At 43.0% G+C, this 144179-nt stretch overlaps 1 long non-coding RNA gene across 2 annotated transcripts; it reads right to left on the bottom strand.

The window, feature by feature from the left end:
* Positions 1-29936: 29936 nt before the first annotated feature.
* Positions 29937-143429, bottom strand: LOC149465915 (uncharacterized). 2 transcript variants are annotated; one of them, XR_016312192.1, is made up of 3 exons: positions 143148-143429; positions 46371-46572; positions 29937-30028 (listed from the first exon to the last, which is right to left on the bottom strand). It is a non-coding gene; the product is annotated as an uncharacterized LOC149465915 (long non-coding RNA). The 2 variants fall into 2 exon arrangements; XR_016312193.1 differs by lacking the exon at positions 143148-143429 and adding an exon at positions 52071-52199.
* Between the last annotated feature and the right edge of the window lie 750 nt (positions 143430-144179).

The following is a 144179-nucleotide window of genomic DNA, read 5'->3' as shown; positions in this document are numbered from 1 at the left end:
ACTGTCTTGATGGCTGTACCAACTGTTAAATTTAATAAAAAAGAATTTTACAAAAAAAAAAGCAGACTTGGATGAAATTTAAAGGATTTTTTTAGAACAAAATTAGTTCACTTCATGGCAAGAAAGAATGCTGTAGGAATGTTCTGATGAGAGTTTTTGTATGAATGTTCATATGAAATTCTAACAGTGTATGGCCTGTTGTACTCCGTCAGGGAGTGGCCCAGGCATGGGTCTTGTAGGTGTGCACCCTCTGTTTGTTTTTCTCTATTCAGTACTTTGGACTTCCCCGGTCCTTTGAGGGCAGCAAGGCGTGCATATCCCAAGAACTTCCATATGTGGTCTTAATGACATTGAGTCCATCCCCAAGCGCAGGAGTAACTGGGTTTTCCAGTTCTACACATGGGTCTTGTAGGTGTAGGGGGAGGAAGACAAGGACCAGTCTTTGGCACTAGTCTATATTAACCGCTTCCACGCTGTTCTATAGCAGAAATATATATGTGATTTTTCAGTTCCAGGTAGGGGGCCCTACCCTCCCTGCCATTCGCGGCCTCGGCTGTCAGTCACCGGGTCCTGGCCGGTGATTCCTTGCCAGAACCTGGCGATCGCCGAGTATCAGCGACGGGGGAGAGACCTGTGTATAAACAACACAGATCTCTCCCCTGTCTGCTCCTGCACACTGCTTTGTATGGCTCTGCATAGCAGAGCCTTACAAAGCAGTGTGCTTACAGTGTAAAGCACACACACAGTTAACCATTTGATTGCCCCACGTGTTAACCTCTTCCTGCCCAGTGTCATCAGTACAGTGTCAGTGCTTTTGATTAGCACTGATCAATGTAGTGATGTCACTGGGGTTATCAGTGACACCAAGTCAGTTCCAGCCAGTGTCAGAATGCCCGCCGCAGTCCTGTGGTCCCGCTATAAGTCACTGATCGCCGCCATTACTAGTAAAAAAAGAAAAATTGCAGTATCTATACCGCTATTTGTAAACGCTATAACTTTCACATAAACCAATTAATTTACACGTATTGTGTTTTTATTTAGCAAAGACATGTAGCAGAATAAATTTTGGCCGAAATTTATGAAGAAATTAGATTTTTAAAATTTTTTTTACTGGACATGTTTAATAGCAAAAAGTCAAAAATATAGGGGTTTTTTTTTTCAAAATTGTCAGTCTTTTTTTGTTTATAGCGCAAAAAATAAAAACCACAGAGGCAATCAAATACCACCAAAAGAAAGCTCTATTTGTGGCAAAAAATTTGGGTGCAGCATTGCATGACCGCACAATTGTCAGTTAAAGTAACGCAGCGCTGTATCGCAAAAGATGGCCTGGTCAGGAAGGGGGGTAAACCCTCAGGAGGGCAAGTTGGTTAAAACACTAGATCACTATAGGTAGATTTAAACTACAGCATTACAATTATTATCATTATTATACAGGATTTATATAGCGTCAACAGTTTGCTCAGCGCTTTACAATATAACGGGAGACAATACAGCAACAATACAGTTCAATACAAGAGGGATAAGAGGGCCCTGCTCCTTGGAGCTTACAATCTATTATTTTTACTATTGTCATTATACAAGATTTATATAGCGCCAACAGTTTTGCACTTTACAATATATAGGTAGACAGTACAGTTACAATACAATATAATAAAATACAAAAGGGATATTCTCTGTAATGGTATCAATGTAGTCAATGTTGCCACCTATGCTTACCGATTGTATGACTTTAGTTATTTCTGTAGCTATAAGCAAAGTCCTTTCCACAAATAATCTTCTACAGAAGCTGATTATATACTCAGACCAGGCTTCTTGTAGTTTTTGGAAATGTAAATGGAAACTGTTATAGCATATTAGCAAAACATTTGTTGGCACTTGACTTCTGTGTTGTGTGAGCGGACACATCCCTATGCTATGTACAGGAAGAATTGTTCCCAACTGGGGCAGGATGCCAGCAGCAGCAGCAGCACATATTACAACCACGCTCTAAATATAGCCTGTATTTTGAGAAGGTGCAACTAGTAATTCTACACTTACACAATAGTTTTCCATGAGCTGTAATCGAACACAGACTCTTTATTTGTACATTTACGGCAAGGGTCTGATAATCGCAGCCAGTTAGAGTTACCTGCATGTCAGTGTTTTTATCAGTACATTTTGGGAGTAAAATACTAAAAGGTCTGGGTGTTTGTGGGCTATCATATAAAAAAAAAAATGGAGAAACAGAGACAGGGTGTGATCTGACAGATTATGCTGCCAGCTATTAGTGCTGCTATTTTATTCATTTTGCTCTGCGCAGGTTCAGAATAATCTGCTTTCTATGTAAACCACTGCAGCCAGATTTCACAAAGTGCCTCACTTGTGGGGTGAGCATGTCTGCCTGTGCAGTACCTTTGTGCAGTTACTCTGCTGGATGTATGATTAGATTGCAATTTCTAATCCAGGCTTGAAATATATTGTGGCTGACAGACATGTATGACTGTCACTTAGAGGCTTCATTCACATGGGATCTGATGCCCATAAACGGTAAACAGCTGCTTGTAGAAAGGAGCCAAAAGGGTTAATAATATTGAGCTGTGGAGTATTTCCACCTGTAATAAAATAACATATACATGGAAACAGTGCCAAAAATAAACCAAATTATAAAAAGTTGCTATACCTTACCCCTTAAAATAAAGGTTACAATATAAATTTTAAAAAAAGGTAGTGCTATTTAAAAAAATATTATACAACTTATATTGTAACATAAATAAATATTAAAGGCAAAACAAACTGTCTCTGAATTTTCTTTCAAATAATGTGAAAAACGTCCATCACCAACAAAAGTGTACCAATCCACCACCAGTAGAAATGAATAAACTCACCAGAGCATATTGCTAGTTATTTTATAAACCAGCAATTGCGCTTTTGCTCTGGGAACAATACTCTGCAGACAGGCACAACGGTAACCGGACTCTCCAGTATATTCACTTTCAGCTAATGGAGCAATATTTCCACCTGTTTGAGTTATTTCTTGTTTCTTGAGGTGATAGATACAGGAGGAGGACGGTACTTGTGGTATTTACGGAATTCAGGGTTAGTGGCCATACTTTGAGACACGTGATTTCTGAACAATCCTCGAGTTTCCCCCAAGCAGTTGCATGGGAATATGGACTTGGACTATCTCTTGTTTTACCAACTGGGACCTCACTTGTATATAAAAGGTATGTACACTACAGCACTGAACCAAAGGATAGTTAAAGATTGCTCTGCATTACTGATGGTGCACCATGATGTGAAATTGTTCTGCTTCAAGTTACTGAAAACTATATGTATGTATATGATGCCAGAATTACAAGTAAACCATTTTGTGGTTAAACTATATCAACTGGTATGTGTCATTGGGAAGAGGGGAGTAAACAGAATGAGATTATGCCTGGAGGAATATAGGTTGAGTACTCTGGGTTAACCCTTCGAGCACTGAAGGAGTGAAGTTACGAGAAGAAGGAGCAGCCAGCTTGGGAGTGGGAGAGATGGTGACTGGGAGACAGAGGTCCCGTAGATGGGGTGGTCTGGAATTCAGGATGCACCCTGCCTGGTGGCTGGGCCCCTATATTAAGGTCCCACTGCGGAACTGAACCAGTCCTAGAGACCCAGCCTGGAACCACAAAGTGTGAGGCCTTGTGATGTGTGATGAGGCTCTATTCCTAGCCTATGGGCTGAAGTATTATGTGGTGCAAGAGCTGGTTGGAAGAGACAATGTTTTCAAAGATGTTATTCGCAAAATGTCTCTGTGGTCAGTGATAGGTCAGGTGTCACCAGCAGGGAAAGTGAAGAAGATGTTATCCTTCCGTTTGTGGGGCCCTGAGTCATGAAGGGGAGCCAACCCACATGCTAACACCCTGCAGGGAGGTAGTCCATTCAAGTCTATTAGGACACAGCAGCTGCATGGACACTGCCACTTACCCTAATATGACAGGTGCACAGATACAGCTGAGCGGCCCGAATACACACTGTCTGCTTCTATTAGGAAGACTCTCATTTTGTCATCCTCGATGGTCCCATTAAAGGGAACCAGCTTCTCTTTCATCCATTTCTCAGTGGTTCAGACAGGTCATTGTTCAAGCTTATAGTCATAAAGTATAACTAAAGGCAAAACATTTTTTTTAGTTTTTGAGATGGATTAGAACACCTGTCAGTTTTTATTGCTTTCTGTGTTCCTGTTTCTGTGTTAAGGGGATTCACTCTCTCGATTTGTCCTATTTACCATTACCATTGAAAGAGAAAGTAAAAGAAAACCCCAAAATTTGGGTTGTCCCCAGAAAGGTAATGGAGGGGAAATCTTCCAATGGCGACACTAGTTCTGGTGACCTGGGAGTCCCCAAGCAATTCTCTTCATTTGCAGGGATTTCCACTCACTTCCTGTATGGCTATGGGACAAGAAGTGAAGGGAAATCTCCTCAATGGGACACAGATGGTGAAAAAAAATCCCTTGCTCCATCCAAATTGAAAAAAATGTTTTGCCTATAGGTCTACTTTAAGGGTCGTGCTCTGTTAAGGCTTACACTGTGAGTGCCTCTTGGGCTTTTTGGCATGAGGAAACAGTTTCCCAGATTTGCAAGACTACCACCTGGTCTTCTGTTTACAGCAGGGGTCCTCAAACTACAGCCCGTGGGCCACATGTGGCCCGCCGAGGACATTTATCCGGCTCGCCGGGCAGGGGGTATCTGCCACGAGGCAAAAGATTAGGGTTTGGCAGGTCGGGAGAGCTCGGCAGGGCTCGGGCGGGAAGCAGGAGGGCAGGATGAGCAATTCTAGAACAGGGGAAGGTGGGCTCGGCTTATGAACCCGCACCACTCACCTGGCCTCTCTGCAGCCAGCTGGCCATCTATTCTGATCAGTGCATGCAACCGTCACGGCCGGAGGGCGGAGGCTAGAGCTGACCATGAAGAGGGGGAGCAAGAGAGGAGACTCCATCACTGCATGTCGGGTATCATGGCCACGGACCCTAGATAAGTGCAATAGATGATCGATCTCCTCCCTTTCTCTTTTCCCCCTCTCTCCTCTCTCCCTCCCCCCTCCTCTCTCTCCCCCCTTCCTCTCTCTCTCCCTCCCTCCTCTCTCTCTCCCCCCTTCCTCTCTCTCTCTCTCCCTCCTCTCTCTCCCCCCCTTCCTCTCTCTCTCTCCCCCTTCCTCTCTCTCTCTCCCCCTCTCCTCTCTCTCTCTCCCCCTCTCCTCTCTCTCTCCCCCCCTCTCCCTCTCCCCCCTCTCCTCTCTCTCTCCCCCTCTCCTCTCTCTCTCCCCCTCTCCTCTCTCTCCCCCCCTCTCCTCTCTCTCTCCCCCCTCTCCTCTCTCTCTCCCCCCCTCTATCTCTCTTTACATTGTACACAGATCTGACCCAACAAGGTGCCCTGCATTTACTGTATATTTTGCTCCATAAGACACACTTGGGGGGAAATGTCTGTGCGTCTTATGGAGCGGCTGGCCCAGTATTCCCGCCGCCGTTGTATGTCATCTCCTGTACTGTGTCCGCATTTGTTCATAGTTTTTTTTTTAAACTATAGTCCGGCCCTCCAACAGTCTGAGGGACAGTGAACTGGCCCTTGCTTAAAACGTTTGAGGACCCCTGGTTTACAGGTTCTCTAGGTTTTACCAGGTGAAAGGTCAGGTCTAACCTAATGCCAGCTTTGGCCATAAGAACCTTCAGGCAGCTATTTGGGCTGCAGACAGCCCCAGTTTCATTGTCTTTGTTTGTTTGTTATGTGGACCTGTCAGTGTTTTTTTATTACCGTTGAATGCTTTTAGATATCCCAATTGTCTCTGACTCCAGATTCCCTTAATGAAAATAAGCTTTTTGTAACTTACCAAAAAATCTATTTCTTGGAGTTTATTAAGGTCCCATACCTCTGTGTTTTGTGATATTACTCCTACTGGAAATGTGGGGTTTGCAATGTAAAAGCTCAAGTCAGGTCAGGTAACCAAATTTTTTGTTCACTGGCAGCTTTAACCAGGATTATAAATATAAGGCAAAAAAAATGCTGAACTGTCTAACTGTGTATAAGGAGCGAATCCCATCTCATCAGCTATACTACATTTTTTGTGTGGATTCATATATACATACTGTATATATACTTTCTATATGCATATATGGGTTGGACAAAATGATGACAACACTAGGTAAAAGAACAAAATCATTACCTAATATGGTGTTGGCCCTCCTTGGCATCCAAGATGGCCTGAATTATCCTTGAAAAATATAAGTCTTGGATGTTGGATATTGGCTCTATGATATTGAGGTCTGTGGTGCCCAGGAAAGGTGCGAAACTTCATCTTCATGCTCATCAAACCACGATTTGACTACACCAGATGTATGAATGGGAGCATTAGTGTCTTAGTAAATGGTGCTTTCACCTGGAAACAATATCTGCACCATGGGGTTCACATTGTACATAGTCACTGGCAGTGACTATACCTTTCAAGGTGATGATGGGGCCTGTAGAATACCTAGATATGGCTGCCCAAACTATGATTGCACCATGCTTTACTGTTGGCACAAGACAGTCCTAGTCTTAAGCTTAGCATGGTGTTCACCACTCGTAAACACTTTAGGCGGTTAGGATTCATCAGACCATAATACAGTCTTCCATTGATCGATAGTCCACAATTTATGGGTGTTGCAAACTCTCTTCTCTTCTGAGCATTAATATCAGTCACTTGTGGTTTAGCAATTGCAGCTCACCCATGAATATTTTGTTTATGGCGTTTCCGGCACATAGTTTTGAGGACATGGGCTGTGGAAGACTGAGATTGAGCTCTGGAGTCACTTTTGCAGCAGTTGTTTTCTTATTCCGGGTCACAATCCTACGCAATGTCCTTTTTGTCTCTTGGTCAGTTGACTATGTCGATCATGCTTATGCTTCTCAGGTGACATTTTCCAGGAAACTGTATATGCCATCATAACCTTTGATACTGTATCACGTGACACCGCAAATATACTGGCAAATCCAGCCACAAAGGCAACAGCTAAGCGGGCATCAACAATTTGCCTTCTTTTAATCTCAGTAAGCTCTGACATGATCCTGTATTACTAGCAGCACATGCAGTGAATGACGAAAGTAAGGCTTCCCACCTGTTAGTTAGGTGTCTGATCACACAGCGGAAGCAAAATAATGTTGCATCATTTCCACTTTCAACGCGAAAAATGTTGTCACTTTCACACCTGCAAATCATGTATTGTTTCCATATTTTTCTCCAACCCTTAAGGAACACTTTGAAAACACATCAGATCTCAATGGGGAAAAATCTCATGCTGGATATCTATACTGATATGGACTGGGTAATGTGTTAGAAACATAAGGATGCCCCATCGTTTGATGGAAATTTGAAATGAAAATTATCAACCTACAGAGGACTGAATTTAAAGACACCCCAAAAATCAAAGTGAAAAAATTATGCAGCAGGCTAGTCCATTTTACTGAAATTTCATTGCAGCAACTCAAAATGGTACTCAGTAGTTTGTATGGCCCCCATGTGTTTGTATGCATGCCTGACAATGTCAAGGCATGCTCCTAGTGATTCGACGGACCAGTGCATCACTGAGCTCCTGGACACTCTGCGGTGCAACCTGACGGCATCGGATGGACCAAAACATGATATCCCAGAGGTGTTCTATTGGATTTAGGCCATCCTTCAGAATCTGCCTGCATACTCTCGCCACATGAGGCCGGGCATTGTCGTGCATCAGGAGGAACCCAGGACCCACTGCAGTGTTTGACAATGGGTCCAAGAATTTCATCCCGATACCTAATGGCAGTCAGAGTACCATTGTCTAGCCTGTAAAGGTCTGTGCATCCCTCCATGGATATGCCTCCCCAGACCATCATTGACCCACCACCAAAACAGACATGCTGTACGTTGTTACAGACAGCATAATGTTCTCCATGGCTTCTCCAGACCCTTTCACGTTTGTCACATGTGCTCAGGGTGAACCTGCTCTCATCTGTGAAAAGCACAGGGCACCAGTGGTGGACTTGCCAATTCTGGTGTTCAAAGGCAAATGCAAATCGAGCTCTATAGTGCTGAGCAGTGAGGACAGGGCCCACTAGAGGATGTTAGGCCCTTAGGCCACAATCACAAAGTCTGTTTCTGATTGTTTGCTCAGAGACATTCACACCAGTGGCCTGCTTGAGGTCATTTTGTAGGGCTCTGGCAGTGCTCATCCTGTTCCTCCTTGCACAAAGGAGCAGATACCGGTCCTGCTGATGGGTTAAGGACCTTCTACTGCCTCTACTGCCCTATTCAGCTCTCCTAGAGTAACTGCCTGTCTCCTGGAATCTCCTCCATGCTCTTGAGACTGTGCTGAGAGACATAGCAAACCATCTGGCAATGGCATGTATTGATGTGCCATCCTGGAGGAGTTGGAGTGCTTGTGCAACCTCTGTAGGGTCCAGGTATCGCCTCGTGCTACCAGTAGTGACACTGACCCTAACCAAATGCAAAACTAGTGAAAAACAGAAAAGATGAGCAGGGAAAAAAATGTCAGTGGCCTCCACCTGTAAAACCATTCCTGTTTTGGGGTTCGTATCATTGTTGCTGATCTAGTGCACCTGTTGTTAATTTCATTAACACCAAAGCAGCTGAAACTGATCAACACCCCCCCCCCCCCCCTGTCTCCTGCTACTTAACTGATCAGAACAATATCCTAAGAGTTTAATTGACTTGATGCAATACTCTGATTAAAAAGTTTTCCCTTAATTTTTTCGAGCAGCGTATATATATATATATATATATATATATATATATATATTATGCCAGTCAGTGTATATCCGTTGATTGCTTCCTATTTGTATGTACATAAGATGTACAGATATAGTATTGATATATTTAGGACACATAGCCAATGTGTTAGCTGAGAAATATATCTGTCCTAGCAACAAAGAGCGAATTGTTGACTGCATAACATTGCAGCCTTTGTTATCATGGTAATTATGTGAACTATACTAAGCACAAAGGCCACAAAAGGGAGAGAGTCACACCAAGCAGAGAAAATGAAAGAAAGAGGATGAAGAAGATGGAATGAGGAAGAATGAAACAGCTGAGAAAATATCAAGGAGAAAGCGAAGCAAATATTGAAGCAAAAAACAAGAGCTAAATGTTACTGGAAAAGCGACACAAGGCCATAACTAGGGTGGCATAGGAAGGAGGCAGGTTTCTCTTAATAACAGACTGAGTTAATTTGTAAGCAGGAAAGAACTTTATTGGTTGTTTTAAAAAAACCCTACAAAAGTGTCCTGGGCGCATAATATTTAATTACAGCTCAGAGTGGTATGTGCTCTCCTATATTGTGTTCTGTTTCAGTACATTTTTTTTGTAGTTTTAGTGAATTCTGATTATTTGTTATAGAAAGAAAGAAGAATTAGCACTTAAAATGATATTAAACTGAAAAGCAAAGTTTTATTATTTTACAATTTACCAATTCTTAGATATGATAGCTGCATTTGTTTTCTTTTTTTTTAAGATTTCTTTCTTTTAATTTCTCCTGGGGATTTAGAAAGTAAGGTGTCTGTTTATGACACAGAGAATAGCTGAGATTCAGAGGATCGCAGCTACTCTCTGGTCATTCACAGTTTATGACACTCAGGAGATCAGCGAGGAGCGATGTCAGCCCTTCACTGGAGATCTGTGTTCTCCCTCCAGATTCTCCAGCCCACAGCTGGAGAATCGGAGGAACCGCAAACTAAGCAGCGATAATTTACCTCTGTTTAGTAAACTGATCTCTTTCTGTAATCTCGCGAGATTATAGTAAAAGCAGCCGTTTTCCAGCGTTTGTAGACCGTTCTCCCTTCGTTTGGAGAACTGATCTACACTGCTTCATAAAAGGCATTCACAGGAGAACTGTGTTCTCTGAGAATGCCAGAGAACTGAGCAGCGATCATTTACGGCTGGTTCATAAACGGACACCTAAGTCTGTTGTTTTTCAGCATAGCAAGCTGTCCTGTGATGTAGCAGTTAGAGGGTTGCGACAATCCATTTACCACTCACAGAGATGCTTACAATGGTCTGCTTTTATCTATTTCTTTAAACCCTTTATCCCAAAAGGGAAACAAATGTTGCTGTAACTGTTAAAAAAATATTAGCTGAAGTTTGTCTTCAATTTGTTAGTGTATCCAAATCCGCTTGTACATCTAACATTCCCCTCTCCCCAGACTCCCCAATGATGCTGTCCAAAGGTGCCTCTATTGCTCCTTCATCCAGAGTGTAGACACTCTAAAGTTGGGTGTTCACATAATAAAATTCTTCCAGTTCGGTAAGAACCAGCTACATTTCTGTGTCTGTGTCTGCCCCTCTCTATTCAACAGGGGCTGATCATTAGACTGGCTTCTGTCGAATAGTCCTGCTGGAGAACAAACATTCAATCAGCCACTGCAGCCAATGTCTGCAGCTCTGATCAGTGTATTCTGACGGGGGGAGTCTCCACTGTCAAAAGACAATAGTTCAGCGGAGATCTCTGCATGCACACAAGCAATCGCTGCACTATTCTATTTTGACAGTAGGAACCAGGGGCGGACTGACCACTTGGAAACTCGGGCACTGCTCGAGGGCCCGGGGTCAGTAGGGTGCCCCATGAGATGCCCCTGGTATCTTTTTCATAGGCTTTTTGAGTTTGGGCAAGGACACAGGGGCCCCATGATCCCCTATTGCCCAGGGGCCCCATGAATTGTCAGTCCGCCCCTGGTAGGGGCTGTGAGTTTTTTTTCTGTTCAACCCACTGGTTAAAAAAAAAACTCCCAGTATATACCCAGCTTACTAAAAGAAGCATTCCTTGCTGGATCACCAGGTGAGAACAGAGGGGAAAAAAGCCTGAAAAATAAAACTAATGCAGCCATCACATCTAGGGATTGGTAAACTGCAACATATTACATTTTTGGTTTTGGGATTTACGGCTTTAAGGCAAACCTCCAGGCAAACAGCACACAAGTGAAATACATTAATGGAAGCCTTTTTCCCTGCCAGAGAAATTGTATGTCTGTCCATCCTGAGATATACATAGTGCTTCTTAGTGGACAGTGAAGCCACAGTAGCATTTAATCTTCTACTCATATTGAAATCTGTGGCAGAGAAAATGAATTGCTAATGTAATTCTACAATATAAAATTTCAGCATTGTGGTGGGTTATCAGTCAATCACACTACTCAAAGGGGTTGATTTACTAAAAGCAAATAGGCTGCTCACTTGGCAAGGGACAGTGCACTGTGCAAGGACATTTTCTTCAGTGCTTAGTGGATATTGTGCAGTTTCACTTTACAAAAAAGACCCAATGACGTGTGAGGGAAATAAAAAAACAGGATTTTTGCTTGCATGTGACTGGATGATGGCAGTCAGCACAGCTTCACCTCATTCCCTTGTAAAGTAAAGAGCCTACTTGCCTTTAGTAAATCAACCCCAAAATCTCTTAGCAGTTGTAGAAGCTCACAAGAAAGGTGAAACAAGCAATCCTATCAGGATCTATCTCATGAGATTTTAGTAGTGTGACTGAGATATTAAAAAATCACACATCTAGCACTAGCCCTAGACCAATAATTAAAATCAGTATTGAAATCTGAATTTTGCATATTATAGGAGTTCGGTGAACAGCCCAGCTAAATTAGTTGTTTAGCTGAGCTGAACCTCTGGCTGCATGCAGCACAAAGTCAAACTTTTAACAGATTCCCACTCAGGCTGGTTGTTAGGGAACCAGTGTTCGCTGGCTTCCTAGCAACCAATGTCAAATCTCTGCCCGACCCTTTCAGCTGTCATCCAGGGGTTCCAGCTGACAGCTTAAACAAACAAAATCAATGGCACTGAGTCCCTCCCTAAAATTTATACCAGACCTCTGAGGTCTGACATGGATTTTAAAGGGGACCCCCCCACACACACAAACGCTTGTCTTCTCTAAGTATATACCTCTTAGATTGTAAGCTCCAAGGAGCAGGGTCCTCCTAACCCTCTTGTATTGAACTGTATTGTTGTTGTATTGTCTCCCTTTATGTTGTAAAGCGCTGAGCAAACTGTTGGCGCTATATAAATCCTATATAATAATAATAATATACCAGTTCAAGCACCGAAATTTAAAATTCTGTCCAAATCCCTTCCAGGATCACATATATACTATTGTTTCTGAAAGTGCACCTTTTTTAGCTGCTGAAGCCATGTGTTATCTTGGGAAATTAATAGGAGGATATGTATTCAACCCCTTGACGCCGACGTAACACAGATATGCAGCCTCACAGAACTGGGCTTTTTTTCGTGGGGCCGTATATTTGCGTACCTGTCTTTGTGCTGGGAGCACGCCGCACAAATAAAAGAAAAAATAAAGAAAAAATACCTAGATCAAGGTTTGATCTAGTTCAGTGCCAGGGTTAGTGTTTGGGTCAAGGTCAGGGTCAAAGATCAAGGTCAAAAGGTCAGGAGCAAAGGTCAGGTGTCAGTTAGTGTCAGTGTCAGTGTGTTTTAGGTGAAAAAAGACAAAAACAAAATGTGCATTATTGTTTCTGGGCTTTACTACAGGTACAAACAACAAATAACATACATATATATGGTATCGCTGCGATCGTCAAGAGCTTAGGTTGTTCTTTGGTGGCAGGTTATGGTAGTAGCAAGAGACACACAGCTAAATAAAAAAAGTTGTTTTTTTTTTTACTATTTTGGGCAAGTTTTCCTTTGATAATAAAAAAAAAATCAGGAGATATCCATTACCATTTACCACCAAATGAAAGCTCAATTTGTGCTGAATAAAACGCGGTATAATCCACCTGGATGTACAAAGTAGTTGTGATGATATGTACGGTTTTACTGAAACATGTCAACGTTGCACAATTGTGCTTAGCCATTTAGATTTGTTTTACCCTTAGGCGTGAAGGGGTTAAAGGGTCAGTTCACTTTTACCAAAAACACTGTCTATGCAGCTAAGGGGCATCTATAGATAAAAACAAACATTGCAGCGTTGACTAAAGCTGGATAATGCTCTTACTATAGGTGTAAGCCATTTACAGTTCCTCCCTAAGCCTGGTCCAAAAACTCCCAGAAATGGCATTATCCCATTCTGCCTTGTTGCTAAGACTCGCCCAGCCTTCACTGCTCACCCCAATCATCACAAGAGTGAGCTTTCAAACCCTGGCATATGCGTGGTCCACTATAGCAAGGGCAGTAAGAAACCATGAAGGGCCCCCCTGGCTGGGGCCCTTCCTTCTGAGCTCAGTGGCAGAATGCCAGGGCCCAGTTGCAAGTGTGACCCTGGTGTCAGTATTTTTTTTTTTAACCATTGTTTTTTACAATATATATATATTTTTTTAATTATTGTTATTTGTTACAATTTCTTAAGGAGCCCCGTTGGGGGCTTTGGTAAATGCTCTTCATCCTGACAGAGGGGGACGAGGGGCGGCCAGGAGAGAGCACGAGAGGGGGTGGGGAAGAGCTCAGGGAGGCTGGAGAGCACACAGGGGGCAGTAGAAAAATGCTGGATAGGAGGAGCTGTGCTGGACGGCTGCATATAGAGAAACCGATCTCTCCATGTTCCTCCTGCAGCTGCTAAATGATTGCTTACCCTCCTCTCCCTCCTGCTGGCATTCAGTGGCTGCAGGAGGAACATGGAGAGATTGGTTCCTCTACATGCAGCCACCCACACGGCTCCTCCTATCCAGGCGTACAGGGGGGCCACACAGGCATGGGATGGGGTTGCAATCTCTGCCTTTAGTTATAAGTCTACTAAGCCTAGTCACCCACTGGCTTCTTATGTCTCTTGGAGCTCTACTGCAAAGATCTTCTTAACAAAGTTCCTGCTTGGACTTCTGGGTGTTGTTGGATGTACTTATTATGAACAGACTGGGTTCCCAAACCCAAATCTCATCCTTATTCTTAATAAGCAGTAAATTGAAAAAGCTTAAAATTAAGTCATCCTGACTTGTCTAGCTGCATGTACTGTGAAGTAATTTATTCTCAAAGATCACAACAAAGGCTCTGAAGTCAGGCTTCAGTGAGTTTCTAACAGCCTAGAAACACCTGCTGTTTTATGTTCCCATTGCAATTTTGGCAGGCTGGCAATTTTCTGTTGCAATAGACTGATAGAGCCCCCCCTTGGTTCAGCAAGAGTTCCATGGGACAGAGCAAAAGGTGTTCTGCCTGCTGATCCCCTCCCCGCTCTCTTAAGTGTGACTGAAGAGAGCTGCCCAGCAAGTGTCCCATTGGTTGATTCTGGCAAGCTGTGGAGCGCTGCAGCACATAAATAGCGCCATGTTCCTGCTTCAGCAGCTGCCTGAGAAGAACTGAATATACCTACTCACCCTCCCCCCTTTCTTAATTATGTTTTTCTTGTCACTGTGTTTTTTAGTGGGGTTATTCATCCACTCTAGTTCTGGATGGACAATGCGATTTTATTATCAGAAAATTATTTATGGTTGGTATGTGCCCTTAAGGCTGGGCGTAATATTTTGTGAGGTTATTTAGTGTTTTTTTTTAACTTTGGGTTACCCCTTAAATAAATGCCATGGCCATTATAACTTATTCAACTTATATGAGTATTTGTCTCTTTATGTTTAATGTTATATTACTTTTTTGTGCTGTTCCATGTAATAGGAAAAGAAAGGAAAAAAGAAATAACATTTCAGTACCACTGTTGTGAACTAAAAGGATTTGCTCCACAGTGCCAATGGCTACAGAGGTATGTGAGAGCTTTTTTCTAAGGGGCATGCACTGCTTGTTCAGAGAAAATAAGTACTTTAGTGTACATAATCTGGGCAAAGGTTTTATTTATTTTACTTTTTTCAGGTACTTATATAGCACCGTCAATTTACGCAGCACTTTACATATATATATTGTACATTCACATCAGTCCCTAACCCTCAAGGGGTGTACAATCTAAGGTCCCTAACTTACATTCATACATACACATACTAGGGCCAATTTAGACATGATCCAATTAACTTACGAGCATATCTTTGGAGTGTGGAAGGAACCTACGCAGGCACAGGGAGAACATGCAAACTCCAAGCAGATGGTGCCGTGGTTGGGATTCGAACCAATGACCCTAGCTCTGCCCGATCATAAAACAATAACTCAGTCAGTCATGACCTGTTAGGTCATTAGGGCTAGAGTTCATACAATTCATAAAGTTCAGCAGGAACTGGGCACATTAATATTAAGTATATATTTGGATAGATTTTAATGTGAGTCAAACAAGGCCATACATGACTATATTAGCACCTAGGAGAGAGAAGAAGCAGTCTCTTCCCTCCTGGGTGACAAGGGTACACTGTGTTTGGTATCCCTGGGCTTGAAATATAATTCTGAATATTAATCTGCTAGTTGCTAGAATATCACCTGTACATACTGTAAGTTATTAATATTAGTATGAAACTGCAGTTGGGAATTGGTCATAACCTTGGTTACCGCCTAGCACCCATCCCCAAACTGGATGATTGGTCAGTTGTTCTCAGGCGACAACCTTTTACTATCATAGAAAAAGACTGACAGGCCTGGAGAAGAGAGCTCTCGTTTAACATCAATCAGGAAACATCTAATGGACTTGAGAGCCAAGGCAATCTTTTTGTTTGGCCAATTTGACTCTGCTAAAACCAAGGACATTCAAGTATTCCGCCTTCTTAACACCTTTATTTTATTTCTTTGTTGTTTTATTGTTCTCTTTATATCTTTGTAACATCTTTTTCTGGAAATATTTTAATTGCACCACTTTGACCTTTTTAGTAATAAATCCTATTTTTAAAAGTGTTGAAACTGTCTCTAAAGCTTTTAATACAAACTAAAGAATCCCTGTCTCTTGAAGAGTGCTACTGTATGTAATAATCTTCTGCATATATCTGTCTGTGGTGATGTGTATTACAGACACTTATACTAATATCATAGCTTTACTGCTAAGATTTGTGAGTTTCCTCCTTCTCTGTAAAAAGGCGGTGGTGGCAGTGTGAAGGGTTAATTGCATAATTAACCTGACTCAGTAATAATCGCTCTCAGGCTGCTGGCACATAGATTGTAGTCCTGCAAGCTGGAAAATCTTTGTGCAGGGCGCAGCTGAGAGTGGCATTGTTACGCAAGTGACAGCACGGTGCAAGATCAGCTGGTCCTTCGGTCATGAGTTGGTGAGAAGGACAGGGGTCAGACGCCACATTCCTTCACAGTAACCATTTAGGTTCACACTAAAATTGAACCCTAGGCAAATATAAAAAAACACAACTGAGTGCAGCTATATATTTATTAATAATTTAATTAATTAATTAATTAATTAATTAAATGTGTTTTAAATGCAGCCAGTGTAAATAAATGGGACTTAGTATCAGCCCTTTGCAGTCACTAGACATTGGGTTCAAGCAATCTAGCTACCTATTGTTTTCAGGGGTATCTTCCATGGCATATTTTATGAAAAGCATGGGGATTGTCCTGTGTACACAGGGACTGCCCTATGTAGGATTTGAAAGTGTAATATGAAGTTTGTTTTTAAAATCAGTCACATCAGCACATTGATCAGACACTTAGGTTGCCATAAATAGCTCTCTCGCAGCATAGACGTACTGTGTACATAAATAACTAACACGTAACAATCTAAATGACCTTAGGACATTCACAGATCTATAAATAGACAGACTAAATTGTGTATCACAGTTTTCTGCTATTTTGCAGCAGTATAACACTGAATTGCTTCTTTTACAAGCTGTTAAACAACATACAGCAGTGACAAGGGCCAGTAGAACAGTGTTAGGGACGCTATAAAATAATTGTGCATACTCTGTAAATTGCATGGTAGCAGCATGAGCAGTAAAGTAACCCGCATGGAATAAAATTTCCCTATCGTTTTACTGGGCTGGCTGGCATTGGCCGCTAGAAGCGGAATCCTTTGAGAGTTTAAGATTATCATTAAATTAAAAGGCAATCAAACAATTAGCTGCAGCACAAATAACTTAACAAGATCTTACATGATCCTGGAAACTGGCTCCACTCTGGAACTTACAACTAAGGGCTCATTCACATGGACATACAGTATGCTACTTTCTGCATGGAACACAGATTCCTGCTGGCAGAGCCAGCATAAGATCCCACAAAAAATATGCACCTAAAGCGCTCACATTTAGACGCACACAGCGTTTAGACATATACAGTTTTTCTAACAATTTCACACATGTATGTGTGTTGTATGTGTGTTGGGTAGGTGCAGCATGGTGTGGCGGCAGTAAACGCACAGTGGCACTGAGTGCAGTACACAAAGTATTGAAATATTTGCAAGCAGTACAACAACCCCATGGGAAGCTTGTCCCACTGGGGACTTACAGTCAATGCAGCTGAGAGTTAGCGATAGCAGGCCTGAACTGAAGACAGCGCTTGCCAAGGAAGGTGAAAAGTGGCCTGGTCGATGCAACGGAAGAGGGAGCTTGCAGAAGTGCCAATATAGGCCATGAGCTTTCCTACTCTTCTGGAACCTTTCCCTACTGCTAATGTTGCCCCTGACAGATGGGTATGCTCTCCCTACACTAGCCACTTCAAAAATGCATGCCAACACCTGGGGGCAGGGACTTAAAAAGACTCTGCATGACCCAAGATGGTCACCAGGATCACCTGGATGTAGTGTAGCCAACCAGAATGCTGTTTCTGGGAACGGATAGAACCATAGAGAAACAAAGTTTCCCTTGACGTTCCCTAAGTACAGAAAATAGACTTCACCTACCTATATTCCTCCCCTGTTTGACAGATGCTGTCCTCAGCAATGAACACAACACAGAGGAGTGTAAAAGACTAATAATTAAACTATCAATGCAAGAAAACTTTAAGCAATATAATCAGAATACTTTGCAGGTAACTGTCCACGATTAGACCTAATTGGATGGCAGACCCCACTATCTTCTGTGGGGTCACAGCAAGTGTTTTTGTCTTCTACTGGGGCCTCCATGGCTCCAAAGGATTGAGGGTCAGCAGAGCCAGCTGCATCCCCTCTCTGTTGGCTAGAGGCTGGGATAACAGCTGAATCGCCGGTATCAGCAGAACTTGCATTCTCCTGAGCTGAAGTTTCTGAATTGTCCATAGACTCCCGGCGGGGGCTAGCCTTTTCAGGGCCCTTGGGTGACTGAGGCTTTAACTTGAGGAGTAGCTTGTACCACTTTTAAGGGACCTCCTGCACAGGTGGAACATTCATGAAGTTGGTTTCTTCCTGATCTCTGACAGTCTTGGTAGAGCAATCTCCAATTAGCACACATGGTCTTAGCAGATTGAGGTGAAGTTGACGCTTGACAGAAGCCTTCAGAGACCACATCATACACTAGTGTCGGAGGGCAAGGCTGCTTCTCTACCCTATACGAGGTGCACTCCCACTTGGGGTCCATCTTGCTGCCCCTTTCGTACTTGGGATTCTTAACCAACACTCCATTTACAGCAACAAATCATTAAAGTCCTCAGCCAAGTCTTTGTGTTTCTCGAGCACACCTGTTTGGCCTTCTGTAGCTGTTTCTAGTCTTCTGGCATCCATGTGCTGGGGTTGTGCTCCTGGGAGCATTCTGGGAAATCCAACAAGAGGTCCATTTGTAGCACCAAAACATCAAGATAAAGGGGGTGTAACCTGTGGCCTGGTGCACTGTGTTGTTGTAGGCTCACACCATGGCTCCCACACGTTGGTGCCAACAATCCTGGTGACCCTGTTCTAGAGTCTGGAGCATGCCCAACAGAGTACGGTTTAAGCATTCACAGACCCCGTTTCTCTGGTGGTGGTATGGCGGAGTGTGGGATTTCCATATATCACTAAGTCTGCATATTTCAGACACAATTTGGGACTCAAAGTCCAGCCCTTGGTCAGAAAGAATACAGCGTGGGTAGCCATATGGTTGTACTACATTCCAGAATAACGTTGCTGTTGTCAAAGTAGTTTGATCCCCTGTGGTTATAACTACAACATATTTGGAAAATAGTCCACAAAGACCAGGGCATAGCAGAACCCTGTTGGGAGCTGGAGATCTTCAGAAAATCCATGGTGACTAATTCAAAGGGCTCCAAGGTTGTAATGGTCATAGGGGTGGTCTTTTCAACAGGGCCTTGTGGATGGAGGATGTGGCATATTCTCAGCATACAAAGAAAAAACTGATCACCTGCCCAGGTCTATAACTGGCTTTTTAAACAGTGAACATGGGGGGCTGTCACTATGTGAAAAATTTCCAAAAAGGTAGAACTATCCAGTTCAACTTGCCGGCCTACCCCAATCTAATAGCGGCTATTATTGGCAAGGAACAAGGATATGTACATCTTATCAACAAAGGGGGATAAGAAAAGCCAGTTCAAACTGTCAGCCAGTTAGCCAACTATCAAAAACCAAATTAACCTGTCTGGAAACATGCGTTTAAAAACAGGGGTTTAGTTAGCACACATTTGCAAATACATACGTAAGCCACAGAGCCGCGTCACGGCACCCTGAGTATCTGTGGTCCTAACTCTACAAGTCTAAAGAGTCCTCACAGTGGAGGCACATGCATTTAAATGGATAGAAACAAGGGCAGATAAACATGAGGGGAGCCCCACCCTTCATTAAAAAGGTTATGGGAGCGCACCTGACACCCAGCATATTGCACAACGGCAGCTAGGGAGTCCAGTGCACCCACTGAACCTACAAGCATACAAAGAAAAAACTGATCACCTGCCCAGGTCTATAACTGGCTTTTTAAACAGTGAACATGGGGGGCTGTCACTATGTGAAAAATTTTCAAAAAGGTAGAACTATTCAGTTCAACTTGCCGGCCTACCCCAATCTAATAGCGGCTATTATTGGCAAGGAACAAGGATATGTACATCTTATCAACAAAGGGGATAAGAAAAGCCAGTTCAAACTGTCAGCCAGTTAGCCAACTATCAAAAACCAAATTAACCTGTCTGGAAACATGCGTTTAAAAACAGGGGTTTAGTTAGCACCCATTTGCAAATACATACGTAAGCCACAGAGCCGCGTCACGGCACCCTGAGTATCTGTGGTCCTAACTCTACAAGTCTAAAGAGTCCTCACAGTGGAGGCACATGCATTTAAATGGATAGAAACAAGGGCAGATAAACCCTTATATTCTCAGCATACTCTTTGCACACACTCAGATAGCCGAGGCCAGAAGAAATACCTCCTGACCAGAGTTTCAGTCTTATCGGCCCCAAATTGACCACTTGTGATGTGCATCACCCGGCATAGGTGTTGTATATGATCTTCAAAGGCCCTGGGGAAGATAATAATGTAATCGAGGTAAATTAACACAGTTTCAAAGTTGAAGTCTCTCCATTCGTGGCTGGAACATGCCCGAAGCATTGCCTAAATGGCATGTGGTTAAATTCAAACAGATCTAAGGGTGCGATGAAGGCAGTTTTCTCACAGTCTTGCTCCTGGTACTTGCCAGTAACCACTCACCAGGTCAAGCATCAAGAATTTTAACTTGGCCCATGGGCATGAGTGATTCCTCCACCCTGGGCAGTGGGTAGGCATCTCAGGTAGGTATAGAAGTGTAACTTGCAATAGTGTATGCAAAACTGTAGACTCCCATCTTTTTTTCAAACTAAGAAATCCCGGGGCACACATTGGGTTACGACTGTCCTGGATGACCCCACTCTGTAACATGTTGCAGATCAGGTCTTTAATCTCTTGGCAGAGAGCTGGAGAGATGTGGTGGTATCACTTCCAGACAGGCAGAGTGTCCCCCTTATGGATGGGATGGTATATGGCTTTGGAGCCATAATCTTCTGGGCCGGTGGCAAATACTAGCAGATGCTTCTTCAGCAGCTGGTGGAGGAGCTGCTGTTGGGTCAAGGGATAGTCCCAGAAAAGAATGTCCAGTTGTTCCAGTAACAGTCCACACTGCTCAAAAAAAGTAAAGGAACACTTTGAAAACAATCAGATCTCAATGGGGAAAAATATTATGCTGGATATCTATACTGATATGGACTGAATAATGTGTTAGGATTGTAAGGATGACCCAGAGGACTGAATTCAAAGACACCTCAAAAATCAAAAGGAAAAAATGATGCAGCAGGGTAGTCCATTGTGCCGAAATTTGATTGCAGCAACTCAAAATGGTACTCAGTAGTTTGTATGACCCCCACATGCTTGTATGCATGCCTGACAACATCAGGGCATGCTTCTCATGAGACGATGGATGGTGTCCTGGGGTATTTCCTCCCAGATCTGGACCATGGCATCACTGAGATCCGGGACAGTCTGAGGTGCAGTCTAGCGGTGTCGGATGAACCGAAACATGATATACCAGAGGTGTTCTATTAAATTTAGGTCAGGCAATCATGGGGGCCATTCAATGGTATCAATTCCTTCATCCTCCAGGAACTGCTTGCATACTCTCGCCACATGAGGCCGGGCATTGTCGTGCACCAGGAGGAACTCATGACCCACTGAACCAGCGTAGGGTCTGACAATGGGTCCAAGGATTTCATCCTGATACCTAATGGCCATCGAGGTGCCACTGTTTAGCCTGTAGAGGTCTGTGTGTCCCTCCATGGATATGCCTCCCCAAACCATCATTGACCCACCACCAAAACGGTCCTTTTGAACGATGTTACAGGCAGCATAACGGTCTCCACGGCTTCTCCAGACCCTTTCACGTCTGTCACATGTGCTCAGGGTGAACCTGCTCTAATCTGTGAAAAGCACAGGGTGCCAGTGGCGGACCTGCCAATTCTGGTGTTCAATGGCAAATGCCATTCGAGCTCTATGGTGCCATGCAGTATGCACAGGGCACACTAGAGGACATAGGGCCCTCAGGCCACCCTCATGAAGTCTGTTTTTGATTTCAATCTGGTGGGACCTTGCATTGCTGGGATGGGCCCTCAGCTCCTACTTTAAGGATGGCCTGCAGTTGCTTTTGGCTTCGGGCCTGCCACAGTTCCTTACTAGGAAAACAACAGGTGCGCAAAACAGCCACACCTCCATCATTTCCGGTCTTCGTATGGGTTCCTCCTTAGCAGATTCTCACCTTTGGAGGGGAACACCAGTTCTTGTTTAAAGGTCGACATCTCCTGCTTCATGGAGGCCATGCTCTTAGTGAGCTCCATGAGGGTGGTCTGCATTACTGAAAAGGAAGATGGGTCCAGGGCTTCCCCTCTTAGTGGTTCCTGTATATTGGTCCCCACTACAGTGTCATTGAAGGAGAGAGTGGGTAGTGCTTTTACTCTCTTGTAGGGCTCTACTCATGGGGCCGGCCTTCATTCCCACCACAAACTGGGTTCCCAGCAACTTATCTGCGGTGGTGATGTCAGCACAATGGAGCACATACTTCTTTTCTAGGAGCTTTCACAGGGTGTCATCCTCCAGTGAGTTGATGGCCAGCTCCGCAAACAGTTAGGTGGGAACCTTGTATAGGTGGGGGTGGCACTCTCTAGTGTTTCCTCCCACTCTGACAGGGAAATTGTTGACCCAATGAAATCAGACACCAATGCTAAGGCTGCCCCTATGCCGCACCTGCTGCAAATAGGGGCATATCCTGCCAACTGCCGCCAAGTGTTGGGTAGATGCTGCGTGGTGTGGTGGCAGTAAACACACACAGGTCTTGTAGCACCAGCCACACTAAAAGTGTACATGGTAGATCTGAATCAGTTGGATTTACAAAAGTAAGATAAAGAAATGGTAATAGGTACAATTTGGGTAGTTTATAGGATAAGTTCACCTTTGCAACATGTTCCATGTTTCACCCGTATTTAGGTCCAACTCCTGCCTCTTCTTGCCCCTTAATTCCCCCTCCCTGTGACAGTGGTCGGGAGTTCCTCTCCTCATACCCGTTGTAACTTTTTAAACCAGGCAGAGCTGTGCAGGGCACCAACCACACAACAGCATCATTTATTCACAGATTCCTGTGAATGAATAAACTACAAGTACTGTCTGCCACCACTGCAGATGGACTTATAGTTTTAATGGGCTGCGAGGGTACTGATGAGAGCTCTCATAATCCACTGACATGTATTTCAAAAGAATGCCCTTACAGAGGTACGGGTTGAAAGCCGGAAAATATGTCTGCAGGAGCCCACAATGGATCCCTGATCTACTGATCACGGATGCAATGCTTTCCAGGCGCCTGCAGGAAAAAATGATAAATGCATATTTTTATTTTTGCAATATATTTTAATTTTTTTTGCAAAGGTGAACTCCGCCTTTAAAAGTAATATCACTCTTTAATAAGCATACAACATTTTAAAAAAATGGTTTTGATCTCCTCACTGTAAGACTTTTGAGGTACAGATTGACATTGTTGTCTTAGCATGTATAGTTATACTTACCACAAATTATCAGCAAAAAAATCATATGGATAAATGTGAAATAACTTCTCAATACACACATCTTTTTTTATTATCAGGCTTACGGCAGAGTGAGGGCTGGGTTCAGGAAACCCCCTTATGCATTACAAATAACTAAGTAAACGGTGTTCTCTAAACATCATATAACCAACAACTGGGACTGGGGCCATACAGCAATATCTAAATGAAAAAATAGAGTGATGAGCTGGTGACTGTAAAATATGTGTGCACTTTAAGGTTTAGTTCTAATTTTTCAATCCAGCGGGTGTATCTAAAGGGTTATTTAACCGCTTTCCGGCCACCCTATAGCAGAAATACTGCTACAGGGCAGCAGGGGTGTGCAAAATCACGTATATATACTTGATTTTGCATTTTTGGGTAGGGGGCGTGCACCCTATCTGCGCCGCCATTTGTGGCCTCGGCTGTCAATGACCGGGTCCCAGCCAGTGATTACTCACTGGCACCTGGTGATCGCCGAGTATTACCGAGGGGGGAGAGAACTGTATGTAAACAATACAGTTCTCTCCCATGTCAGCTCTAGCACACTGCTTTGTATGGCTTTGCATAGCAGAGCCATATAAAGCAGTGTGCTTGCAGTGGAAAACACAGACACAGTCTTATAGTAAAACACACCCAGCACACAGTTAACCCTTTGATTGCCCCACACGTTAACCCCTTCCTGCCCAGTGCCATTAGTACAGTGTCAGTGCTTTTTATTAGCACTGATCACTGTATTGGCATCACAGGGGATGTCAGTGACACCAAGTCAGTTCCCCCCAGTGTCAGGATGCCCGCCGGTTCCGATTCACGTGAGCACTGATTGGTCAGTCAGTCATCACATGAATATTAGTAAACAAGATGTCACTTCCTGATATCATTGCTTACTACTTGTGCAATCTGTGAATGATCACAGAGGTCACATGGTACACGGCTATTCACCATTGTACCATGTGACAAGCTGTGACCAGTCACAGCTCTCACAGTATTTCTGAATGGCTGCAAGAATGCATCCAGAGAAAAGGAGAAATGATTGTTTTTACAGCCTTTATGGGTGTAAAAGCAATCAGTGTAAAAATAGAAAAAAAAAATCTTCATCACCCCCCATAAGTAGTACAGTGTCACTATGGTGACACTGTACTGCTAGGGTGACAGTATGTTAAAACAAAAACAATATAAAAAATAAAATAAAAACATTAAACAAAATTTTTGAAAAATTATAATTTTTGGTTATAAACTAATTCGTTTTTTTTTTCACTAAAAAGATAGATGAATACATTTTGGCCAACATTTATGAAGAGAGATTATTTATTTGCAAAATTTTTGAAACACTCTTGTTTCAAAATTTTTGGACTTTTTCATTTATATAACAATAAAAAAATAAAAATCCCAGTGGTGAATAAATACCACCAAAATAAAGTTGTATCTGTCTCAAAAAAATGCTAAAAAATTCATATGGGTACAGTGTTGCATGACCGTGCAATTGTCATTCAAAGTGTGATAGCACAGAAAGCTGAAAATTGGCCTGGACAGGAAGGGGGCAAAAGTGTCCGGTCTTGAAGTGATTAATCACAGCACTCTGCTAAGCAGAACACCACAATGAATTTACCTGACAGCCTCTCTGGTAAGCAGAGAAACACAGCTATGCTTAACCTAACTATACACATCCTAACACCTGACTAGGAGGCTGCTACACCTATAAGGCCACGTTCACACTAGTTTTATCAGTAGGCGTCAGACAGGCGTTTGGGAAGCGTTTTTAACGCTTCTCAAATGCCTCTGAAAATTCTACACATGGCAGCACACAGTGCTGTTCACACGGAAGCGTTAGCATTGACGCCTCAGGTCCAGTCAGGAGGAGTTGAAGCCTCCCATTCAAGTCTATGGTGCCGCTCCGCAAATGCCTGGCCAGCATTTGCGGTGTGGTTGCGACGCGGTTGCGAGGTGTTTGCGGAGTGTTAATACCATTTAAACTTCATTATATTAGTTTGTGGTGTGGTTTTAACGCTTGGCAAATGCCTATCAACCGCCTCAAACAGCGCATAGGGCGTTTTGGGAGCATTTGAGGAGCGTTAAAAATGCTTCACAAATGCCTGTCTAATGCCTGTCAAACGCTATAGTAGCGTTTGGCAAGAGTTAGAAATAAAGTCAAGTGTGAACGAGCCCTAACAGAGCTGTTTTATGCTTTTGCACACATGTTAAGATGCACATTTTAGGCCTGAAGATTAGTTAAACCCCCAAACAGTATATATATTCTGAAAGCAGAGACCCTGAAGAATAAAATGGTAGTAGTTTTTTTTTTAGGTCTTTACTTTGTGCTATAGACACATCTAATGCATGTGTTTATGTTCTTATATGTGTGTATGCGGGATACAGACTTTAAACTTTTTTGTGTTATTTTATTTTTTTAGAATTTTTTTTTTTACAATTCATTTTATTCCTTTTACGTAGGGGACTAATAGCACCCTGTGTGAAAGCATACCATATGACAGTTTGTTTTTATTGAGACATCGACTCCTGATGTGTTCCCTGCCTTTCACTGAAGGTAATGGAGCACAGATTGTGCTCCAATAGCTTCTTCCCCAGCCATAGCAACCAGAGAAAGTGACAGCTGAGTCTGGAAATTATGTAATTGTCACACCCTCTAGTGTGCTACTAGAATAGTGTAGCGTATTTCAGGTAAAATCATTGTGTATGACTCATGATAACTGTGTGAGTCTGTGACTGAGGTCAGGTTATTGCAGGTCAGCTGGATGACTTAACAGGTTGTGGTTTCTATCGCCTCATCCTGACTCTGGAGGACCATAGAACCTTCCAGAAGTCAGTAAGCAGGAAGGGGTGGAGACTTAATCTGCATGTTTATGGGATACTGGCCAATATCAGGCTCGTAGGCCCTCACAGAGTGGTGGACTGGCCCATAAATCTGGGAGAGTCAGGCTGACAGGGGAGTCAAGTGGAAGATGGAGTGCTGAGGAGACTGTCGGTGCCTGGGAGGGGTCCTCCAGGTCTGGAGGGGGGGGGGTCTGGGCTTGGGCTGGCTCAAGAGGATATATTCAGCAGTGCAACATGAATGGGATCTAGACTTGGGGCAGTGGGAGCAAAGAGGACAGAGTGAGTATATCACCACACCCTGGGATCCACAAGGGGAAAGACTGCCACATGTAGCAAGCTTTCAAAGGATAGCGCTGGGTTCAATCCTTTATCCTTATCCCGGGAGACCTTCAGAGCAGCCAGGAGGGCTGGTAGTGTCTGCAGGCTGTGGAGCTGGGAGCAGTTCTACGGGGAGAGGAGACATCTCTGCATGTAGTTACAAGAAGCTAAGCTGATTTTTGAGGGGCTGCTAGTTCTTCGCCCGTAAAGGGTTGTTGCTACTAATCTGCAAAGACTGATGGTTTTCAAGGAAAAGAACAGTCCGGGATAGGAAGGAAGTAATCCCTATTTCCCTATCCAAGTTATTTTCCCCTAATAAAGTAACAAAACCAAGCTCACTGGCTGTTCACTGACTGTGGATGAAAGTGTGGAAAATGCTGGTTGCCTGGCTGTGCAGAGCTTAGGGGGTCCCATAACACAGCGGCCCTCATGAGTGTAGCGCTACATAATACATGTTGCTTCTGTGTTCATTCACTGGAGGGAAGAACATCAAACTGGCATTCACTAGACTCTCTGTTCCACCCACCGACACCTGCCATGCTGGAAGTGATTAAATGGCTTTACACCTTCCTAAATCACTTCCACATTAAAACACAGCCTGCTCTAAAAATGTAGACACACACCTAGATGCTATAGTGTGTCTAAAATCATTGTCTGCTAGCCACTGTTTCTAAATGGTGCTGGTATACAAGTGATTTAAATATATCGAAAGTCATTTTTTTTAGGATTATTGTAGAGCAGAAAGGGTTCAAACCTTACCTTTATTCTTTAAAATGTTTAATTGGAGGGGATTTCCCTTCAATTCCTTTCCCATAGAGACTGTGGGAAATGAGGAAATCTCTCCAAAAATGAAGGAAATACAACTGTCACTGCAATATGAGGTTCTATTGCAAAATTTCCCCTCAATTAAATTTGGGATTTTCTTTACATTCAGTTCTGGTGACAAAGGTCACTAAGACAAACTGAGAGAGTAAATACATGAAGAGACATAGAAAGAAATAAAAACCTCAAGCAAAAAGTCCAATGAGTGCATCAGACCAATAATATTATATTATTGTTAGCTATGGTGGAATAGCCAGTACATTTCAGGGTTACTCCTTGCAATAAAAGTGCTCAGTTTGGGTAAGTTGTTTGAAGAGATAGACAAGATGACAATAGTATGAAACAGTAATTTAATGGCTAATTCCAGCAGCACCCTTCCTTAGCTTATTTAAAACAAAATTATTGTTTGACTTTACATACATTTTAGGGATAGTGGGATATAGTGAGATTGTCAATGCCAAACAAATGTTAAAAACAGATTTATTATTTGAAGAAAAAATTGCCTTTGCCCTAAAGGGCCTTAAAGGTGTAAACATAATAACATTGAGAAACTGTATGTAGATATATTTTACATTCTGTTTACTGTTGGAATTTGCATGATCATTGCACCTTGATCTGTTCCGCTTGTATTTTGTGAAATGTCTTACAAGAACTCATGTTGTTGTCATTGATATTTTATGCGCTTAGTTACACTTCTAGGCTGGCTTCCTTGTTAACTTGTTTGAATTTGAAAGCTTCGGTTTCAAAGTGCAGCTTGGCTGTCGAGTTCCAAAGTCTGTGGCAACATCACTAGGCAACAGCCACACACACCGGGAGATCTGCCAGTGATGGGACATTGAGAAATATTGCACACCGTCCAGGACGGCCGCTACTGCAAGCCAAAGGGGTTAAACACCAACTCATTTTATACTAAACATTTAAAAAAGACGGTAACTCTAAATTACATTTAGTTTGTTAAAACTGCACTTTGGGGAACATTCAAAGTTACCCTTGCAGTAGGGCTCCTCCCACACTGTGTGGATTAAATGGGCAACCTTTAAAAAATCAGTTTTACCTATCTTATCCCTTGCTCTTACAGGCTTCCTCCTCTCCATTCCCCAAAGTGTTTCTTCACCACTCCATTGGTCGTAGGCAGTCTAAGGTTGTCATATACAATGCAAGACCAGCAGTCTTGTATTGCAGTAAGGACGTCAACTGCCTGTCCACAATTTGGAGCATTGGCATGAAGAGGAGAGTGCCATAAGCGAAGGATGAGGTAAGTAAAGCTGCTTTTTAATGTTCCCCTAGACAAATATGAGCATTTAACCCTTGCGGGTTCAGGGGTGACCCAGTCGTGTTTTTAGGGTTTGTGCTGCCCTAGGCAACACAAAAATCATCTGCCCCCACGGACACTGACTAAACCCCCCCCCCTTCCCCCTCCAACAGACAAAGCCTGACATTGACCAACAACAGCACTTCCCCCCACCAGGGAGATCCTTCCACTACCCCGCCCACTGATGATAGAGAGACAATCAGTTTCACAGCTCCGGACATCCAGGCTCTATATACACCATCAAGCAGCCCGCAGCCTCTCTTAGATCCAATGGTGCACATGTCCCTTCTTTCATCCCTTCTTCTTGGGGAGGTGCTGCCCCCCTGAAAAATGCCACCCTAGGAAAGTGCCTTGTTGGCCTTGTGGTGAATATGCCCTTGGGGTAACCTACTGCAAGGGTAACTTTGGATTTTGTAGAGTTTAGCTTTAAAGTGATTCTGAAGGCAAAAGGTTTTTTTTTACCTTAACGCATTCTTTGCAAAACTTTTAATAGTAGCTCTCCCATGACCCCCCTAAACACTGACCTGAATCTATTTTCGATCCAGCTCTGTCCCATCTATAGCAGTTCTTCCTGGTCTTATTGGCTTTGCTGGTAGCAGCGGGAGCCATTGGCTCCTGCTGCTGTCAATCAAATCCTGTGAGGAGGGAGCGGGGTGCGGGGCTGATCCACATCTATGGACGCACACAGCCCAGTTTGGAATCAGCCCACATGATATTTTTTTTCCTAAAATGGAAAACATGTTATAGTTACTTGCTCTGTGCAATGGTTTTGAGCAGAGCGTCCCGAACCTCCTCTCCTTGAGTCCTCCGCCCCTCCTCCTCTTCTTCAAGTGGCCCCATAGCAAGCCACTTACTATGGGGGCACATGAAGAAGAGGAAGAGTGGAGGAGAACCCAAAAAATAAAAGGATAAAAAAAATCTTCCATTTAGAACTAGTTCAAAGCACTGTGTATTACAAGGATTTACTTTTTTTTTAATTTCTTGTTTTCATCGTTCTTTCATCCTATGCTTCATCTTGGTGTTGCTGATCTCCCCCAGCCTCTTAGTAGCTTTCTATCTACATACATGCACTCCAAGAATAGCTGCATGACATTTCTCAGGGAGGATATCCTCATGGTGACAACAGTGGATTAGCCTGTGTTATGCGTGTTAAAAAAAGTTTCTACTGTGTCCTGTAGTGACATCGAAGCCAGCGGATGGTACTGTAGAGCATGGAGGGGAGGCATCCAAAACTCCTAGAAGTGTTGGATGCTAAAGATTCCTTGGGTGCTATAGCTCTTCTAGAGGGCAAAAATTGTCACTGCAGGCAGCAGGTCAGGTATGTATTCTTTTTTTAAAGGGAGTAGTTAATGTAAAGATTTTATTCCAATGACAGAATCACTTTAATTGCTGATGTTGTATTTATTGTTCCATTCAGGTATAGGTTGAGCAAGGATTTTTTAAATGGTGGGAGTGGTGTTTTCTGGAGTGGACCTAGACACGGAAAAAGAAAAATCGTTATACTTAGGAATTAAAGTACAATATCATGAACATAACACAATTAAAATTTAAATGAACTCATACATTGTCCTTCACCATCCACTGTAAGCAATTCTTGTCTGAGGGCAACAAACATTCCTGCCTCCACATGGCAGCTCTTCTGATTACAATCGGTTGCTCATACACCAAGTGCTGTATGGTGGGACACAGTGAGCATGTCATGTGTTCCCCATCTTTGGAAGTACCAGGTTTTTTTGAGCAACCTGGTGGCCCCTCCTATAAAGTAAACTTCTTACTATGTCCAATATGGGAAAAATAAGAAAAAAAAGTCCTAAACGTTTTACTTATCGTTGTGAGTACCACTGCAAGTGAACTAGGCAACACAAACATTTTGGGGATTTGTCATATTTGCACATTATGAAGCAAAATTAAACTCATTTTTTTTAAACCACTGACAGGCACACTCATGTGCAGGAGTGACTTCATCACAGGTCTGGCCATTCAAGTGGCCAAATGTAGAGGACCTGGAATGAAGACCGGGAGAAGATGTAAGTACTGCAATTGTTTGACAGGTAAGTCTGCAATAATGTGTTAATATGCAGTGCATACTAGCACATTATGGCATAAACCTCCGAGGGGCACATTTAAAAAAAAAAGACTATAGGGGAGTTTAATTCCAATTTAACTTGGAAGTGCCACCACTCCTTTCAGTGATGTGATGTCTGCTCTTCCCTCTATCACTTAATTCTTCTCCTGGTCTTCCTCTGGGTTTGGTCTTCAGTGGAGCTGTGATGGTGTCTGGGATTGGCAGGGCTGAGCTGAGGTGACTCCTGCTCATGTGCAGCTCGGTGTACACTTACAGAAATATGGTGCCAGGCAGAAGAGAAGTATTTCTGGGAGACATGCAAAAAGGTTGATTTACTAAAGACAAACAGACTGCGTACATTGCAATTGCAGTTGCTCCAAGGCTTAATAAATAGTGAAAGTGCTGCTGACTTCCATAATCCAATCATGTGTTTTATTTTTTATTTTCCTTGTATGTGATTGTATTCATTACAATGCAAAGCTTTTTTTTTTTTAATTCTTTTTATTTATTTAAAAAAATGTAGGTACAAAAACAGTGTCTATTGGGCATACCTAGGCTCAGCATGACAAGGTGTTACAACCAGGGGCGGACTGACAACTCATGGGGCCCCCGGGGAATAGGGGATCATGGGGCCCCTGTGTCCTTGCCCAAACTCAAAAAAGCCTATGAAAAAGGAACCAGGGGCATCTCATGGGGCCCCCTACTGACCCCGGGCCCTCGGGCAGTGCCCGAGTTTCCAAATGGTCATTCCGCCCCTGGTTACAACATTCAACATACTTTACTGTAACATGAACTAAATGGTATACTCAACTCCATGTAGGAAGGGCTAGTTGAGAATAAAATCTATCTCGGGAGTGAAGAAAGAGGGGGTATGCATATCAATACTAAGATAATGAAAAATGGATCTCCGGGAGAACCATAAAGAAAATAATAGATCCCATCCCTTCTCTAAGTTATTCAAGCTGGTTTTCGGGGTTAGCAGTGGTGGACAAGCACTCCACTCATATGTCCCACACCTTGTGAAATTTGTTTGGGCAGCCCCTTGATAAATATGTGGCCTTACACAATGGCAAATTCAAATTGACCAAGTGTTTTCAAAAATTTATAGTAGGCGCAACTGGAGACTTTCATTTAAATACAATCGCTTTCCTGGCATAAAACAATAGTCCAAGAAAGGTACTAGAAGTTCTGTGCCAGATTGTCCATTAGCCCGAGGAGACATACCTCAACTGTCTGCGGCACCAGGATAGTGGTCACCGTAAAGATAAGAGAGACCACGTCAGTCCAGAAGGCCTGGATACAAGGTGAAGCTTTATCTCATTTACTAAGCTCTGGAGCAACTGCACTTCCAAACTGCACAGCCTATCTGCCTTTAGTAAATGAACCCCAAAGTCTCTTCTGCTATAAAAAGAACTGTCAGAATTTTTTTTATAATTGTATATATATATATATATATATATATATATACAGTACACTGAGAGTGAGAGTTTTTTTCTTTTTTGATTTTTCTTTAGATCAAGGTTCATTTTCACTAGCTCCAACAGTGAGTATGTTTTCCTTTGATCTGTCAGAATTCCAAAATTTCAAACTCGGCCCATTCTAAAGATAATGATCATGATAGTATTGTACAGTATGTTTCAGAAATGATCAATGTAATGTTATTTCAGCACTGAGGGATGTTTGTTTTTTGGCCGGTGTCAGTGTACAGCACCTCATGTACAGAAGGAGCTCACATCACATGGGACACACGACTCCTGCCATGTGAGCTGTCACTGGCTGTGAGGAAGGTGCTCTGCATAGTTCTAGCCAAGTGTACGCTGTCACATGTAGCTGTGGGTGAGGCTTATTGCATGGAGAAACACAACTGAGTCATGTAATGTCAAGCCGGTGACTGTGCTGGATTCTGATTTAAAGGATCATTCATTCTGCCCACGTAGAAAATATACTGCCTCTTTCTTCCTCTTTAACATTGACTTTCCTTGCTAAAAAAATTGTCCTGTCAATGTGGAAATTTAGTCATTGCTATATAAATGGGATGCTCAGAAATCAGCCCTGTATTGCTCTCCTATCACATGCCTGGTGTCACTGAGTTCTCCAGGGAGCAGATGCTTGACTCTGCTCCATAATGCTGTATTCCTCTCCTGTGGCTGGCAGTGAAGTATATTCATCACAGGAATGCCTGATCTATATCTGTGATAGGCTCTGCAGCAGAGGGTAGCAGACACCGCATGTGATTTATGGAGCAGCAGAAGCAGCTTTAATAAATAACCCGTGGGGAATAAAATTCTGTGTACAAGGTGCATCGCTTGCAATATTTGATAAATGAACCTGTACAATGTGTTAATGAGATACAAGGAGTGAGCGCACTACGATCATAACGCTTTATGTGTCTCTGTGCCAAAAGAAACCAAGGGAGCCACCTTCGTAGGTCTGTAAAACACAGCTACAAGTTTTCTTTCTTCATTGGCGTCAGCACAATAGCAAGGAAATCTGGAAGTGACGGATCTGCTATGAGGCTCTTTAGCCTGCTATTTAAAAGGCGCTGATCTAATCGCAAAGAAAAGGGATCAAATTGCAGCTGTTTAATATAGTTGCTATAGAAGTGGTCGGGTATACTATGGGGACATGGTTCAGCCATCTGCTAGAGGAAAAGTGCAATTTTGGGCCTCTGAAAACATACAGTCAAGCTACTCTGATCACAAACAGCTCTGAAATGTTTACTTACCTTTTAACTACAAGTTAATACAAAGGTATAGAGAGATCAATAAAGTGTAATACTTTCTTTATATGTCCTGCTTTCAAGTAAATCATACCTGGTGATCATATAAGTAAGGTTTATGTACAGGCACCTCCCTTCCTAGGGTGACAACAGTTAAATAATTTAGCTGTGGTGTTGTCACCCTTCCTGTGCACTTTCTGGTTAGACTAAGAGCCCTTTCTCATGAGCTTTCAGATAAGGAGTGGAATTTACTAATTATGACACAGCCAGATTCTGCAGCAGCTGTGCATGGCAACTAACCAGCTAGTAGCTTTCATTTGCAAAGATTAGCTGAACAAGCTGAACATAGAATTCGATTGGCTTCTGTGCACAGCTACTCCATATTCTGTCTGCTCCAGTTTTAGTAAATAGACCCAGAGGTCTGCCTGTTAGTTTTTCAGGTGGGCCAGACCGGAAGCTACATGTGGGTCTATATTCTGGCTGATGTAAATTGACTTGTGTTTTTGCGCGCAAAATCACATGATGCCAAAGCACCATGCAGTTTCGCACGGCGCAATTTTGAAAAAAGGTCAGGAACTTCTTTTTTGCATTTCTTGCAAGTAGGGCAGCCCACTGAAATTGGGTAAAGGTGGGAATACACGATTAGAAAATCAACCGAACGGTCATCCGACGATCGATCGTTGGTTGAAATCGTGGCCCACATTAACCAATCTCTAAAAATCGTTAGTCGGGCAATACGTAATGTTGATGTCTTCCGTACAAGTGGAAGTGACGCAGTGTGCGTATGACCTTGTAGCCACACCCTTTCTGCCAGAACGAGTGATATAAACAACAATTACTAGCAATGAGTATAACATAGTTTATTACATTATCTATATACATAAATAGTGAAATAAAATATAATATGCAGAATTCCGGTTTCATTATCTCATTAGGCCAAACTACTTTTAATATTTGCATTTTTTATTCTCTCCCATGGAACTCCCATGCCAAAATGTAAAAAAAAAATGGCATGGCGGTCCCTCCCAAAATCTCTACCAGACCCTTATCCAAGTATGTAGCCCGGCAGGACAGGAAAGGGGGGGACGACAAAAGAACGAGTGCCCCCCCTTCTGAACAATATCGGTCCACATGCCCTCAACATGAGGGGGGCTTTGGAGCATGGGGGGCTCCCTCCTTGTTGATGGGGTCTCTTCCCCACAACCATGGACGGTGGTTGTGGAAATCTGTGGGTGATGGCTTATCAGAATCTGGAAGCCCCCTTTAACAAGGGAGCCTCTAGATCCCCCCCCCCCGTGTGAATGAGTGTGGGGTACATAGTATCGCTACTCATTCACAAAAAAAAAGGGTGGTCTATAAAATGACAGTAGACAGTCCTTTATTTTAAACATAAAAAAGTCCCCCAAAGTATATCCAATGTCAATCACGATGCCCGCCACCACCGACCCCAAAAAAATAATTTAAAAAATAATGCTCCGCTCTTGGCACTGGCTCCCGCCAGGATGACATTTCTTAAATATGGTGATGAAGTCACAAGGGGCGAGATCAGCCCACCCCTTGTGATGTTATCATACGCTGTGATTGGCCATCACAATGCACTGTCAGGGCGCAGTGCATTGTGGGGTGAACAGCTCGCAGAATACCCTTACTGTTCGTGTGTTTACCGAACAAACGAAATTATGTTCGACTCGAACATCAAGCCCAACACTAAACGTTTCTGTTGTTTTAAATAGTTGTACACAGGGCCAGTGCTAGATTATTTTGTGTCCTAGGCAAGACCAGCTACTTGCGCCTCCCAAAACAAAGCAAAATAAAAATGTTTTAAAACAGTATAAAATATTAAATCAATAAAACATGAAACTGTTAAATTTCTTTTAGTTAGCAAAAATAGGTGCCATAAGATGGCACCAGCACCAATATTAACCACTTGCCCTCCTGAGGATTTACCCCCCTTCCTGACCAGGCCATTTTTTGCGTTACAGCGTTGCGTTACTTTAACTGACAATTGCATGGTTTTGCAACACTGCACCCAAATTAAATTTACATCCTTTTTTTTCCCACGAATTGAGCTTTTTTTTTTTGGTGGTATTTAATTGCCCATGCGTTTTAATTTTTTGTGCTATACAAAAAAAAAGTGACAATTTTGAGAAAAAAAAATATTTATGACTTTTTGCTATTAAACATGTCCAATAAAATTTTTTTTAAATTAAATTTCGGCCAAAATGTATTCTGCTCCGTGTCTTTGCTGAAAAAAAATCGCAATACATGAAAATTAATTGCTTTATGTGACAGTTATAGCATTTAAAAATGGCGGTATAGATAATGGAATTTTTTTTAACTAGTAATGGCGGTGATCAGCGACTTATATCGGGACTGCGGCGGACATTCTGACACTGGGGGGAACCGACTTGGTGTCACTGACATCCCCAGTGACACCCATACAGTGATCAGTTCTAAAAAAAAACACTGACAATGTACTAATGGCACTGGGCAGGAAGGGGTTAACATGAGGGCCAATCAAAGGGTGCATGGAGTGTGTTACTAGGGGGCCGTGTCAGTGTGCTTCACTGTAAGCACACTGTTTTGGATGGCTGTGCTGTGCACAGCCAAAGCAGTGTGCCCGAGCTGACAGGGAGGAGAACTGTTAGTAAACAAAACAGTCCTCCTCCCCATTGGAGATCCTTGATAATCACCGGGTGCCGGCGAGTAATCACCTGCCAGGACCCAGTGATTGACAGCCACGCCCGCGAATGGTGGTGTGGGTAGGGCGCGCGCCCCCTACCTAGGAATGCATAATCATGTGTATATATACCAGATTTTGCGCACCTGTGCTGCCCTGTAGCAGTATTTCTGCTATAGGGCAGTAGGGGAAGCGGTAAAGACAAAATCAGTGTCACAGACAGACTGTATCTGTGGCTGGCAGTGCTAGGGTGACAGTTGCAGTGAGTGGAGAATGATGGATCCACAGTCTGATAGATCCGAGGCTGGAATTCCCCAGGCAATTGGGGGGGAGATAAAATGCTGTGACAGTAGGCAGCCCTGCCCGCACACAGTCAGAGAACACCTGAACTGAGCGATCCCACACAGTGACAGATCTGACACAACACACCACCAACAACAACACTTACACAGATCAGCAAGCTGTGGGATGTGATGATGTCATCACTCACTGACACATTGCAAATGTGATGGATGTCCGGCCAGTTGGGTCAAGATCACACAGACATGAGACATCAGAGTCAGACATTATCTTCCTCTGCAGGTGCAGCTCCGCCTCCTCTGATGAATGGGAAATGAAGGGCTGGAACTCCACAGTGATCAGCATCCGCCAGCCGGCTTGCAGTAAGGGACTAAGTCTGAGAGGAACAATGGAAGGATGGAAGGAGCGGCAGCTCAGCTGCTACACTAGCCCCAGACAACTGACATCTTCCTCTGTCCTTTCTTCCTCCCCTCTGCTACCCCTCCCCTCAGCTGAAGGATCATTCATGACGTGACGGCATCCCACACAGAGAGAATACCTGGGTGGCAGTGCGCTCTAGGCAGGCACCTAGTTTGCCTAGTGGAAGCACCTGCCCTGGTTGTACATTGCATAGTGTTGTAAATTACTGTTTCTAATTCGATTTTTTTAATTTGTGATTTCTGTTAAAATCTACATACAAATCCTGTGCAACAGCCCCAGATAATGGCTATGGCTCTTTCTGCTTATATAAAAATGATTGTAATTGACAATGACAGTTTTTACCTCTTAAAGTTGTGACTGAAGGCTTTTTTTTCCATCTCTTCTGCAGCCGCGTCTACTCTTCTGCCTCCTTCCCAAAGCCAGCTTTTGCGTCACCTGTGATGTCTCTGGCTACAATGTGAAGTGATGATTTTTTTCTTAATGTAAGCACGCCCCCAGAACTACATCTCTCTAGAGCCCTTTCCCTACACATAATGGGGGAAATTTACTAAGTCTAGGTTCACACCTATGCATTTTCTGCTGCGTTTTGCAGAAATGCACAGCAGTCCATTTAACATGATTTCCTATGGGTTAGGTTCACATCTCTGCATTTTCACCCGGTGCGTTTATTGGAAAGGGTCGGGGACTTTTTTAAACACAAAACGTTGCATTTTGGTTCTATAGACTTCAATTGAGACGCTGCAGAAAAGCATGTAGTGCATTTTTGATGCGTTTTTGACACACTTTTGATGCATTTTTTATACATTTTGCATTTTATTCTGCCCAGCAACAAGTTGAAAAAAAAATGCATCACAAACACAGCAAAAATGCGTGCGCAGAAACGCAATGCAAAAAGCACTGAAGAAATGTATCAAACGCAAACTGCATAGGTGTGAACCTAGCCTAAAGCTGGTTCACTGTGCATGGTAGCCAATCAGCTTCTAACCTCAGATTGTTTAATTAGGCTTTGGCAATAAAATCTGGAAACCGATTGGTTTCTATGCAGAAGAGCACTTGATTTTGCACTCTTCGGCTTTAGTAAGTATACCCCACTATGCAGCAACAGCAACTTTTCACTGGGAAGTAATTCAAAGTACGCATGTGTCCTGGGTCAGAGGGGAGTAGGGAAGAGTTCTACAGAAAAGGTGCTATGTTGTCAGCCCAAGCAAGAAGTTAGGAGCATACTGGAATTGTGGCAGAGCAAAAGGTATTTTACTGCACCTGCAGCATTTTTTGAGAGAATATTTTTATATCTCCCCGTGTTTTTTCTTGGTGAAAAAACACTGCCCATGTGGCCGCATCATTCATTTACAGAGGTCTGTGAATAAATGAACTAAGAGTACCGACAGTTTTTGCGGCTGTCGGCTTGAAGTTCTCAGTGACCTACCAGGCAGCTGTTGAGCGCTCTAAGTAGTTCATTGATTTTTCCTGTCATTGTGTAATTGCCTTCCTGTACCATGTTCGAGCAGACAGCTTAACCACTTCAACTCCAGACACCTTCACCCCCTTCCTTTCCACTTTGAATGACAATTGCATGGTCATGCAACACTGTACCCATATGAATTTTTTAGCATTTTTTGAGGCAGATAAAACTTAATTTTTGTGGTATTATTTCACCACTTTTATTTTTTTACTACATATATGAAAAAGTCCAAAAGTATTTTTAAAAAGTGTTTTTCTTATAAAATTTTGGTAATAAATAAACTTTCTTCATAAATCTTGGCCAAAATGTATTCATATATCTTTTTAGTAAAACAAAAAAGTAGCCCAAATTAGTTTATAACCAAAAATTATAATTTTTCAAAACATTGTTTTACTTTTTTTTGTTTTTTTATATTATTATTTATGTTTTTTTTTTTTTTACAAACTGTTACCCTAGCAGTACTGTGTCACCATAGTGACACTGTAGTACTTTTTTCTCTTTTTTTACACTGATTGCTTTTACACCCATAAAGGCTGTAAAAGTAATCAGCTTCTCTTTTTCTCTGGATGCATTCTTGCAGCCATTGAGAAATACTGTGCAAGCTGTGATTGGTCACAGCTTGTCACATGGTACAAGGCTGTTGTGAATAGCCTTGTACCATGTGACCTCGGTGATCATTCACAGATTTCACAAATAGTAAGCAATGATGTCAGGAAGTGACATCTTGTTTACTACTGTTCATGTGATCACTGATTGGCCAATCAGTGATCACATGAATTGAGACCTCACACAGAGGTCCCTACAGCGATCTATGTTCCCAGGGAGCACGCACAGGCAATGGATGCGGCAGTGCTCCTATCCGGCTGTTTATCGACATGGGCCAGACGGAAAGAAGTTAAGCTGACAGTTTGCAGGAGCCCTGCATTGCATCTGCGAACTGCTGATTGTGAGTGCAATGTTTTCCAGGCTCCTACAAAAAAAAATAGTAAATGTAAATTTTTTTCACCTGCAAAAATAAATTGTGCATTTATTTATTTTTATTAAAGGTGAACTTATCCTTTAAATTAGGGGCATTGAGAAGTTTTTAAATTCATGAAGTTCAAGAATCAATGACATGTGAAGCTAATTACATTTTCACTATGGTGTCACTAGCTCATCCTTCTACCGTAGCCTGGAGTACCCTAAGAACCTGATAAATTTTACTTGTAACAGAATTATTGTTTTGACTTAAAAATCAGCCATAGTCAAAACACCCTGTGTTCGGGGTTTTCTAGGCCGCGATGCAATATTATTGTTGTCAGAACTGGGCTCTTTATCTCTAAGCTCTTATATTTTAAGTAGTTTTGAAGGCTAAAGAGTTTTAGAATGCATGAAGGTGAAAAAACCTATTGATTGCAGCTCCCCCTCTGCCCCAAACCCCCTATACTCACCCTGAGCTCGATCTCAATCCATCGATGTGCACAAGAGCAGTGGCTCTCTCCACTCTCTCACTTCCCATTGGTTTAGAGGCAGCAGTGGGAGCCATTGGCTCCAGTAAGTGTTCTGGGAAATCTTTTGTTTGCGATGCGTGTTGCCCTTCCATGTGAACCGTGCTGTAAGGGCTAGTTAAAGGTTGGGGTGGTTGCCATTTTTTGTACAGTTGGATGAATTAGGTGCGGGGATGCTCTGGACGCCTGTGCTGCCATTGTGCTCTTGCTGGGTGTCAGGTGCATCCATGTGCCTTTAAGAAGGGGTGGGCTCCTCTCAACACACCTGCTTTCAACCTATCCATTGTCGTATGTACTATGGAGGCTCTGAAAATTATAGTGTTAGGACCGCAGTATATACAGAGGCCCCTTGACGTGGGCAATGCAACTTATATTTACAAATGTGTGCAAACAAAATCCTCTGGTTTTAACAGAAACTGTTAGACAGGGCAATTTGGTTGATTTGCAGGCTGACTGGTAAGTGTACTGGGAAATCTTTTGTTTGTTTGCACTCTGTGTCTTATGCCCACACAGAGGGGGCTCACAAGCAAGCCCACACAAGTTCCCTCATAGCAAACAGCTTGCTACGGTAGGCACTTGGTAGGGGAGGGGCCAGGAGCACTGGAGGAGGACTGCGGGCAAAAGCATTGCACAGAGCTGGTAAGTGTGATATGTTCACAATTATTATTATTATTATTATACAGGATTTATATAGCGCCAACAGTTTTCTCAGAGCTTTACAATATAACGAAAGACAATACAGCAACAATACAGTGCAATACAAGAGGGTTAGGAGGGCCCTGCTCCTTGGAGCTTACAATCTAAGAGGGAGGGGCTAGTGGTACAAAAGGTAATAACTGTGGGGGATGGACTGGTAGGAGGAATAGAAGATTCCATTATTAGCTGAGGGCAGGATAGGCTTCCCTGAAGAGATAGGTTTTCAGAGATTGCCTAAAAGTGAGCAGAGTAGGTGATAGTCTGATAAATTGGGGTAGAGAGTTCCAGAGGATGGGGGAAGCTCTGGAGAAGTCCTGGAGATGAGCATGGGAGGAGGAGACAAGGGAGCTAGAGAGCAGGAGGTCGTGGGAGGAGTGGAGAGGACAGTTTGGGTGATATGTGGAGACAAGATTGGTGATATAATTTGGGGCAGAGTTATAAATGGCTTTATATGTTATTGTTAATGTTTTGAATTTTATCCGTTGGGCAATGGGAAGCCAGTGGAGGGATTGGCAGAGAGGGATGGCAGATACAGAACGGTTAGTAAGGTGGATGAGTCTGGCAGCAGCATTCATGATAGACTGAAGAGGGGATAGCCTGCGATGAGGTAGGCCAATAAGGAGGGAGTTACAATAGTCAAGGTGAGAGATAACAAGGGAGTGAATAAGTTGCTTAGTGGTTTCCGAGGTTAAGAACGGCCGTATCTTGGAGATGTTGCGAAGGTGAAGTCTACAAGATTTGGACAGTGATTGGATTTGGAACTGAAAGGCCAGATGGGAGTCTAGGATTACACCTAGTACCCTGGCAAGAGGGGAGGGACTGATGATTGTGTTATTGATCTTGATGGAGAAGTCAGGAGAGGGGGCACGGGCTGGGGGGAATAGTATGAGCTCCGTTTTAAAAAGATTTTAAAAATCCCCTAAATAATGAATGTTTGGAATCACTTTAAGGCTTCATTGGAGGGCCTACCTAAAACTGGCCGTTCATCCTAAGATTGCATGGATGGAGTATTCTTCCCTGACAGTATTCTGACTGCTGACACCTGTGGCTGTCAGAATACCTGAACAGTGCATGTAGCAGTGGCTGCCTATTTTCCACCTGGCTCTTTCGATTTGCTCATGCACATAGGATGCCAAAAATGCCACTTTTGAGGGCATTTGCCAATTTTTTTTGTGCCTGTCTATGTTAACCTATGTGTCCTTGCCAGGGGCGGACTGACAACTCATGGGGCCCCCAGGCAATAGGGGATCATGGGGCCCCTGTGTCCTTGCCCAAACTCATAAAAGCCTATGAAAAAGGTACCAGGGGCATCTCATGGGGCCTCCTATTGACCCCGGGCCCTCGGGCCAAATGGTCAGTCCGCCCCTGGTCCTTGCACATACAAGCATTTTCAGGCATTTAGAGGCAAAAAAACACCCAGAGCTAGTATGTTCAGGAGAAGACCATTTTTCCCCCCAAAAAACCACCCAAAGCTCCTAATGTGTGTCCCTAAACGCACTTAAGCATTAGGTGCATTTAGTGCTTGAGTGTTCATTCATTCCAATAGCCAGAATAAATTAATATTCTGGCCAATGCAATGAATGAATGCCAAAATGCTTGACATGTTTGCTAACTGTGGCTTTAGGTGCATTTTTTACACTGCTTTTTCCTGCCCGGTGCTTACATAGAAGGAAAGAAAATATCCTATGTACATGAGGCCTAAGATCGATGAATGTCAGGTAGGGGAGTACTGAATTTTAAACTTTATCTAATCAGCAATTGATCACCAATAGGGACCAACAAAGAATGCAAAGAGATGAAAGAAATCCTCCTACATAAGTTTAACTGCAGTCTTCTCTTCTCTACATCTGTTCCAAGTGCTGAATTTTTAAAGCGTGTCTGAGAGTTCCGAAAAAAGGGGGTGGAGAGCTGAAATTACATTATGCAGAGCTCAGTGAGGAGAGCTCTGAGAGCTGATTGGAGGGAAAGGGCACACAGGAACAGGGCTGAGGCTGTCAATCTGCTGGAGCGATCGATCAATTTGGGTACAGCCAGCCTGTCGGATTTTCCATGTGATTATTGCTAGCGGCTAATATAGCCGCTAGCACTAATCATTGTGTTTTCCTGGGGGGGACTGCTTAACCTCCCTTCCCCAGGAGCGAAGGAGAGAACACAATGGCTCAGTGTTGATGGGAGAATCAAGCAATTTTCTTTCCTGCAACTTGTGGTTGCCAGAAAGAAAATCGCTCCATCTATGGCCGGCTTTAGTGCTTTTAAATGAGACCAGTACACATATAGAGGGGTATGCTTTGTTCATATTTCATGTCTGAGGTTTGCACCCACTTTAATTCAATGTTCTTAGCATTGAATAAGCACCAGTTGGGGTAGGCAATAGCTGGGAAGCATGGGAGCATGCAATGAAATTCAGATTTGATTTGGCACTGAAAGCTCCGCACAAAAATGTCCTAAAAATAGGTTATTGTTTATGACAACGCAGCAGATTTTCCTCTCATTCTTAAACCTGAAAAACAAGAAAGCTGAAAGGAAACTCAAGGTCTTTAGAGCCCTTTTTATCAGAAACTTTTCCAACATTTCATCCAATGACCACTGGCATTGATAAGGGAATCTCCTCTGGCAGCAATTGTATTCTGATACCTAACCCTCATAGCTGTCAGAATACTGGAACAACGACTGCATCTGATTGGATGCAGCCTCTGTAGGGCTGACAATTTTCTAATGACCACTGTTCCTTGGAAAAAACTGATGGGAGATACAAACTGAGTTGTCATTGAAGCAAAAATGCAGAGGAATTCTTCCAATGGGGAAGCTTTTATCAGTGACAACTGTCTAAATCTGGCCATAGACGCTACAATTTCTCTCGCTCAGCTTGCAGGCTGAATTGGAGAAATCTGTTGATTCCCCCATCCACACTAATAAGCATGGATGGAGGAATCGCCCCTGTCGGCTATTGTATTCTGACACTTGACACCCATGGCTGTCAGAATACCTGAACAGTGCCGGCATCTGACTGGATGCAGCCAATGTTTGGCTGACAATTTTCTACCCAGCTCCCTTGATTTTCATATTGAAGGATATCAGACGGGCAGGTGTGGACAAAGCCACCCGTGACTCAGTTTTCACTCTGTGTATGGCCAGTTTTAAAATGGTTTTCTTATTACTTTAAAGAGAAATCCTCACTTCTGTTGTGTCTCCAAGACAACAAAATAAAACTTGACAGTATTTAACCATTTATTTCTCAATTCAAAACAAAAAATTGGCTTTTAATATACTATAAATAGTTTCATGCTTATGTGTATTATAGTATGTGGCAATGATTTTCCATTAATAAACCTACTGGTCTATTTACCAAGGATGTGACCTTTAATGATAGCTATGCATAGCTTGGAATGTTAATAAGAAGAGTGCTGATGGAAAGAAACATGCTGCTGATTTTACTTAATCTACTATAAAACATCCTTTGTGTATTATTTTTTTATTGTTACAGTATTAGTAATTCTAAAGGGCATTTTTTTTTCTTTTAAAATAATAATTATGCCATACTTACATGCTCTATGTAATGATTTTTCACAAAAAAGCCCCCATCATCCTCTTCTCAGGTCCCCCACTGGTGTTCCTGGCTCCTCCACCCTGCTGAGTGCCCCCATGGCAAGCCGCTTGTTATGGGGGCACTTGTGCATGATTGCTCCTGAGCCCTGCTCTGTGTGTCCAATGGGAGCCAACAGCTCCTGCTGCAGCCTCTCTGTCCAATGAGGAGAGAGAGCCGAGAGTGCCACTGCTCTCATGCACATTGCTGGATTCAGAATGGAATCAGGTAAGTAATTAGGAGAACTGGGGGGGAAGCTGCAGGAAAAGAGTTTTTTACCTTAATGCATTAAGGTAAAACACCTTCTGCCTTTAAACTAGGCTTCCTGGCAGCCTTCCTCTTCCAGCCTCACATCTTTCTGCTCCACACTTCTCCTCTCTTACCACCTCATTGTGCTACTGAGAAGGCTCTTCTGCATTTAAGGAAGTCCCAGCCCCTTGCCATGACTCTTGTTGGGGATTGGCTGTAGTCTCTCAAGAGTGTAGCCAGCCTCTCCTCAGATCTGCCCACTGCCTCCAAGGCCCTCCTCCAAAAGCCTCAGAGCAGGGGGAAATTCCAGAGGGGCTGCCCTGCAGAGTCTCTCAGCCCTGACCAGAATTTGACCCCTCTGGCTATCTCATCTGATCTGCTAGTCAGCTCCTAACTAATCATATGGTCTAGTTCCCGCTAGCTAACCTAGGAGGGTGCTACATAAAAAAATACAAGTCATTCTCTGATTGGACAAGGTAGAGAGGAGGAGTGGTCAAGATCTCAACCTTATCCAGTCAGAAAACATCTGGATCAATGTAAGTATGCAATAAAGATCATACCTGGAGTTCAGCTTTAAAATTTCAACTAAAATCCCAAAGACACATGTTGTCAGGGTTCATGGCCTAGAAATGTGTTCAGCTTCAAGAACATCGTAGGATTAAATATGTGAATCTAACTGGGAAAATTGGCAAATATTATATGTCACATAGCCACCAGTCGACGCATCCTTTCTTTGTCGATCTGACATCTGTTGCAAATCAGAGAAGAGAAACACTCCTTAAAGTAAACCTGGAAATGGAAAACAATTTATAAGCAGCGGTTATCTTTAGTGAAAACCATATGTCAAAATGATCAGTAGACTCAAAGATATTGTCAGCTGACGTTTTATGCAAACATATATTTTTTTTTCTATTCAGGCCGATACAAAAGTCAAATTACTGGAGTCCTGTAATCATTAATACACCCTTCAAGCAGTTTAAATACTTTCTTTGTACTCATTATTAGGCTCTTCCAGTCCCTGCAAAGTTCCTGTACAACAGGAAAAGTATGTAGTCAATTAGGTGTATTGCAGTGCAAGTAGTATGCTGATAGGAAGAGGCAGAGTAAAGCCATAAATGATTAGATTTTATTTCCTGCAACTCGTGGTTGAAGAAAATTACTTGATTCCCCCATCAACACAGTCAGTGTTGATGGGGGAATCCCTCCCACAGCGCTATTGTGTTCTGCCTGCAACATGCACTCATTACTGCGAGCGGTTACAGCCACCGCCAGTAATCATGTGTAAAACATCCGACAGGCTGGTTGTACTGATGTGGGTATTACCAGCCTGCCCATAGATGGATTTAATCTTGGCCGATCTCTGATAAACCAGTCTAGATTTGATCCATCTTTGGATGGCTGAAAACAGAGAGAGAAATGTTTGTTAGCCCAGATCAGGAGTGCAGCCTAGGGTGACAATGTTGCTTCTCTATAGATACAATGCAGGGAATGCTTGTTGTCACCTTAGGACAGGAAGTGTATTACTAGCATGATCACCAGATGAAAATAAAGAAACAAATCCTAAACTCGGGTTCACATACATGCGGTGTGGTATATCACATGTGATTCGCACAGCAACAGTACCGCATTCCTGTGCGAATCAAATGCGATTTGTGTGTGATTGGATGTCTAATCGCCCCGCACCAAAAAGGTGCAGGACCCTTTTTGGGTCCGCACTAGAATAGGATCACATGGATATTCACACCTATGCGATCCGATTCTGCACAGCGTTTTGCGAACCACTTTCTGGATGTTGTTAACTTAGCATACACACCAGCAGAGGTTCGCATGAACGGGGTGCGATTCTGATGCGGTCCAGAATTCGCACTGAAAACGCTGCGATTTCCGCACCACATCAGTGTGAACCAGGGCTCAAAAAGAAAACAGATGCTATCACATCTAACAGCTGTTAAGTTGCAATACATTACATTTTTGGTTTTGAGTTGAAATATGGTTTGAAATTGTAATTATTTTTTATGAATGAGCTTGTATTTAATTTCCAAACTGTGTAGCTGTTATTTATCAGCTGCTCCATATCCCCTCATGTGACCTAAACTGTCAAACAAACTGCTGCGATATAAAGAACATTCTACATAATGCCTTGTAGACACTTACTAGAACGTTTAATAGATTCATTAGCTCTCGTGGCTAGGTCTCGTTAAACACAGCAACCAAGCCTCTTGTGCTCACGACATTCATTAGAAAATCCAGTCACACATTGTTACCGCGAGTTCTTGTCTCTGATATGGTTCAGGTACATTCTCGCTGACTTTGATGCGCTTGATCCTGGCGGCTAAGAACGCATAGTTATATGAGCCTGGGGAAGAAACATAACATCCTCTGAGAGGTGCTCATACAAGATAGAAAATAATGACAAACAATTGTGTGACTTACAGATTTACATCCAAGAACCTTCTTGTAAAAAATCAGTAATGAGATTGACTTCACTAAACTACTTTCACACTGAAAGAATCGGAACAATCTGATGGCGATAAATCAGAGCATTTTACATTGGCTCATTGTAAATAGGCTTTTTGTAATATTTTTGTTTCCCCTAGTGTCCCTGTGATGGCCATTATTGCCATGATAATAAATAATATATTATCACCAAGCTTAGGTTCAGCATAAGGGTTGAAGTGTATGTAGTACTACCCCCTTAGCAGTTACATGAGTTTTTGGGTCCCCCTATAGTCCCACACATCCAGGCAACACGCATTTCCACATAGACTTGCATTCAGGAGTCAAGTTTTATTAGGGGATGTGGAACGTGGATGGGGTAAGGGTGTGCGGGATGCCCAATGGAACTGAGAAACCGAGGACAACTTCCTGAACTATGTACAAGTGGTTACAGCAAACAGTCACTTCTGGAGAGCTAGCTAGTGTCTCCTCTAGCACCATGCCAGGCCCATGATGCTCCTGTCTGGCTGCCTAGAGCAATCCCTGGACAAGGGATCCAAAGTCTGTCACATGAAAAAGGGTGAAACAATCCCAGGTGGTGGCTAATCCAGTTTCCCACCAGAGTGCATCCTTCCCTTATCTGGCCCAGGGGGTGCAGGTTTACTCAATCAGTCCTGTGTTGCTGGTGGGTCGGTGGCTGCTATCAGGCCTTCTAGTTGGGCCGCTCCTTCCCTACCACACAGGTGGTCCTCTCTCAGGAGGCCTGTGATGTTCCAAGCTTTCAGCCTTCCCAGGTCCTTCTGCCTGGAGGTGAGCCCCTCTCCATCTGGGCTCCCTGCCAGGCTCCCGCCCTTCAGCCTCATATCCTCCTCACCTCTCCTCCAACAACTCCTCTGCAGCTGAGCAGTTTCTCTCACTTTTAAGAGCAGTCCTGACCCCATGTCAAGCCTCCTGTTGGGGATTGGTCAGGATAACTCAAGAGTGGAGGCCAGCCACTCCTTACCTCCTCCCACTGATTCTAGAACTTTCTCCAAAGTTTTAGGGCAGGGGGAACTCTCAGAGCTCTCAGCTATGACCCAAATTTAACCTCTCTCTGACTGTTGCACCTGGGCTGCTACTCAGCCCCTGTCCAACAATTTGAGTCTAGCTCGCTCTAGCTACCTAGGAGGGCGCTACATATATGTAAACCTTAAACGTAAATACCAATAAATTGCTGTGTATAAAAATAATCAACTAGTGAATAAGCAGATTGTAAACAGTATTCATTAACCCTTGTGTGATAAATGTGAAATAAATTTGTGACACTTAATAAAAGTCCATATAGTCCAATTAAATATTTCTCCCTGAATATAGGTGTCTGTTATTCTTTTACATCCAGTGATTATGTGTGTCTACCACCACCAAACACAGCCTTTTACCAAAAATATAGACCTTAAATTATAGGTGATCTGCTTAAGTATGAAGCTGTGTAGGACACGGTCAAAATCATCCACCTTGGAGATGCTCTTTCTTTCTCCTTAATCTTTTAGATATAAAAAGAAAGGGATCTCCAATAGTAAAGTACCTCCATAAAATATTTATTAAAACCAAAATCTACTCACAAAATTTCAATAAAAACTTACATGTAACAAACGACGCTGGTGTCAACTCCAGCTGCAGGGTTGACGTCAGCATAGACTTCACTTCCCCAAATGTAAACCTTAAATGTACTTCTCTTGTTAGTTTCTTTTTATGTGTTAAATATACCATTGAAAGTTAATAAACCCAAAGTGCCACTCCAAGCTCCATCAAGATCACCCAGTGATTCCAACCCTGCCAGGTGCTAGCTTAGCAAGTGGAACCCCAAACTCTACCATTAGGCCTGTGTGCAGGTGAAATGCATTAGTGGGCATGGCTTGGAAAGAGGGCACACTGAAACCTATCTGAAACACTTAGAACCAGGCAGCTTTCCACTTTTTCTATTTAATACTGTTGAAATTGTTTTGTTATATCTGTTTAATAGATGCAAGGATCACTTGTTGATCCTGTTATAATTCCAAAACCATACAGTGACCTGTTCTCTATGCCTGTGCTATCTCAAGATGTCTAATCAGCCCTCCCAGTTCTTATCTTGGACAACAAAACACTTGGGGAAATTTGTGAATGGTGTCATAGACATCCTTTAGTATTCCATCGAGACTCTACACCAGATATGTCGGTGCTTGTGGCTGAATTATGTACCTGTCACAGACAGATACACTGATCTGTCAGTGGCCAGCACTTAGGTTGGAGTGTCCATACTGGATATTCCTACCTCAATGCACTACCTCCCACTTCAGATACTACTCCCGTCACACAGACAGGCACATGTCCATAGAGTTGAGTTCTGTAGTGTAGTGGGCAGAGTCTGATAGGGAACATCACCCCCATCACGTCTTCCTTGTTGTTGATAGTGCATGGCAGTGGGCGAATTTATCTCCTCTAACTATTTCTACTGCCATCCACTGTCAATTCGAAAGTAAAGCTGGCCATAGATGATTTTTTTTTGTGTTCAGTCAGTGGGCTGAATGGAAATAAAAGCAGACTCCTCCATCCACACAAGAGACGTCGATGTAGAAAGTGACTTTTAGCTGGGAAAGCCACATGTGGCTTGGAATTCAGCTTGCCCCTGCTGAAGCAGGCAAATTTTAATCCATCTATGGTCAGTTTAAGGCAGACATAATGGGGAATAAGTCACTCAGTTCCCCATCAGGCTCCATCCACCCAGTAACTCATTTCCCAAATATGTGCATTGCCATATTTGGACAATGACATTACTAGTATCCTCAGCCCTTTTTTTGCAATTAGTTTTTTCCTCGAGAAATTTCCCAGCTGACAGCTCAGGAGGGCTAGGGTGAAAACACTGTGTGGGGAGTTGGCAAATTTATGTGAGCTTCCCAACATGGACATGCTTGACTCTGAATACTGGTGCACCTTTGTATGCCAGCTCAGAGCTGGTTGTAATTACTGTCCGTTTCCCAATCTGTGAACTAGAAGTAATTCTTTAAAGTGATTGTAAAGGTAGATTTTTTAAAAAAATAACAAACATGTCATACTTGCACGCTCTGTGTAGTGGTTTTGCATGGAGCAGCCCCAATCCTCCTTTTCGCAGATCCCCTGCCAGTGCTCCTGGCCCCTACTTCTTGGCTAGTGTCCCCACAGCAAGCAGCTTGCTATGGGGGCACCCAAGCAGACTCACTCCTGAGCCACTGTTCTGTGTGTCCATTCATGGCCTCACCCTCCTCATTGGCTGGCTGGCTGTGATTGACAGTAGCAGGAGTCACAGGCTGCCACCAATGTCTCAGCCAATGAGAGATAGAGATCCGGGACAGCCAAGGCTCTCGTGCACATCACTGGATTGCGATGGGGCTTAGGTAAGTATTGGGGGCTGTGGGAGGAGATGTACACTGAAGAGTTTTTTTACCTAAATACATAGAATGCATAAAGGTAAAAAACCTTGAGCCTTTATAACCACTTTAGGATTCTGCTGGCTGGTTGGATGCAGCCAGTGTTTGGGTGAACATTTTTCAACAGACTCCTTCAAGAAAAGTTAATCAAATAATCAATTTGATGAAAAGAGCGTGGCCAGCAGGGCCACCCATTTAGAAAACTCACACAGTGTATGGCCAGTTATACCGTAGGCTGTGGCACGCCATGTGCAGTAGGGGAACCAGCTGAGACACACAAGAAAGTCACTCAAAACCAAAATGGCGGCATGGAGGAGCAGAAGCCCTGGGGAGAATCAGCTGCATAGGAGACAGTGCTGGACTCCATGGGAATTGTAATCTTTCTTTTAATTTTACAATTCCCGGCTGGAGTTCCTTGACTTGGAAAGGAGGGGGGTTGATGTTAAAAAATAGTGCTAGCAGACAAGTAAAGCCATTTTTTGGGGCAGAAAAAATTGGTATAAAATTTGTAAAGACTAAAAACAAGGAAAACATTTTATTTCTGCTTTAGGACAACCCACAAAGAGACATAATCAGCTCAAAAACAGTGAAATTTGTGCAGCATCGGATTTAGAATGAATGTTATGATAATCTGTCATGTTTCAAATATATAACAATTACAGGGATTATTGAGAAATTACAATTTGTTGTGAATTTTCTGGCTTGAAGCAAAGGCAAAACATTATAAAGCTCACAAGCTGAAAGTAAACACAGCATAAACAGAAAGTGGAAATATTGGCCACTTTTTTGCTTTTTACAAGATGAAACTGTACACTGCGATAGCTGTATTCCTGGCAGGATGGACTTCCTGCCGCCATTGGGGAGAGGGTATCTAAGGTCACTGAGTTCTGTACAGGGTGTCTCACTGTCATCGCTGTGAGAACAACATGCAAGTTCGACACACGTAAATAAGGCACATCGTTTTCTGTTCTGCAGCACAAAAGAATTTTCAGCTGATCAGATCGTTGCTGGCAGAGTGTACACGCCATTCTCACTCAGCGCGCAGCGTGCTGCATAGCTCGGGGGAAATGGACGCACTGTTACATCGTGAAAACAGCTCTCATTCTTCTGCAGAAAAAGTGCCAGGCAAGAAATACATAAGTTTTTTTTTCCAAAAATACTATTATCCCGGCTTTCAACCACTGACCTGGAGCAAGTATGCAGAAAGTAACGTCAGAGCTTCGTATTGATACACATTTACTGTAATTGTATGTAATATCAATTTCTCACTCTTACATTCTGTATTCTATTGTTCTCCATGTGTAGCTCTTAATCGCTTATTTTTAGGGATCAATCACAGGTGATCCTATTAGCTCAATTGTGCTTACAAAATAAATCAAAAGCCTTTTCGCGCTCACCCAAAAATTTTAACAATTTAAAATGCTAAATCCACAATAGAATATTAAATGAACAATGAATGAATCTGCAGCATCTACAGTGTTCAATCTTCACAAAATAAATCTAGTGTAAAACAATGCCACGCTAAATCAGAAATAAATACCAAATGTGCATATCAATCCTCAAATCCTAAATATGTTACAAGTCATAGTGGCTTTCTGCCCACCCAAAGATGTAATATACTCAATTAATACCATCTGTGATACAACAAAAAAAAAGTCATTAAAGTTGATTCACATGAATCTGTGTCATAAACCAGTGACTATACAAATTTGTGAATCCCACGGTGTGAAAAAGAGGAATTCCACCACTGCCACAAAACGTCACATGCACTTTTTTCCCTTTACAAGCTGAGATCAGCTATCCATGGCAAATGCTTGTTCCGATGAAGATTACTCCAGAACTCCCATTAATAAACCATACAAAAAGAAGAAGAACTGATAGTGCTCTCTGTTTTGAAAATCATACAAGGAATTTTGTTCTCTGCTAAAAACCGCACTCACAATCTTAGTTAAAAACAGGCATATCAGTGACCATAATGATTTCCGCGGCTCACCACTCCCTGCTGTTACCAGCTGACAGTTCAGGTGCTCAGATGGATCAAAGATGTGGCTGGGGAAACCTCTCTCCTCTGCTCTGTCCTGATGCCTAAAGGAAAAAAACTCTGCCCTGTGCGTTATGTCAATTTTCCGACTTCCCCTTTGATGAAGTCAGAATATCGACGTAACGCGTAGGGAAGAGCTTTTTCCCTAGCCTAAACCTTCAGGTACAAACCTGTAAGGCGCCTTTCAGCTCCATTATAGGGATGTCAAATGCTAAGTCCACCTTTTGCAAAAAAACAATTGCACAAAGATTTGCAGAAAAAAAAGTGTGCTTATTAATTTTTTGCAAATGATTCAGCAAAGCATTGCAACAGTGATTAGTAGATTGCAAGTGCAATTCCATGCTCCTGCAGACTCTTCCTCCCGATCTATGTCTGTACTGATGTATAAATAAGTATGGGTAAAGCTTTTTTCAGGAAGGAACGGCCAAGATTCGATTTATCTATGGGCAAGTTAGGTGTACTGAAGCCAGCCTGTCAGATTTTTGCATGTGATTACTGACGGCAGCTATAGCTCCCAGCAGTAATCATTGTGCTATGTTGGTAGATAAGACTCCCCGCTGTCAGAACACAATAGCACTGTGGGAACACTGTGTTGATGGGGGAATCGAGGACGTTTCTTTCCTACAACCAGTGGTTGCATCACATTGATGCTGCAGCCATATAGGTGACTATGAATGTTTATTTTTTTGATATCCCACACTTCTTCTTAAACCACTTTTCCACCGCCCTATAGCAGATAAACTGCTACAGGGTGGCAGGGGTGTGCAAACCCACATATATATACGTGATCTTGCATTTCCGGGTAAGGGGCGTGCCCGAGCCCTACCCCCGCCAGTATTCGCAGCCTCGGCTGTCAGTCACCAGGCCCTGGCCGGTGATTTCTCGCCGGCACCCAGTGATTGCTGAGTAATGATGACGGGGTGAGAGAACTGTATGCAAACAATACAGTTCTCTCCCCTGTCAGCTCCAGCACATTGCTTTGTATAGCTCTGCATAGCAGAGCCATACAGGGCAGTGTGCTTACAGTGTAAAGCACACACACAGCACGCAGTAAAACAGCACACAGTTAACTCTTTGATCACCCCACATGTTAACCCCTTCCTGCCCAGTGCCATTAGTACAGTGCCAGTGCTTTTTATTAGCATTGATCACTGTATTGGTGTCACTGGGGGTGTCATTGACACCAAGTCAGTTCCTCTTAGTGTCAGAATGCCCGCAGTCCCGATAGAAATCGTTGATCGGTGCCATTACTAGTAAAAAAAAAACATTTCAGTATATATATCGCCATTTGTAAATGCTATAACTTTCACGTAAACCAATTAATTTACACGTAGTGGGATTTTTTTTAGCAAAAACGTAGCAGAATACTTTTTGGCCCTAATTTATGACGAAATCTGATTAGACATGTTTAATAGCAAAAAGTCAAAAATATTGTTTTTTTTTCTCAAAATTGTCAGGCTTTTTTTTAATGGCACTAAAAACTCAAAATGCACAGGCAGTCAAATACCACCAAAAGAAATCTCCATTCATGGGGAAAAAAGGGCGTAAATTTCATTTTGGTGCAGCGTTGTATGACTGCGCAATTGTCAGTTAAAGTAAAGCAGCGCCGTAACGCAAAAAAATGGCCTGGTCAGGGAGGGGGGTAAATCCTCCGGAGGGGAAGTGGTTACAGGTAGCGTTAGTCTTAAACACAGATCTTACTCAGAGTGACTGTCAGGTAAACAAGCTACTAACAGGCTTTCACAAGCATCAATTGGTGCTGAAGATTGAAAACTTTTTCTCAAATTTTGGATTGAGTGGGAAAGGTATAGAAGCCAGCTTAGGTTTTAACTGCTATCTGGGGCATTGGAAAGCAGAGGCTGTGGTGGTGAAGACAACAAACTGAAAGTGTTTCTGGAGTTCTATTAGCACCTATAGTCCTTTGCTCAACCTCTGCATACAAATGTAATTACACACAAAAACGTGAGGCTTTAGTACTACTTTAAAATGCTGTGCAGGGCAAATGTGAGTCTGGTAAAACTGTTGTCAACAGGACAGGAAGTGAAGGGAAATCTCTCTAATGGAGTCCTGAATAGTAATAAAAATCAGACAGGAGTTTTAATTCTTCCCCACTCTGTTCAAAAATAAAAAAATATGTTTTTGGCATTGTAGCAAACTAGCTCATCAGAGTTGGACACGGAGTTCCCCTTTTTCCTTTAGTGGAAGTATTCCTTATTCCTCACACTCCCTACCCCCTCCCTTCCTGAGAGGCAAACGTTATCTCCTGACAGATGGGGATGGGGGGGGGGGTCAACCCAAGTTAAGGCATCCTCCGTACGGTGCCAGGCAGTCTGCGAAAATGTAACCTTTCTCACCTACGTTCTGATAAGGCCAGCATTTCTCAGAGAATTGGGAAGCACTGACCCAAAACTGTGTAGGCCCACACATCATAAAACTGACCAGCAGTTAATTGAACATTCCTCAGGTCAACTGTATGTTTCATATCATGGAGTATGAAGCTGTTAGTTTAATTCAGAGTTCCCCTGACCCCTCCCAAAACAGCGTAGTGGCCAGTGTTCAGAGCCGCCCCCCTCCCCTTGAGAGGGATTTTAAAAAGGACAGGCTGCAAGCCTGGGGGAAGCTTAACACACATCTCCTGAACTGAACATCGTAACAAAAGGAGATCAAAGAATCATCCTGCTCTGCAACTTGGATCTGCAAACCAAGGCATATTGGCAAGTAACTTAACCCTGTAACTTTCTTCCTATTATCTCTTTGCTGTATCTTTATATATATATATATATATATATATATATATATATATATATTTGTGACATCTCTTTGTAAATATTGTATTGCACCTGTTTGACTCTTTTAGTAATAAATCTTTCTTTCTGAAAGTGTTAAACTGTTTTTAAGCGCTTATTTGCAATTCATGAATTCCTGCCTTTTGAAGAGACGCTACTGTGTTTGTTTACTCCCTGCCCAATTGGCCTGTAGTTGACCATATTGGACAGGTGACTTTTCAATCATTATAGTGTATTTCTGACATGTATTTCTGACAGAGATTGTAGACCATTAGCTGGGCAATCGCTGTGCTGGGTGCAGCTGGGTGTGGCCTTGTTACGCACGTCACACCGCTGGTTTAGATTGGCCGGTCCTTCGGTCACGAGTTTGGTGCGAAGGTCCGGGGTCTGACGCCGCGGGCGTGACGTATTACTGTTAGTCGCGGTCGTGCGATTGTCGCATGTTGGTGGCGGCGACCGTGCGATCGTGACAGGCATGACATATATTTTAAGTGGATCATGTTGCTATTTTAAATAGGGAAATACAGCACCTTCCTGAAAAGCAAGAGATTAAAACAGAACTTAAAGTGGTTGTAAACCTCAGACATGAAATATAAACAAATCATTTCACTCTATAGTGTGTCTCAATTATACGCACAAAGGGGTTTATTTACTAAAGCTGGAGAGTCCAAAATCAGACTCCCTTCTGCATAGAAACCAATCAGCTTCTAACCTCTAACCTTGTTCAATGAAGCTTTGGCAATGAAACCTGGAAGCTGATTGGTTTCTATGCAGAAGTGAGTCTGATTTTGGGCTCTCCAGCTTTAGTAAATAAACCCCCTAAGTGTCATTTCTGTTGGCTGCTTCATTCCTCTTTCAGCATTAATCACGTCTGACAAGTTTTCCTGAAACCAAGAGAAAACAGTGACAGGGGAGGGACCTCCAGCTGATTGACAGTCTCAGCTCTGTTCCTGTGGGCCATGTAGAAGGGGGGGGGGGGGGTGTCCCTTCCCTCCAATCAGCTCTCAGAGCTCCCCTCACTGAGCTCTGCAATGTGTAATTTCAGCTCCCAGCAATCTTTTTTTCTGACAGCTCAGTCAAGCTTTATAAATTCTCCACTTTGAATAGCTGTAGAGGAGAGAGGACTGCAGATAAACAGATATAAATTCTGTAGGAGGATTTGTTTCATCTCTGTGAATCACCTGAGGCCAGTCACTGCACTGGGTATATTAAGGGTTTACAACCACTTTAATTGTATCTGCGCACCACAAACCAAAACAGTATTAAATTAGCCAGTAAAATTCAGTTTTTACATCAGTTTTTGATATCCACTACCATTGCAAAAACAGATGCAAAAAATTGGCATTTTTCATCCGTTTCATTTTTTAATGGAACAAAAATGCAGACTTGTTCCATTTAAAAAAATGGACCTGAACAGAAACGGACAAAAAAACTGATGTAAATGAACAGCGTCATTTTTTCATCCATTATACCATAGGAATTCATTGCTGTCCGTTTTTCATCCTTCAACAGACGGAAGAAAAATGGACAGACAAAATGCCTGTGTGAAAGGAATATTGTTCAATTAAAAAAATGGAACAGGTGCAAAACGGATGTAAACAGACAAACAGTCTGTTTTTGCATCAGTTCTTGCATTGGTAGTGGATGTAAAAAAACTGATGTACAAACTGATGAAAAATTCATGTAAAAACTGATGTAAACTGATGAAAAATTTATGTAAAAACTGATGTAAACTGATGAAAAGCTGATATAAAAACTGATGTAAACTGATGAAAAATTGATGTAAAAACTGATGTAAACTGATGAAAAATTGATGTAAAAACTGATGTACACTGATGAAAAGCTGATAAAAAAACTGATGTAAACTGATGAAAAACTGGTCCATTTTTCTTTGAAAAAACATAACTGAACTGATAAAAAAAACCAGAACGCCAGTGTGTAAGGAAGCACTTTTGTTTCAGAAGTAAAAGTTTACAAGCTTTCAGGCCCAAATACAAATATATAGGGCACAATGGCAAGAACTGTGCAAAAAAAACCCAAATGTTTAGGAACTAACTACAAATCCAGTTTTATTGCTCTGTAAGTTAGTAAGCACCATGATTCTATAAATTTATAGTACCCGTGTGTAACGCTTTGAATCCCCCATAAAACAGAATCCATTTTCATTTAAATTCCACCCAATGTAATTAGAACTTCAGAGCTTCAAAATATAGAAGTTGTCCCCAGGTACACTTTCAGGTGCCTTGTTGTCTCCTGCAGATTACTTTCAGAGTATCCCATAATCTCCAAATCCCTGTGTTTATTTTTTACAAAGTATGTTCATCACCATAATACATGCATTTTTAAGGTGTTTATATCTTGTACATGAATTTTGATGAGAAACCTTGTAAGGGCCTGAATTAGACAGCTCTTCGTCCAAGTTGTCCCAGGTTCTGCCCAGCTTCTTCTCCAAATGGGATAGTAACATACCTGTCTTTAACACTTTCCCGCTTGCATATATGCAGCCTCTCAATGGGTGAGCCTTAACGCCAAGTGGTCACATATATGCAGCCTTGTATAAACAACTTAGTGCTGAGAGCATGCTCCCTGAACGTTCCCATTGCAGTAGCCGGTGGGGATCGGTCAACTCCCAATGCATACTTGCGATCACAGCCAATCACAGCGGTCATATGACCCAAATGCCCATCTCTGCCTCCCGGCATCTAGAAGCTCTTAAAGGACGTTGATGGGAAGGGGTTAAGGAAACACCCCACCATCTTGTGTGTGTCTCTCTCTCTTCTGTGTGTGATGTAGCAGATAGCTCTCACCTCTTACTTCCCTGCTGTGTGAGCAGAGTGGGATCTGTGCGCAATCCCGTTTGCTCTTGCCCCCCTCCTGACATTAGAGGATTTGAGCCAATCAATTACATTACATTACATTACATTGAGTTTATATAGCGCCAAAGGGTTTGCTCAGCGCTGTACAATAGAGGGGGGGACAATACATGAAACATTACAGCAGTTACGAACAGCACACGAGGGGTAAGAGGGCCCTACTCTTTCGAGCTTACAATCTGGGAGGGAGGGGGTAGTGGTACAGGAGGAAGTGGCTGTGGGGGATGGAGTGGTAGGAGGAATGAAGGAGAGCAGCAGTTAGGTGAGGGTGGGGTAGGCTTCCCTGAAGAGGTGGGTTTTCAGGGAGCGCCTGAAGGTGAGGAGGGAAGGTGACAGTCTGATGGATTGGGGTAGTGAGTTCCAGAGGATGGGGGAGGACCTGGAGAAGTCTTGCAGACGTGCGTGTGAGGAGGAGACCAGGGAGCAAGATAGAAGGAGGTCCTGTGAAGAGCGAAGGGTACGGGTAGGGTGGTACTTGGGAATCAGGTCGGTGAGGTAGTTAGGGGCAGTGTTGTGAATGGCTTTGTAGGTCAGAGTGAGTAGTTTGAATTTGATGCGTTGGGCGATAGGGAGCCAGTGGAGGGAGAGGCAGAGGGGGGTGGCAGAGGTGGAGCGGCTGGTGAGGTGGATGAGTCTGGCAGCTGAGTTCAGGATGGTCTGAAGCGGGGAGAGTTTGCACTGGGGTAGGCCGGTGAGGAGGGAGTTGCAGTAGTCAAGGCGTGAGATAATCAGGGAGTGCACAAGTAGTTTAGCGGTGTCTGGGGTAAGGAAGGTGCGTATTTTGGCGATATTGCGGAGGTGGAGCCTGCATGTGTTTGTCAGTGATTTGACATGAGGTTGGAAGGAGAGGTTAGAGTCCAGAATGACCCCAAGGACTTTGGCTTGCGGGGCGGGATTGATGGTGGTGATGTTAGTAGTGATGGATAGGATGGGGGGGGGGGGCGCGGGCAGGAGGGAAGACGAGAAGCTCGGTTTTGGAGAGGTTGAGTTTGAGGAAATGGAGCGACATCCAGTCAGAGATGTCGTTTAGGAGGTGAGTGATGCGGGCGGAGAAAGTGGAGGTGAGGTGAGGGGTGGAGAGGTAAATTTGAGTGTCATCAGCATAGAGATGGTAGTTGAAGCCGTGGGAGTGTATGAGTTTGCCAAGGGAGGAGGTGTAGATGGAGAAGAGAAGGGGTCCAAGGACAGAGCCCTGGGGGACCCCAACAGAGAGGGGGAGGGAAGGGGAGGTGGCACCATTGTAGGAAACGCTGAAGGAGCGTCGGGATAGGTAAGAGGAGAACCAGGAGAGAGCGGTGTCTCTCAATGGCAAGAGGACTTGCTATGCAGCATGGATTCTGAGAAATGTAGTCCTTAAAGGGGCACAGTGCAATGCAAGTGAAGGGATGTCATTACCCAGTATTCCCTGCACAACCAAGGAGGAGCGATAGGACTTTTCCTGGGCAATTCAGGGGAGATCTGGGTCTTTTGCAGTAGGAAGCCAAGCTGTACAGACTGGTGCCGGAGAGCGGGGGCCAGAGAGTGCAGACCCACCACTGGGGTGTCTATGCCTACATCAGGAAGAACAAAGCCTGTCGCAGGGGTGTGTGTGTCCAATACTGAGAGCCTGGGGACTAAGCCACTGAAATGGCTTCTGCAGTGCTGGGACCAGAGCTGGAGAGACCCACTGCCATGTGTGCTTACATCAGTGAGGACCTGATCATGAGGATTGAGAATTCTGGACAACCGACCACTAAGCGTATGTGATTGAATCCTAAAGTGGTATTAAAGCCAAAAAATGTTTTACCTTAATTCACAGGTGTCAAATTGGCGGCCCCCCAGCTGTTGCCAAACTACAAGTCCCATGAAGCATTGCAAGATTGACAGTTACAAGCATGACTCCCAAAGGTAGAGGCATGATGGGACTTGTAGTTTCGCAACAGCTAGAGGGCTGCCAGTTTGACACCCCTGCAGGGGCGGACTAACAACTCATGGGGCCTCCAGGCAATAGGGGATCATGGGGCCCCTGTGTCCTTGCCCAAACTCAAAAAAGACTATGAAAAAGGTACCAGGGGCATCTCATGGGGCCCCCTACTGACCCCGGGTCCTCGGGCAGTGCCCGAGTTTCCAAATGGTCAGTCCGCCCCTGCACCCCTGCCTTAATTCATTCCCTGCATTAAGGTACATAATGTTTAGATAGCAATATCTCCCCCTCATCCCCCCCCCCCCCGTACTTACCTACTCAATCCAGCAATGTGCCTGTCTGTAGCAGCTATCCCCTCTTCTCCTCTCTTCTCCCCACTCTCACAAGCTTTGCTGAGGCAGCAGGAGCCATTGGTTCCTGCCACTGTCAGTCAACTCCTCAGACAAGAAAGTGGGGGTTGGGGTCAAGCTGTGCAGTCTGTGTGTATGGACGCAGACAGAGCGGCAGAGGAGCGATCCCACAACTGTGCCCCCATAACAAGTAGCCTGCTATGTGGGCACCAAAGAAAAGGAGGAGCCAGGAGTTATAGCAAGGGACCCAAGAAGAGGCGGTTCAGACCCATTCTGTGGAATACCATTGCACAGAACAGGTAAGTATAGTTTATTTGTTATTAAAAAAAATATTGACTTTGCAATCACTTTAAAAACTAAAGACCAAAGACGGTTTAGTATTATTTCTTGAACTTGTCGCTAGATTGCTTGTAAGTTTTAGTTTTAAATTATATAAAGTTATTATTAATGTTTTTTAATTCTAGTACAGGTGCCGCAGCCCAATTCCTTCCCATACTCTGATTTGTGGGGTTTTTTTCTATTTATTTATATAGTAATTTATGTTTGTGTTTTGGGAGGGCATATGAAGTGTACAATCCCATATGTTCCAGGTTTTGATTGCTGTCTGTTTTTCCACTGAGGGAATTTCCCCTTGTTTCCTACCCAGAGACGAAACAGGAAATAGAAAATACCCAAAGAAACAGGAAATCCCAGTTTAGATCATTGGTGATGAGCAACTGGGAGACTTTGCATCACGTTCTGGTGGCTGCTATGTTGGTTGAAATCTTCATTCATCTGACACAAGAACTTTATGCTCCCCTCCTCCATTCATAGAAGCTGTACCATAGCTTCCTGCTTTTAAAAGCAATCAATAAAGGAGGTGGACTTTTCATTCATCCACTCATCCTACATTCATGAAGCTTTTTCTTTGCAGAAAGCAATAGTACAGATTTTATGAATGTGGGGGATCAGAGGGTGAAAAGGGCTGGTATAGTCAGCACTTTTTATAAGTGTCTATGGCAGGTCCAGTAGCTTGTAATAACCCCCACTGCTTCCATTGTTGTGGGAATTAATATAAGCCACTGGACCTGTCATAGGCACTAGTCAAAAGTGCCAGTTCATCTGCCTATTCCGCCCCCTGCTCTCCCCGGTCCAGGTTGGTCCAGAATGCAGTTTTCAATGAACATAGCAGCCACCAGCACAAGGGACACTTCTCATTCAATGTAAGTACCATCCCTACTGCCGATTAATATATATATATACATATATATATATGGAAGAAGCCAGGTAGAAGATTCCAGTACCACCAAGGGACTTTGTACTGTTAAAGAAAACTTTAGTTTCGCTTTAAGCCTGTGCTTACATAGTTACATAATAAATTAGGTTGGAAAAGGACCTTCCAGTCCAACGTGTGTGTTGATTTTGTTTGCAGAGTATACAGATCCCTATATACTGTTGTTATCAAGGAAGACATCTAGTAGTCAATACTCCCAGCTGATACCACTATTTGGGGAAAGGAGTTCTACATATTTTCTGCTCTGACTGTAAAGAACCAGCTCTGCAATTTAAGTCTAATTCCTGGTACACACAGGCTGAATATTGGCCGGTATTGGTCGGTTCAGCAGAAATCTCCCAACATTAGGCCCATGTGTACAGGAGCCTGTCCGACAGAGGCCAGCCGAACATTCCGCTCTGTAGAATGGGCATGTTAGAAAAACATCTGTCAATCAGCATCCGCTCAGCAGTCGCAGCGATTGGGCAGGGTGTTCTGGCAGGGGGGGCAGCTCCCCTATCAGAACACAATAGCTCAGTTGGGAGATCACTGTACTAACATCGCATAGTTAGTACTGAGACCTCCTTGTGAGCCCCTTAATTTTATATCCATTCAGCCCAGCGGGGTGAATGAAAAAAACTCTCAGTGTGTACCAGGCATTAACTTCCTTTGCTGCAGTCTTAAACTGAGACCATATATCCTTTTCAGGGACCTGGGACTACACAAGTTGTTAGCAGACACCATTGATTAATTTGTAGATAGCAATCATGTCTCTTCATAGGCGCCTCCTCTCTAAAGTAATTAAGCTTAATAAATCTTTTCTCTGAGCTGAGGTCAACCAGCCCCCTTATAAATTTTGTTGCCTTTTGCTAGACTCTTTCTAGTTCTAGGACATCCTTTCAGTTGATTGATGATCAAAACTGAACCTGCATACTCAAGATGGAGCCAAATCAATGTTTTGTAAAGAGAAGGGGTAAGGCTGCCCATATATGAGATTTTTTTTCAATCAACCAGAGATCACAAATGAAAAGATCATCACATATCTGCTTCAGGATTTAGTCAAAGATCTATAATTCAAGTGTAACATTCCAGATAATGGCAGTAACATAATCCAAATAGTGAAATGAGGTCAGAGTCGCAAGGCACCAGGCTTCTTGTGGGTTAACTAGCTGACTTAGTTCCCTGATGTGTTCTCTGCATGGTGTAAGCTACTTCTTCCCAAAGAAGAGAACAAGGGGAAACACCAACCACTGCTTCTCTGTAGAATTCTTCCCCAATCTCTCTTTCTGCTGTTAGATGGTGAAGATAGTGGAGAAGACCCTCCATCAGCCCCTCCTCCAAAGGGGAGATCATGAACTTCCCTTGCAGCAGCTCTCTTCTCTCTCTCTGTCTCTGTAAGAAAACCCTAAGCCTAAACGCCACCTACCTTACAAAGGGACAACCACTTAACACTCCGCCATAAAGGAGGAGCAACCCTTAAGGGGACCTGTACCTGCCAACAAATTTTGCAACATTCCCATTCAACAGAATTTGATCCTTACAATGATTTCTGTTGAGCAGGGATGGCAATAGATGGATATAAATCAGACCGGTACCTGCTGAACTGGCCAAATTTGGATCCATCTACAGCCAGCTTTGGAGTATTGAGTTATGCCTACAATAAATGCCCTTTTTAATCCATAAATGTTTTCAGAATGCTTTGCTAGCAGCAGCGTGACCTTGTTTGCTGTTACCAAGTATGTGGTCCACTAGAACCCTGAAATCTTTTTCCATCACCCATTCTCCCAGTGTAACCCTTCCTAATGAGTATCGCGCCTGACAATTTGAACATCATCTGCCATTTCTCATGCCATCTTCCAGTGGTGTCCAGGTCTTCCTATAATGTTGTTACATCCTGTGCTGAAGTTATTTCTCTGCATAATTTGGTATTATCAGCAAATACAGAAATCGAACTCTTAATTCCAAACTTAATATCGTTTGTGAGTAAATCAAACAACATGTGTCCCTGGACAGAACCCTGGGGAACACCACTCATGAGCCTAGGCCACTCAGAGTCATCTATCACTGCCCTCTGTACTTGTTTTTGAAGGCAGCCCTCTATTAACATACATCCCTTTTCCTCCACTTAAAAAGACCTTGGCTTGTAAATTGAGCATTTGTGGGGCACAGTGTAAAATGCTTTTGAAAACTGAGGCAAATTACGTCTACTACCCTTCCTTTATCTTACTGCTCCGTTCTTCATAGAATGTTAACAGGTTGGTGATTGTAACTTATAATGTCATTTATAATTTTCTATAACAAGGTCTTCAATGGAGACCCTTAGCATTTCCTCAAATGCCTTGCAAACTATTGATGTTAGACTGACTGGTCTGTAATTCCCTGACATATACAAGTGCACCTTAAAGCAGAATTAAACTTTGCTATTTTTTTTTTAATTAAATGGGCTCTCAGCAGCTTTATGCCATAATGTGCTAGTATACACGGCATGTTAGAACATTGTGGCAGACTTACCTGTCAAATGATGCCCTCCAGCGCTGCGGTGTCAGTGCTTTTGCTGGTCACAGGTGATTTCTCTTCTGCCTTGGTTCAGTCTGTTCAGCCACTTGAATGGCCAGGCTGCAATGAGGTCACTTCTTTGCATGCGCACAGGAGTCACATCATCATGGCACAGAGCGGTACAGTAAATGTACCCTGAGCTGCACATGTACAGATCATTGGACTTACCGCTGACAAGCAGAGAGAAGTATTTATAACAGAAGAGACCAATAGGGTCCTATCAGGGGTGGACTGACAATTTGGAAACTCGGGCCCCATGAGATGCCCCTGGTACCTTTTTCATAGGCTTTTTTGAGTTTGGGCAAGGACACAGGGGCCCCATGATCCCCTATTGCCCGGGGACCCAAGAGTTATCAGTCCGCCCCTGGGTCCTAACCTACCTGTCTGAGGTTTTTACATCTTTGAGTTCAAGTCCTCTTTAAGTTACTATAGGGCAAGGTCATATTCATTCAATATACTCTGTAAAGTGCTGCGTAATATTTCCATAACGTAAATAGGTGAGTACAATAGTTTACCTAAGCAGGCTGGTAAGGCAGTGCAGATAGCATGGATAAAGTTAAAAATATCCATTGCAACCAATCAGATTTCATGATTGGTTGCTATCGATGAAGGCACTTTGTACATCATCATATCTTTGCTGTCATGCTAAATAAGCCCAAAGGAAGGTATAGAGTAAGAAAGTCTGTGACAAGCTAAAGTACACCATGTGCTATGCTGTAAGTAGATGACAGTTCGGTACAATGTTTTGGTACTGGAGGTGCCAGCAATAATCACTACTCTACATCACTGATCTTTTCTGCTGATATCTCTGCCGCAACTCCAGCAGTTCACTATGTCAAACGCATTTAACAAGAACAGAAATGCTGAATGATGGAAGCCATAAGAGGTTGAATATGAATTTACACCTTTCCCATACACACCACACTGTGAAGAATACAGCATTGACTTTTTTTTCTTTTTTATTCATGAGCTGTAATGCAATCTGATGTGTCTCCAGCTTTCCTTCCTGAGGAAGAGGGCTGGGTGTGACATGTAGGTGGTAAGTGGAATACTAGAGTTGATTAGGTCACATTAGCATTTAATGATCTCTCTTGGCTCCTGTACAATTGATTATACTGTTCTCTTTCTAAAGCTGAGAAGGTCTATGGGCCCTAAATGGCCTTTTCCAGGCAGGCCAGCAGAGAATACTGACATCTCTAATTATTGTCACATGTTGTAGTTTGTGTTGAAAGGTGTCTTCTGTTTTTAAAGTGAACAGCAAGTACAGAAGTATTGGTGCTGCCATTGATGACTTCCTTGTTAAACGTGTGTCCACCAGGCAACCATTCTGATACTGTACTGTACCTAGTGAGTTACTGACCAGTAAAGCTAGCCATAGATGGATCACAATTTGACTGCTTTAGCAGGGACCAGAAAATTTTCGAGCCAAGGTAATTTTGTTCAACAGAAGTCGATCTAACAATCAACTTCTGTCAAATGGGATTATTGGAAAACTTTTGTTGACCAGTGGCTGCAACTGCTGATCAGTGTATTTTGACAGTGATAGAGTCCCATTGTCAAAATACAGTGGCACAGCAGAGAGGATTCCTCCACCCACCTCACTTGCAAGGCATCCATTCCAACCTGACAATTTGACAACATTTAACCATTTCTGTTAGATGCAATGGCATGGCACCCTCTGTGCCATTCTACCATTTTTGTCCAGGGTAACGGAGTTAGTGTGAGCAGCAGATGAGGGGCATATATGTCATTGGCAGCTCCTGGATTGGCCAGCTTGGAACACAGCAACAGAAAATGTGACTGGACTGTGCAGATGGAAGCACAGGCACCCAAGTTGGATCCCCCTGCCAATCAGATAGGGCCTGGTATGAGTAGTACTACCCTCTTATTGGTGGCCCTGGGGGAACTCTAGTGATAGACTGTACTGTATAATATATGTCATTTAAACATTTTCCCATAGTTACACTTAACACTGGCCATAATGACTTGATGAAAGAAAGTGGGTTTTACAAGGACTGCCTAGTTTTCCAGAAGATATGTACATACTGTATCTATGTGCTGCCAAATCTGACTATTTCCATCTAACAATTGTCTCTGAATGTGCTATTATATAATGAGGTTGATTTAATAAAACTGGAGAGTGCATAATCTGGTGCAGCTGTGCATGGTAGCCAATCAGCTTGTTCAAATAGGCTTTGACAATAAAACGTGGAAGCTGATTGTTTTTTATGCAGAACTGCACCAGATTTTGCACTCTCTGGCTTTAGTAAATCAACCCCAGTGTGTCTAGAAGTGTCTAGAATTACATTCTTCACTACAGATGGTAAATAACTACTTAGGAATGTATGGTTTCCCTAAACCTTAGCCTTTTAGGTACAGGAGAATTATATAATATTGTGGGGTAACTAATCTTCAATTAGCCCATTCCTTCAATTATCTGCTGGCTCAGAGCTACTAGGAAACCAGAATTTATCTAAAATCATTAAAATATTGTCGGAAGAAGGAACACAAGTTCACCGGTTCATGTAACAGTTCAGCAAAATGCCAGTTATTCATTAGCATCAAATTGATTGGTCTATTTCATCGATCCTGCACACTTGATTAGTAAATAGCTTCTTATTCTCCCCATGCCACGTACTTTTCTTTCTTTATGGGCAATTAGGTTTGCCACAAACTTTGAGACTATTTGTTGATTGGCCTCGGGGAGAACAAACACAGCAAGTGTTTATACAGAGCCTGTGCACTTGTTTCACAGCTGTTGTGCGTTCCACTGGTATGAATTGTACAGATCTGCGGAGATTGTCAGCCAGCTGGGCCAAGCTCTGGCTTCACAACAGCAGCTAGTATCCAGATGTTGATTTGTGTGACTCTGCTGCCTTTATCATTTGTTTTCTCCTGGGGTTTTGATAAACAAAAAAAAATGTTGGATTATCTGCCAGTCAAAAGGAAATATTCTGCATATTGCAATCTATAGTACTGTAACCAAAATATGTAACACAAATGAAGGATTTTCCTACTGCGGAGCCATGATATTCCAGAATCTCACTACTGTATGAATGTAGATACGTATAATGTGATCATCAACTGGATCCCTTTAGTGCAATGCACTTTAAAGTGGTTGTCATAAGTCGTACCTGTTTTACCTGCAGTCATCTTTTCTACATGTAGCACTACCCCCCTAGGAGTCACTAGAGATTTTGGTCCCCCCTATAGTCCTGCACAGCCAGGCAACACACATCTTCATATAGACTTGCATCCAGAGGCCGAAATCTGTCCTCAAACTTGATTTTGTTATTTTATTTAGGGGATTTGAACTGGGATAGGGTTAGGTACAGGATGCCTGAGGGAACATATGAACTCAGGACAACTTCCTGGAACTATTTACAAGCCTTCACTGCAACACAGTCTCTGTTGGAGAGCTAGTCAGCATCTCCCAATGTACCACCCCAGACCCTAGATGAACTCCTCTTCTTCACCCAGCAATCTGGAGGTATCCTGAAATGGGGATCTGGTTTCTGTCATGTTAAGAGATGGCCAGTCACTGGTACGTGGCAAATCTGGTTTCCCACCAGACTGCTCCTTCCCCTATCCACCCAGGGGGCACAGGGGTACTCATTTATATCCTAAACTGTACCACTGGTGGGTTGGTGGCTCTTACCAAGCCTATCAGCTGGCAGCTCCAGCTCCTTCCCTGCCATACAGGTGGTCCTCGCTCTGGGGGTCAATGAAGCTCTGAGCTTTCTTCCTTTCCAGCTCCAGGCCTGCAGGTAGGCCCCATTCTACCGGGCCTCTTCGCAGCCTCCTGCCTTCATCTTCACATCTTCCTCACTATCTTCCACCCGAACTCACCCTGCAACTGAACAAACTCCAACACTTTAAGGGTGTCCCAGCCCCATTCCAAGCCTCGTGTTGGGGATTGGCTAGGATCTCTCAAGAGTGCAAGGCAGCCACTCCTCAGATCCACCCGCTGCCTCTAGGCCTGTCTCCAAAGCTCTAGAGCAGGGGGAAATTCCAGAGGGGCTGGCCTGCAGAGCCTCTCAGCTCCTGACTACAAATTAACCTTCTGACTATTACACCCAGGCTGCTACTCAGCCCTCCTTACTAACAATCAGGACTCTAGCTCCCCCTAGTTAACTTGGAGGGTGCTGCATACAACTGTTCAAAGTCCCAAATGTTTACAGCTTTTCTGCGCCTCCAGAGTCAGGGGGCAAGGATCTGATTTCACACACTGGTACTGCACAGCTCAGGAAGGAGACCTGAGTGTTATCTGAGACCTGAGTGGAGGGATACACCCCCCTCTACATAAATCTCACAGGGAAACATGCACAGCTGAGGCTATGCTAAAGGGGGGAGTAGAGCGTCTATGTATAAATTATCAGAAGGAACTCATGCAGATAACAGAGGGAGGGGACAGCAGACAGAAATGTCACTATGTGCTTTGGATTGAGGCAAGCACATGTTATAGAATAATATGCTTTGCTCATTTTTCACGTCAGAGGTTTACAACCAATAAGAATAATAAGAACTATGGACACACAGCTAAATACACTGCTAAAGACATACTCTATGTGGGAACTAGTTTGCCTGACAAAGGTTTTGTGCTTCTGTCTGTCCAGTGCTGAGATACACATAGCCCTACCAGGAAAATTTGGTTACCTCTTGTCTACTGTAGTTTAGAAATATACCCTGCTCACCTCCCTGAAACAAGCCTGAGATTAAAAAGTTTAGGCACAGCAGCAGCGTGGCCACGAGTTACCTCCACTATCTTTCATATTAATAATTAGTTATTATTATTATTCTCATTAGAGCTTACAATCTAAGGCCCCATGTACACGGGACATTTCTGAATGATGGAAACTAACTGCTGGAAAACGTAGGTTAAAAAAAATCTGTTTAGCTGCGTTTGCAAAATGCGCTTATGCGTGTTTATTTGCGTTTGTGTTTAGAAGCATTTTTTAAAAATAAGCACAGGAGAACCTCCCACATGGACAGAATGCACTGGAAAGTGGTAAATTATTAACTATTTCAGACTGTTTCAGAGAAATACACAGAGTAGAAGCAGAGAGAGCAGTATGTGTTGAGATTAGCTTAGGTGTGAGTTGCTCATTAACATTTCTTTTGTTTCCAAGGGTGGGAAAGGAAAGGTTTCTGGAGGAGTAAGTCATTAAGGCCACCTTGCAGGGGGTCTTCATGAGGAATTTGAGGTGTGAATGGTCATTAACATATCTTTTGTTTCCAAGGGTGGGAGAGGTCTGGGGTGTGAATTGGTCATTACAATGTGTGACAAGCTTGGTAGGAACATCCTGTGTTCAGTGTTTTGTCCATCTGAGTACTTTCAAAACACTTTGCATGCATTTTTCATGATGAAAAAGGGTTCTGGCCAGCATCGGGAACTGGAAGAGTTAAAAACATTTTTCAAACGCAAACGCTTATAAACACGATTTGCCACGTTTACAAGCGTTTTGCGTTTGAAATGCTGATAAAATCGACTGCTGAAAGCAAGTTTTCTGCGTTCAAAAAGCCTGTAAATGAAGATGTGTACATGGACACATAGGGAAACAGGGTGAGTTCAGGGGCTGCTGAAAAAATGCTGAACATCTCCTAAACGTGAGTTTATCAGCTGCAGTGTACAAGAAAAACCTTTCTCTAAATAAAGAATTTTTGGTTCAAACACTATATCCATGAAGGAGCCATATATCATAACTGTGCTTTCAGATACAAGAAATGTGTTTGCATTTTGTATACAATTCTTTGATCATCTTGGAGAGGTAGAAAAACTGGCATGCAAAAGGTCAAAGAAGCTCAGTTCTTCTTCCTATTTTTTCTAAAAGTGTTCTTTGATGAACAATCTTTCATGTGAATGGTCTTGGTTAGATAAAAGAATATGTTACTCAGAGTCTTTTTAGGGTCGTCTTAGAAATGCCTTTTTGCCAGTATCATGGTGTTCACATGTGAAGGGGGTTAGTCTCCGCTGCAAAACCTTTCTTTATAATAATCCCTACCATGTTCTTAGTAATTGGTAAATGAGGTTATCTTTTCCGCTGCAATGGACGGCTTTTTGGTGTATGGTGGGAGCTGACAGCAGGGTGTCAGATATTCGGGATGCAAGAGAGGATTTATTGCCAGAAGTCTATGCATTGTCCTTTCTTCTTTGTGGGCTCCCTGTAACAGGAAACTAGACAAGAAATCTGGACAGCAATGGTAGATCAGACACTGCAGATGATTAAGGGTAAGCATCACCCATTTGGGACAACACACAGCAGGTAGTACTGCACAAACCCCCTATAGCTTGTATATCACTGGGAATATAAAAACAATGCCAAGATATGTCAATTCCTACTGTTACGCCTTGAATGGTTTCTGTACATATACCAATGATATGGATTCAAGCAGGGGCGGACTGATAACTCATGGAGCCCCCGGGCAATAGGGGATCATGGGGCCCAAGTGTCCTTGCCCAAACTCAAAAAAGCCTATGATAAAGGTACCAGGGGCATCTCATGGGGCCCCCTACTGACCCCAGGCCCTCGGGCAGTGCCCGAGTTTCCAAAGGTCAGTCCGCCCCTGGATTCAAGTGATATGGAATTCTATGTTACCCATAACTTGGACTGATTTCAGTAAAGAAGTAAAAAAAAAAACAAGAAACACCTCATTATCTCCTAGATTGTAAGCTCCAAGGAGCAGGGTCCTCCTATTCCTCTTGCATTGAACTGTATCATTACTGTATTGTCTCCCTTTATACTGTAAAGCGCTGAGCAAACTATTGGCACTAAATAAATCCTGTATAATAATAATAATTATTGTGTCACATAAGTAGAGGACTGGAAAACGCCTCAAAAAGGCCTTATGCAGGCCATAGACGGGCCAATTGTCGGCCGATAAATGAAAAATCGGTCGGTGCCATTGCCGATGCTGCCACTAATGTCCACGAAAAACGGCCGTTTTTCGTGGATTTTCCAGCATGACTGATAAAAATAAATGAGAAGATCTGCGAAAAACGGCTGACGGGCTGGCCCCACTAACGGCGTGAATATCGGCCGATTTTCTGTGCAGATGAAAATTCGGCCAATAAACGACCCGTCTATGGCCTGCATTAAGGAGACAGTGGGCTTGTGTTATACCTGGGAGTGTCGTAGCAGCCGGCTTTGTTCAGGAGTAGGTGGTGGTTTGGTGATAGCGGGCCTGCCAGTGGAGTTTCCACAGGAGCACACTCACTAAAGCTCCATTCACACCTATTCTGTTTGCTTTTTGTCCGATTTGCAGTGCTTATCGCAGTTAATTTTATGTTTTTCTACACGCATTTTTACTGCGTTTTGTATTTTGTTTTATTCTGGGTTTTTTTAAGTGGAATTTTTTTCGGTTGCTGGGCAGAATAAAAATGCAAAACGTGAATGGCAAAAACACACTACCATGCATTTCATCAGCTTCTCTGTTGAACTCTATTGTAGCAAAAATGCTGCCTTTGGCTTTTAAAAAAGTCCCTGACCCTTTCCAAAAACGCAGAAGCTCACAAAAGCATAGATGTGAACATGTTCCATAGGAAACCATGTTAAATGGACTGTAGTGTGTTTATGCAAAAAGCACTAAAAAACTCACTGGTGTGAATGGAGCCTAAGATATCTGGGCTACCGTTAAACAGTTCTCAGTAATGGAATGGGGATCAGATATGAAACCAACGAGACAGAGATGCCTTGCAACATGTCAAATGAAGTGTACTCCTGTTCTGGCATATTGGCACTTGAGAAGTGCTTGAACCTGTACGTCAGGGGTCTCCAAACTTTATAAACAAAGGGCCAGTTTACTGTCCTTCAGACTTTAGGGGGGGTCGGTCTGTGGCCAGTGGGAGAAGAAAATGTCCTGGCATCAGTTGGAGTAAGCAATGCCTCATCATTGGTATTAACGGGAGATATAGTGCCCCATCACTGGTTCAGTAGGAGGAATAGTGCCCCATCATTGATGTCAGTGGGAGGAATAGTGCCCCATCATTGATGTCAGTGGGAGGAATAGTGCCCCATCATTGATGTCAGTGGGAGGAATAGTGCCCCATCATTGGTGTCAGTAGGAGGAATAGTGCCCTATCATTGGTTTCAGCAGGAGGAATAATGCCCCATTATTGTTGTCAGTGGAAGGACTAGTGCCCCATCATCGGTGTCAGTGGGCAGAATACTGCCTTATCATTGGTGTCAGTGGAAGGAATAGTGCCCCATCATTGGTGTCAGTGGGAGAAATAATGCCCCATTGCTGGTGTCAGTGATGGGAACTATGCCCCACTGTTGCTGATGGTGGGAAGAATAATGCCCCAAGGGCCAGGTAAAAGCAAGCAAAGGGCCGCAGTTTGGAGACCATTGCTGTATGTGAATTAGAGTTGGTGGGATGGAGTTGTCCCATGCCGCTTCATCCCTGCAAAGTTGTAGTTTTAGGTGCCTGGGATGGGAACTGGCTACACAGCGTGGCCCCTGGGTGGCCTGTCCTTCGCATAGAACATCAATGGCTGAGTCCAGTTAATATCTAGGACAAGCAGCCCCAGTATTGGTCACTGTAGACCGAGAAAGAAGGGAATTATGCAATCATATACAGCAAGCTGCAGATTTTAAACTGCAAAATATATGAGGATCTTTTAGTATCAAGGGTGCAGAAGAATAAATATAACTCTGAAAACAAAAGCTTAAAAGGCTTTCTTCTAACTGTCCTACTGTATGTTAGCTGTGACAAAGTGAGCCAAATTGTTTGTTACAGTAACTGGTGCACTTTAAACTGCCGAATAAGCAATCAAATGTTTTAGAATGCAGGATAGAAAATATAATGCATTTAATGTGTATATCTAGTGATTTTAAGGATTGATTAGGAGCTCTTATACAGAAAGCATAATAGGATGCAATTAAGGAGCCCCTTTTTTAAGACCAAACAGAATCTCATAGATGTTTACGAAATTAGAATGGTCACAAACCCAGCCAAAGTGCTCTCAGAGCAGAAAGTATTATAGGTAGATTTAACCATTCAATATATTCTTATTGTCTTTTGGAAATAATTTAGATAACAGTAATCTTCAACGGAAGGAAATTAATTAGAAACACAACCATGCTTTAAAAGTGACATTTATGTATGTTGTTTGGACACATCAAATGTTTTTGGTTTAACATAAAATGTGGCATCAAAGCTTGCAGAAAGTGAGCCCCATCAGACCGATCACATCTTAAATGGAAATGTGTCACCGCACAGGGTGTTCTGTATTATTCCTTTATATTCCATTTTACTTGAAGGGACTTTGATCTTGTACTATGCTGGAAGACGGCTAGTGTCCCAGGTTAATAAGTAACAAGTGAAGCACCTAGTAACAAGTACTGTCGTGTGCCAAACCTTCTTTTATAAAATCGGTCCTGCTGATTAAAAATTTCTCAGCTAATGATTGCTGATCTCCGAAAGGTCCCTTTACTGATTAAACGACTCTTGTGTGACTAATTGTTATCATCTTATCTATGCCGCACAGTAACCCAACATGATATCACACAGGATACAGCAAGACAGTGTGATATTACTGATTATGGCCTCCCGTTTGACCTTTCAAGGTGAAGCCATTTAATGCTGACCTTCTTTTTATTCTTACCTGTAGCTTTTATCCATTAACGAAAAAATGTTGTCATATCCAAACAATTTGCCTTTTGCAAGTGACTGAGCTTTAGATCTCAGGAATGGGTGATTGTTTTTTAATTTTTGTTAGATTGCCAACACAATCATCTTAATCAGTGGTGTATTTAGATTTCGTGCTGCCCTAGGCAACCCTAAATTGGCTTCCCCCCTCCGACATTGACCAACAACACCCCAGCTCCCCCCCACCTGAAAGAGCCTTCTACTACCACCAGGCAACCCCCTACCCCACCCGAGCAAGAGATAAGACACTCACCTTCACAGCTCTGGACATCTCCAGGAACAAGAGTCAGGCTCTGCATACACCATCAAGCAGCCTGCAACCTCTCTCAGATCCCACCTGGTCCCCATGCTGCATGTGTCCCTTCTTCCATTGCTTCTTCCTTCCCTGAAAAATACTGCTGCCCTCGTGAAAAATGCCACCCTAGGCAAATGCTTTGTTTGCTTTGTGGTAAATACACCCTTGATCTTAATATACAGTAAGTAGGGGCTCTTGCCTATGGGGGGACTGAGCCCATTTTTGGCATATGACTGTAGGCTGTACTCTTGTTTATGGTAGAAACCTTGTATACATGAGTACAGTGGTGCACAGTCATTCATAACAATGATAGGCTGTACACTGCACCTAGCTGGTTGGGGGGGAGGAAATATGCCAAGAAATAGGCTGAATGGGCTCAGTTGGCCCATGTGCAAGTGCTATAACTTTTTAAAGCAGAGTTCCACCCAAAAGGGGAAGCTCCTGTTGTCTGCTGCCTCCCCCCCTCCCTCCACTGCCACATTTGGCACTTTTTGGGGGGGAGCAAATACCTGTATTTGACAGGTACCTGCTCTCACTTATGGCTCAATTCACCACAGTGAACTGAGTTGGCCCCCTCCTTCCCCCCCGCAGTCTTCTGAGACACTTCACAGGTCCCAGAAGACTGCAGGACCACTCCAGAGGCACAACGCGACTTGCGCATGTGCAGTGGGCACTCGGCTGTGAACCCACAAGCTGTCACAGCCAGGTGCATAGAGTTGAGATGCCGGAGCCAGGGAGAGAAGAGGGAAAGAAGGGATGGCGCGGGTAAGCACATCGCTGGATCCTGGGACATTTGAGTGTGTGCTTATTAAAAGTCAGCAGCTACAGTTTTTGTAGGTGCTGACTTTTATTAAACACGAAAACGACTAGAACTCCACTTTAAGATGATTGGTAAATACAACATTTTCTATTTTTTTTGCATACACCATTACAATGTACGCATGTTTACAATAATACCACCGTATACATGAGTACAGTGCCATACAGCTATTCATGTCAATGACAAGCTGTACTGTATGTTGCTCTGGAAAAATGCCAACTGTCCCTAATGCTGTGAAATGACCTACATATTGATACCTACCTACATATCCATTGTTCCTAACTGTCCCTTATAGTTCCTCTTTTGGAACTCAATCCCTCTGTCCCTCTGTACAGACCTCTACAAAAAATATGCTGTTTAATGTGACTTCAAAGCTGAGAACACAAATGTAATATATTTCAGCTTACCAGGGGTTACATTCGTTTTCTTTTTTTATTTTATTCTGTTATTGATTTTTTAGGTTTACGTGTAAATACAAAACAAAGCCTATTGGGTATACCCAGGCTTGAAAAATACAACATAGCACATAACAACACGATAAAGTGGCAATCATGTCTGCTGGAACTGTATGCACCTTTCACTGCAGATGCATCCATAGTTGGAATGACAAGAGAACTTCCAATAGTACACTAGTATACTTTATACCAGGATAAAAGGGTGTGTCACAATAGGATCTACTGGGAGTCATCAGTGGAAATTACAGAATCTGTGGACTCTATCCAGATGTCTCAGACCTTAGCACATTTTTTGGGCATCCTCTGGATTCATAAGTGAATTTATGTAGTGGCACCACTGCGTTAACCAGAAATTTGATGTAGGGGCCTGGGGAGATTTCCATTTAAGGAGCATAGCCTTGCATGCATAGAACAGCAACAATCCTATCAAAGTTCTCATGGCTCTAGACATAGCCAAGAGATAGACTAAACCCACGATACAGACATCAATAGTTATAGGTACAGAGATAGCAGTTAAGGAGCATATTCACTGGGAGACGTCTTCTCAAAAGGACCTAATTACAGGACAGTCCCAAAACACATGTAGGAATGCTGTCGGGTCCTCTAGACAATGCCAGTATTTAGATGAATGCGCTAGAAAGATCATTTGTAATTTTTTTGTGGTAAAATAAACCCTATGAAGAATTTTAAATTTAATTAATCGATCCCAGGTAGAGACCAATTGCTGCATAGGGTAGTCCCATATGTCTCCCCAGTCTTCAGAATCAAACTCCGGCACCTCTTCGTGCCAGCAAAATGTATCAGTTTACATGGATGAGACCATGCGTTCACCACTGGCAGGGGTGATTAGAATGACCAGCTTTTATTTATTCATGTAAAATCTTTATCCCAAAAGAAAAAAAACTGTTTGCTGTAACCAATTCTAAAGTGTTAGTTGGAGTATGTTATTGTATTCAAATCTGCTAATATATTTAGCACTCCTCCCCCCCTCCAGACTGACAGTGCTGCTGTCTGCTGTGTCCTGTGCTTCTTCATCCAGAATGGTGTCTCACTAATACGGGAAGTGGCTGGAAATCTCCTCCTGTGCTTATATTGGCAATCCCTCCCTCTAAGCTGCTGACACTAGAAACTTCACCCTCAAAGTTCAAATGGAAAATATCTATTCAAATAGTGCAGCGCTAAACATCTACTAACTCAATAAGTGCAAATATAAACCCTTGTATATAATACATATAAATAACACAAATATAAATATTCGTGATGAATAATATGCAGAAAACAACCCCTTGCTGATTCTCATCTGAGGGATCATAAATAAGTGCAATAAAGTGAATGCATCCCTGACCAGGGATGAAAACAAGTGAAAAATGTGAACCACAATAGTAAGACTCACAATAACCCCCCAATGTCCATATAAAACCCCCCACATATAAAAAAAGTCCATAACAAATTCAGTGCTCCAAATGGTCATCAAACACATGCAGGTGATATTCTTGTGACCGTGATCATAGGTGCCACTCCTCCAATAGCCAAATTGCCCCCTCACCTTCTTACAAAGACCCCAGAGGGCCAGCACGCTTAATGGATCACCCTTCAATCCTCACAGGTGGTACTCTTCCTGGGTCAATACCCCACTTGTGGTCATCAATAGTGGCACTCTCTCCTCTCCTTACAACTCTCCTCCAGCCACTGCCACCAGCAACATTAAATTTTCTCCATGTAGGGCCCCAGTAATGAAACAAAGAACATCCACCATAGCATTATACTGTTTAATATGCGGAAGCCAAACAAACACAATAAAATTGCCCACTCACATGTGTGTAGGTTAAAAAACTCCTTCACACCACACTATGGGTGTATTACATGGGTGTAGGGTGCACCAAGACGGCCATCTTGGTGCACCCTACACTCATGTAATACAGGAAGTGTGTTACTGGCCAGATCACCAGGTGAAAACAGAGGGGAAAAAAGCCTAAATAAAGAAACCTGATGCACCCACCACATCTAATGATTGGCAAGCTGCAATATAATACTTTTTTTGTTTTAGGCATGCAGCACCCTCTAGTGTTGTTAGAGATTTAGGAAAATTTAATGGCTCACTTAGTAGTTGGAGTGAGCATGTCTGAGTAGGGGGTCAAATCCAGATTAGGTTAGATGACTTAGAAGGTTGGGCCTCTATTGCCTTCCCCTGGTTCTGGAGGTCCATGGAAACTTCCAGAAGCTAGTGGGTGGAGGGGTGGAGACCAGGATCTGCCCCTAAATATGAGAGAGCCAGCCAGCAAGGGAAGTTGGATAGAAGATGGATTAATGAAGGTGTAGCCTAGGAGGGGAACCTGGGAGAAACAGGCTAGAGGCTGGAAGAAAGGATAGGAAGCTGACAGAGGGAGCGCCCCTGCCTTACAGTTCACCGGAGAAGGAGAGCCTGCAAGCGGGGACAGAAACTGGCTCAGTGAGAGGCCTAAATGTAGTTTACCCAAGACTACAGGATACAAGGACAGTGTAAGTACCTCTACACCCCTGGGGTCTACAGAAAAGAGGGAGGCTAGGTACGATACTTACCACTTGAGCATTAAGTAATATCAATGGCCAGAATAAATTATTATTCTGGTAAACTAAATTAATTAATGCCCAAGTGCTTGACGCTTGTAAACGCTTGTGACACATGTCTGACGAAGGGGTCCTGCAAGGTTCCGAAAATTTGCACTTTCTTTTGTGATGTGATCTTTTTGCAAAAAAAAACCTTTTTGGACCATATTGGAGATCCATGGTGTGCTGGCGAATATGTATGTTTGCCTATGAGATTTCCAGTCCCAGCTGGTAGTTGCTACAGCACCCACCATTTCTGAGCCATACTTTCAGGAATATGTGCGAGGGGAATATAGATAAAGGGTTGTGCAGGGGGGGGTGTCATCACAAATTGTGGCCATTGTAGGACAGACAGGCAGGGTTCCCAGCACAGACACAAAAACTGACCACACTTGGATGGATGTGCTTCCATACCCTGGTGTTGTAAGTTTGAAATGGGAAAGCAGAGGGACTTGTGGAATCACCAGGTATTTCACATAAAAGAAGAAAAACAATAAGAACAGGATACTTTTTAACACAAGTACATGATACAATAGACACATACCAGGAATATTAACTGTTGTGGTAACTTATACTTTAAGTAGGGAATTAAGGGGTCTGCAGAAATGTGCATGTCTAGGTGCTTGCAGTAGTTTTTTTTTCTTTTTAATTGGACCTCTGCCCGTGTATCACAATTTAAAGCCAGCCATTAATGGACCAAAATTTGTCCGGTTTACCAAGGACTGGCCGAATTTCAATCTATGTATGGGCAAGCTGGTTGCGCAGCAGTTGATCTATAAATAAACTGCAGTACAACCAGCCTGTAGGACTTTCCCCACTAGATCAGTGCCACTGGCTACAGCCGGAGGTGCTGATCAGTTTATTATGATGGTGAGGAAGTCTCCCCCTGTCAATACAATAGTAGCTCAGCAAGGAGGACTCCCTCATTCATATCGAGTGTGTGGATGGGGAAATGGAGTCATTATTTTCCTTCAACCCACTGGTTGAACAAAAAAAAAACTTTTTTATGGGCTGCTTTAGTCACTATTGCTAGTTGTAGCCAATCATTTCTGGTATCTAAAATTGTGACTGTTCCATTTGTTAGCAGACATAAGCCACAAGCCACCTTATAGCCAACCTTGCTGGGTGCATGCTAGAATGAAGGCAAGAGGAATACCTATTTTTACATACAATATGTTCAATATCCTTGAATATTTTTCCTTCTACCATGACACTTTGGTAAAAAGGGTGCAACATTTTTGGAGGGTTGGAGCAAGTCTGGCACTTTACATGGTACTTCAAGGCCTTGGACATATGTGTGCTGGTGGATTCAGCACCCTCAAATCTATAGTCCTGTTCCACTGGGCAAGATGGACTGGTAAGACAATGAAGAGAACAAATGTTCTTTCTAGTGCCTGGTGTTTGGATGTTCTCTCTGTGCCTGCATGGGTTTCCGCAAGGTACTCCGGTTTCCTCCAACACTCCAAAGACATGCTGGTAGGTTAATTGGATCCTGCCTAAATTGGCCCTAATATGTCTATGTATGAATGTTAGTTAGGGACTTTAGATTGTACACCCCTTGAGGGTTAGGGACTGATATGAATGTACAATATATACAGTGGGGATCGAAAGTTTGGGCACCCCAACTAAAAATTTGTATTAATGTGCATAAAGAAGCCAAGGAAAGATGGAAAAATCTCCAAAAGGCATCAAAATTACAGATTAGACATTCTTATAATATGTCAACAAAAGTTAGATTTTATTTCCATCATTTACACTTTCAAAATAACAGAAAACAAAAAAATGGCGTCTGCAAAAGTTTGGGCACCCTGCAGAGTTAATATCTTGTACTGCCCCCTTTGGCAAGTATCACAGCTTGTAAACGCTTTTTGTAGCCAGCCAAGAGTCTTTCAATTCTTGTTTGAGGTATCTTTGCCCATTCTTCCTTACAAAAGTCTTCCAGTTCTTTGAGATTTCTGGGCTGTCTGTCACGCACTGCTCTTTTAAGGTCTATCCATAGATTTTCAATTATGTTGAGGTCAAGAGATTGTAAAGGCCATGGCAAAACCTTCAGTTTACGCCTCTTGATGTAATCCCCCATGGATTTCGAGGTGTGTTTAGGATCATTATCCATTTGTAGAAGCCATCCTCTCTTTAACTTCAGCTTTTTCACAGATGGCATCAAGTTACCATCCAAAATTTGCTGAAATTTTATTGAATCCATTTTTCCTTCTACTCATGAGATGTTCCCTGTGCCACTGGCTGCAACACAACCCCAAAGCATGATTGATCCAACCCCATGCTTAACAGTTGGACAGAGGTTCTTTTCATTAAATTCTGTGCCCCTTCTTCTCCAAACGTACCTTTGCTCATTCCGGCCAAAAAGTTCAATTTTAACCTCATTGGTCCACAGAACTTGTTTCCAAAATGCATCAGGCTTGTCTATATGTTCATTTGCAAAGTTCAACGATGATATTTGTGGTGAGGACGTTGAAGAGGTTTTCTTCTGATGACTCTTCCATGAAGACCATATTTGTACAAGTATCTCTTTATAGTGGAATAGTGTACCACAACTCCAGTGGCTGCCAGATCTTTCTGGAGGGATCGTGCAGTCAAACATGGGTTTTGAATTGTTTTTCTCACAATCCTGCGAGCTGTTCTGTCTGATATTTTTCTTGGTCTTCCAGATCTTGCTTTAACTTCCACTGTTCCTGATGACTGCCATTTCTTAATTACATTCCGAACAGAGGATATTGACATCTGAAAACGCTTTGCTATCTTCTTATAGCCTTCTCCAGATTTGTGAGCGTCAACTATTTTCAGTTTCAGTTTTCTAGACAACTGCTTAGAAGAACCCATGGTGCTGATTGTTGGGGCAAGGTCAGATGAGTCTGGGCATTTAAAACCTTTGAGATTGACATAACCTGGTCTTCCCAGACAATGATTGAGAACAATCCATGACACTGGTAGGTCTCAGCTTTGCAAAGGGGGCAGTGCATGCTATAAATTCTGCAGGGTGCCCAAACTTTTGCAGACACCATTTTTTGGTTTTCTGTTATTTTGAAAGTGTAAATGATGGAAATAAAACCTAACTTTTGTTGACATATTATAAGAATGTCTAATCTGTAATTTGATGCCTTTTGGAGATTTACCATCTTTCCTTGGCTTCTTTATGCACATTAATACAAATTTTTAGCTGGGGTGTCCAAACTTTCGATCCCCACTGTATGTAAAGCGCTGCGTAAATTGACGGCGCTATATAAGTACCTGAAATAAATAGTGCCATGATATAAAGGAAAGCGAGATCATCAGTCATCACCATGTGCTTGTGTGTATTAAGCTATGCACAATAAAATGTACTCTTTCAGCCTCAGGTGTCTTGAGCGATTGTAAGTGCCGACTTCCCAGGATCCACTACAGCAGCCTCCGGTGTTCTGCAAATACTGATCACATGTCTGTAATGTGAGATCTGCCCCGAGTACTTTAGAAAGGGCTGTAGCTGCGGTCAGTCAATGTATACACAAATCTACATCATCAGGAGAAAATGTTAATCTTCCAAGCCATATTTAACCAGGGATGTGACATTCACATTCTATCTAGCAAGATTCTATTTCTATATACCATATGCTGGAAGAATGCTGCTGACTGCAAGTGACAACTTTCACTTGTCACAATGAAACACTGGCCAGTCTTTGCAATCATAAAAATCATTGAGATGCCTGGAAATCTCTCTGCGGCCAGATTTCGCTGCCTGTCACCAGATCCTTGTACGTGGTTGACAAGTGTGGCGGCTGTGGTATGTCTTGACTGCAATTCAGGCATCGCACAGAAATAAGGGAAAGAATGGAATGAGCTTGTTTCACAGGAATTCCTGGTATTACAAACTTCTTGACGTGGCAGCGTAAGCCTGAAATGTTAATAGTGGATGCTGTTTTGACATTGCATCAATTATTATACAATTTCCAAACATACACTTTAGTCTAGTGACAGCTGTTAATGTTGAACACTAGGCAAACCGTTAAATACACAGTTTTCACCTATATGTGAACTGTTTTACCTGTCAAATGATTTGTAATTCTATTAGGTCAGTCTTGTGATGCAGGCATTGCCAGACAGGCCCTGCCCTCCATGTGACCTGTCTGCAGACTATGCTCAGCATGTGATTGAGCAATGAAAGGGCAGCAGCACATTGATGAGGTCACCTGTCTTTCCCTCCTGTCAAGAAGCTTCCAGTTTTAGATGGACAGCTGTCTACAATGCAGTAATGTCTGATTGGCTTACAGTGCTGCCTCTCACTTTTATCCGGAGTGCTGCTGTGCAAAGGATCAAAGAAGTCTGATATCAACACATGAAATTGATTTCTGTAAAACTCGATGTAAAGAAACAAAATATTCCACAAGTGAATTAAAAGGTGCTTTCATATCGGCATTGAGACCTGATGTAATGTTCCAAACGTGATATCACTCACCCACTGTACAATATTAGAATTTCTTTGCAAGGCATTGTACCGCATAGAAATATTTGTATATATGAGTGTGTGTGTAAAATGTGTGCCCAGGAGGAAAAGAAAAGAAAAGCCCTAAATCCAAAGAGGGCTCTTGACTGTAGCAACTAATTCCATCACATTATATAATAAGGATACAGACATCCGACTAGAATGGATTTCTACATTTACATTTACAGATCTATGAATTTGACCTAGAGGGGTGACCAGAGACAGGAGAGGATGCAGTAGCAGATCCCACTGGGAGAGTAGTTCACACGATATCATCTGTCTTTGTATATCAGGAGTGCTGACAGTGGATCCTGCAACCCAAATCTGGGTTTGCTATCCCCCTGCCCACAGCTGAAAAAAAAAAATAATGAATACAAACTGGTCTGATCGGAGGAATTTACAGGTCCTCTTTACCTGCCTCCAATGGCAGAAGGATCCTAAATGCTGCAGAGACCAGCACCACATTATAATTATTCTCCTGTAAGTCCAGGGTGGAGGGCTGGGTGCGAAATCTTGAAGCCTGGGCTCACAGGAAGTTGGTTGAGTGATGTTGGGGATCATTCGACCAAGAAGATAAATGGTGTTGGACAGGTGAGCCCACTGTGGACAGCATCAGAGAGGAGGTGAGTATAGTGGCCAGAGCTGCTTTTTCCATTTTACAGGATGCCAGGGGATACTTTTTTTCTTTTAACTGGAATTGGGATTTGGTAGTTGAACATAGTACTTGTTAACTCTTTCCTTTTCTTCTTCCTCTTTTTATTTAAATCTTCTTTGTTTTCATCCATTTAGTTTGTCCTATTGTTTTTGTAGTGTTGCAGTAAAATAAATAATTTTTATATATATATATATATATATATATATATATATATATATATATATATACACCCTAACAAATTTGTCAGAAAATCTTTACTTTACTTTCAGAATCAACATTTTCTATGGGACACTATGCTACATAATACTCCCACAAATGCGGGCCATTGATTGCAAAAAAAATTTGTTAATTTGCACACACAAAAAAATATTTTACCTAACAAACTCATTCAAGACTATATTGCAAAAATGAATACACCCCAATGAAAATCTTAGTAGCAAACCTAAATTTTAGATAACAAATTCCTAATTAACAAGAATTCAACTACAGGTGAGACAATTGAATATAAAAGGGCGTTACAAAGAAAACCCCTTCCCATTTCATGCTGTCAACAATAGCAGCAAATGGAAGAGAAATGTCACAAGGCTTGAGAAAAAAAATAATTTCTCTACAGAAGAAAGGTGAAGGTTACAAGAAGTTCAGCAAAGCTTTACTTTTCAGTCAGAATACTGTAGCAAAAGTGATACAAAAATTTAACAAAGATGGAACTGCAACCATCTCACAGAGACGTCCAGGTTGTCTATGGAAGGTCACACCTCGACAGAAGCATGTTATGATGAGAATGATTGAAGAAAATCGCAATGCAAGTTCACTGCAGTTAGCTAAAGAGGTAAAAAGCCAACGAGGGGTGACTATTTCCAGTACACTGCAGAGGAATGGCATGCATGGGTGTCATCCACGAAAGAAGCCTCTCCTAAAGCCCATGCACAAAAAAGCCAGCCTAGAATTAAATGTTTTGGAACTGATGGCTTTACAACTTTATGGTGTCACAAAGGTGAGGAGTACAAAGAAAAATGCATGGTGCCTAAAGTGAAACATAGTGGTGGTAGTGTCCTCCTGTGGGGCTGCATAAGTGCTGCTGGTGTTGGGGAGGTGCATTTTATTGGTGGTATCATGAATTCACAGATGTACTGCTCTATATTGAAAGAAAAGATGCTATCTCTGTGCCTTTGGTCATCGTGCACTTTTCCAAGATGACAATGATCCAAAACACACATCTAAGGCCACTATTGCATTTCTGAAGAAGAACAGGGTGAAAGTGATTCGGTGGCCAAATATGTTTCCTGATCTGAACCCAATCGAACACCTATGGGGAATTCTGAAATGACACATTGAGCATCACTCTCCATCCAGCATCCAGGCTCTAAAAGAGGTCTTTCTTGAAGAATGGAAAAAGATAGATGTTGCAATATGTCGCCAACTTATTCATTCATTGCCTAGAAGACTTGGTGCTGTCCTTATAAATAATGAAGGTCATACAAAATACTAGCTTTAGTAGTTTTTGTTGTGGGGTGTATTCATTTTTGCATCAAAACTGAGGATTTTGTAAATAAGTTATATTATTTACCTTACTTTCATGTAATGGGCTAAACAAATGTTCTATAAACCTCAGTTTATCAAAATTTTGAAAATTGCTCTTGTGTTTATTGAGATATTGATTAAAATCTTACTTTTCAAAGGGGTGTACTCATTTATGCTGAGCACTGTATATATACACTATATTGCAAAATGTATTAGGATGACTCCCTTTACACGTACATGAACTTTAATGGCATCGTAGTCTTAGTCCAAAGGGTTCAATATTGAGTTGGCCCATCCTTTACAGCTATAGCAGCTTCAACTCCTCCGGGAAGGCTGTACACAAGTTTAGGAGTGTGTCTATGGGAATGTTGGACCATTTGTGAGGTCAGGCACTGATGTCGGATGAGAAGGCCTGGCTTGAAGTCTCCGTTCTGATTCATCATAAAGGTGTTCAATTGGGTTGAGGTGCAGGCCAGTCAAGTTCCTCCACCCCAAACTCGCTCTTCCATGTCTTTATGGACCTTGCTGTGTGCACTGGTACGCAGTCATGTTGGAACAGGAAGGGGCCATCCCCAAACTGTTCCCACAAAGTTGGGAGCATGAAATTGTCCAAAATGTCTTGGTATGCTGACACCTTAAACGTTCCCTTCACTGGAACTAAGGGGCCAAGCCCAACCCCTGATAAACAACCCACACCATAGACCCCCCTCCACCAAACTTTACAATTGGCACAATGCAGTCAGACAAGTACCGTTCTCCTGGCAACCGCCAAACCCAGACATGTCCATTGGATTGCCAGAGAGAGAAGCATGATTCATCACTCCAGAGAACACATCTCCACTGCTCTAGCGTCCAGTGGCGGCGTGCTTTACACCACTGCATCCGATAGTTTGCATTGAACTTGTTGATGTTAAGCTTGGACGCAGCTGATCAGCTCGGAAACCCGTTCGATTAAGCTCTCCACGCACTATTGTTGTGCTAATCTGAAGGTCCAACAAAGTTTGGTGGTCTTTAGCTATTGACTCTGCAGACAGTTGGTGACTTCTGCACACTGTGTGCTTCAGCATGCGCAGACCCTGTTCTCCCATTTTACGTAGCCTACCACTTGGTAGCTGAGTTGCTGTTGTTCCCAGTTGCTCCACTTTGTTATAATACCACTAAAAGTTGACCGTGGAGTATTTAATAGCAAGGAAATTTCATGGATGGACTTATTGCACAGGTGATAACCTATCACAGTACCACGCTTGAATTCACTGAGCTCCTGAGACTCGTTCACAAATGTTTGTAGAAGCAGTCTGCATGCCTAGGTGCTTGATTTTATACACCTGTGGCCATGGAGGTGATTGGAACACCTGAATCCAATGATTTGGAGGGCTGGTCCAATACCTTTGGCAATATTGTGTGTGTGTATATATATATATATATATATATATATATATATATATATATATATATATATAAAATATATTACAGGTATTTTGAAAAATGCAATAGCAGAATAAACATATCTAGAAAAGTAACAATTGCTTTGCTGCATATATCAAGAATGGTCTCATATACTGTATCTTATTTTTTAATCTTGTACATAAAGGCCACAGGGGTCACATAGTAATCATGTATTTGCTTCTATTCAAGCTGTAAATCTGATGTGCAAGTAATCATACAATGGATATACACAAGTGCAAGTATCCACTGTTTTTTGTAACTAATTGCAGAGTTCTCTTGTTTTCAGCAAAGATGTCTCTTGAAACAGGTGCACATCCTCCCTTGAAGACTATTTCGATTACCTGTATCTATATATAAGGAACCTTATTAGAAAGAAAGTTTCAATAGCAAGTTATTTGCCCCTTTCTTCCCCCTACCGCACTGCATATCATCATCAGTTTTGGACTTGCCGTCTGTAGTGATACTTTGCAGGAACATTTTCACTTCAAAATGTCTTTAATTAGAACATTTGATAATGTTTCTCTTAGAATACTGCTAGCTGAAACATCATGTATGAGCTAAACAAGACTTGACACTTAGGGGACACTAAGGCTGTTTTTCTTTATAAATGTCACATTTGTTAATTTTAAAAGCTTTAATTACATTGTTTTGTATGCAATACACATGTACTTTAATGTCCCAAAGGCATCCAATGAGAAACAGGCTAAGGCTCTATTTGAGTCCAGGGCTATTACATTTGTACAGGAAAGTGAAATCTTCACTGAAAGTGGTGCTGTCATTCGGCCTGCCATTGGTAGGTATAAACGATAGCTAAATTATTCCACTTGAAGTGCATGAGGCAGAATCAGACTGGATTAATAATCTGGCAAAATTGATATTTTCAGACAGGAATAGTATACCAGAGAGTACTTGTAGTAGAGGTCTGGATGGACTGCTCAATCTCCCTTAAAGCATATCTAAACTCAAAAACAAAAATATATTGCATTTTTCCCATTCCTTAAATGTGGGGGAGGGGGGCCTTTTCCCCTTTATTGTTACCTGCTAATCCTGCAAATAACACATTTCCTGTCCTAGGGTGGCTACGCTCACTCCTCCACTGGGTTCCATGGTTGTAACATAGTTACATATAGTTACATAGTCTGGCTGAAAAAATCCAAAAATCCGTCCAGTTCAACCATAAAAAAAAAAGTTATAATCCTACTCCCACAGTTGATCCAGAGGAAGGTAAAAAAAAAACAGCAAAGCATGATCCAATTTGCTCCTGCAGGGGAAAAATTCCTTCCTGATCCCCCGAGAGGCAATCGGATATTCCCTGGATCAACTTTACCTGTAAATGTTAGTATCCAGTTATATTCAGTGTATCCAAGAAATAATTCAGGCCTTTTTTAAAGCAATCCACTGAGCTGGCCAGCACCAATTCTTGAGGGAATCTATTCCACATTTTCACAGCTCTTACTGTGAAGAAACCTTTCCGTGTTTGGATATTACATTTCTTTTCCTCCAGACGTAAGAGTGCCCCCTTGTCCTCTGTGATGACCTCAGGGGTGAATAACTCTACACTGAGTTCACTATATGAACCACTGATGTATTTATACATGTTGATCATATACCCCTTAATCTCCACTTCTCAAGAGAGAGTAATCTTTGGACAAACACATCTTCAAACACATCTTGCTCTCTTTATCTCTAGTAAAAGGGGGGGGGGGCAGGGAGACTTGTGACCAGGCCTGAAACTGGGGGGCGAGGGGGAGGGGGCATGTGCGCAGGGCATCAAATTGAGAGGGGCACCCAAATCCCCTTGCTCAAGAGCAGTGCTGGGACAAGGTCATCTAGCGCCCAGGGCAAAGATGCTTCTGAATACAGGAGCACTTCACAGACAGGAAGGATGCAGGGGAGAAAGAACACAGCTTGCATCATCTTCCGGCTCTCTCCTCCTCTCCTTGCTGCTCCAAGAGTTGGGCTGGCAGGAGTAGTGATGTCTTTGTCACTACTTCTGTCAGCCTTGAAACAGAAGGAAGGTGCTCCCATCCATACAGTAAATCATTGTGCCCAGAGCAGCCTCTCCTCCCACCCACCCCTTGTCCCGGCTCTGCTCAAGGGGCCTGTGTGGCCTCCCTGTCACACCTGGACAGGAAGGGCATCGGGGGGTGGCTTTTACTAGAACTGATAGGCTGTATTTTCCTCCTGTAGCTGCTGAAAGCCAGCTCCTTCTCCCCTCCCTTCCACCAACATTTAGCAGCTGCAGGAGGAAAGTGGAGTGGATCAGTTCTAGTAAATGCTGCCCTATCGCCTCTCCTGTCTAGGTTACTCTTATTTCTGCTGCCCATTTACCAGCCCCTTCCTTTCCTGGATGAACACACTGAGTGATTGCTATAGATCACTACCTCTGTCCATTCATAAATTAAGCATAGTAAACTGTTTTTTTACTATGTTTCAGTTTCTGAATGAACAGGAAGCCACTCAGCGAGCACTTCCCATTCGTTCACTTTTCAGTGCTGCTGATGCTACAGAGAAAGTGACTGTGGAATCTCTGTCCTTATTCCATCTGTCTCTCTCTGGACTGATACCATCCACTGCCCTGCTGACACCATCCTCTACTCTTCTGACACTGTCCTTTTCCCTACTTACACTGTCCACTGCCCTACTGCCCACTGCCCTAGGGACGATGGACGGGGTAATGTACTGTCAAATCTTGGGTGAGAACCTTCTTCCCTTAGCCATAGCATTGAAAATGAGTAGTGGATGGGTGTTCCAGCACGATAATGACCCAAAACACACGGCCAAGGCAACAAAGGAGTGGCTCAAGAAGAAGCACACTAAGCTCCTGGAGTGGCCTAGCCAGTCTCCAGACCTTAATCCGATTGAAAATCTGTGGAGGGAGCCGAAAGTTCGAGTTGACAAACGTCAGCCAACAAACCTTAAGGACTTGGAGAGGATCTGCCAAGAGGAGTGGGCCAAAATCCCTCCTGAGATGTGTGCAAACCTGGTGGCCAACTACAGGAAACATCTGACCTCTGTGATTGCCAACAAAGGATTTGCCACCAAGTACTAAGTCATGTTTTGTGAAGGGGATCAAATACTTATTTCCCTCATGAACATGCAAATCAGTGCATAATTTGTTAGACATGCATTTCTTTTGAATTTTTTGTTGCTATTCTGTTTCTCAGTATTACAATACACCTACCATTCAACTCTTAGACTGATCAATTCTTTCTGAGTGGGCAAACATTCAAAATCAGCAGGGGATCAAATACTTATATATATATATATACTGGACATATTATTACCATCCTATGGCTTATTTATTTATCTAATAGGGGGCGTATGCATGGAGAACTTCTCTCTCTGGTGGGGGCACCAAATTGAGTCTTTGCCCCAGGTGAAAGAATGTCTGGCTTCACCACTGCTGACACTGACACACTGACAAATCTACTGCCACTAACACTGACAGCTACAATCATTAACCACTTGCCTACCGGGCACTGTCACCCCCTTCCTGCCCAGGTTAATTTTCAGCTTTCAGCGCTGTCACGCTTTGAATGAAATTTGCGTGGTCATGCAACACTGTAACCAAACCAAATTTTTACAGTTTTTTTTTTAGACAGATAGAGCTTTCTTTTGATCTTTTGATGGTATTTAATCACCACTGGGTTTTTATTTTTTACTAAACAAACTAAAAAAAGACAAAATTTTGTAAATAAGTAATTTTTCTCCTTCACTGATGTGTGCAGATGAGGCTGCACTGATAGGCAGCACTGATTGGCACTGATAGGTGGCACTGATGGATACTGACAGGCATCATTGATGGGCCCGGAAAGGCAGCACTGATGGGAACGGATAGGCAGCACTGATGGGTACTGATAGGCGGCACTAATAGGCAGCACTGACTGACATTGATAGATAGCACTGATTGGCACTGATAGGTGGCACTGACTGGCACTGATTAGCACTGATAGGTGGCACTGGGGGCCCCCGGGGGCCTCCATGTACAGCTAGAGTGGGAATACATCCTTCCAAAACAAGAGAGCTCCCGCCCATCTGTCATTTCCTTATACGACAGGCAGGAGGCGGTTAAACTAAGTCAAGCACTGAATTTTTTTTTCCTTCAACAGACAATCTTTTGTGAAGACATCTCCTTGAGCAGGAATAATTACATCGTATCTTTTCCTCCTCTAGCAAAGAAATCTGTTGTCTTTCCTTTTCACAGAGAAGAGACAACGCAGGCATCAGCTGCAGAATAAATGATCACTGTGATAGCCAATCAGAGGCTATCACAGCAATCACATGATCAGGATTCGGTTCCCCAGGTCCTGATCATTATTAGGAGACCCAGGACTGTCAAGGACATTCCTGTCTCAGTGCTGAGAGCGCACAATTGAGTGTGCTTCCAACACAAACATAGGAAGGCATATATGCAGTGCCCACGTTTAAAGCCTCCTGGATGCTACATATATGTGTAAGGGCTCGTTCACACTTGACTTTATTTCTAATTCTTGCCAAACGCCCCTATAGCGTTTGACAGGCGTTCGGGAAGCGTAATTAACGCTGCTCAAACGCTCCTCAAACTCTCCCTAAACGCCCTATGCAAGGTTTTGAGGCGTTTGATAGGCGTTTGCCAAGCGTTAAAACCGCACCACAAATGCCTATAATGAAGATAAATGGTATTAACGATCCGCAAACGCCTCGCAAATGCCCCGCAAATGCCTGCAAGTTGTTTGAGGAGCGGCACCATAGACTTTAATGGGAGGCTTCAACTCCTTCTGACTTGACACGAGGCGTCAGTTTTTCCGCCACGCGACGCTAATGCTTCAGTGGGAACAGCACTGTGTGCTGCCATGTGCAGCATTTTCATAGGCGTTTGAGAAGCGTTAAAAACGCTTCCCAAAAACCTGTCTGACGCCTGCTGACAAAGCTACTGTGAACGTATACATATACCTTCTGAGGATAATTTATCAGATGGTTTCTAAGCAGTGGCGACGTCTCTAGATACACACATGGGATATGATTTTATGAATTTTATCATTCCAATTTTATGATTACCTTTATAGTGTGAACGTAGCCTTAGGCACCTGTAAAGGTGTTAAAAGCAAAGTCTTGAACTAGTTTCGAACGACAATTGAATGTTCTGAGAATATTTTCCTAAGAATTTTCGTTTGAAATTCTACTAGAGTATAACCAGCTTTACAGTGAACAGATGTAACACCAAAAAGTCACTGCAAAATATTTTGAATTGTGTTCCAACGTATTGCAGTAGAGCAAAGACTGCTGCGTCAGCCAGCTTCCTGCGCGGGAGGCCGTGGCGTAAGAGTTTTTCTTATCAAACCATCACAGCAGTAGAGAGCTAAAAGTGACTAGTGGAATGAGGAAGCCTGGACAGGGAGCATGCTCTCGCCTCAATGTAGACACAGTTTTGTCTGTAAAGATTACAAGGCATGACCGATTATCACCGCCAGACGTCAAACTGGGTTAATCTCTTCTTTTCCTCAGTGATTCTGTAATGAGACGGCTGCGCCTTTTTTTTTTTTGCCCAGTTGTGGCACCCTGTGTTTTTTAGGAATCTTCATTTATTTATTTTATTCCAGCGTAAAAAAAAATAGTCAGCCGCACCGGAGCCTTCGGAGAGCCGTTTGTGGATGCGATCTACGGCAGAGAAGTTTTCATACATTTTAAAGCTATTCCTCTCAATGTGATTGGCATATTTATTTGAGATGGCGTGTTATGTAAAGTCATCCGTAACTTGCCAAGCGTGAGCCAGAAAATGTAATAGTTGTGACACCGTGTTAATTATTTACAAGGCCTGGCATTTCAACAGCTAAGTGCAAATCTACAGTGAATGCCTTGTAGACCTTTCTCCAGCAGGACATTACAATATATTATGTTACATGCTAAAAACAGCCTTCGTATTCAATTCGATGTGTAGCTCTTTTTTTTACATTTTTTTGGAGGGGGCTCCTGTCTTATTATTTTATTATTTCCGTGTCTTTGCATATTTTTGCAGCTATGGTTCGAAATGAGATCTGTAAGAAACTCCTGCTGTTTTAACCCCTGAGGCAGAGGAGAGATTTTAATTACAAGAGCTGCCTGGAGACAAACCCAGTAATGTCAGACAGGAAATACTACAAGGCTGTCACAATAAGCTGCGTTTTTTCCATTTAATTTGTTTCAAGTAAAATTCAAGTTTAAACCCTATTTGCACTAACTTCTTGCTTTGTATCACTATAATCAGTATTCTGATCATTTATAATTATCCACCTTTCACTGTGACATGGGCCATGCTGCCTTTGCCTTGTTAGGAACCAACAAAATTGAGTTTAATATACATTTTTCAAGCATTTTGAATTTTTTCAAGTGCTGCTTAAAAGCTAAGTCTGGCTTTAAGTAAAAAATAATAAATGCACGCTTGTTTATGCAGGTACAAAAAAATGTGCATTTATTATTTTTATTATTTTCACAGGAGCCTGCAAAGTATTGCACACACAATCAGTGGATTGGAGGTGCAATGCTCCTACACAGTCTCCCTTCAGCTTTCTGCCCATACCTCTGTATAGGCTGTCAGTTAGAAAGCTGGAGGAAGATTTGATGGACTGCAGGTACAATGTTCAGTACACTTTAGTCCGTTGAGAACTACAAGCTGTCTGCTGCATGGAAGATGGGACTTGTAGTTTATTCATTCACAGGGTTCTGTGAATGAATCACTTGGCTGTGCAGATGGAGCCCCGCATAGCCGTGCCGATTTGAAATGTGAAATTGGCTGCAGAGGAGAAGTACCCCCACCAGCTGTCACGAATAGGGGGGGATGAGGGTCTCCGGTCCTTACCAACATGTTACATCCTAAATATAAGTGCAATATGTAACATGTTGCTAAAGGTGAACCTATCCTTTCAGTGCAAACGACAAAAAGGTGTCTATTTATAAATATTTTTACACAAGAGTAACAACTTTCATCCAGGATTTACACATTTTTCCATTTGGAATAAGTTGGAAAAATGTGTGAACCTTGGTTGAAAGGTGTGTGAAAACATGTCATGACAGTTACATAGTTAGTCTGCTTGAAAAAAAAGTTCATCATTTTCAACCCAGTGTTAGATGAATTTGGTGTCACCCAGGGTTCTCACCCATGCATGTTGACGGGCTCTGGGATGTGTGTCTCATTAGCAGAAAATAGGCAGAAAATAGGCCTTTCAGTTATCTCCAGGATTGGTGGATCCCTGTATGTATTCTGAAGTCTTTGCAGAGTGGTTGAGATGAAGCTTCCAACCCTGGGTCCATGTTTTACTGGCATCCAGATTGTGCAGTATTGCTTCACCCACTATTTCTTATAGGGGCTGACTATGGTTCAGGGCTCCACACTCCCAAGGAGTCTGTGTGGCTGCCAGAGCAGCCAGAGGAGTGCATGTGATGTCTGTGGAGAACAGATAGAGGCCCCAACCCTGAAGGTCAGAGAAGTGGTTCTGCTAAAGTAAGCTAGGAGACTGAATGAAAACTTTTTGAGTGGTTTTGTAGCATTGGAAGAGGAGTGCTGAAAACCTCTACATGGGTAACCTATTTTCTACTGAAGAAAACAAGTGGGCAAGCATGCCCTGAAAAGGACGGTTAGGCGAGTGGCTGTGTCCTTAATGCTGTATTATTTGACGCTGGTTCCCACAATAAATAGACCTGCTGATTAGGGTCTGTTATTACCCTTATTAGCCAGGAACCTTATTTCTGTGTGCTCCACTGATCCTGGATGGAGGAATGTCTCTTGAAAGCTATTTTATTCTGACAGCCAGTACCGGTGGCTGTCAGAATATTCTACCAGTGACTGCATTTGATTAAATGCGGCTGCTGCTTGACTGACAAATGTCCACCTGGCTCCTTTGATTTGCAGATTGAGGAATTTTGAGTGTGTGGGGGGGGGGGGGGGGTGCTGAGAGGGCTATCCACAGTTTAAGTTTCAGCTGGTTCTTCAGGAATTGGTAAAATTTGCTCCAAGTATGGTCAGTGTAGCAGTGTTCTTAATGGATAGGAAAATTGAAGGTCACCATGCGCAGAGTTTAGCCTTGAAGTCAATTAAATACAGCCTTAGTGACCAACTGAAATAGACAATATAACAGGGCGCAGAAGAGGATTTCTTGGCTAACATTAACAGCAGGTATCCTGTTGTGGTCTTTAACAGATGGTACTTATCACATTATTGTGCATTTAGTTGCACTGGGTTAAGGCAACCCATTCACTTTGAATTGGCTTGCAGCAGAACTTAGCGCATGAAAAAAAGCACATGACATCACAATGCATAGTATGTGGGTTGTCGTACGCTGCAGTGCAGGTGGGTTGTTTCCAACTGTAACAGTGCATTGGGATGCTATTGAGAATTATTGGCACCGCAATGCACTGCAATTCATGTGTTACTGTGCTTTGTGCTCTGAGGTTCTTTGCCTGCTCTGGTGCATTGGCTGCCTAATACAACACCTTTTACAATATGAGCGTCTGACAGGTGTGCTTTAAGCTTTTCAGCTTTTTGTCATAACTGTGTGCATGGTGTGTGACCGTTAAGAAACAAGCCATTCAAACTAGAAAAGAGATAGATAGGGGCGGAGAGCATGGTCATGTGGTTTACAGACCGCAGAGGAAAAATGTAGGTGGAAAATCTGTTTGTGGTTTATTAAAAAAAAAGATGTTCTGAACTCAAAAGTGAGACAAAGGAGAAGTAGAATTAAAGAATAGCAGAGAAGCAACACAATGGACAAGACTGAGGAAAACAAATGTACTAGTTGAAATAAAAGATTAATTATTCTACCTATAACCCTGAACACATATCCAAAAAATGGAGATAAACTAGCTAGTTTAATAAAGTGATTGTAAAGCTTCCAATTTCATTTTTGTAAAAAAACAAACATGGTATACTTACAGTCAGGGATGGACTGACCATTTGGAAACTCAGGCACTGCCCAAGTGCCCGGGGTCAGTAGGGGGCCCCATGAGATGCCCCTGGTACCTTTTTCATAGGCTTTTTTGAGTTTGGGCAAGGACACAGGGGCCCCATGATCCCCTATTGCCCGGGGGCCCCATGAGTTGTCAGTCCGCCCCTGCTTACAGTACGTACTCTGTGCAATAGTTTTGCACAGAGCATCCCTGATTTTCCTCTTCTCAAGTCCCCCTCTGGCAATGTCAGCTCCTTCCCCCGAAATCACTTGCTGTGGGGGTACTCGTGCATGCTTGCAACCAAGCCAGCTCTGCCCCGCCCCACACTTCCTTCACACTGGCTGTGATTGAAAGCAGCAGGAACCAATGAGGATGACAATGTCCAATGAGGAATAAACAGAGACACTGATCTCATGCACATCACTGGATCGAGATCAGGCTTAGGTAAGTATAAGGGGGGCTGGTGGGGAGCAGCACAGAGAACACATTAAGGTAAAAAAAACCATCAGGCTTTAGAACCACTTTAAAGTACTTTCACTGCAAATTGTAGATTTGTACTTGTGCCAACAGTCTGTAAAAAATGCAAATATGATGGATTACCATACTTAAAATCAGCCATGTTTTCAGCAGCATGGTCTACAGTTTCCCTTTACTGTACTTACATGTTGTTCTGCCCCCAGAAGACTGGCTGCTCATTCAGCCTAATGTATAAGAAGCCTTTCTCCAGACAATGGTTGTGGGTGGTGGAAGCTGGAAGCAGCTTGATCAGAAAGAGTGCCCCCATAGCAAATGTCCACATATTGGCCCTTTTATGAAAGCTGCAGGAACAAGAAAAACTTCATAAGTCACAGGGAAAATGGCAATAGGTTCACGAAAGAGTTCTTCATAGCAACGTTGTGGTGGCCATATATATAACATATATACTGTATACATATTGAAGTTCCCTGTCTTGGTGTATGTCACCCAGGATTCTCAACTAGGCAGGTTGAGGGGCTCCAAGATGCTTATCTAATTTGGAGTAAACTGTTTTTTCAATACCCCACGTGGTTGATAAAACTCGGTTTGGGACCTGCAGCCCAGGGATTTTGCAGTGATCTGGGTAGGAAAAAATCTCTGATCCTGGGACTAGGTTTTGGGAACAGCTAGCATACTGATTATGCAGGTGTGTGCTGGGCTTTTTTAAGAGTCATGACCAGGGTTCTGGGCTCCACGCCCTGTGCGCTACATCACAGTCATGTACTTCATCAGGGAATCCTGATGAAGTCATGTGACGTAACCAGTAGGGCATGAGTGGAGGCAGACGGAAGTGATATCATATGGAAGTAAAAATGGAGATCTCTGTATTTGAAGTGATTTTACTAAGTTTTAATGTGTAAGTGCAATATTGTTTTAACAAATCTTCACATTTTTGAATATACTACACCCTAAGAGGTATATTGGTATATTTCTCCCTATATGAGCAAGGTTAATGTTACAGCATGAATCCATGAGATCCTTAAAGGTACCATCCCCCCTGACATTCGATCCAAGGGAGAAAGGAGTGGAGATTCCCCTGTGGTCAGTGGGTGAAAGAGGTTGGAAGTGTTGGTGGAATCTGGATGAATTATCATATATATGCGATATGATATTAATCTGGAGGTGAGAGTTCTGTGAGCACAGAGGTGGTACGTTATTGTGTGAAGTTGACAAGCACAACATTTATGATGTGGGTGTTGGATAATCACCATTACAGTGTGGACTTTCTGATTTGATTTATATTAACATGCGCCATATTTTTTGATTTATTGTTTTTACACATGATTTATTGTTCTAATTAGGTATAAATTGTATTTCTATGCATAATTTATATGAATACTAGCAATATATATTGGTAGCACTGGTATACTTTTGTCACACAATTCAATATCATCAATTTAATTTGGATTGCTTGGACTGAGTGTTACATGTATGGCCACATTAATTTCTAACAAAGCCACAGTAATGAGATCTGATCTGTGATTGGTTGTTGTAGGCAGTAACCATGTTTTTCTTTGCTTCAGTTTTCATAAGACACACACACAGCTGCTTGTAAGGCAAAGTGCCCTTTGAAAAAAACTTTAAAGAACAAAGTAACAGCGATGCCTTTCAGAAATGCTTGTCTGATTGAATATTTAACTGGCTGGAGTGAGTTGCATGTCACTGCTTTCTTCCCGTCTAAATATTTGTGTAAGAAGCCTCAGATAGCAGCTACAATCCTCTGACTCCATTGCTGACACATTCGTTTGAGAGCAGTGATGTCACTTAACAAAGTCTCACTCTTCAGTTTTTATTTATGTATTTTCTTCCCCATAGGGACAAAGTAGCACAGTAGCTAAGTGGTTAGCACTTCTGCCTAAAAAACACTTGGGTTGTCGGTTCAAACCCCAACCAAACCACTACCTGCTTGGAGTTTTCATATTGTGCCTGTGTGTGTTTCCTCCCACACTCCAAAGACATGTTGAGAGGTTAATTTGCTCCTGTCTAAAACTGGCCCTAGTATGAATGTGAGTTATAGACCTTATATTCTAAGTTCCTTGAGGGCAGAGACATGAATGTACAAAATACAGTTGCAAGAAAAAGTATGTGAACCCCTTGGGATTACGTGGAGTTTTGCATGAATTGGGCATAAAATGTGCTCTGAACGTCATCTAAGTCACAATAGAAGAACACAGTCTGCTGAACATAATACTACACAAACATTAGATGTTGCCATGGTTTAATTGCACATAACATGTAAACATTCACAGTGCAGGGAGGAAAATGTATGTGAGGCCCTAGCTTAATGACTTCTCCCAGAGCTAATTGGAGCCAGGAGTGAGCCAACCTTGACTCCAATCAGTGTGATGATATTGGATGTGTTGCTAACAGCTGTCCTGCCCTTAAAAACACACACCTGTTTTGGGTTTACTGGTTTCAAGAAGCACTGTCTGATGTGAACATGCCTCGCAGAAAAGAGCTCTCAGAAGACCTACGATCAAGAATTGTTGACTTGCATGAAGCTGGAAAGGGTTACAAAAGTATCTCCAAAAGCCTTGATATTCATGTGTCCACGGTAAGACAGACTGTCTACAAATGGAGAAAGTTTAGCACTGTTGCTACTCTCCCTAGGAGTGGTCATCCTGTAAAAATGACTGCAAGAGCACAGCGCAGAATGCTGCATGAGGTGAAGAAGAATCCCAGAGTGTCAGCTAAAGACCTACAGAAATCTCTGGCACATGCTAACATTTTTGTTGACACATCTACAATAAGGAAACCATTAAACAAGAATGGAGTACATGGGAGGACACCACGGAGGAAGCCATTGCTGTCCAAAAAGAATATCGCAGCACGTTTGAAGTTTGCAAAAGAGCACCTGGATGTTCCACAGCACTACTGGCAAAATATACTGTGGACAGATGAAACCAAGATTGAGTTGTTTGGGAAGAACACACAACACTATGTGTGGAGAAAAAAAGGCACAGCACACCAACATCAAAACCTCATCTCCACTGTAAAACATGGCGGAGGGAGCATCATGGTTTGGGGCTGCTTTGCTGCCTCAGGGCCTGGACGGATTGTTGTCATTGATGGGAAAATGAATTCCAGAGTTTATCAAGACATTTTGCAGGAAAACGTACGACCATCTGTCCGCCAACTGAAGCTCCGCAGAGGATGGGTGATGCAACAGGACAATGACCCAAAGCATACAAGTAATTCAACAAAACAATGGCTGCAACAGCACAGAATACGCCTTCTGGAGTAGCCCAGTCAGAGTCCTAACCGCAACCCGATTGAAATGCTGTGGCATGACCTTAAGAGAGCGATTCACACCAGACATCCCAAGAATATTGCTACACTGAAACAGTTTTGTGAAGAGGAGTGGTCCAAAATTACTCCAGATCATTGTGCAGGTCTGATCTGCAACTACAGGAAACATTTGGTTGAGGTTATTGTTGCCAACGGAGGGTCAACCAGTTAATAAGTCCAAAGGTTCACATAATTTTTCCTCCCTGCACTGTGAAAGTTTACATGTTATGTGCAATTAAACCATGGCAACATCTAATGTTTGTGTAGTATTATGTTCAGCAGACTGTGTTCTATTGTTGTGACTTAGATGACATTCAGAGCACATTTTATGCCCAATTCATGCAAAACTCCACGTAATCCCAAGGGGTTCACATACTTTGCAACTGTATATGTATGTAAAGCCTTGTGTAAATTGATGGTGGTATATAAGTACTTGTTAAAAATAAATGTAGTATTTAGTCCCATCTTCCTATATGCTGTCTAAAGCTGCCCATAGATGTATCAAAAATCGTCTGGTTCAGCAGGGACCGGCCAAATTTCCATCTATTTATGTCATTCTGACTCGAAAAAAACTTGTCAGTCAACCAGCTGCAGCCACTGATCAATATATTCTGACAGCAGAGAAGTTCTGCTGTTAGAATACAATGGCGCAGCAGGTAGGGCTCTTCTACCCACCTCACATGTGTGAATTGTGGAATCCATTGTTTTTTTATTTTCAATCAGCCCTCTGGCTGATCAAAAAAATGAGGCAGAATAGGGCGAGTTGCAAGGTTGGACAAAGCACTCTTCCTTCCTCCACTATTCTACAGCGCTGAGCAAACTGTTGGTGCTATATAAATCCTGTATAATAATAATATTCCTCGACAATGCAGCTAGAAATGTCATGGTTGCTTTGACAGATGGAACTTTTCTCCATCTCCAAGCAGTTGCCTACTTGCCTGGAACATTCTAGCTGACATGCCCTCCTCTCCCTGCATTCCACAAGATGCTTGTAGGCAGGTGCAGCCTTTCCTCCAATCAATAGGTGATGCTGTATCACTATACAGATGGACAGGAGACTTTAGAGAGTATTGCTCACCCAGGGATACCATAGTAGTCTCAGAGGTGACAGCTGTCCGATTGGCTGCAACTTCTGGTGACCTCTGGTAGTCATTTTGGTGTGGGACCTCAAGCACACCTAGAGCGAGTGGTAGGGCAAGGACAGTGACAGCACCAGTTAGGGAGAGTAAATAGCTTAGGGAAAGGTTCCTATGAAGTAGGGTTAGCAGCTCGGCTGTGCGGGGCTCGTACAGAGATGTCATTTATTCACAGGAATCTGTGCATGAGAAAACTACAACTCTCAACCACCACCATGGCAGACGGACTTGTAATATCAATGAACTGCAAGCTTGCTGATCAGTATGCTCATAGTTCATTCACACTGCTTACAGCTTAGGAACTGTCTGGACATACAGAGGCATGGACAGAGAGCTCTACATAGTGTGTGCAAGAGCCTACTTTAGCAATACCTCCCTAAGAGCCGCTGAGTATTTCTGGGTTCCCTGTCTGTTCTGAGCCTGTTTTAGGAGTACAGCCCCTGCTAACACCACTGTGAAACCTTGGCCAGGAGGACTCCCTGGATTTGAACCATAAAATAAACACACAGCTTAGGGTGAGCAAATATTCTAATTGTATTGAGGTCAGAGTATAGAGAGTGGAATCACAACAAGAATGACAGTAGATGTGCATAAGAATTAAACACTCTAAAGGACCTAAGAAAGTAATAAAGCACAGTATCACTTTAAGCAAACCAAAATGTCTTGCAGGATCAGAATTTAAACACCAATTCCAGCTTCTGAGATATCTCTCCCCAAATGTGCTGAAGCAAACTATCAAGATGTTAGGCTAACTCCCTTTTATGTCCCCTTTTGTATCTCATTAAAGAATGGTGACAAATCTTCTCCCCCTAATGGGACCCAAGTTGTTGCACATTAAGGTTCAGATCCCTCTATAAAAGCAAGATTTTCTCAAGATGGGATAGCCATAGGAAGATCCCCCATTGAGTGGTGTTGAAGCTGGGTAAGGTCTCTAACACTAAGGATGAAGTCAAGGATTGGCTCGAATTGAAGAAAATGGCAGAAACAGATGTCAGCAGAGGTTGAACCCCTAAGTATGGTGAACTGGTCTGGTGAAGCAGGTTCCTTGGTTGCTGGAAGAGGCTTGAAATTAAATACTGGTATAATTCTGTCTGCAGGGGGGCACGTGCTGTAGCCTGCGGTTTCAGGATAATAGTGACAGAAACAATTGAGTACTGTCCGTGATACTTCTTTTATTTGCACTAACATACAATTTTGAGGACAAGCTTTCGGGTATGTCCCCTTCTTCAAGGTCCAAGCAGTACTGCTTGAGCCTTGAAGAAGGGAACATACCCCGAAAGCTTGTCTTCAAAATTGTATGTTAGTGCAAATAAAAGAAGTATCACGGACAGTACTCAATTGTTTCTGTCGCAAGTGCACTAATAGGGCTACAATCACCTCAGGATAATAGCGAGACACTGAAGCAGTAGGCCATAGTACTGAATGGGCTAGGCAGTCTGGATCTCAATGTAATAATCTGTGGTGTAAAGTGTACTGAACTGAACAACTGAAATTAAAACAGTCTCTTGCAACTTGTGGTGATTTGAGTTATGGAACCCTCTCGCCTGGTGTGTAGTATTTGCAGCATGAGCGATAGTCTCTCTCTTGGGGGGCCCCCATGTTCTCTTGGTTCCTTTGTTAAGAAGCAATGCTGATGGTAGCCCTACCATCTGTCTGCCTGTAGGATTGACTGTCCTGTTCATCAGTGATACTCATGGTCTGCATTCCCTCTTTCATTCTCTGCGAGGTGGCTCGATCCAGCCTGGATCCCCTGAGTTCCGCTCGGTCTTCTCCACACACACACACACACACACACACACACACACACACACACACACACACACACACATATCCTCCGCCTCTCACCATTTACTTTCTTCCTGTAAAGTTCCTGGGCTTCTCATGATATATATGCTCCCGCCCCTTTGCCTGCTCTTCTTTGAATTGTGGTCTGTTCACTCCTTGTCTGAGTGCAGAAGTCCTGCTACCAGCATACAAGTTCAACAAGACATAGCAAACTTCAATAAAGTCTGGATAACTGACCCGCAGAACACTGCCATCTTGTGGGTAATTAACATCCTGCAATCAGTATTAGTGCAGTGTGTTACATAAACATTGCACTCGTGATCCACTGTTTGTGGGTGCAATGCTCTACAGGCTCCTAAGCAAAAAAAAAAAACCTGAAAAAATATGTGTATTTATTATTTTTTAGGTAAAGGTGAACTTAGCCTTTAAAATGCTGAGCATGGCATCTTTCACTTAAGGCAACTTTTATTTAAGGCATCTCATGCAGATACTTTGGTTTGTGACAGGATCACTTAAAGGGTAACTCCCCTTTCATGGAAAAAAAAATATGTATATACAATTGATAGACATGCCTTATTGTAATTTAATGTTATTAAAAATGTAATTTCCTTTTTAATCTGCAACTGCTGTCATTCTGTGTACAATTCATTACAATATGGCAAGCTAGAGGTAGTGCACCAGAAATGTAATTTCTTGCTTGGCTCATTGATTTTCCCAAAAATCTGCACTAAGATACAAGTCAGATTTTAGACATCCCCTGCAATAGGAAATTCAGTTTTGGTGATATACTCCACATGGGGTTAATACTTTTAAAGGGATGACAACACTTCAGCTTTTCACATCAGAACACTGAGAGTGCACTGTGTGATTGTAATGAACCAGTCCCTCCCATTCAGAATCGGTATGCATGTGACATGGCGAAACAAACAGCTATTTATTCAGAGCAGGAAAAGGTAGAAATCTGCAAACAATTGGCATAAATCACGCCGAGGGGATTGTTTTTTTTTTTTCTAACAAAAGTGGATTTACACTTTAAATAAGCCTGGGTGTTTGACTAAATATCTTACTTGCCGATTTCTATCTAGAATTGACTTCTCTCTTTACTTGCATTAAAATACAACATAGCAATATTCTCTGTTCATATATATATATATAAGGTGCAGCGCTAAAATAACATAAATATCATATTATAGCATAAAATCAATTGCAATAATCTCTGTTATTTATCAGCCCATGCTGTACTGTACCTCTTCGCAGTCTTAGACCATCTGAATACTTCCTGTTTCCAAATCTACTTTATCATGTACAGCTTGCACTATTAACATAAATAAAAAGGGGTTTCTAGATCACTAGAAAATGAGGTGGCCTGGTGCACTACAGCGATCCCTAGATTAAAAAAAAACATTTTGGTGGTTACCAGTATGCATTTCAAGGCTTATTTTTTAGTTTTGGAGTACAACTTTAACCTCTTGAAGTTTCACTCAACCTATCAAAAAATAAAAGTCAGCAGCTACAAAAACTGTAGCTGCTAACTTTTAAAAAACAGCCACTTACCTGTCCCTCGGTCCCCTGGTGTGTCCCCCGCAGTTCGTCTCACTGGCTGTTCTGTATTCCAGGAGGCTGGCATCTTCAGTGTGGGCACCCGGCTTTGATAACTTGTGGCTTCACAGCCGGGTACTCACTGCGCATGCGTGAGTAGCGCTGTGCTTCATGAATGGTCCTGTAGTCTTCTGGTACCTGTCACGTGTCCCAAAAGACTACAGGGAGGGAGGGAGGGAGGATACCTTCCGCTTCCAATAGCCTAGGCAATTGGACCAGAAGTGGGAGCGGGTACCTGTCAAATTCAGGTACTCGCTCCCCAAAGGTGCTGATCCTTAATGGGGAGTGGGGGAGCAGTCCTTAAAGCGGAAGTTCACATTTTGGGTGGAGCTCCGCATTTAATCTTAGAGAATTCTCTTGGACAGTTTTAAAACTGACATGCAAGATTTCCCAATACCTACCTCAGCTAGCATTCTTTATTTTAGTTGATATCTATTTTATTTCCACCTGTATATATAAGTACACTGAGTAAAATCATGCTTTACTTGTAGTGCTTGCTGTTGCTTGCTGTCAGCAATTTTTTTTATTTTATCACAAAACAAACAGTGGCCACAATGCTGCTTCATGTTCAACTATCTTCTAGATCAGGGTTTCTCAACCAGGGTTCCATGCAACCCTAAGGTTCCTCCAGAGGTTGCTAGGGGTTTCTTGAGCAATGAACAGTTTCAGCCTCTCATATAAGTTCCCACTGACACCATTGATCTTTTTAGCTATCTGTAAAGGGATAATTCTTCCCAGAAACCACAAGTAAAAGGAGCATTCTTCCTACTGATCATCACATTGATGTATCATGAGTTGTACATATAGCCACTTTTAACAGGGGTTCTCTGAGACTTGAAAGTTATCTTATGGGCTCCTCTGTCTCGAAAAGGTTGAGAGACTGTTCTAGATAAAATTTTATATATATATATACATACTGTATATTATTATTATATTATCATTATTATTCAGCATTCATATAGCGCCAACAGTTTGCTCAGCGCTTTACAATATAACGGGAGACAATACAGCAACAATACAGTTCAATACAAGAAGGATTTGAGGGCCCTGCTCCTTGGAGCTTACAATCTAGGAGATATATATATTGTAAAGCGCTGAGCAAACTGTTGGCGCTATATGAATCCTGAATAATAATAATATACAGTATGTGTATATATATATATATATATATTCATCATTACTGTTGCAAATCCACATCTTCTGAAGATGCAGAGAGATATCAGAGCAACTCAGCCGCTTCCTACCAGCTATCAGTTGGACACACTTGGTCAAAAGTTGTGTCAATGCTTAAACTGTCAATTGATCGTCTTACATTTTTTCATGCACACTTTAGTCTTGACAGCCAAGGAAAAAAAAACCCATACTATTGGAATGTCCAGAATTTCTGCTTGACTACACAATCTGCTGCAGCATTCTACCAGTCACCTCTATGTTTGTGTGAACGAACCAGAATTTTTTTTAAAAAATGTCCTCTTTTGGCTACTCTTTATTCTTTGCATTTATCTTGCAAGGTTAAATTGATGGATAATAGTCTTCTTTTACTTTGTGAATGTAGTTATGTTTAAAAATTTCACAAACAATGCTGTTTATTTGAAAATTGCTTGATGTTTTCTGGCATTGTATAGGGATCATTCAAGCTACAATGAGCATCATCAAAATGCAAAATCATTGTATGTATCACTTGTAGGTGAAAAATAATTTGTCAGAGCTTTCGGTCTGGCCTTCACTGAGTGAACTAGTTTAATTAGAAAGCCCTTAAAGTGATTTTAAGCCCTCATTTACACCAGTGTGGCTTTGAGATCACGCTACTTCCTGCAACTTCAAAGCTGACTATTCAGTGCGACTTCTTTGTGGCTTGCTGTCAATGCAAGTTGCCATGAAGCTGCACGAAAATAGTGTCAGAACCTTTTTTAAAGTCGCTGAACCCTGAAAGGTCCCATCACCACTAATGAGATGCGACTTTGAACTCTCACGTTGCATGACAAGTTGCACTGGTATGAACCAGAGCTGCTAAAGGTAAAATAAAATAAAAAAAAAAAAAGTTATACTTACCTGCTCTGTATAATGGTTTTTCACAGAGCAGCCCCAATCCTCTTGTGTTTGGGACCCTGCTGGCACTTCTGGCTCCTCCCTCCTGCCGAGTTCCCCCTATAGCAAGCCTGCAGTGTACTATCGAACAGATAATCAACCGATCATTCCTCGTATAGAAATTTTGGTATGATTTTCTTATCATGTGTATGGGCCTTAAAGTGTAGCTAAAGGCAAAACTTTTTAAACATTTTTGATAGAGTGGAGAGGGATTACAAACCCTTTCAGTTTTTATTACTGTCTGTGCACCCATTAAGGAGATCCACCCTTTCGATTTGTCCTGTTTGCCATTATCATCGAAAGTTGAAATAAAATAAAATCCCAAGCATTGGGTTGTCCCCACAAAAGTAATAGAAGGCAAATTTTCCAATGGGTACACTAGTTCTGGTGACCTTGGGGTCCCCAAGGAATATCCTTAATTTGCAGGGATTTTCTCTTACTTCCCCTTTTGGCTAAATCTCCGGTTTTGGGAAATCTCTGCAATGGGACATGAAAAAAATATGACAGGGGTTATAACCCTCCCTTGCTCTATCCAAAATGAAAAAAAAAAGTTTTGCCTATACTGTAGTTCTATTTTAAGTTATGCAGTGGAGGTTACTGACTTGCAGGTATTTTCTTCCAAGGAAGTTCTCCTCATTGCAGGCTCCCTCTTCACCATTGCGCACATTTAGGGGATGGGCAACCAAGACTTTGCTATGGGCTTCATATGTTATGGTTACATTCCTGGTAGGAGCACGTTTAGAATAAAGTTGAAGTCATTTTTAAGCTATATGGCAGGGGTCTCCAAACTTTCTAAACAAATGGCCAGTTTACTGTCCTTCAGACTTTACGAGGGCCGGGCTGCAGCCAGTGGTAGTGGAAAAGGCCCCACCGCCAGTGGGAAAAAAATAATGCCCCATTGTTTGGTGTCAGTGGGAGGATGTCATTGGACCCTGTCATTTGTGTCACTGGAAGGAGTTGTGCCCCATCGTTGGTGTCATTTGAAGGAGTTGTGCTCCCTTCATTGGTGTAAGTGGGGGGGAATTATACCCAATTGTTGGTATCAGAAGAAATAGTGTCCCAAGGTCCAGATAAAAGCAAGCAAAGGGCAGCAGTTTGGAGTCCACTGCTATATGGTTTTAGCCAGTAGGGGCTGTACAATCATTGAATCAGCTTTGGTATGCATGGAAGCTTTCATAAGTTCATCCTAAAGATATACCCAGTCATAAAAACAAGTAGAGGTTCTGCTCCCAATCTGGGAATGCATCTGTGTGTTTCTTATGTAGTGCATGGGCACAAAGAATGCATTCTATATACGCGTACAGTATAATTCTTCAAAGTACCATAAAAAAAACTCACAGAAATACAGCAAAAGTCCATCAAATGTTTTCAAATATAATTAAATGTTCCCAGCTCTTTCCACACCCATTTTCCCAGTTTGGCTCCCTTGGCTCTCTGCAGGCTGCCCTCTGCCCCAAGGCTGTTCATCTGCAATGCTTTTGAAGCAAGATTCGTCTTGTTGCTTGTGTCAATAGAGGCATTGTTTAAACTCTATCTACTCTAGATCTTCTGTCATCTTTCAGAAAGCATCTCCCCTAAACTCTAGCTAGAGACTCAGCAGGATCCTGTCACACCTTCTACCAAAAAATTAAGCTGGGCCCTCAGCTTCTACCTCCCAACAACCACAAAAGCTGTTTGCAGTTTGACACATCTGAGCTGTAAAATGGGCTTCTAAAAGCCACGGAGGCACTTAACAAAGCCAACATAATAGCAATTAGTTAATAGGACACAGGTCAGACCATTGCTAGTGCAATGTAATCAGCAAGGAGGTGACAGTGTTGCTATTGCTGTTAAAAATAGTTTCATAGTTTCAAAGTAAATCTTTACAAACATGAGTTTTTCACACTAAAGCTGAACATACACTGATCAAATTTTGTCTGATTCCTGCTAAATCGGTCAAAATTTGTTCCGTGAGTGGGCCAGGTGGCACCACTTGGCTGGAACCAGTTGGTGAATTCTCAGCCAAACAACACCTTCAACCAATCAGATGGAGGCAATGTTCAGGTATTCTGACAACCACGGGTGCCAGCGATTAAAATACAAAAGCCGGGACTGCAGGTTTGTCCATCCATGCTGTTTAGCATAGATTGGGTGATCAAGTGACTTCTCTAGCTCAGCCCATGTGAATGGCCAGTTTAAGCATTGAGCTGGGATTATATATATGATTAACCTACTGTATATTTCCAAAGGAATGGTAAAGTGTCATATAACCACAGTTTGATGCTCTAGATCGGGTGTCGGCAACCCGCGGCTCCAGAGCCGCATGTGGCTCTTTTTCACCTTGGCTGCGGCTCCGGAGCACACTGCCCACCAGGTGACAGGCAATAGGGCAGCAATGGGCAAACTACGGCCCGGCGGACCTTTTAATCCGGCCCACGGAGCTAGGCTCCCACTAGGCTCCTCTCACAGTCCGCCCTGAAGACCGGTGTAGCATGAAAATCTGTCTCCTATGAGGATCTGTCCCCCTCGACGTATCTGCGCATGTGCCGGAGATCGCCGATCGGCTGCTAATGCCTGAAACTGGCACATGCGCAGATACGTTGAGGGGGACAGATCCTCATAGGAGACAGATTTTCATGCTACACCGGAACGGCGCGGGAACACGGCGAGAGGAACGCACGGAGCAAAGGTAAGTGAATTGACACAGGGGGGACTTGGGGACTTAATATGGGGGATGAATTAATATGGGGGATGAATTACTATAGGGGGGATGAATTACTATATGGGGGATGAATTACTATGGGGGATGAATTACTATATGGGGGATGAAATACTATATGGGGGATGAATTACTATGGGGGATGAATTACTATATGGGGGATGAATTACTATGGGGGATGAATTACTATGGGGGATGAATTACTATATGGGGGATGAATTACTATATGGGGGATGAATTACTATGGGGGATGAATTACTATGGGGGATGAATAACTATATGGGGGATGAATTACTATGGGGGATGAATTACTATGGGGGATGAATTACTATATGGGGGATGAATTACTATATGGGGGATGAATTACTATGGGGGATGAATTACTATATGGGGGATGAATTACTATGGGGGATGAATTACTATATGGGGGATGTATTTTCAGTTTTAAAAATGTGGCTCTCAAAATAAATTTCAATCGTGGTTTTTGGCGAGATTTGGCTCAGTTGAAAAAAAAGGTTGCCCACCACTGACCTAAGGCTATGATTGTGATTATGACGATACACTGTGGCCCTGATTAACCCTTTGCTTACTGGGCCCTTAAACCCCCTTCATGACCAGAGCGCTTTTTGCAATATATGCAGTGTCGGATTTGTTTTAAATGTTGCAATGGTTTTGCGGCTCCCAGTCTTTTTTTCCCTCTCGGAAACGGGTCCAAGTGGCTCTTTATGTCTTAAAGGTTGCAGACCCCTGCTCTAGATTAATGTAATTCAGCCCCAAAAGTATAGCAAACCTGAGCACAGACTATCCTTTCATTCTCTTTCCTGTTGCTCGATAGGACTTAAGTTCACTTTACAAAAAAAAAATTTGTAAATTTTTTTGCAGGGGAAAAATATGCATTTATTATTTTTTTGTTAGGGACCTGTAAAGCATTGCATCGACGATGAGCAGATCATGGGTGTAATGCCACAGTCTTGCATACTGTCTGCCTGCACCTCCGACATGAGCAGGCAGTTACACAATGACAGATAGCTTAATGAACTACCTAGAGTGTCCAAAAGCACCCTGGTAGTTCATTGAGATCTACAAACAGACAGCTACAAAGGCTGTCAGGGCTTGTAGTTCTCCCATTCACAGAACACTGTAAATGAATTATGTGGCCAGGCGGGCCGCATTTTTTTAGATTGTGACAGCAAGCAGGGGGGAAGATCTCCAGCTTGCTGTCAAGATGGGGTCTCTGGGGAGGGGGAGGGGGGTTTGGTTTAGTGCACTTGTAACAGGGGCGGACTGACAATTCATGGGGCCCCCGGGCAATAGGGGATCATGGGGCCCCTGTGTCCTTGCCCAAACTCAAAAAAGCCTATGAAAAAGGTACCAAGGGCATCTCATGGGGCCCCCTACTGACCCCGGGCCCTCGGACAGTGCCCAAGTTTCCAAATGGTCAGTCCGCCCCTGATTTGTAACATAATACATGTTACACTCTGAATATGGGTGTAACATGCAACATGGTACAAAAGGTGAACTTATCCTTTAAGAAAGACAGCCCCTTGCCATTTTGCTGTTAACACTGGCACTATTATAAATTGACTGTTCTCCATAATATCTTCTGACTGCAGAGTAGTCTGTTCAGGAGCACTTCCAAGTCCATTTATTTTTCTGCTATCCCACTCATTCTTTGTGAAAAGGAATTTTGTGATCCCCAAACGCGATGTCTGCCCTCTGCTAAAGAAAATGAGTGCAACCTCACTTGCAAAGTGCACATTCTATTTATCCTTTAGTAAATCAACTCCATAGTGTTTATGACTCATGGAGTGTCCTGTACCACTTCACCTTTCCTATGGTATGGGCAGTTCACCATAGTTTAACAGCAGTAGACCTATTATAGGAATGAAGGATACTGCATGCAAAATGCATTATACATGGGTAGTACAAGAATATAGAAATTTCACTTGAAAAACCAATTCACAATTAAAATGCTTGCAAAATGCACAAAGAAGGAATAAAGACACAATGGGGTTGATTTACTAAAGGTGAAAAGAATGTGCACTTTGCAAGTGAAGTTGCACTCATTTTCCCTAAAGTGTAGTAAATGTTCTGCTGATTTCCATCATCCAATCATGAGCAAGCAAAAATGTTTTCTTTTTTTTCCCTTACATCTGATTGGGTAATCTTTACAAAGGGAACCTTTACTACATTGACATTTACTAAGAGTGCAATTGCACTTGCAATGTGCACAGTCTTTTAGTAAATCAACCCCACTGCATCATCTAATAAAGTGCACTTCAAAATGCATATATTTTATGTGTTTCCATGCTATTATCATGATCCTTTTTTTTTTCCACTTTTGTTTTGCTTCTCCAAACCACTTAGGACTTGTGTACAAGAGTGGTTACAGAGCACTCGAGTCCCAATGGGATTCCCCTGTGTTCAGCACAGTTTAGGCTAAGCTAGCACTTGTCCTAAGCACTTGTGTCACCTTGCTTTTGGCAACATCCCTGTACAATGCAGGCATGCTGCTGGCAGTCGGTAATAAAATCTATTCAGAGCAACAGTTCTGTCTGCTGCATTGAACGTAGGGGAATCCTTGGGGACTGAGCACTCAGTGGGCACTACTGTATAAGTCCTTGATATGAAGTATCATTGAGGAAAAAAGTAAATTCATTGCTTATTATCTTTGTTCTGTGAATGGTATATATTTCCGGATGCTCATTTGTCATTTATGCAGCAGCTTGCACAGTATTGTCCCTCTTTGGGCACAATCAGTAACGTGCCTCTATCAGGATATATTCTTTCTATCTGAGTACTGTTAATTTTTGCAAAGTACAATTTTCTGGACTTTTATCTTCCGTGTTATTTCCATTATTCATGTTGTTAAAGGGCACCTGGACTTGAAGTGCTGTTAGACTCATTTCGAAATCCTAGTGTAGAGTAGGCTGCTAGGTAAATTTAGTTGGCTGCTCTGTAATTAGAGGAACAGTGGTTGATTATTAAGAGCTGCATAGTGTCTCACAGGCTGTTGTTCTGATTGCTTCCCCCTGTCTACTAGAGGATTCTAGGAGAAAGCACAGAGTGGGATGCATGAATATTTATGGAACTCCAGGCAATCCATGGGGACATGTGCCTAGTAGGTGGTGAGAGGTCCATAAATAGTGTAAAGCCTGAGCAGCAGGATGCAATTTTCCTGGGTCCTGTCCTGCTGAAGAATACCCCTGTGCAGGAGCTCTGCCCTGGCGCAGAATAACAGAAGGAGCCATTAGGAAGACACCAAGGTCCCAGATAAGTAGGCTGGGGGGCCTATTTGCAAGCTCAAGTCCTACAATCTAGTTGGGTCTGGAGGAGCTCACTGGAGAGAGCCAGGAGGAAGTTATTGGGAAAGAGTCCAGCTGTCCTATGGTAGTCTGAGTCTAAATCTCCTTCAATGAGAAGAGCCTGGTGGATATCACCAGGAGGCATCTGATGATCTTGTGGCTATGTGAGTAAAACCCCCAGTCCTGAAGAGGTAGTAACTATGGGGTTGATTTACTAAAGTTAAATAAAATGTGCATTTTGCAAAGTGCAATTGTACTCTGCAAAAGCAGCTGCTCCAGAGCTTAGTAAATGAGCAGACGTTTTGCTGGCTACCAACATCCAATCATGTGCAAGCAAAAATGCTGTTTTTTTTTTAATTTTCCTTGTACGTGATTGGGTATTCTTTGCAAAGTGAAGCTTTACCTCATTTACTAAGCTCTGCAGCAACTGCATTTGCAGAGTGTAACTGCACTTTGCAAAGTACACAGTCTATTTGCCTTCAGTAAACAAACCCCTGTGTGTAGCATTTAAACTTTGAAAGCTATCTGGTTCTGGTCATCATAGAGATTCTGTGAGACATTCTCTTGGTACAGTGCAGCAATATAGTTAAGGAGTCAATTTATTGGGGTATTCTTCAATTTATTGGGGTATCTCATGCTCCCACATCCCTATCCAAGTTCAACGTTCCCAATAAAACCCCAAAAAGAAACCCCTAGACTGTTTTTTGGTGGAAAAATGGAGAAAATGTGGTGTGCCTGGCTGTGTGTAGTGAAATAGGACCGAGTTCAACAGTGGCTCTTTAGGGGGTGTGCTACATGTACATTCGTATCAGTCCCTGCCCTCAAGGAGCTTACAATGTAAGGTCCCTAACTCACATTCATACATACACATACTAGGGCCAGTTTAGACAGGAGCCAAGTAATCTATCTGTCTCTGGAGAATGGGAGTACTTATCTCACGGTAAGTATACAGTCATCTCAATCTCATCTTATTCTCATGTAAACATTGTAATATTAGCTTTTTAACACATTATCACAATTATCCTAAGCCAGGTTAGATCCAGTAAAACAAGAATTTGTGTAAGATACAAAACAGTATTTATGTAAGAACACTGATTCTAGGGGAGGAATTCTACCTTGGCACCACTGGTGGATATCTGGTCCTGTCCAAGGGGTACCTCAGCTTGGTAACATTAATCCTTCTGTGAAGTATGCACATTAGAAAAAAGGTTATCACAGTATAAGCACTCAAGAGACTCTGAAACATTAGTGTACATTTCAAAGGGGCACCCAAGTACCTGAAAAAAGACCTCTCTTCTGCGGTCGTGTGACCATAATCGCTTCTTTCTTGATTCTCTACTGGTGTGCTTTGTAGCCACCTACAGCTCAAGTGTGTTGAACTGCCATTTAAAATGCATGTTTAGTGTGTTACTGAGCATTGTCTTAACACACATGTTACCACAACATCGAAGTGTGACTCCAGCCTCAGTGAACCTTTTGGTTTCCTCTGCATGCACATTGCTCAACACTGCTTAAACTAATGCGGTATTAAACACAAAAGCAAACATTTATAAATTTGCAGCTTACTAGTTCTTAGATGTGGTGGCTGCATTTGTGTTCTTTTTGGGCTTTCTTTCTTTATTTTCTTTTCACCTGGTGATCTAGCCAGTAAGTCTGTTGTTTTTCAACAGAACAAGCTGTCCTGTAGATATAGCATTTAGAGGGTTGAGACAAACCATTTAACATTGACAGTTGTGCTTACAATGATCAGCTTTTATTTAACCACTTCAAGTCCGGACACTTTCACCCCCTTCCTGTCCAGGCCAATTTTTAGCTTTCAGTGCTATCACACTTTGAATGACAATTGGGCGGTCATGCAACACTATACCCATATGATTTGTTTAGCATTTTTTTGAGACAGATAAAACTTTATTTTGGTGGTATTTATTCACCATTGGGATTTTTATTTTTTTGCTATATAAATGAAAAAGTCCAAACATTTTGAAAAAAAAAGTGTTTTTCTTATAAAAGTTTCTTCATAAATATTGGACAAAATGTATTCAGCTATATTTTTAATTTAAAAAATAACCCAAATTAGTTTATAACCAAAAATTATAATTTTTCAAAAATCTTTTTAACATTATTATTTTTTTATATTATTTGTTTTTTGTTTTTTTTTTAACATACTGTCACCCTAGCAGTACAGTGTCACCATAGTGACACTGAACTGCTTGTGGGGGTGATGATGATTTTTTTTTCTTTTTTTTTTACACTGATTGCTTTTGCACCAATAAAGGCTGTAAAAGCAATCATTTCTCCTTTTCTCTGGCTGCATTCTTGCAGCCATTGAGAAATACTGTGAGAGCTGTGATTGGTCACAGCTTGTCACATGATATAAGGCTGTTGTGAATAGCCTTGTACCATGTGACCTCTGTGATCATTCACAGATTTCACAAATAGTAAGCAATGATATCAGAAGTGACACCTTGCTTACTACTATTCATGTGATCACTGTTTGGGCAATCAGTGGTCACATGATCGGGACTTCACACAGAGGTCCCGTACAACGATCGGTGCCACGCGCTCCCAGGCAGCGCGCACAGGCAGGGAATGTGGGAGGACGTTTATAAACGGCCACCCGCTCCTGCACTGCTCCCGTGCAGCCGTTTATGTACATGGGCCAGAAAGGGAAGTGGTTAATTACATAAAACCTTTACGCAAAAAGGAACAAAACTGTTTCTGTAACGTCTTATAAAGTTCTATCTGGTGTTTGATTTCAATTGGTTTAGTATATCTATATTTGCTAGTACATCTAACACTTCCCTCATCCCAGATTGATAATGCTGCTGTCCAAAGGTGTCTCTGTTGCTCCTTCATCCAGAGTGTAAGCACCCTAATACAGAAGGGGTGATACTGGCCAGATCACCAGGTGAAAACAGAGGGGAAATGCCTAAAAAAGGAAAACTAATGCAGCCACAACACTAAAGTTACATTATATTACATTTTTGTTGGGGCTGAAGTCCTCATGCACTCTGGACATTTTGATAACGCTGGTGACGTTAGCTGTGTAAAGTCGTGTTAAAAACGTGTTTTTCAGCTTTTTTCAGCGTTTTTGCATTAGCATTTATCAGCGTTTTGCTGCTTTTAGCGTCGTTTTTCCATGTTTGCATTTTTTTTAACAAAAAATTTTTTTTCTTCTAAAAAATTTAAAAAAAATGCCAGTTTGCGACATTTTACCAAGTTTTTCAGTGTTGGAGTGTCTTTACAGCTAAAAAACACCTATAGAAACCTACTAGTCCTGGGTTTTTGTCCAGCCAAAAAACATCCCAGCCAAAAAACATTGATAATAGTCTATGTGTGCATGGATACATAGGATAACATGCTGGGGGGTTTACTAGATGTAGAAAAAAATCATCAAAAGCCAAAAACAGCCGCTGTAAAAGTGTCAAGTGTGCATGAGGACCTATACCTCTTTAAGTAACTACAGTGGAATATATCACTCGCTTCATCCTGAAACTTTCTAGAACAATCACTGTACTTCTTTGTTTTATAGCAGTACTAAACAATCTGCTTCCGTTGTCTGGAAGTTCTGTGATTCATAGGAAGAACTGCACACCATTTAAAGCTGTGAATGAAAATAGTCTTGGATCATGTGACTGGAGGTTGGCGCAGCCCCTGGCATAATTCAGCATCGCATAACTGCTTGTGTGGGTTTAATAAATTCCCCAAGTGTGTGTGCCCAGACCTTTAGGGATGGATTGTACTTCTATCTAATTTATGTTTATACTGAAAGCAGTCTCCTAAATTAAAATTAATAGTCAGCACTCATTACGACTTACACACAGCTGCAAGTTGTGACAGGTGCTGCTAAAAACGATTTAGTCATTGGCGGTGTGCAAAAATTGGAAGCACCTACAATGATCTCATGGGGCATTACGCAGAATTTATACTGAATATGGATACATATTGCACAGAACAAACACCCACTGCCATTCCCCTGAGTTCCCTGTAGGTGATATTTATAAAACTATGATTGGGAATAAACAGAGATCCAGACGGTCTGCTTGACTAATTGTTTCATGATCAGCAGTCTTTTTGCATAGGAACAGCCAGAGAGGAATGTTTGATATTGATGGTCAACTGAGCTTGTTACTAACAAATCCAACCTTTATGTGATTTTATACAGATGTCTTCTATGGTTGAAAAAATGCTCTAGATCAGACTCCTGAACCTAATTTTTATAGTAAGTAGGACTTTGAGTTTTGATTTAAAGCTCATCTCTGGGCAAATAAAAATGTCTTCCTATGCAGTGGGGCTGTGCCAACACCACATGGGTCAACTACTCATTTTGTCTAGGGATGGGGAGAAAGTTTACAGTGTTTTGAAAAAGTATTCATACCCCTTGAGATTTTCCACCTTTTGTCATGTTACAACCAAAAACGTAAATGTATTTTATCGGGATTTTATGTGATAGACCAACACAAAGTGACACATAATTGTGAAATGGAAGGAAAATGATAAAGGGTTTTCAAAATTTTTTACAAATAAATATCTGAAAAGTGTGGCATGCATTTGTATTCAGCCCCCTTTACTGATACCCCTAACTAAAATCTAGTGGAACCAATTGACTTCAGTAGTCACCTAATTAGTAAATAGAGTCCATCTGTGTGTACTTTAATATCAGTACAAATACAGCTGTTCTGTGAAGCCCTCAGATTTGTTACCCCTGGTTCATATATATGCGGCCATGCGGGCCATGTTTTTCGCGGGCACGGCAGTCACATGATCGGGAAAGGTCCCGATCGAAAGAGGAGATCGGGACCTTATTGTGAGTACTGGACATGTGTGCTGGGAGCGTGCAGGGCACACGCTCTCAGCACATGTTTTTTTTTAATAGAATGCAAATGTGTGGCCACTCAGTGTCTAGGCCCAGACGCCAGGAGGCCTCACATTTGCATTCGGCCGGCGTGAAGAGGTTAATAATGGCAGGCAATGCCAAGCTGCAATTTCTAAAGCGAGCAAAATCCTCTCTTGTATTAAAAGACTCCAGAGAGAGAGATCTCATATTACCCCTGTACAAATCATTAGTAACACCTCATCTGGAATATGCAGTTCAGTTTTGGGCACCAATTCACAAAAAGAACATTGGGGAACTGGAGAAAGTACAGAGAAGGGCAACCAAACTGATAAGAGGCATGGAGGAGATCAGCTATGAGGAAAGATTAGAGGAGCTGAATTTATTCTCTCTTGAGAAGAGGAGGATATGATCACCATGTATAAATACATCAGTGGTTCATATAGTGAACTCGGTGTAGAGTTATTCACCCTGAGGTCATCACAGAGGACAAGGGGGGCACTCTTTATGTCTGGAGGAAAAGAGATTTAATCTCCAAATACAGAAAGGTTTCTTCTCAGTAAGAGCTGTGAAAGTGTAGAATAGACTCCCTCAAGAGTTGGTTCTGGCCAGCTCTGTCGATTTCTTTAAAAAAGGCCTGGATTCATTGTTAAATACACAGAATATAATTGCATACTAACATTTATAGGTAAAGTTGATCCAGGGAATATCCAATTGCCTCTCAGGGGATCAGGAAGGAATTTTTTACCCTACGGGCAAATTGGATCATGCTTTTCTGGGGGTTTTCCTCTGGATCAACTGTGGGTATGATTTTTGTTTTCTTTTTGTGTACTAGATGGACTTGTTTCATTTTTCAGCCAGACTAACCATGTAACTATGTAATAGTAACCCCTTTGACTTGAAGCATTGGGTTCTTTGGTTTGAATTGCAGGCAGGAAACCATGAAGCATGAATATTCTAAACTATGAAAAAGTAAAAAAAAAAACAATTGTAATGTAATTTTCATTTTTCAACAATGTTGATAGACACAAACACCGAAAATATATGTAAGGCTGCATTTTAAAGCATTTAGATGCCCTTCAATTGTTATCTATAGGCCCTTTACCACAAAGCTATAATGAACTTTTACAACTAACACACATCACACATATGTGAAGTAGCACATTTAAAAACAATAGCTGATTGTCTTGTAAAGTGTTTTCATCCCTTTATGTGGCTTGTATAGTCTATATACAGTATACACCTCACAACTGCAAAACTGACTGCAGGCACTAACATGTTACTGTATATCTAATTAAAGTGATAGTAAACATACACAGTTTAATTTATATTATCCCTTCTGTATATGGATGATGGCCCTATAATTATTTTAATTTATAAAAATCTAAGTACCTTTTTCCTAATTGATATACAGCTGTCACATGACCCAGCTCTTTCCCAGCCTGTCTGCAAGGGAACAATGGCAGGAGGAGCTTCTAGTCCTCTGCTGCTGGTCACATGTGCAAAAAAACAAAAAACAAAAACAGCACTTGGAATACAGAGTAAAAATAGATAATTAACATGGTGTGGGCAGATTTCTTCCAGTCACAAATCTGGCACCTCCAGCCTGTGTCTTAGAATAACAGGGAGGTGAAGCCGCCATCATTCAAGATGTACAATTTCTCTCCCTCTCCCCCTTCCCCCCCTTTGTGTTTAGCTGGTTAGTGGGCATGGATGAGGAGGGAGGGAGTAGGCTGTCATTTACCACTGGGTATACACCCGCATGTATGACTCTCTAGTCACATGGGCTGCTCAGATCTTATCAGGTAGAAAATACTCAGGATAGAAATACACTGAAAACTAAGCATGCACAGTCAGTGGTGTATTTAGGTTTTGTGTTGCCCTAGGTAACACAGAAATCGTACACCCCCCCTCACCAGCGGAGAGAGCATGACACCAACCAACACCAGACCACCCCATTATGGAGAGAGCCTGACACTGACCAATGCCAGACCCCCCCCAAGAGAGCCTGACAGTGACCATCAACACCGCTACCCCCACCCGAGAGAGCCCTGGGAATGACAGTCGGGCTCTGTATACACCATCAAGCAGCCCCTCTCAGATCCCACCTAGTCCCCATGCTGCATTTATTCCTTCTTCTGGAGAAAAGTGCTGCCCCCCTAAAAAATTCCTCCCTAGGCAAATGCCTTGTTTGCCTTGTGGTAAATATGCCCCTGCGCACAGTAGCTGCCAACACTGTTCTGCAAACTCCCCAGCTGCATTGGGGACATGTCAGTTTAGTGACACTTTAAGGTCAAAATGTTGTTTTTATCTTATATACCAGCCTTTTTCAACCTTTTCAACACAGAGGAACCCTCAAAAAACTTTTTGGTCTCAGGGAACCTCTGCTAAAAATGACTATATCTCCCGCTCATGACACATTAGTGTGATGGTCAGTAGGAAGAAAGCTCTTAACACTTGTGGTCATTAGAAAAAAATAAATCCCTTACAGATAACTAAAAAGATCAAAGGGGTCAGTGGGAACTTATCTGACTGGCAAAAGTTGCTCATTACTCAAGGAACCCCTAGTGATCTCTGGAGGAACCCTAGGGCCCCATGGTTTCTGTTACATACTCTAGCTATCATTTCTTGTCTGCATCCCCTGAAGATGGTGATGAGTATCACAACCCTATATTGTTTTTGATTTTGCAAGCTGGATGTTTTACATATACAATGGTAATCCGTTCCTCACAAATCATACTGTAAGTATATTACTCATATACTTAATACACAGGGCTACTAATATTTTGGCATACTTTAAATAAAGGTGTTCCCGTTATTGCTTTACATTTTCTACAATGCGTATTGAATTTACCTGTTTTTTTTTTCCTTGAAAAATTAAATAAAATAAGATCAAATATAAGAACAATAGCTAACCTTTGCACTGACTTAAACACATACAGTCATGGCCGAAATTGTTGGCACCCTTGATATTTTTCCTGAAAATCAAGTATTTCACACAAAAAAGGTATTGCATTAACACATGTTTTGCTATACACATGTTTATTCCCTTTGTATGTATTGGAACAAATATAAAACAGAGGCAGAAAAGCAAATATGACATAATGTCACACAAAACCCCAAAAATGGGCTGGACAAAAGTATTGGCACCCTTAACTTAATATTTGGTTGCACACCCTTTGGAAAACATAACTGAAATCAGTCGCTTCCTATAACCATCAATAAGCTTCTGACACCTCTCACCCGGAATTTTGGACCACTCTTCCTTTGCAAACAGCTCCAGGTCTCTCTTATTGGAAGGACACCTTTTCCCAACAGCAATTTTAAGATCTCTCCACAGGTGTTCAATGGGATTTAGATCTGGGCTCATTGCTGGCCACTTCAGAACTCTCCAGCGCTTCTTTGCCATCCATTTCTGAGTGCTTTTTGACGTATGTTTGGGGTCATTGTCCTGCTGGAAGACCCAGGATCTTGGACGCAAACCCAGCTTTCTGACACTGGGCCCTACAGTGCGACCCAAAATCCTTTGGTAATCCTCAGATTTCATGATGCCTTGCACACAGTCAAGGCACCCAGTGCCAGAGGCAGCAAAACAACCCCAAAACATCATTGAACCTCCACCATATTTTACCGTAGGTACTGTGTTTTGTTCTTTGTAGGCCTCATTCCGTTTTCGGTAAACAGTAGAATGATGTGCTTTACCGAAAAGCTCTATCTTGGTCTCATCTGTCCACAAGACGTTTTCCCAGAAGGCTTTTGGCTTACTCAAGTACATTTTGGCAAACTGTAGTCTTGCTTTTTTATGTCTCTGTGTCAGCAGTGGGGTCCTCCTGGGTCTCCTGCCATAGCGTTTCATTTCATTTAAATGTCGACGGATAGTTCGCGCTGACACTGATGCTCCCTGAGCCTGCAGGACAGCTTGAATGTCTTTGGAACATGTTTGGGGCTGCTTATCCACCATCCGGACTATTCTGCGTTGCAATCTTTCATCAATTTTCCTCATCCGTCCACGACCAGGGAGATTAGCTACAGTGCCATGGGTTGCAAACTTCTTGATAATGTTGCGCACTGTGGACAAAGGCAAATCTAGTTCTCTGGAGATGGACTTGTAACCTTGAGATTGTTGATATTTTGCCACAATTTTGGTTCTCAGGTCCTCAGACAGTTCTCGTCTCCTCTTTCTGTTGTCCATGCTTAGTGTGGCACAGACAGACACACAATGCAAAGGTTAAGTGAACGTCTCTCCTTTTTATCTGCTTTCAGGTGTGATTTCTATATTGCCCACACCTGTTACTTGCCCCAGGTGAGTTTACAGGAGCATCACATGCTTGTAACATTCTTATTTATCCGCAGTTGTGAAAGGGTGCCAATACTTTTGTCCAGCCCATTTTTGGAGGTTTGTGTGACATTATGTCGAATTTGCTTTCTTTCCTCCCTTTTTTTGTTTTGTCCCAATACACACAAAGGGAATAAACATGTGTATAGCAAAACATGTGTTAATGCAATACGTTTCGTGAGAAATACATGATTTCCTGGAGAAATATCAAGGGTGCCAACAATTTCGGCCATGACTGTAGATGTGACTAGTCCCATAATGCATTTTGAATTGACAAGTGTTTTTACTGTGTTGCATTTTTAAATGACTATTTACACTTGAATGAGAAAATGCTGGTCAGTGCATCTTGTAGAACTTTTTTTCCAGGTGCTCTACAAAGCGACATGTTGGTGTGAAAAAGCTCAATTGAGCTCAATCTCTGTGCATTTTACCTACAGCGAAAAGTGTGACTACCCATCTACTGTGAAGGAGCCCTTACTTGGCTGAATAAACAATGAGCTTTGGTGGATCACAGGGTAACAGGTACATTTATCCTCAAGACAAGTAGGAGAAAGGATTGGAGAAAATGATTCATCTGGAGGAGTCCCACTTTCTCATGAACCTGTGTTCCCAGGCACAGCTGTGGAATGTGAAGAAGAATAATTGTCTCCCACGACAGGCAGGATGTGTAGGGAATGAAGAGCAATGTGTGTAATCCAGTAGAGGAGGCAGCAATGACATAGTGATTTTGTTGCGGATGTTGTCTGTTCATGACTTTAGTATGACCTTGCAGATCTAAGGTCAGCACAACAAGCAGATGGGTGAACAGGCAACTTCTGGAACACAAGGTCCTTTAAAAAGTACCAGCTGTAAAGACCTGTAACCGGGGAACGCTGTACCATACCCTACACACAGGTGCATCCTATGACGAAAAGATGACTCTTCCCACGATGTGGTTGTTCATCATTATTTGGGATTAGTTCACTTTTGAAGAAGAAATGCAAGCAAAGGACAAACAAAAGTGATGATTTTTGTTTTTGTGAACTATTGGAAAAAAAAATTAATCATGAAATATTTGGGCCATTTGTAGGACACAAGTCTGTTTACATCAGCCTGTCTATAAACCTGTATGGAGCTTCCGATTAGTCCGCTTGAAAAACTGACAAGTGGATGTGATCAGAAATCCTGTGTGAAAAAGACCTTAGATTTTATTTCCTTTAATCTGTGGGCTGAAGGAAAGAATCTAACAGATTCCTCCATCCATGCTGTGATATATCGGCCTCCTGGATCCATACCCCGCTTCCTGGAAGACTTCTCCTCCTGGCTACCCTTCTTCCTCTCCTCTGAGCTACCCACCATCATTCTTGGGGATTTCAACATCCCTGTCAACCTTGACAACCCGGACACAGCCCGTCTCCTCCACTTAACCTCCTCCTTTGCACTTGCACAGTGCATACAATCCACCACCCACTCCGACGGTAATATCCTTGATCTTGTCTTCTCCAACCGCTGCGCTCCCCACAACCTCACTAACACCCCCTTCCCTCTCTCTGACCACAACCTGATCACCTTCTCTATCTCCTCGTCCTCCAACAAAAACCCCTCCAAATGTCACACTACTACCAGCCGTAACCTCCGCAACCTTAACCCTGCCCCCCTCCACTCTGCAGCTGATCAACTCCACGACCGCATCCTCCCCCTGTCCTGCCCCGACTTGGCTATGACTGCCTACAACAACGCGCTGTCAGCAGCCCTTGACTCACTAGCGCCTTTAACCACACGCAACATCAGACTCCGACTGCTCCAGCCCTGGCAGACTGATCACACCAAAACCCTCAAACGACGCAGTCGTGCCCTGGAGCGACTATGGCGCAATACCAGATCCCAACAAGCTTTCACCTGCTACAAATCTGCCTTCCACACCTACACCTCCTCCCTCCACGCAGCCAAACAAGCCTACTTCCTGACCCTCATCAAGACCCTCTCCTCCAATCCTCGCCGACTCTTCTCCACCTTCAACTCTCTACTCTCTCCACCCCCACCTCCACCCAGCACCTCACTCACCGCCCTTGAGATTGCCAATCACTTCAAAAACAAGATTGACACAATTCGCAAGGACATTGCCGCAACTCACACGCCCTCTCAACCCGTCCCCTCTCACACAGCTACCCCCTCATCCCCCCCCCCCTCGACATTACCCGCAGGGACTTCGTCACTGCTCAAACTCCCTCCGACCCCGTTCCCCCTCACTCGGCTACCCCCTCATCACCCCTCTCCCACGGCCCCACCACTGCTCTGACCTCCACTCCCACCCCACCCTACATTCCTCATACTGAAGCTCCCCCAACACTCCACACCTTTGACCTTACTACCATTGAGGAAGTCTCCAAGATCCTCTCTGATGCCCGCCTCACCACCTGCCCCCTCGACCCTATCCCCTCACAATTCCTACGACCTCCCTCCCCCTCCATCCTACGCTCCCTCACCCACATCTTTAATCTCTCCCTCTCCTCCGGCACTTTCCCCTCCCCACTGAAGCATGCACACATCACCCCCATACTTAAAAAGCCCTCCCTGGACCCCAATGACCCGAACAACCTCAGACCCATCTCCCTGCTCCCACTTACATCTAAACTCCTCGAGCGTCTCGTCTACACCCGCCTATGCTCTCACCTCAACGACAACAACCTCCTCGATCCCCTACAGTCTGGCTTCCGCCCCCTACACTCCACCGAAACCGCCTTACTCAAACTCTCCAACGACCTTCTAACCGCCAAAGCTAATGGCCACTATTCAGTGCTCCTACTCCTTGACCTCTCTGCGGCCTTCGACACAGTTGACCACCCCCTCCTCCTCAAAATACTACACTCCCTCGGCCTCAGAGATTCTGCCCTCTCCTGGCTCTCATCCTACCTGTCACAACGCTCTTTCAGCGTTACCTATAATGCTACCACCTCCCCCTCACTCCCCCTCTCTGTTGGGGTCCCTCAAGGCTCTGTCCTTGGGCCCCTTCTCTTCTCCATCTACACCTCCTCCCTTGGCCAACTCATACACTCTCACGGCTTCAACTACCACCTCTATGCCGACGACACACAAATCTATCTCTCAACCCCCCACCTCACCCCTTCGGTCTCTGCCCAAATCACACACCTACTGAGCGACATATCAGATTGGATGTCGCTCCACTTCCTTAAACTGAATCTCTCCAAAACTGAGCTCCTTGTCTTCCCCCCAGCCCGAACCCCACCCCCCATTGACTTCTACATCACATCCAACAACGTCAATATCAAACCCGCTCTGCAGGCCAGAGTACTTGGTGTCATTCTGGACTCCAACCTATCCTTCCAGCCCCAAGTCCAATCTTTAACAAACTCGTGCAGACTCCACCTCCGCAACATCGCCAAAATCCGCACGTTCCTAACCCCAGAAACCACTAAACAGCTCATCCACTCCTTCGTCATATCACGACTCGACTACTGCAACTCCCTCCTCACTGGCCTGCCTCGCCGCTGGCTATCCCCGCTTCAGTTGATCCTGAATACGGCTGCCAGACTCATTCACCTTTCCAACCGCTCCATTTCCGCCACCCCCCTCTGCCAATCCCTCCACTGGCTTCCGATTGCGCAACGGATCAAATTTAAAATCCTAACACTGACGTACAAAGCTGTCCACCATACTGCCCCGAACTACATCACTGACCTAATATCCAAGTACCGCCCAGCACGCACACTCCGCTCCTCACAAGACCTCCTTCTCTCTAGTTCCCTGGTCTCCTCCTCCCATGCCCGCCTCCAGGACTTCTCCAGGGTGTCACCCATCCTCTGGAACTCCCTGCCCCAACCCATCAGATTATCACCTACTCTCCTCTCCTTTAGGCGCACCCTGAAAACCCATCTCTTCAGGGAAGCCTACCTCACCCCCTGCTAACTTGCTGACCTCCTCCACTCTTCCTACCACTCCATCCCCCACAGCTATCTCCTCCTGTACCACCATCCCCTCCCTTCTAGATTGTAAGCTCGAAAGAGCAGGGCCCTCGATCCCCTCATGTTTTGCATTGTATTGGTATTGTTCTGTCACATGTTCTGTCCCCCTTTGTAATGTACAGCGCTGAGTGAACTATTGGCGCTTTATAAATACTGTATAATAATAATAATAATCCATGCTATGCAGCGCAGAAGACTGAATCTCCTGTTGTGCCTTTTGTATTGGATGCAGATTCCTCCATCCACACTATACAGCGTTGAATGACAAATCTCCTGCTCTGCCTACCCGATTGATTGCATTTACTGTTCAGCTGAATATTTTCCATCCAGCTCCTTCAATTTATTCGTTGAATGGTTTTGGGTGGGAGGGGGGCCACAAGGCCACTCACGTAGCGAATTTTGGCCAGTTCATCAGGAACCTGCCGAAACTCACATAGTGCAAGCTCAACTTTGGTCTCTATGTCATCCATAAAGGGGAACTCTCGCTCATGGGGGTTGATTTACTAAAACTGGAGAGTGCAAAATCTGGTGCAGCTGTGCATGGTACAAAATCAGATTCCAGTTTTTGTCAAAGCTTAATTGAACAATCTGAAGTTAGAAGCTGATTGACTACCATGCACAGCTTCACCAGCTTTTGCACTCTCCAGGTTTAGTAAATCAACCGCTATGTGTAACAAAGGCATATACAACACTTTGGGGTTGATCTACTAAAGACAAATAGACTGTGCACTATGGAATTGCAATTGCACTCTGCAAGTGCAGTTGCTCCAGAACTTAGTAAGTGAGGGGAAGCTCTGCTAACATCCATCATCCAATCCTGTGCAAGCAAAAATGCTGTTTTTTATGTTCCTTGCATGTGATTGGGTTTTCTTTGCAAAGTGAAGCTTCACCGCATTTACTAAGCTCAGGAGCAACTGCACCTGCAAAGTGAACAGTCTATTTGCCTTTAGTAAATCTATCCCAGTGTGTAATAGATAGGGCAGTACATGTAATAGACATAATGCAATTCAAGTAATAAAGAGGCATAAGGCACTGGGTGTAAAAGAACGATATGATATACTGTGGTGGATTTACTACAAGCAAATTGACTGTGCACTTTGGAAGTACAATTGCTCCTGAGCTTAGTAAATTAGATGAAACTTCCCCTTGCAAAGGATACCCATTTAAAATTGAAAAAAGCATTTTTGCCTGCAAGTGATTGGATGAAAGAAGTCAGCAGCACTTCCTCTCATTTACTATGCTCTGCAGCAACTGCACTTGGAGAGTGCAACTCTGTACTTGCAATGTGCACAGTCTATTTGCCTTTAGTACATCAACCCCACAGTGTACAACATAGAGGTATGAGGTGGTGTGTGGTTTGCTGCATACCGTATGCATAGTGATTAGGCACTGTGTGTAATAAGCATGTTGCAATGTCCATAAAAGTTGGGCATTGCTTACAATATAGAGGTATAAATCACTGCTTGTGATTCAGAAGTATGGACCACTTTATGTAACAAGTACATATGAGGAACTGTGTATAATAGAGGGATGTAGGGATTAGCCATTGTGTGTAAAAGGCATTATGCAATGTGTGTAAGAGAGAGGCTTATGGCACTTGTAATAGAGGTATGAAGAACTACATGAAATAGAGAGGTATGCGGCACTATATGTGGTACAGAAGTATGAGGCACTAGATAAAATAAAGTATGGGGTCTCTGGGGCTGTCATCCTACCTAGTAAGTCACTGACCTGTAACAATTATGTAGCCAGTGAAGTCTTATAAGGCTGAACTCCTGACCTGTATACTTATTTCAGGACTGTGCCTCATTTAATAATCAAGCCAGAATCAGTATGATTCCAACCCCATCTCTCAGTATTGACAGCTGCAAAATTTCTATTTTCACATATTCCCTTTAAAGTCAGAAAAGGCGACAAGCGCATTTTTGCGAACACACTTATGAAGCAACACAAAAAGCAGCCAACATTTTATAATTATAACAACATTTCTGACTCACAGGCGTAACCATTGTAAAGACATCCACTGAAGGGACCAACCTTGTAATGTCACAATTCCTGTCGCGTGTCTGCTGCACATCACAATAGATATTTGCTATGCCCCCACAGGTATTCGTCTTCATTCAGAGTTAATCTAGTAAAAGGCTTTTACATGTGAGTCACAGCAATATAATTGCTCACTTCCTCCTGCTGTAAATGGTACATCATTTATTTATGTAAAGGTATAAGAGCAACATCTAGAATTGGTTGACCTGTGCATAAGGGATTGTTCCAAGATGTCTCAATGTAGTAAGTAATGGCGATCAGATGTAATTATTAGGCCTGTGTGCAAAGACTAATAATCCACAGAAACCAATCGCAATTCATCATTCTCAAGTGTGGCATCAGTAAACTGAAATCCACCACACACACACACTCACTATGTAGCGCCCTCTAGGTAAATAGGATTTGTTGTTTTTAGTCAGAAGCTCTACAGGACAGGTCAGGGCATCTGGAGCCCTCCCACCCTTCCAGAAACCTCTGGCTCTTTCAGGAAGAGGGGAGGAGGCCAAGATTTGCAAGTTTAGGGGAACTTGGCCAATCCCCAAGCAGGAGGCTACGCATGGTGGCCAAGGTCAACCCTTAAATATTACAGAGGCTATGCAGCAGGGGAATCAGGTGAAAGATGAGCTGAAAGAAGGTCCTGTTAAGTGGAGCCCCAGGGAGGGGACCCTACCTACAGGCTGGTTGCTGGAAAGAAGGATCTCCACTGTGCCAAGTCTCCTAGGGAGGACAATCCTGTCAGCATGGAAGGATCCAGACCAGCGTAAGGTCTGAAAGCAGCTGTGACCCACCAAGCTAACAGGATAGGACAGTGTGAGTACTTCTACACCCCCTGGGCCAGGTAAAGGGAGGTCAGGTGCATAACCCAACTAGTTCTCATGTTGGACTACGTAACTGGCAGATCTTGGAATCCCATGCCCAGGGATACCCTCAGTGCAGCTGAGTGAAAGAGGAAGGCTTCATCTGGGGTCTGAGGAGGTACATCAAGGGGACTTCAGTGCTCCTTAAAGAGACAGAACTATTTTTGCTGATCCACATTTTTTTGTACAGTATACAGTTTGCTAAAATGCTTGTTCTCAAGTTTGCAGTTCCTTGGACATCCCATATACCCCTGGACCCCCATCCAAGTTGTTAAACCCTCAAGAAAAACAAACAGCCCAAGGACTGTTCTATTGACTCTGCGTATGAAGAGGTGGAAAATATGTGTTGCCTGGCCATGCAGAGCTTAGGGGGGACCCAATAAAACTCAGCAGCCCCTGGGGGGGGGGGGGTAGAGTTACATGTGTATAAGAGAGAGAGGGATGTCTGTTGACAGTACTACACTCAGTGGTGTATTTAGGTTTTGTGCTGCCCTAGGCAACACAAAAATCAGATTACCCCTCCCCGGCGGAGAGAGCCTGACACTGACCGACACCAGACCCCCCTCCCCGCGGAGAGAGCCTGACAGTGCCCAACAACACCCCTGCCCCATCCCCACCCCCAACCGAGAGAGCCTTCCACTAATATCCACCACCCCCCCCCTTCCCTGGTGCCAGAAAGAAAGACACTCACCTTTACAACTCTGGACATCCCCGGGAACAACACTTGGGCTCTGCATACACCATCAAGCAGCCCGCAGCCTCTCCCGGTCCCCATGCCACATATGTCCCTTCTTCTGGGGGTCAGTGCTGCCCCCCTAAAAAATGCCACCCTAGGCAAATGCCTTGTTTGCCTTGTGGTAAATACACCCCTGACTACAATGCCATGGTTGTGGCATTTCTACTCTATTTATGAAAGCTGAGCCAAAACCGTAACTAAAGTAAAGTAATTGCTCATCCTTGTTCAATCTATTGGAATGAGACCGGTCATTATGGTCAAGACAGTGTTGTGGACTCTTCCTACATGATAGAGATTGATAGTATAACCAGAAGTATATTGTTTCTCCACCTAAGACAGCCATACATGGCATGAAATTCGAACTTTGGATGGCCCTGTCAGCACCACCTGACTCAGAGGAACACAAGCTATGAATGAAGAATGGGCAGATAAATGAAAGGTCCACCTCCTCCATTCATAGAATGCTCTTCATTCATGAAAGCTATACACTGGGCAGCCATAACATTAAGATAACTGACAGGTAAAGTGAAAAGCATTGGGGTTGATTTGCTAAAGGCAAACAGACTGTGCACTTTGCTAGTGCAGATCAGGGGCGGACTGACAACTCATGGGGCCCCCGGGCAATAGGGGATCATGGGGCCCTGTGTCCTTGACCACACCCAAAAAAGCCTATGAAAAAGCCAAGGAAAGGTACCAGGAGCATCTCATGGGGCCCCCTACTGACCCCGGGCCCTCGGGCAGTGCCCGAGTGCTCGAATGGTCAGTCCGCCCCTGGTGCCGATGCAATTGCTTATGGGCTTAGTGAAGGAGGGGAAGCTCTGCTGACTTCCATCATCCAATCATGTGCTTGCAAAAATGTTGTTTTTTAAAAAATGTTCCTTGCATGTGATTGGGTATTCTTTGTAAAGTGCAGCTTTACCTAATTTACGAGGCTCTTGAACAAGTGCACACTCTGTTTGCCTTTAGTAAATCAACCATACTGGATTTGACTAGTCCCTTACTATAGTGCTATTCTGTAAATCTTCACTCGGAGCTACATTTCTGCAGACGGTCTCCCCATACTCCACTGGTGGCAGCATTGAGAGTAAAACTGACATTTTACAATAAATATTCTGATTATTGTATTTGTTGCACATAGAAACTAGCCAGAAGGTACATTCATTTTATAATCCCCTGGCAGCATCAGATTGGTGGCGATGGGCAGCACATACACCTTCATCTCTAGGAGTGGTGAAATTTTCTGTACACTGCTCTGCAAACATTGCTTATTACAAAACATACTTTATTCATTCACAGGGGAGTAAAAAATACTCCATTCCAGGGGCGGACTGACAACTCATGGGACCCCCGGGCAATAGGGGATCATGGGGCCCCTCTGTCCTTGCCCAAACTCAAAAAAACCTATGAAAAAGGTACCAGGGGCATCTTATGGGGCCCCCTACGGACCCCAGGGCCCTCGGCAGTGCCCGAGTTTCCAAATGGTCAGTCTGCCCCTGCTCAGTCTATGCTGGATATTTCTGCCAGAAGCTGGCAAAAAATCCAGCATAATAAATGTGCGTTTAGAAGTGTATGTGTGTAAACTCATTCTATTGGGTAGAATATTTATTTATTCTGGCCCCTGGAAATAGTTTATGATCATTTATGCATTTTTGTGCGTAAATGATGCCAGTTAGCTTCTCTCTGAATACAGGTTTGGGGCATTTCTGGTTTTTTTGCCCCTTAACACCGCTCAAAAATATGAACCTAAACACCACAATGTACATGGACACATTGGGGTGGATTTACTAAAGGCAAATGGGTTGTGCACTCATCTGCAAGTGCAGGTGCTTAAGAGCTTAGTAAATAAGAGGACGTTCTGCTGACTTCCATTATCCAACCATGTGCAAGCAAAAATGCAGTTTTTTTGTATTTTCCTTGCAATGTGATTGGGTATTCTTTGCAAAGTGAAGCTTTAGCTCATTTACTAAGCTCTGGAGCAGCTGCACTACCAGAGTACGACTGCACTTGCAAAGTCACAGTCTTTTTTGTCTTTAGTAAATCCACCCCACTGGCTGAAATACAGCTACGTTCAGAGGCGTAAAAAAAAAAGAAAACTGCCTATAAAACATGTCACAATTTTTTACCCACAATGCAATATGGGGATTTTGCCATTCCTTGCAGCATGTTGCATCGCTTGCATGCTGCCTTTTGTGTTGGGATGCTATTGAAAATTAATGTCACTGTTCTACGTCAACGCATGTAATGTTCATTGCTGTAATGCACATGCAATCAGAAAGATTCCATGATGTAGGATTTTTAATATTTTTACGGCTCAGACCTCTACACCCAGGAACATTCTGAATGGCACCCCAAAGCGCATTCACAGTAAACAAAGTTGCACCAGCGCTATAGCTCACCACAACACACAGATGCAAATACACACAGGAACAAACATTAAACTGTAATTCTGTACATGTACCAAGAGGTTAGGGCCCATTCACATGATTGCATTATGGGTATACTGTATGTATGCTGTGCTGGCCATTCTGAACGGCACCCCAATGCACATATACAGTAAACAAAACTGCTTCTGTACTATAGTGCACCACAATGCACAGATATGAGCAGGGGCGGACTGACCATTTGGAAACTCGGGCACTGCCCGAGGGCCCGTGGTCAGTAGGGGGCCCCATGAGATGCCCCTGGTACTTTTTCATAGGCTTTTTTGAGTTTGGGCAAGGACACAGGGGCCCCATGATCCCCTATTGCCCGGGGGCCCCATGAGTTGTCAGTCCGCCCCTGGATATGAGTATACTGCGTGTTATGGTGTGTTGCATTGTTTGAGATAGAGCACTGAGGTATGTTGAAAACCCATTTGAAAAAAATAGACTGCCCTAATGCAATGTGCACATTAAGGCCTGTGCATTATTGTACTGTGGAACTGTGTGAATCCAGACTGAAAGCCCAACTCTGAGCAGATAAAAAATGATCCCTTACGGTGGAGCGGTGCCCGCACTGCAAGGGTTAATAGCTTGTTTTGTCCAGGGGAGAGGAGAAACAGCTTTACTTACTGGATCTTCCACTCCCGTGACTGGAGGGGTGCCCCCACAATCCAGTGCTGGACTGTCCCTTCGGCATCCTAATGTCCAGAACAGGGCTTTGGACCCTGCTTTGGTCTTGATGACATCACAACACTAGATTGCTAGAACACAGGGTTGCAGAAGTTGTAGGGACCAGTCTAGTTGCGGGAAGGATCAGAGGATCTGGTAAGTACAGCATTTCTACTTCATTGTTCCTCTAGACCAGTGGTTCTTAACCTTGTTGGAGGTACTGAACCCCACCAGTTTCATATGCGCATTCACAGAACCCTTCTTAATTGGAAAAATAAAATATGATTTTTAAAATTCAAAACATAGGTATATATTTAGGTATATATTTATACATAGGTGCACAAAATGAACAAAACCGTTAAGAACAAAACCATTAAAACATGATTTTCACACAAAAACAAAAACATAATAATGAATATTTACTGCACGAATCATATGAGTCGGGTGTGGGTCTTCACCTCCGCCGAACCCCTGAGACTGACTCACCGAACCCCTGGGGTTCGATCGAACCCAGGTTAAGAACCACTGCTCTAGACATAAAAGACGAATGAATCCTTTCAGAGCAGACACAGCCCCATTACAAGGAATAATTTTTAATTTTCCCAGAGTTGGGCTGTAACCTAGCCATACATGTATAGCCCAAGGCTGGCTGGCTATTGTATTCAGACAGGCAGTATCCATGGCTGTCAGAATACCCATACATTGATTGCATCTAATTGGGTACAGTCACTGTTCAGCTGACAATTTTCCATCCTGTTCCTTGGAGCTGGGAGGAGGGGGGGGGGAGGGGGGTTCTGACAGGGCCACCCACAGCTTCAATTATTCCTCAAGGTTTGGCCAAAATTCAAAGCGTCTGTGGCAGCCTTTAAACATATGGGGACAGCACAAATGTTAACTTTCAGAAAAATCTGTGAATAATTGTTTTTAATTATTACAAGATTTTATTTTGGATATACATATTTCTCTGTGAACTACAAATCTCACCTTTTAACCTCAGTTCCTTGAAATAACATTTTGCAGGGTGGTGTATAGTGTCCTGCCCCTTCATAGCACAGCCTGAGTTCCTGTAATTCAGAGACAGAAAAGGCCAGCTGATAATACAGGACAGGAGTGTTCAGGAAGGAAGATGCAGGGCTCCACTACGCTTCCACACATGTGCACATTTTTTCTTCTGTGTTGCTACACACGCCCATGATGTGCACAAATATTTACTTATTTAATTGGTGAGTGATGGTAATCCTGGCCTGACTGTGAGGAGGTACAGAGATTCTCCAGAAGGGCCACACCTCAGCTGCCGAGGAGCCAGGGACACTTATTATTTAAGGAGCAAACAGCTGAGGTAGTAGGGTGGAGATCTGACATCCCCTAACTACATGGTATGTGGAAAATTGACATTCCATAAGGCAGCTCCTCAGCTGCATCCTACATCCAGAGTTCTAATGTCTCTGAAAAACTTGTGATCTTTACCAAACTGGAACTCCATGACTTTTGTTATGGGGAAAAACTTGTGTTAACTTAATGTGGACCTTCACACTGAAAGTAAACTTTCCTCCTCTCCACCCCCACCTTCTGTGTTACATGAAAATCCCCCCACCACTTTTTTTATTTTGCACACATTCTGGCCTGCCCTCCATCCTATATTCTTGCTTAGGCAAGAATGACATGCTGCACCCCCGATACATGTCACATATCCCAGGAGGCCTCAGCTTGGGTGGTTGGCCTGGCAGCACGTCATTGGAAGGTGACTACCTGAACCTGAAAAAGACAGCAACCTCCCAATGACATCACAGGGGAAGTTGGTGGTACTGGTCCTGAGTGGTGGCAGTGGAGAAGATGATCACAGTAGGACAAAGCTGAATCTTCTGGGTGGGTAAGTATCTGAAAAGTAGACACTGGTGCAACACCTCCTGCATTCAGGGACCCAGATCAGTATAGGGCCGATGGACCAGTAATACTAGAGTATATGGAAGTTCGCCTAAGACCGATCAAAGGTTGTGCAGCTCCAACATAAAGCTGGGGAAGCTCGATACAAACTGTAGTAGAGAACAAAAACAGAGTGCACCAACCTTGCGCATTACCTCAGTAAACAATTAGTTAATTTATTGATTTAGGAGATATATTCACAAAAGTAGCAATATAACAGGCATATATAATCCAAAAACGAATCATATGATAAGGAGACACGTGCGAATCCCATCGGAAGGGGAGTCTCTCAGAGTGACTCTGACGTGTTTTGAAGGTGGGGGGGTCCCTTCTTCATCAGAGCTCTATTACGGTAAGTATCTGAACTGAGGACAAGTGAAGTTCCTGTTTATCGAGGTAGTGCACCTAGCAGGAGGATATGCGAAAATGCAGAAATTCGAAGCCACCAATGAAGTATCAATAGGACCAAAGAATTCTGATACTGGTTGTTATACAGTCATGGCCGAAATTGTTGGCACCCTTGATATTTCTCCAGGAAATCATGTATTTCTCACGAAACGTATTGCATTAACACATGTTTTGCTATACACATGTTTATTCCCTTTGTGTGTATTGGGACAAAACAAAAAAAGGGAGGAAAGAAAGCAAATTCGACATAATGTCACACAAACCTCCAAAAATGGGCTGGACAAAAGTATTGGCACCCTTTCACAACTGCGGATAAATAAGAATGTTACAAGCATGTGATGCTCCTGTAAACTCACCTGGGGCAAGTAACAGGTGTGGGCAATATAGAAATCACACCTGAAAGCAGATAAAAAGGAGAGACGTTCACTTAACCTTTGCATTGTGTGTCTGTCTGTGCCACACTAAGCATGGACAACAGAAAGAGGAGACGAGAACTGTCTGAGGACCTGAGAACCAAAATTGTGGCAAAATATCAACAATCTCAAGGTTACAAGTCCATCTCCAGAGAACTAGATTTGCCTTTGTCCACAGTGCGCAACATTATCAAGAAGTTTGCAACCCATGGCACTGTAGCTAATCTCCCTGGTCGTGGACGGATGAGGAAAATTGATGAAAGATTGCAACGCAGAATAGTCCGGATGGTGGATAAGCAGCCCCAAACATGTTCCAAAGACATTCAAGCTGTCCTGCAGGCTCAGGGAGCATCAGTGTCAGCGCGAACTATCCGTCGACATTTAAATGAAATGAAACGCTATGGCAGGAGACCCAGGAGGACCCCACTGCTGACACAGAGACATAAAAAAGCAAGACTACAGTTTGCCAAAATGTACTTGAGTAAGCCAAAAGCCTTCTGGGAAAACGTCTTGTGGACAGATGAGACCAAGATAGAGCTTTTCGGTAAAGCACATCATTCTACTGTTTACCGAAAACGGAATGAGGCCTACAAAGAACAAAACACAGTACCTACGGTAAAATATGGTGGAGGTTCAATGATGTTTTGGGGTTGTTTTGCTGCCTCTGGCACTGGGTGCCTTGACTGTGTGCAAGGCATCATGAAATCTGAGGATTACCAAAGGATTTTGGGTCGCACTGTAGGGCCCAGTGTCAGAAAGCTGGGTTTGCGTCCAAGATCCTGGGTCTTCCAGCAGGACAATGACCCCAAACATACGTCAAAAAGCACTCAGAAATGGATGGCAAAGAAGCGCTGGAGAGTTCTGAAGTGGCCAGCAATGAGCCCAGATCTAAATCCCATTGAACACCTGTGGAGAGATCTTAAAATTGCTGTTGGGAAAAGGTGTCCTTCCAATAAGAGAGACCTGGAGCTGTTTGCAAAGGAAGAGTGGTCCAAAATTCCGGGTGAGAGGTGTCAGAAGCTTATTGATGGTTATAGGAAGCGACTGATTTCAGTTATGTTTTCCAAAGGGTGTGCAACCAAATATTAAGTTAAGGGTGCCAATACTTTTGTCCAGCCCATTTTTGGGGTTTTGTGTGACATTATGTCATATTTGCTTTTCTGCCTCTGTTTTATATTTGTTCCAATACATACAAAGGGAATAAACATGTGTATAGCAAAACATGTGTTAATGCAATACCTTTTTTGTGTGAAATACTTGATTTTCAGGAAAAATATCAAGGGTGCCAACAATTTCGGCCATGACTGTAGGTAGTTGCTCTTTTCTCTTTGCTTAAATGCTTGACAGTGGCATAACTATATTCCTCATTGGAATATAGTGGGTGGATTGGAAACAAGTGGGTGGAAGAAAATGATCTAACATGGTCAGTAGGGAAAAAATGGTCCAGCAATGGTGGTCAGTGGGAGGAACAATATGCCCTGGGATAAGTGATCAGTGGGGTGGAAAATTCCCTTGGCATTAGTGGAAGGAATATTTTCCCAGTGTAAGACCTCATTCACATGGAAAGCATTAAAGCGTACACCCATGGAGGGCTGTGTTGATCTGCATGGAGATGTACAGGTGTTCTGTGCATCCCTGTGCAGGCAGACCCATTGATATCAACTGGGACACAGCAGCTGCACAGACACAACCACTGCTCCCCATTCGACATCAGTGTTTGTGCATGTCCCTGAACGCACACTGTGCAAGGGCTTAGCATAAATGCAATGAACCGTAATGCCTTTCTGAGGAAAAAACGCCCCTATGTTGCCGGTTACTGGGTAAGAAGATACCCAGTGTTATGTTGGCCATACACTGATCGCATTTTGGGTAGTTTCTAATGAACCAACTGAAATTCGCTTCATGAGTAGCCCTGTTGGCACTTTTCCACATGACATCCCTATACTGAAAAACAAGCTGGGTGAAAAGTTATAAGCCCAACAGCAGCTGTGTCCACTCAGATGCAGTCGCTGTTCACATATTCAGCACCAGTTGTCAGAATACAATAGCCCCAGTGAGAGATTCATCCAACCTCGATGTATAGTGTGGGTGGAAGAATCTGTTGGATTTTTTCTGTGCAGCCCGGAGGCTGAAAAATGTATGTGTGTATGGTCAGCCTAAATGGTTGGAAAATACTCCCCAGCCATGTGAGGAAGGACATCTGCAGTTAGTTTCAAGTATGAACTCTCACATACTGAATCTGTGGTCTTTAATAGCTGACATTTAAAATCAAAGTCTATTTCAGTTCCTCTAAAGTCGGATCTATAGTATCTTTGTCAAGTGAGAATAGTCAATGTTGTGAAGCTGTTGCTGTTTTTTCCCTGGAAAGTCCTCTTCCTTCCAAGGATACAAATTAACAAGTTCTTTTTCCTCCTAATCTTATTGATTTCAACTTGACATATCCTCTTATCTCTCTGGTGCCTGATGCCAAAATAATTACATTTATCCGACTTTTCCCTGACTCATGAAATAACTGAATAGCGTTCCTTCGCCAAATTCCAGATAATACATTATAGCCTATTACAGTATTGCTTGTAAGAATGTAATGTTACAAACTTTCAGCTTTAGGAGAAAGATCTTTTGTTAGAAAAATCGTTCAGCTGGCAGGTCACACATACTGGACATGCACAGCCAGCTGTTGTCCGATGTTTGTAGGCAGCTCTGGTCAGAACAGCAGTGAATGCTAATGGTGAAGGACCCCAAAAATACTGAGCTCCAGGCAGAACGAAAATATGCCATTTCATAAAGTTGTATAAAAAAATTAAATGGATTTTTACACAAAACTAGCTTATGTATCTAGGTCTGCTTCTAAATTAGTTTCACTAAAGTGCTAGTAAATGCTCAAACTTGATGTACCTATAGGTAAGCTTATAATAAAATAAAATAACATATAAGTGAATATAGCGCCAAAAAGAAAAAAAAAAACAAAAATTAAAATTAAAGTGACAAGCTGCTGAATCTCACCCTCTAAAAAAAGGTAACAGTATAAATCAAAAAAGGTAGCGCTTATTTAAATCAATCACATCATAAATAAATAATCAAACCATATGTTGTGAAAATGATAAATAAATCAAATAATTATATAATTAAAAATCCTAAATAAATGTGCTCAAAAAATGTCTCTGATATCTTTTCACATCGTTTTATTTTGAAAGATATCAGAGACATTTTTTTAGCACGTTTATTATACAGTATTTATATAGCGCTAAAAGGTTTGCTCAGCGCTGTATTTATGATTTTTAATTATATCATTATTTGATTTATTTATCATTTTCACAAGCTTATAATAAAGCTTAGTAAATACGGCAAAGCTCTGCTGATTTTCATCATCTAATCATGTGTAAGCAAAAATGCTTTTTTAAAAATATTTTCCCTTGCACATGATTGGGTGTTCTTTACAAAGTAAAGCTTCACCACATTACATTTACTAAGGAAAATCAGTGCAACTGCACTTGCAAAGTGCGCAGTCTATTTGCATGTAATAAATCCACCCCATTGCGTATATACTATATAAAAAGATGTAGCGTGCTGGAATTTGGTGTGCTTTCTGAAAACTGCAGGACCTAAAAGATCTGTATGGGAAAATGCATCGGACCTGCACCAAACCCGTGGGTACACTATGGTATTTGTCAAGCCCTGAAATAGCATTTGATGGACATTACTATCGCTTAAAATGACCCATACAAGCCTATGGGGCTGCGCCACAATCGCCCCGTAACCGTGTGCAGTACAGTCAAATCATACTGAATGATTGTGAAAGCAGTCTAAGGGCTTATTCACATGTGCCCTTATTATCTTTGCCACCCCTCCATGGTGGATCACTTTTTAGAAGTGTTTGGCAGGCAGTGAAGAGGTGATCGGTTCCCTGCTCACCGCCTGATTAATCTCTGTAAATGCTGCACCACCACGTTGCAATCATACACATTGCACACGGTTGCGGGGCGATTGTGGCGCGGCCCATAGGCTTGTATGGGTCATGTTAAGCAATTGTAATGTCCATCAAATGTGATATGCTATTTCAGGGATTGACAAATCCCAGGCACCAGGTCGCTATGGTGACTAGAAATTGCATCCTGGCACCTGGGCTTTTCTCAGCCCTTTCGCTGTTGGTCTGAATAATGTGTTTTCCTGAAACCCAGACACTTTATTCAGACAGGAATGTGGCTCGGAGCAGGGCCTGGTGGGAGAGTGAGGGGAAGCGGTCGAGGCAGGACAAGCAGGGGACGGTTGGTTATGGTGAGGGGAGCAGAGGAGGAAGGGGAGGCACACCTGACCTGTGAAGTAGTGGCAGAGCGGATCAGGGTCCTGGGCTGTGATCTGGATTCGCTACATGCAGCTGGTGATGGAGCCAGCGGGCAGCAGGAAGGTGAGAGGACTCTGTGATATATCTACATGACAAGACGGTGACTCCTTCACTATGGCTGATGTAGTGATCAGGGAATCCTGCTGATAGGATTCGGGTACATTACAGGTATCTGAAAGCTGTGGAATATTATATAGGTGTAATTTTTTTTTTGGGGGGGGGGGTCTCCTGGTGTAGTATGTGGGGGATAGGGGATTCCTACCTTCTCTCTCCCTCCTCTCACTTACCCTCCCTCATCCCACCTCTCTCTCGCCTCCCCCTCTCACCTCCCCTTCTCACCTCCATGTATCTCACCCCCATCTCTCTCTCTTATCCACCTCTCTTTCTCACCTCCCTTTACTCTTACCCCCTCTCTCTCACCCTTCCTCTCACCCCTCCTCTCTCTCACCCCTCTCTCACTCACCCCTCCTCTCTCTAACCCCCCTCTCTCACTTACTCCTCCTCTCTCTCACCCCCTCTCTCTCTCTGACCCCCCTTTCTCTCACCCCCTCCCTCTCTCTCACCTCCCTTTACTCCTCCTCTTTCTTACCCCCTCTCTCTCACACTTCCTCTCACCCCTCCTCTCTCTCCCCCCTCTCTCACTCACCCCTCCTCTCTCTAACCCCCCTCTCTCACTCACTCCTCCTCTCTCTCACACCCTCTCTCTCTCTCACCCCCGCCCTCTCTCTCACCCCCGCCCTCTCTCTCACCCCCCCTCTCTCTCTCACCCCCTCTCTCTCACCCCACCCCTCCTCTCTCTCACCCCCTCTCTCATTCACCCCTCTTCTCTCACCCCCCTCTCTCACCCCCTTCTCTCTCTTACCCCCCCCCTCTCTCACCCCTCCCTATCTCTCACCCCCCCTCACCCCTCCTCTCTCTCACCCCCTCTCTCATTCACCCCTCCTCTCTCACCACCCTCCCTCTTTTACCCTCTCTCTCTCTCACCTCCCTCTCTCTCTCACTTCCCCACACCCCTCCTCTCTCATCCCCTCTCTTAATCACCCCTCCTCTCTCTCACCCCCTCGCTCTCACTCACTCCTCTCTTTCACCCCCTCTCTTTCTCTTACTCCCTCTCTCTCACCCCCCTTTCTCTCTCACCCCCTATCTTTATCTCTCTCACCCCCCCTTTCTCTCTCACTTCGCCTCACCCCTCCTCTATCTCACCCCACTCACCCATTCTCTCTCTCACCCTCCTCTCTCACTCACCCCCCCTCTCTCTCTCATCCCCCTCTCTCTCACCTCCCCCCACCCCTCCTCTCTCACCCCTCTCTCTCACCCCTCCCTCATCCCCTCTCTCTCACACTTCCCCTCACCCCTCCTCTCTCTCTCACCCCCTTCTCTCTCTCTTACCCCCCTCTCTCTCACCCCCTCCCTATCTCTCACCCCTCCTCTCTCTCACCCCCTCTCTCATTCACCCCTCTCTCACCCCCTCTCTCTTTTACCCACCCCCTCTCTCTCTCGCACTTCCCCCCACCCCTCCTCTCTCACCCCCCTCTCTCACTCACACCTCCTCTCTCTCACCCCCCCTCTCTCACTCACTCCTCCTCTCTTTCACCCCCCTCTCTTTCTCTTCCCCCCCCTCTCTCACCCCCCTTTCTCTCTCACCCCCTATCTTTATCTCTCTCACCCCCCTTTCTCTCTCACTTCCCCTCACCCCTCCTCTCTCTCACCCCACTCACCCATTCTCTCTCTCACCACCATCTCTCACTCACCCCTCCTCTCTCTCACCCCCTTCTCTCCCCCCTCTCTCACTTCCCCTCACCCCTCCTCTCTCTCTCACCCCCCTCTCTCACTCACCCCTCCTCTCTCTCTCTCTCTTCTCCCTCTTTCACTCACTCCTCCTCCCTCTCACCCCCTCTCTGTTACCCACCTCTCTCAACATCCTCTCTCCCTCTCTCTCTCTCTCTCTCTCACTTCTCCTCACCCCTACTCTCTCTCACTCCCCTCTCTCAATCACCCTTCCTCTCATCTGGGTTATTGGCTGGGCGCTCTGCTGCAAGTAAGTTAGGATTAGGGCGGTTAGGGGTAGCAAATTACTTGCCTTTTGCTGAGAACCCATGTTGTGCCATTTCTTTTTTGTTCTGGACACAAATCACAGCATCAGGGCTACAGCATGTGAACAGCCCTAAGCAGCTGCATGTCTGTGTTCAGGTTGTTTATGTGTGTGTGTGTGTGTGGTAAAACTGCGGTTTAAGCACCTGGTTTTTACCGACCCCCTGGCTGCATCTGTGAATGAGCCCTGAGTAGTAAATTTACCATAGTGTGCAAGTTTGTTGTGCAAAGTCATCAGACATTAATTAGTCTTATGTGCAGGGCAGTGTTACTAAAAAAGTAGATCCAATTCACTTAGCAAAGTCAGAGTTCACCTAGCCCAGTGAATGAGGTAAAGTTGTGCTCACATCAACCATCCAATCACAGGAAAATAAACTGTTGTTTGTTTTTTTTTAATATTCCTTTCACATGGATGGGTGTTCAAACCAAAAAAGGTTTGCAATATTCACTAAGCTAAGTAAACCTTCTAACTGCTAAATGAGCATTCTCTACTCCTTTAGTAAATCAACTCCTTAGGTTGAATATAATATCACCATTTGGCTTTGTATTGGGGAGGTTTGTAGAGGCTTCTGAAAAATACAAGAACCCCGAACATTGCAGCAGCTGCACAAAACTGAGTATTTGGCTTTAGGTGGATTTGTCATTTAAAGCGAGGTCCTGGCAGACAATCATTTTGGGTGGAGGGAGTTATTTTAATTAAATACATGGAGCCCCCAGTCTAGACATTTTTAGGCATTTTATTGCTTTCCATTTGGTAGCAGACACTATTTACAGACAGTCCTCAGTAAGTGTTTCTGTTGATGGATAAAGTGATGAGTAATATTTTGGGGGATAATCTTAAAATACATAATTCCCGAGACAGACATACAGTGCGCTATTCTGTCTCTTCTGAGTCACTGCTGAACTCACCCCGGGGAGAATATTGCTTAGACGGCACTGACTGAGCGGAGGCACATATTGGCACGTCTGTGGAGAGGCGCTCCCATGTCCTCCATACGGTTTATGCACTTAACCCCCTCCCTTCCACAAAGACAAAACAAGGCACTGGGCATTGGAATGTAACGTTATTGGAAAGCTAAGACTTACAAAATGTATCATTATGAAGGTTACATAGCAGAGAACAGGACACGGCAGTCTGCAGTTAAATGCATCAGGTTTTTACAGCTGAATGTTTATTGTATATAAACACTACACATCATAAATCATATTATTAGTTTTAAACACATTTAAAACTAATAATATGCTTTTTTCTAAATTTCAGTTTTCATTGCATGTCCTTATTTTATACAATGGCACAACACTTACTTGAAAGGTAAGAAAATTATCTCATTTATTTTGCACAGTGCTTTAAGGGTCCATGCACACTGGCTTAAAAAAACACTGCTCCTAGAAGAGCCTGTAGAAGCAACTAATGTTATCCTATGTACTGAACAAAGGGACAGCGAGCGCTCAAGACTCTGATGAGATCCGCAGCAAATGCACTAAAAAGGAACCCTAGACCTTATATAAAACACAAGCAAAAATTGGTGCAGTGCTGAAAAAATGAATATTGTATTAAAGTGCAATACTCAAAATATTATTGATATGGAGATATTAAATACAAGTGATAACACAAAAGTGAATGAAGCGCTGCAATGAGCGCAATGAAACAAGTGCGGCTGTGAAAGTCTTTAAACAAAAAAGTGTTTTTATGATGGTGAGGGTCTGACAAACACCGGTCAGAAAGTTGTGCTGCACAGGAATCCTATTACACAGTGTGGCAGGCGCAGCACCCTTTGGTGCCTTGTGCGCTGTGGCATTAGAAAAATTATGCAATTGCTGTTTCTTTGTTTGATTAGACTGACTTTACTCTGTAATTCCTCCAATGCCGCTCTATGGATGCAGTAGGTTTAAAGAGCACACCGAATATTTTAGTTAACTTCTTTAACCTCCCTGGCGGTATTCCCGAGTGTAGCTCGGGGTAACATTTCAGTACCAAAAGCGGTAACCCCGAGCTACACTCGGGCTTACCCTGAGGCACTGCTCCGGCAAGTGTTCTTCACTTACCTTACCCTGCGCTCCCACGATGTGTCCCCTGCAGCGTCCCCGGCCATCTCCTCCGGCCGATGCCGGCATCCGGCTTCTGTGTCCTGTCCCTGTGACGTCGGGACGTACGGGCGCCGCAGCCGCCGGCGGCGGGAAATTTAAAAATTTTAAAAAATGTCATTTTTTTTTTTTACATTTTACCTAGTAAAACATTGCTGTCTCAACCAATTTCACATACATATTGTCCCTAGTGCTTTGTCCTGCGCCCTGCCTGCATTTTGTCTGTTCTTTCTGCCTGGAAACTGAGAAATGTCCATGGCGTCCAAAAAGTGTCCCTTTAGGTCAAAAGCGGTTTAGATCAGCTAGAGAACAGCGATAGTAAATCAGAACCACTTGCAGAATTGAGTGATAATGATTCGTGGGGGAAATTCGTTATCAGACACTGAAAACGATTTTGCGACTGAGCTCAGCAATGTGCGAACTTGGCGCTCTATTTCACATTTCAGTGTTTTTGGTTTGATTATATTATTGAATTAAATTTTTTATTATTTTTATATTATTTTTATGATTATTTATTAAATTATAATTTATGATTTTGTGTTTCAAATTTTATCATACCCGGGATGTTTACTAGACTCTTGTTCGGACAGATTTCAGTGAGTTTTTCCTAAAAATTACAGCCTACAATAAAAAAAATACATATTTCCATGCAAAAAAATGGTACCGCTTTCAGCACCAAAAATCTGAAATAATCATACCGCCAGGGAGGTTAATAACTTCAATCTTCTTCATATACGTAACACTGCTTACAATGGCTTATTTCTTTCATATTACAATGGTTTAATTCGTATTACATTGGGTTGATTCGATAGCTTATCTCGATAAATTCGATAGGATTCGTTCGATTATGATTACTCTACAGTGACTTGATTCGTAAGTTCGGTGGAACTACAAGTAAACACATACAACAGATTTTACATACAGATCTACCTGCACTGTTAAACAATAGAGGAACACACAAGTGCATTAAATACCTATTTGGTCTTCTCTACTTCCATAAAGCTTTTCTGATTGGAACTTTGTCTGTTTCCTCTTCTGTCTGGTGAGCATGTGTCTCTAGAAAATCCTAGCAGGGAGTTTTACACAGGCATAAATGTGAAACTGGCTAGGATTGGTTAAGGCTCTGTACAGTGTGAGGCTGTCTGTGATTGGCTCACCTTATACTAACTCTTAAAGGCATATTTTCCTTTTCTGCTTCTGCTAACACAATTAATATAAAAATTTCATATAACAATCAAAGACATAAATCACAGCAATGATTCTGCTTTTGGCTTTAACATATGCACATATATACTGTACTGAGGTTATTGGCAGGTCTGGTATACACATATATGTGAACCATATTAACAACCTAGGACTGGTCTTAGCTGGCCAGCTACACACAGGTGGTATCAGATTATTTCATGTGACTTTTATCCGTGCAGGGAATTGATAAAAATGCGCACTCACCAGATGCGCATAGTAAAAGCACAATGTGTTGAATCATATCAGATCCTTCATCAATATATAATTCAACACATTGCACTTTTACTATACGCATCTGGTGAGTGCGCATTTTTATCAATTCCCTGCACAGATGAATGTTATCCTATGTGTCCATACACATTAGATAGTCTAGACCAGTGGTCACCAACCAATGGCCCGTGGACCATTGGTGATCTGCGGGAAAATTTTGGTGATTCGCAGAAAAATCTGGACATTATTTAAATTTTTTAATGTTTTTTTAATAATAAAACGAAAATAATATTCTAAGAAATTCTTATATTCTGAATGACAATTTTCGCCTTTATATTGCACTAAATTCACGAACTGTACTAGAGAGGTGGAAACAAGAGAGGCGCAGCGTGACATCAGGGTAGTCTTCAGTTGTATGAGGCAACCATTGCCGAGCCGTACGCTTCAGTATTGTCGGTACCAGACTCGGCTTGAAATAAAAACAGCTCTCCGTCTGGCAGTAATGTCATTGGAGCCAAAAATCCATAAACTTCTTTCAAACAAGCAGGAAC

The sequence above is a fragment of the Staurois parvus genome, unplaced genomic scaffold (genome assembly GCF_062004578.1).
Source record: "Staurois parvus isolate SC_StPar_1 unplaced genomic scaffold, SC_StPar_1.0 ptg000136l, whole genome shotgun sequence".
Classification (NCBI taxonomy): Eukaryota; Metazoa; Chordata; class Amphibia; order Anura; family Ranidae; genus Staurois; species Staurois parvus.
The sequence above is the reverse complement of the archived record's forward strand: the minus strand, read 5'-3'. Positions and strand labels throughout refer to the sequence as shown.